We start from the raw sequence: 121,896 nt of genomic DNA on the forward strand, positions 1-121,896 counted from the left end.
AAAAAAGGATGAGGAGCGTTTCTGAATTGATATGGAACAATTTGTATATCCTAAAGTCAGAAGGTCAAAGTGAAAAAGAGTAATATACATGCTATGTTTCATGTAGGAAAGAAAACAGGAAAACAAGCACATATGTGTTTCTCTTTATAGCAACCATAAACCAGAGAACAACGAGGTTCATCGCCTACAAGGGAGGAGTGTGGAGAATGGAGCAGAAGGGATGGGGGAAAGAGAGAGACTCTTGAGTATATAGCCTTTTTAATAGTTTTTACTATGCAAAATACATAATATTCTACGTATTCGAAGAATAAAATTAAACATCAGTGAGGACTGGAAAGGGGAAAAACTGCTTAAACAAAACAAATCAACCTATCTGCATTTCACATGAATACCACAATCGCAGGAAGAAAACAAAAAAGAAACACAGAAGTAATCCAGGCAACTTAGAAACGCATTTGACTACATAAGTACATTCAGTCTGGGGAAAGCTGGAGGCGGGGCAGTGGGAAGAGGTACAAACAATTCAACTGTTAGCAGGTTTTCTGCAGAGGTATGAACAAAGCGATTCTGAAACAACTTAAGATGTATTAAGAACCTGAGTAAATGTGTTGATTTTGTTGGACTCAGGGCTCTCCTAGAGAAAGGGACATAGAAATAAGGAACAGAGGAAGGCAAAAATGAACCTTGGGATGAATTTGAAGTACTGGTGTGAACTTATGATTTCTAAATCACATATATGTGCATGCATGTATATTCAAGTCTGTACGGCTGTATGTATATATTTGCACATATTTCCTAATTTCCTAGTTTTGTTTGCTGAAAGCTCAAAAAATAAAAACACTCCAGTGGTAATGAGCACATCTAGTACCCTCATTCTGGGTCTCTATTACCATTATTTACTAAAGGAACCAGAGCTTCTCAAAGAAATGGCTGATTTCAGGCTGAGAGCAGGAAACATACAAGATGAGCATCATGTTATACCAGCAAGTAAACAGAGGCTCAAAAAAAGGTAGGGACATGCTGCAAGACCCAGCTTGAACATCCAGTGTTCAAGCACCATAATAACTAAGTATAGTGATACATTATAAACCATTGAAGATAGGATTTCATGAGTCTACACAGGTACAAACAGGGGAGAAAGGGAGGCCTCTTGCTTACAGCAGAATGTGAGTGCTGGTTGATAAATGTAGAAGGAATACCAGAATTGGAAAAGTCAGCACTCTGCAACTATCAGAATAAAGACTGGATCAGGAGCGAATCATCAGTGAATTCTACGTCTAGGAGGAAATTCTGACAAGGAGCAGGATATCTGCATGGTCTTAAATATTTATAATGCTTAAATTATTTACAAGGGGGAAAAATTCAAGAGTGGAGAGACAATGCCTTGGCCAGGTGTTCTAATTTAACACCTCCAGAGGGGCAGATGGACATAATACGCTTTTAGTAGGGAGAAGGACACATCACCTATGAGAATGCATTACATGAACTGAATCACCAGGCAAACCCAAAATGAAAAATGTTTTCTACTAAAACAGAGGGTGGAGAGAAGAGGGGGGACTATATTTTTCAAATACATCATTTTCATAAAAGACAAAGAAGAGCTGTAGAAATGTTCCAGATTAAAGAAGGCTAAAGAGACTTGACCACTATATTAAATTCCTGACCTTGACTGGATCTGTAGCGGAGGGGAAAATTGTTATAGAAAACAATTGTATCAGCTGAAAAAGTTGGAATATGGATGGTAGACTAGGTAAAAGCAGTATCAACTTCCAATTTACTCAATTTGAAAACTGTACTGTAGTTATCTATGAGACTATCCCAATCCTTAGGAAATATACGGTGAAGTATTTAGGGATAAAGGGCCATGATGTATATAACTTACCTACAAATGGTTTAGAAAAATACTTGCATGTATGAAAGAGAGAGCAAGAGGACAAAATGAAGTCAAATGTTAACTGCAGGTAAATCTGAGTGATTGGAATCTTTTAACTGTTCATATTCTTGAATTTTTTCTGTGCATTTAAAATTATTACCAAACAAAGTTTTTAAAATATCAGAAAGCAAATTTGTTTCCTCTTCTACACCTTCCCCTCCAGGTACTGCTTTGCCATCCTACTGCCTGTTGTAACTGGAAAAAGTGGTCTTCACATCCCACTCCCCTCATGCCTCATTTCTTCCATGCAGACCACACTGCATTAGCTTCTTCAGGCTGGTGCTTGCCCTCCGGGCTGCTGCCCCTGGATGTTTCTGGTCCCTTCTTCCACCTTGAGCTGTTCCTCTTCTGGCTCCACATATTCCCCTGGGAACCCTCATGGCTCCCAGCACTCCCACACACCGTCTCAGGTCCTCATCTCTGCCCAAGATCCCTCCCAATTACAGACCCTCATATCCACCTTGCCCTCCACCCTTTTGCCTAAAACAGAAACGGGCTATTTCCCTTGGCCACATCCAAAACAGCCCCTAGGACCGCTGATTCTATTGCCTAAGTAGTTCTGAAGCTCCCACCCCATCGCCCACCTCCTTCTTACTGCTAAGGCCTTAGTTTAAGCCTCCTAAATTATCTTCTGCACGACTGCCATCATTTCTAGACCTTCACTCTTATCCCTGCCCAATTCTTTCTCCAACCACTGTCAAGAGTTTTTGTAAAATGCACACCTAGGCACTGGGCAGTGCCAAGTTCTCCCAGGCTACTTACTGTGGCACCTAAAGCCTTCTGCACCAGCTGCCTGTGCAACTGTCAACCCTCACTGCCACTCCACTCACTGATTCTCAGCCTGATCTTTCCTCCTTTGTTTCTTTGACAAGTGGATTATTAGTTTTCTTCCTGTCCTCTGGGATTCCATGTTAGACTGGCTGCTGACTGGCCTGGTCTGCCTAAAATCACACTTTGCCACTTACCTCTCTAACCTAGGTGAAGGCCTGGGGCCTCCCTGAATCACAGACACTTTGCCACTTACCTCTCTAACCTAGGTGAAGGCCTGGGGCCTCCCTGTTCTGGCTCTGCTTAAACCCCTCTGTTTGGGTTGGGGGGCATGATGTCCCATCACGTGATGTAGTTCATCCAATCCTCTTCTTGAGTGAAATCAAAATGGATTAATATAAACATGCATCTTCATTGAAAATAGATGGCTTGAAATGAAATCTATGTTAATCAATACTAAGATCCATCAAAAACACAGGCAGAAAAGCACCAAGACAGCACTAGAGTAAATGCTGCTAAAACATAAAGACAATACAAAGAATGTAACACATAAGGATAATTAAGTTACCCTTATAAACAATACTGGAGATGCATTATAGGGTATCAGTTATTTCTGAGACTAAGTGTTGCCCAAGGAACTTAAGACTATTATCTGTATCCTGTTTGTTTCCCAGGCCCTGGGCTATTCCTATCCAAAGACATGGATATGACAAGGCCCTGCCATCAAGGTGCCTGCAGACTAGTAAGAGAGTCTGGTAGGAAAATAACCATATGATAAAAATGACAGAGGCGGCCGGGCACGGTGGCTCATGCCTGTAATCCCAGCACTTTGGGAGGCCGAGGCGGGCAGATCACGAGGTCAGGAGATCGAGATCATCCTGGCTAACACGGTGAAACCCCATCTCTACTAAAAACACAAAAAACTGGCCGGGCATGGTGGTGGGATCCTATAGCTCCAGCTACTAGGAAGGCTGAGGCAGGAGAATGGCCTGAACCTGGGAGGTGGAGCCTGCAGTGAGCCGAGATTGTGCCACTGCACTCCAGCCTGGGCGACAGAGCAAGACTATGTCTCAAAAAAAAAAAAAAAAAAAAAAAAAGAGAGACAAATACAGGGCATGGAGGGTGGGAAAGGGGAGATGGACTACAGGAATAGCTTCAGGAAGAGAAGAGTGCCAAGGGAAGAGCAGGTACAGAGGAACTGGTGTTCACCCCGCTGAAGACATCTGGGGCAGGCAAAGGGAAAATCAGACAGGTAGGCAAAGACAAGGGCTGCACCATAAGGAGTCCACAGACTTGATCCTCAGGAGCTTCGGGCAAAGGAGTAGCAAACTTAGATATGTGTTTTGGAAAAATTACTTATTTTATTAAACTGGAGTTGGCAAACATTTTCTGTAAAGAACCAGGTAGCATATATTTTAGGCTTTGTGGGCCACATAGAACTGCTGAGTACTGTTTTTTTTTAAGCATTCCTTTAAAAGTGTAAAAATCATTCTTAGTTTGCAGGCCATACAAAAACAGTCCACAAGCCCAGCAGTGTGCCCACCTCTGTTAGATAATATCAAGGAATCAGAGTTAATTTAGGCTGGTATGATAACGGCATTGTGGCTATTAGAACTTTTGTTTTTTTGTTGTTGTTTTTCTGAGACGGAGTCTTGCTCTGTTGCCCAGGCTGGAGTGCAACGGCACATCTCGGCTGACTGCAACCTCCACCTCCCAGGTTCAAGTGATTCTCCTGCCTCAGCCTCCCGAGTAGCTGGGATTACAGGTGCCTGCCACCACACTCAGCTAATTTTTATATTTTTAGTAGAGACGGGGTTTTGCCATGTTGGCAGGTCTGTCTCCAACTCCTGACCTCAGGGGATCCACACGTCTTGGCCTCCCAAAGTGCTGGGATTACAGGCGTGAACCACCGCACCCAGACCTTTTTTTTTTTTTTTTAATCCAGACTGAAGTCTGCAGTGAAATGGCATGGAATCTGGAATTTGCTTTAAAATATTTCAATCAAGAAAAACTAAAAAGGGAAAAGTTAAACAGCAGAATCCTGATAATTGCTGAATCCAAGTGATGGGTATATGGAAGTTCATAAGAAAAAAACTTTAGGCCGGGCACAGTGGCTCATGCCTACAATCCCAGCTCTTTCGGAGGCTGAGGCAGGTGGGTCACCTGAGGTCAGGAGTTTGAGATCAGCCTGGCCAACATGGTGAAACCCCGTCTCTACTAAAAAAAAAAAAAAAATTAGCTGGTCATGGTGGTGGGCACCTGTAATCCCAGCTACTTGGGAGGCTGAGGCAGGAGAATTGCCTGACTCCAGAAGGTGGAGGTTGCAGTGAGCTGAGATTGCACCATTGCACTTCAGCCTGGGCAAGAAGAGCGAAACTGTCTCAAAAAAAAAAAAAGAAAAGAAAAGAAAAAAAATTTTAAAAAGATCAGGCAAGGTGCAGTGGTTCACGCCTGTAATCTCAGCACTTTGGGAGGCTGAGGCAGACAGATCACTTGAGGCTAGGAGTTCAAAACCAGCCTGGCCAATGAGGTGAATCCGTCTCTACTAAAAATACAAAAATTAGCCAGATGTGGTGGTGCGCACCTGTAGTTCCAGCTACTCGACTTGGGAGGCTGAGGCACAAGAATCGCTTGAACCTGGGAGGCAGAGGTTGCAGTGAGCCAAGATAGCACCATTGCATTCCAGCCTCAGTGACAGAGCGAGACTCTGTCTCAAAAAAAAAAAAAAAAAAAAGAAAGATCACTCACACTAGTTGCAGTGGGAGAATGGATTGAGGCAAGACAGGCCTGAGTCCTGGAGTTCCAGGAGTAAGTCACTATAATCCAACTAAGACCGATGTGGTGGCTAAGTCATGTGTCCCTGATGACACAAGTAAGGAATTACCCCCAAAACACAACTCTTCCATATAAAGACCCAGAAACTTCTGAATTTCTCAAAAGTTCTAAAGGCTGAATGGACAAGCCCTTTCTAACCAGTTTTCAACATGCAGCATGAGTCTAATAGCCTGGTTACATCAGTCAAAAGCGTCAGACATAGAACGCCACCCACTCCTTCCAAACTACATATGACCAACAACCTCTGGGCACTCTTCTGTGCTTCTTGTTCATGCTTTATCGCCAAGGCCTAGAAATGTGAATGCAAATAGTTAAGAACCTGCCCTAAATTCTTGCTGTCTCTGCCTCCAAGACTCAGGAGCCACTTTTCAAGAGCCTAGACAACTCGTAAGAGAGGAACTGTGGCCTGCTCTGGCTGAAAATCCCTTCTTATTAACAGACTGCAATTAGCCTGGAACTACTTTGAATTTGCAGAGTCCAACCATATTCTGCAAGACGATCTACCACCTCAAGGTTCACGTGTGGATTCTATACCTTAGATTCTTGGATACTGTATTTGATTTGGAGATGACCAAAGAAAGGAAACAAGACAAGAGAATGTGACCACAAAATGCTTACCAACCCAGAAGGAAGAGTACCTAGGAGGGGCACAATGTGCAAAGGAAAGATGGGACTAAGGAACAGAGAAGTAATATGCAGATGAGAAGAGAATATGGTTTGTGTTCTAGCTACTGTTGCATTTGTCTTACGAATATTAGGAACGTATATGATTAACATGAGTTGGTTCTATTGCTTAAATATAGAAATAAGAATGAAAGGTGATTTTTCATTAAAGTAAAAAACTGAAATAGAGCATTCTCATACCAAGTAGTGCAGAAGAGATTTCTAGTTATCGTAGGGGAGGAGGTGAGCAAAGGAGATACTAAAAGGGAGGCTGATTTTCTGAATCAAACCCGGCAGGGACTGGCTTGGAGTCATTGACATAATTAGTCTATTAGGCTAGTGTAACACTAAATATAGGGACAAGTCTCAGAAGGGAAGGACTACTTAGTCTTATTTGTTCTTTAAACACTCTACATCAGTGATTTTGATAATGACTTGTCATATGCAACAACCTGCTAATAACTGGTTGAGTTAATGTAAAAAAATAATTTTCTAATGGCTGTTTAGTTTCTTCTGTAAAAATCCTTACCCTAATACATTGTATTGAGTATACCATTGTTTGAAGTAACAACAAATTGGAGACAACCCAAATGCCCCCGAATAGATCTAAAAAAGGACAGAACATCGAAAACATCCAAACAATGGCCCATCCAATACTTACCACAGCTCTGTAAAACAAAACGAAACAAAACACAACTTCTGTGTTCTGACATGTAGAGACCGGTAAGATAAAGTGAAAGAATCAACGAGTTAGAAGGATTTCTATCACCTGTGTGAAAAAAGGGGGAACTAACTAGTTATATTTGCCAGTATTTGCAGAAATTCGCAAAAGATACAAAGGAACAGAAGTGGTTACCTAAGAGGGTATGGCCTAGGAAGATACCTAAGCGGAATGGGAAGAAATCTTTCACTGGTAACTTTTTATATTTGTAATATCCCAGCCATATGAATGTATTACATATTTCATATGTTTTTTTTTTTTTTAAGCCTTGAGCTTTCACGAAGAAATGCTCCTGCTGGCCAACTAATTTAAACGTCTTAGAGCAGCACACCCAGCCCTGGCATTCCCCAGTGATCTTTTCCGTCCCACCCCTGGGTTCCCGCAGGCTATCCCCTGGGTCTAAGAAACTCTTCGACCTTCCCCTCCCTACCTAGTTAACTCCTTTTCTGCTTGCAGGAACACGCGGCAGGTCGCCTCCTCCCGGTGCACCCGTCTGTACGCAGGTGCGCTTCCCCAGGTGAGGGCCAGGACGCGCCTCCGGGGGTCTCTATTCATACCTGCAGCAGGAGCTTATCATGATCACTCACCGACCAAAAAAAAAAAAAAAAAGGTGGGTGGGGGGGGCGGAGGGGAAGAAGGTCGAATCAGATCACCCCTAGAGGTCTCTCTGCCCTCGCAATCACTCTCAAGTCCTAGAGTACCAAACTTAACTGCAGAGGGAGCACGAAATAGTGGGTATTTTCAAGCGCTAATTTTTAGGGATCCTCTCCCATCCAAGACAGGGATGAATAGTTGAGGAACACCGGAGCGGGGCCCTGGCCCTTCTCGGAACACTCAGCAGACCTAACATGACGCTGGTCCGTTCAAACGTCGCAGTTGTGGCCCACATGGAGCCCAGTCTGTTCCAGGGGCGCGCCCGGCACCCCTCTGCCTGCCCGAGGTCTTCCCTCCCCTCCGCTCCCCAGGAACGCGCCTACTGAGATATGTGCAGGGAGGGGGCACGCTTACTCCCACATCCCGCCCGAGACCCACGGGGCAGCCAAGACCCGGCCAAAAAGGGAAGGGCGTGGCAGGCAAGGGCCGGGGGCGGGAGCGCGGGCGGCCGCGGACTCACGTACTGGCTGTGGCGGCGCCGCGGGAACCCGGCCGCCGGCGGGACAAAAGCGCGGACCGCACGGCCGGAAGAACCCGCGCCGGCCCTGGGGCACTTCCGTGCCCTCTCTGGGACGCTGGAGGACTGACTCGATGGTCCGGGCCGACTGCGCCGGCGGGAGGGAGGGGAGCGCCTCCTCGGCTATTTATTGAGGACCAGCTGCAGGGCGCGCGCTCCGGGTGCGGCCTGGAGCCCGTGGGCGGGGCTTCCTGTTTCCGTGCCCATTAGCTTGTGGGGTGGGGTGGGGTGGGGTGGGGTGGGGTGGGGTGGGCTGGGGGCACAGGTAATAAAGTGAATACCTGTCTACCTGGTTCCTGAACACGTGATTAGTTGCCAGGTGTGGGTGCAGGACGTTCCCGGAAGTGGGGGCCTGGCGGGAAATGGAGGAATCCGGGACGGGCGCAGGACAGCGCTGGGCTGGGGACCCATTGCCTTCTCAGCTGGTTGGGGGCTGGCCCGAGAGCACCAGCCCTTCCTGGTCGTCAGCACCAGAAGCGCCCCCGGTTAGGCACTGGGGATGCGGAGAGGGAGCGCGCCCCTGGAGCGGTCCCTGGGACCGGGCCACACTCCCACCCGGGGCGCCAGCTTGGCAGCGACCTTGCCCCCTGCCCACCCCACCGCCGATGTCGGCTTCCAAACCCAGGGCCTAAAATGACTTTGAAGACTTTTTTTTTTTTTTTTAATTAATTTTTGTGGGTACATAGTAGGTGTCCCTATTTGTCGAGTAGGTGAGATATCTTGATACAGACATGGATGCAATGCGTAATAATCATATCAGGGTTAATGGAGTGTCCATCACTTCAAGTAATTATCCTTTGTGTTACAAGCAATCAAATTATATTCTTATTTTTAAGTATACAACTAAGTTATTGGCTATAGTCAGCCTTTTTAAAAAACAGCAACATCTAAATATTTTTCATATTAAGTTTAAATAATTGCAAAGGGTATATTTTTGGCATGCTGTTAATATTAAGAACAAAATTGCTTTATTCTTTCAAGTGTATCCAATGGAATCTAAATCCCTGAAGATTTGGTATTATCCACTTTTAACAGTCATAATTACGTTTTACATCTTTTAGGATTTTTTTCCTTGAACTTTTATGTCCCTCACCAGCTTTTTATTCTGCTGTAAAAATATTTTCATTCTATGTGCCTCATTGAATTTTATCGTAGTGTAAAATAGTTCTATGCATTGTCTTATTGTTTATTGTTTACCCTAGCATATATCTCTGTAACGAAATTAGATTACATTTTTTCCCTCTTAGTGTTATTTTCTGGATTAGCAAAATTATAGAAATATTTCAAAATATTTACTGTTAATTCTTAGACAAATAGTGAAATGCTTTGGGAGCACAACTTGTAATGAGATGGATTTTGTTTTACAGCTCAAATTATTTACATTATTTGAATGAATTTTACATATTGCTGGGGTGAGCCGGTGTTTGGCATCAGCTCGACGCCTATTTTTCATTTTTATACATGTGGGTGCTGAGACACCGTGTTCACTTAGGTAGAGGGAATGGGCATTTCATTGTAGCAGTAAGCTCTTGACCGCATTTGGGCTTCACGCCACAACCCCACCCACCTCGAAGAAAGTGTGGACGAATTAACAGGCAGCAGCCACTCCTAAGGAGGAGCAGAGCCCCCGGCTCAGGTCTGCAGCTTTAGGTGAAAGCCCCAGAGCGAGTAGAGGATTGGGAGTGGATTCCCCTAGAGCTGCCCCCAAAGGATAGCGAGACACATGCAGCTGTTGAGCACTTGAAATGTGGGTAGTGCTGCTGAGGATCTGAATTTTTAATTACATTTAATGTAAATAGCCACATGTGGCTAATGGTCACCTTATTGGATAGCACAGCTCTAGGAGGAGTTTTGGGTGGTCCTCACAGGCCTCCAGAATTAAAGCTGCCCTTAAAGTTTCATCGTAGGCAAAGACTGGGTTTTTACCTCTAGGCAGCAAGATAGAAAAATATTCATGTCCAGGTTGGAACACTTCCCTCAATGAAAGGTGGTGTGTGTGTGGAAGGGATTATGGGAAACCCACGTAAATCATCTTGAGTCAGATGCTTTTTATTTTATCTTATTGTTTATTTGTTTTGAGACAAGCTCTCACTTTGTTGCCCAGGTTGGAGTGGGGTGGCATGATCATGGCTCCCTGCAGCCTCGACCTCCCAGGCTCAAGGGATCCTCCCACCACAGCCTCCCAAGTAGCTGGGACTACAGGTGCATGCCACCACAGCCCCGTTAATTTTTATCTTTTTTGTAGAGATGGGGCCTCACCATGTTGCCCAGGCTGGCCTGGAACTGCTGGGCTCAAGTGATCCATCTGTCTTGGCCTCCAAAAGTGTTAGGATTCAGGTGTGAGCCAATGTGCCTGTCAGATCCTTTTGATTTTAGATGATGGCTTTTCCTTCTTGAGCCTTGTTATATTGCAGGCACCTTTCATTTAGCCTGTGTCTACATAACACACACAGATACACAGACACAGACACACGCTTGCCTTTCTAACACTTGTCTTTTAGAGATATCTACACATCAGAGCTGAGTTCAGTAGGGCAGCCACTATTCACATGTAGCTTATGGTAGTCTGAATTGAGATGTGCTGTAAATGTAAAATCCACACCACATTTCTAAGACTTAGGAAAAGAGAATGTAAACTATCTTATTAATAATTTTTAATGTTGATTACATGCTGAAATAGTATTTTGACTATATTGGGGTAGATCAAATACATGGTTACAATGAATTTTACCTGTTTCTTTTTACTTCAAATGCATCTACTGGAAGATCAGAAGTCACATACATGGCTCACAGTACATTTCCATTGAACAGCACTGCTCTAGGAGGCCAATAGGTGCAGCAATGAGGTTGTCTGGGTTTGCTCTTGCTTTGCGGGCTCATCTACCTCCCTTTGGAGTGGTTTAAGTACAAATTAATGTTGAGCTATGCCCATAGGGCTTAATTCCACCTCTGTGTTTAGCCATTGAATTTGGTCACAAATTTGTGTTTTTGTTTTTTTTAGAGACAGCGTCTTGCTCTGTCACCCAGGATGGAGTGCAGTGGTGTGATCACATAGCTCACTGCAACCTCAGTCTCCTGGGCTCAAGCAATCCTCCTGCTTCAGCCTCTTGAGTAGCTAGGACTATAGGTGTGAACCACCAGATCCAGATTAAATTTTTTTTTTTTTTTTTTTTTGTAGATGGAGTCTCACTCTGTTGTCCAGGCTGGAGTGCAGTGGCATGACCTCGACTCACTGCAATCTCTGCTTCCCAGGTTCAAGCGATTCTCCTGCCTCAGCCTCCCGAATAGCTGGGATTACAGGCACGCACCACCACACCGGGCTAATTTTTGTATTTTGGTGGAGACGAGATTTCACCATGTTGGCCAGGCTGGTCTCAAACTCCTGACCTCAGGTGATCCGCCCACCTCGGCCTCCCAAAGTGCTGGGATTACAGGCGTGAGCCACTGCTCCCGGCCTCAGATTAATTTTTTAATTTTTTTGGAGCAGTAGGGTCTTGCTGTGTTGACCAGGCTGGTCTCAAAGTCCTAGGCCTCAAGTGATCCTCCCACCTTGGCCTCCAAAAGTGCTGAGATTACAGGTGTGAACCACCTGCCCAACAGCAAATTTATTTTAAAATAAAATCCCTCCTCCCACTGTACCATAATATCACTTCATTATGTTAAATCTGGAAAACAGAAACATTATTCTTAATTTAGTAAACTAGTTTTTGCTCTTGTTGCCCAGACTGGAGTGCAGTGGCACGATCTCAGCTCACTGCAACCTCCCCCTCCCAGGTTCAAGGGATTCTCCTGCCTCAGCCTCCTGAGTAGCTGGGATTACAGGCGCAGACTACCACGCCCAGCTAAGTTTTTGTATTTTTAGTAGAGACAGGGTTTCATCTTGTTGGCCAGCTGGTCTCAAACTCCTGACCTCAGGTGATTCACCCACCTCGGCCTCCCAAAGTGCTGGGATTACAGGCGTGAGCCACCACGCCCGGCCTAAACTTTCCTTTTTTTAAAAAAAAATAGAGACAAGGTCTTACTATGTTGCCCAGGCTGGTCTTGAACTCCTGAGCTCAAATGATCCCCGTGCCTCAGCCTCCCAAAGTGCTGGGATTACAAGCATGTGCCACCACACCCAGCCCATAATTTAGTAAATTTTCTTACTTAGTAAACTTTAGTAAACTTACTTAGTAAACTTAGTAAGCTTTTTTCTGCCACCAATTTGTGAGTGTTTTTCAGATAGTGTCATAATCATACTATATCTGTATTTTTATATAGCATTTTTACAAATAATATTATACATTAGCATTTTTCATGTTTTTACTCTTTGTGATATTCCATTAAACTACAGTCTCCTTAACTATTCTGTGTAACTCACAGAGGTTTTTTCTAAGTATGTCTTTTTTAAAAAATAAATTAGTGCTGTTTTAGATAGTAGCGTGCATAACGCTTTCGTCGTATTTTCCTTGGAATAATTGACAAGAAGAGGAATCACTGGTTCAATAGACAGAACATTTTTAAGAGTCTTAAAATAAGAATAGGGAATTAGAAACACTAATAAGCTTAATAGGTAAACACTGGAAGCAATCAGAGTAAAGCACTAGACAAGGTTGTTACCCATCACTACTATTATTTCCCATTGCAGCTGGATTAAACAAAGAAAAAAGAAATCAGAATATAAACATTGGAAAGCAGAGGTGTAATTGTCTTATTTGCAGATAAGATTTCATTTTTGGAAAACTCACGAGAATTAACTTAAAAAAACTAGAATAAACGAGAATGCTGTAAGGTGTGTGGTTTCAAAATTAACATATAGAAATCAAGTTTCCTTATATAGAAATTACAGTTGGAATAATGGAAGGAAAGACTACATTTACAATAGAAACAAACAAAAGACCAAATGCCCAGGAATTCACAACTCACGTGCAAGACCCATATGAAGAAAATTTACAGTGCTCCTGGGGACATAGAGGATGAACTAAACTTATGGAAAGGTTCTTGGATATTCCATTCACATGAATGGAAACACTTGACATCAGAATAGTCATTTCTTGTAAAGTATGATTGTGATGATCCTGATAAAAGCTAGCAATAGAATCTTCTTTGGCAACCCACAATTGATTCTAAAGTTCACCTGGACAAATTAACAGACTCTTGCTTGTTTCTAGCTAGAAAATGCCTATAAAAATAGGAATGACGCAAGGTACTATAAAGGCACATTAATAATTAAGCTGGTATAATTCTGAGACATACATATAAAGTCCAGAAATAGACCTAAACAGTCATGGGTATTGGGCATCTGGTAAAGCTAGCATTTCAAACTAGTGGCAAAGACAGAACAGGGACAGCTGGGAAGCATTGGGGAAAAAATGAAGTTGGATTCAAACCACAGCCCTTAACACCAGGATCAATGCCAGGTGTATCTAAGACTTAAATGTGAAATGCACACACACCAACCATCATGGCAGCTGCTCCCACTTCCGTAAAATTTTACAAAGAAAAAAAAAAACTGCAGGAGATTTCTTTGCTCATATTGGACTGAGGGAGGGTTTTTGTTTTCTTTCTTTCCTTTTTACTGTAACGCAAAATCCAAAAACTGTGAAAGTAAAGCTAGATCAATTCAAATATATAGAAATAAAATACTTCCATGTGGCAAAACCACTACAAGAAAAGTAAAAAAATCAAATGACTAACTGGGAAAAAATATTTGCATGTTATATCATAAAGGGCAAATTTCCCTGATACACAGAGCTTCTCCAAAATTGAAAAGATGAACAACCCAGTGGAAAAATGGGCTCACAGAAAAGCTTATACAAATGATTCAAAAAAAAAAAAAAAAATGCAAGCCCAAACTACATGGAAACACAATTTTTCTCTTATTAGAATGGCAAAGATCCTAAGTTTGATCCACGCTGTGGTGGTGACAGCATGGCGGGGAAAGCACTCTTCCCCACTGGTGGAGTGCTGACGGACCCCACCTCCAGGGAAGGCACCATGAGGTGTGGATGGACGTGCACGTACTCTTTGCCGCAGGAATTCTCCTCTACAAGTCTACCCTGCTGGTATAGTCACCCACTCATGAAATGGTGTGTGAAAAGCTTATTCACAATAGCGTGTCTAAAGTAAAAGATGGAGAAAACCTAAAGGTCCAAACTAAAGACATGATTACATAAATTATTGTATATTCACATGTATTAGTTTGCCAGGGCTGCTGTAACAAAGTACCCCACACAATGTGGCTTAAATAGGAAAAAGTTATTGTCTCACAGTTGTGGAGGCTAGATGTCTGAGATCAAGGTGTCAGCAAGTTTGGATCCTTCTGAGGCTGTGAGGGAGAATCTCTTCCACGCTTTGTACCTAGCTGCTGGTGGTTTGATGGAAATCCTTGGTGTTCCTTTGGAATGAGACCACCACTTCTCCTGTTGTCCTTCCCAGCTTCTCCCCAACCTCCCCTTTTCCCTAGTTTATAAGACAGGAGAAAAGGGAGAAAGCAAAAAGTTGGAAAGAAATAGAAGTAAGATAAATAGCTAGACGACCTTGGCGCCACCACCTGGCCCTGGTGGTTAAAATAATAATAATATTAACCCCTGACCAAAACTACTGGTGTTATCTGTAAATTCCAGACATTGTATGAGAAAGCACTGTAAAACTTTTTGTTCTGTTAGCTGATGTATGTAGCCCCCAGTCAAGTTCCTCACGCTTACTTGATCTATTATGACCCTTTCATGTGGACCCCTTAGAGTTGTAAGCCCTTAAAAGGGCTAGGAATTTCTTGCTCGGGGAGCTCGGCTCTTAAGACGTGAGTCTGCCGATGCTCCTGGCTGAATAAAAACCTCTTCCTTCTTTAATCCGGTGTCTGAGGAGTTTTGTCTGCGACTTGTCCTGCTACACTTGGCTTGTGGGCGCATCACCCAATCTCTGCCTTTATCTTCACACAGTGTTCTCACTGCATGTATGCCTACGTGCAAATTTCCCCCTTTTTTAAGGAGACCAGTTATATTGGATTAGGGCCCTAACCTACTCACTCCAGCATGACTAAGTACGTCTGCAGTGACTCTGTTTCCAAATAAGGTCACATTAGGAAGAATCTGAGGTTAGGACTTCAACATATGAATTTTGGGGGAACACAGTTCAACCCATAACAGCATGCAATGTACTACTTTCAGCCATAAAAAAGGAAGAGGGGCCTCTTTATAAAATGGTATGAGAAAATCTCCAAGATGTATGTTAAATAAAGAAATCAATGTGCCAAGCTATGTTATAATTTGCATAAGAAAGGGTGAAATGAATGTGTACATATTTGTGTATGTTCATAAAAATGTTCCTGAAAGTTCACACCAGAAACCACTAACCGGGGCTGTCGGTGAGGAGGCACCTGGGTGGCTGGAAGAGAAGGGTGGGAAGGAGAATTTTCAGTGCATATTGTCTTTATACTCCTTGTATTTTGAACCACGAGAATATAGTATTTATTCAAAAATTATATGTAAACATAAACAATCCTAAATTGCATCAGATTGCTAAACTACTTCAAGAAGGAGTATTTCAATTTATAAAGCTTCCAACTATAAGTAAAAGCTCTTTACTCACTCACCTCCCCAGGATTGGGTTTTGGCAGATTTGTTTTTTCTCTAAATTTGTAGGCAGCAAATAGTGTCTGGTTGTTTAATTTTCTTTACCCTTCTATTATGTGTGTTACCCAATTGAGCCATCTCTCCCAGGGACTGCCTGTCCTGTCCTTAGATCAAGTCTTTCGGTACCTTTTGTAGAGTTTGTGTCCATTGTGGGAACACATTCTTTATTAAAGAAATTCACCTTTTGAATTGGCCATCAATTGCTGTTCTCTTTCCTGCTTGCCCTTTAACACCAACAATTTCCTTTCATCCCTCAAGCTTTACATGGATGTGTAAAATCTGTGTGGCAGGTGGCGCTGTTGAGCTGGAAGGGACCGTGGGATGAATCTGGAGAAACCTGTCACCAGAGGCTCTTAAGGGATAACCCACAGTCCCTGGGAAAAGGTCTAGAAGGAACAAGCAGCCTCCTACTGTTCTCATTTCTGGGTCCTGTGGAATGAGAGATGTCTGTGTCAGAAGTTCTGACTGACACTTACATCTAAAATGATAATCAACAACAGCGAGAAATTTTATGGGGCTTATTTTGTGCCAAGCACTCTTCTAAATGCTCTCTCTATATAGATACATTGAATCTTCTCAACAGCCCTTTGATGAAGGCACTGTGTGTGTGTATATATATATATATATGCACATACATATACCTGTTCTACAGAAGGGGAAACAGAGAGGGAAAGCAAATTGTCCCAGGACACACAGCTGGTAGTTTTGAGGCTGCGATCTTTGACATCTTTGAAATGCTCTGGCCTGGGCACCTGCTGGTTCAAGCCCAGCTGCTTGTTCTCCTCGTGTAGATATATTCATCTCTGGTTGTTGTTCACAAGCCACAGAGTGCCAAGACCAAGCAGGAGGCTGTTAGGACACCACCCATGGAGGCCTCTGCCAACTTGGCAGGAGGAGGAAATTTTTGTTTTAAAAGATAGAAAACTGGATGTCTTCTTGTACACATGGATTAACTCACAGTTTCATAAGACTTTGGGAAAGGAGAAAATCAAAGGAGCTGTCTTTCCCTAATTTGGATGGAGAGTTCTTGAAAAATGGCACCTGCTCCAAGGTATTTTCTTGAATCTGTGTTGGGCTCTGGGTTTCTTATGGGACTGGGCAGTTGTGTAACCTTTGGTCTCTGCTCCCTCACCTGGAATATAGGTAATAATAATACCTACTTCACAGAGTTGTTGTGAAAATTAAATTAGCATATGTAAGGCACTTAGAACTTATATATATTGATATATTGAATCTTGTCAATAACCCATTGATGACAGCACTGCATACATCCCCATTTTACAGATGGGGGAACAGAGAGGGTAAGAAAACTGTCCCAGGACACACAGCTGGGCAGTCTTGAGGCTCACATCTCATGGTGCCATACAGTATGCACTATCTGAGTATTCATGATTGGTGTTGCTGTGGTCACACTCCTGTAGGTATCGTGTCTTCCTGAGGGGAGTGGATCACATTTCTCTATCTCCCTGGAAAGTGGAAGATCTTGGGGCGGGATCTGAGGACTTGAAAAGTGCAGCCTTAGCTGGGTCAGTGGTTGACCCCTCCCTCTCTCTGGGTCTGGCTCTCTTGGAGTCCAGAGAAACACTCAGGGAGCAGGTGAGGAGCTGGCAGGGAGTGCCCTGTAGGGGCCCCACGTGACTGCCCAGGGTCTGTGGGTGTGGAAGGTAGCCTGTGGCAGGTTATTCTCCGAACAGTAGCTCTTCTGAAGCATGATGGTCTGGTTGTGACTGGACTAAGGAAAAATTACAAGAAAGGCTTACGTTCATATCAGCCTGTGTGGCGGGCACCAGGGTCCCGAGAACTTTGGCAATAATCTTTCTGTACAAAGCACTGTTACTAAACTGGAGGTGACAGCAGTATAGACACACACAATCTGGACTGGCCCTGGAGAACACATGGAATACCTCAAAGACCCAGCGATGCTAGAAAAGGGCAATGGTGTAGTCAGGATAGGCAGACAAGGTTGCAGTAACAAATACACCCTCCCTCCCAGTGGCCTAAGACAAGAAGGTTTATTTGTTCTTCACGTAAACTTCATTGTAAGTCAGTTTGCTCTCTTCCATCTTGCAGCCATAATATCTGGAATGTGTGGCCTTCAGAATTGCCACTATAGAGAAGAGAAGGCTGGAAGACCCCATGGGATGCTTTAAGGGCTGGGCCCAGATGTTCAATTACGTCATTTACAACCACCTCTCTTTGGCCAGAACCAGGTCACACAGCTCCGTTCTAACTGCAAAGGAGGCCAGGGCTTAGAGGATCTCGTGGACATTTGGTGAATACTGGCAGGAAACTTCAAAAAGGGGAAAAGATGCCCTATGGCCACACTCCACTCTGGCCCACAAGCTGGCATCATCCAACGACGTGGCTGATGTGGCCTCATTTGTTGCATGGGCTGGCAAAACCCATATTCAGGTTATACAGGAATCCTTCATTAAAGTTTAGAGGTCCTTTCTCCTCCAAGGCCCAGTTCTGTTTTTTTTTTAAATTAATTTAAAAATATTTTTCCCTTTGGTCTTTTAATTAATGAACTATTACCATATAACAAATTGCCCCCAAAACTCGGTGGCTTAAAACAACAAACATTTATTATCTCACAGTTTCTGTGGGCTAGGAATTTGAAAGCATATTAACTGAGTGGCTCTGACTCAAGGTCTTTTATGAGGCTGTAGTGAAGATGTGGACTGGGGTTGCAGTCATTTGGAGAAATACCCCAGTTGAAGTTGGAGGATTCGCTTCCAAATTGGCTCGTTCCCGTGGCTGCTGGTGGGAGGCCTCAGTTTCTCATTGTACAGGCCCCTCCACAGGCCTGCTTGAGTGTCCTCATGGCATGACAAGTGATCCAAGAGAGGGTGACACAGGACCATGGCGCTGTTTATGGCCTAGTCTCTCAAGTTGCACACCATCGCTTTTGCCGTATGTTACTCTAGTAGAAGCAAATCACTAAGTCCAGCCCACACTCAAGGAAAGGACCTAAACTCCAACTCTTCAAAGCAGGAACATAAAAGAATTTGTGGAAATATTTTCAAACTACAACAATCTCCCTTGAATTTATTTTAGAACATGAGTTTCCGTCCCCTACAAAGAACTGATCACCCCATTACCATTTACTCATTTAACTTCCCCATTGAACTACTTTATTGTATTAAATCATTATCTAGAAAAGAGCTTGTCATGGGCCACCTATTTAGTTACATTGACCTGTCTGGCTATTGACATGTCCAAGTACTATTAATTTTTTCAGAGGTCATAAAACTTTAAGCCAGACCACAAGTTCCCTAGTAGCACAGCCTCTAGACATATAAGGGATTATACTATGTTGTATTAAGTGCAGGGTCTTAGCCCACTATGAAGTGTACATATGAAGTTGTACTGCCCTTGAGGGCAGTAGCAACTCGACTGACAGAGGCTCTGCCCGAAGCCAGGCAGTGATCATGCTGAAGGTCAGGCCAACCACGGTGTGTGTGCGTGTGCGTGTGTGTGTGTGTGTGTGTGTGTGTGGTGGGGGGGTGGGTGCTGGGGTACCAAGAATGGCAGCTGAACTGCATCTTTTGTTAGAGATCCAAAACTCTCAGCTTGCGGGACTTTACTTCACAGGTGTAGGCACAATCTGATGGAAAATTTGAATCCTGAAAACGTGATATTTCATCTGTATCTCATAGAGATAGCCCCTGGCACCGTCCCAGACAGGGCACATCATGGAGCACTTGGTTAGTGGTTGGGTTGTTGGGTCAGGGAGGTGGCACAGGATCACCTGAGCACATCCAGGACACCTGCCAGGACCAGCCGTGTGAGGCTTTCGACTGTGGCGGGGGGACCTGCTGTGCTGAATGGCTGGTTTGTCTCTGGGATTTGGGTAGAAAACAGAGTCACCAAGGTGGATGCTCAGTTTCAAGACCTCCACCCTCCACTGGGGGAAGTTTCAATTCAGCTGTGGCCATGGGGTCCACAGCAAGACACCCTCCCACCCCATGAGACATAGAAAGAGGAAGAAGGCTGCCATATGGGAACTAAAATATAAAGCTCCAGGCAAAATACAGAGAATCAGCTCCTGACAAAGTAAGCCAAGAGACTGTCTCTACACATGTGACTGTGTTATGCTCATCCTTGACCCAAAGCCGAAAGAGCAGGACTGGTTCGGGATTTCCGTTTGTCACCTGTGGCTGATGCTGTTGTCTGGCTGTCAGGTAGCCATCCCCACTTCTCTTCTATTTGACTAACAGAGCCCCAGAATTTTTCCGAGCAGCAACACGCCCAGACCAATCAGAACTGATGTAAGATGAACAAGCACAATGACTCCCATTCTCCTTTCCCAGATACTGTTTCCCCACTTGCAGCTGAAGGATGCCAGGTAACCTGTGTGGCCACTGAGATGTGTGGGGAACTCTGATATGAGCTTTGGGAAAGATTTTAAGATTTTAAGATTAAAAAAGAAAACCAGGCCTGGCATGGTGGCTTACTTTGGGAGGCCGAGGCAGGAGGATCTCTTCAGCTCAGGAATTCAAGACCAGCCTAGGCAACATGGTGAAACCCCTTCTCTACCAAAAATACCAAAAATAAATAAATAAATAAATAAAAATAGCCAAGCATGGTGGCGAGTGCCCGTGGTCCCAAATACTTGGGAAGTTGAGGTGGAAGGATCACTTGAGCCTGGGAGGTGGAGGTTGCAGTGAGCCGAGACTGCACCACTGCACTCCAGCCTGGGTGACAGAATCAGACCCTGTCTCTCAAAACAAAAGCAAAAACAAACAAAACAGCACAGAGAAGAGCTGGCTGGTACTGCCTCTTCCTGCGTCCTCCTATGTGATGCCTGGGCCTCCTCCAGTCTTGTAACCATGAAGCAACACCCCGGAGGCCCTAAAGGTGGCTGGCTGATGAGGGCTGGCTGATGAGGAGATTGGTGTGATGGTTAATTTGGTGTCAACCTGATGGGCCAGATCTTTGCGCAACATTCTTCTGGTGTTTCTGTGGGGTGATTTGTATGAGACTGGGGGGACTGAGGAAATCAGATTGTTGCTCCTAACGTGGGTGGGCCTCATCCATTCAGACGAAGGTCTGAAAAGAACGCAAAGGTTGATCTGCCAAGTAAGAGGGAACTCCCCCTGCCTAGCAGCCTTCAAACTAGGGCATTGGCTATTTCACTGAGCCTGCAGACAGGAACTAAACCATCTGCTCTCCTGGATCTCCAGCCTGCTGACTCACCCTGTAGATTTGAGGCTTGCTGCTTTTATAATTGCGTGAGCCAATTCCTTAAATAAATCAGTCTCTATCTCTGTATCTACTTGGTTCTCTTTCACCAGAGAATCCTGACTGATACATGGTGTCAGCCTAGGTCTTCACTGACCCCACTGGTCTGGCTCACCAGCCCTGACCTGCCTGAACTCCTGGCCTCAAGTGATCCTCCAGCTTCAGCCTCCCGAGTAGCTGGGACTACAGACTGAAATTCTAAGGAAGCAGGTAGATCCCCAAACAAACTGTTTTTTCCTGAAAACAGGAAAGTCACACCAACCAGTTGGAAAGACCTCAGTTTACCTGAGTCAGCATAATGAAGAAGTCCCCTCTGCTTTAACTTAGAAGAAAATAACCTGAAGTAACCTGATATTAACCAATCTGATTTTTTTCTATTGTTCTGTTTCCTCTTTCCCACCTTAAAAAGCCCACAGTTCTGCTATTGCCCAGTGGGAGCTCTCCTTCTATTTTGAAGAATAGAGGCTTCCCTCATTCATAAAAGCCAATTAGATCTTAAAAACAAATTTGTGTAATTTTGTCTTTTGACAGTACCTAGGAGTGTATCTGCCGTAAACTTCTCAAGGAATTACGTTAGCTTCTGAGAAACAATGGCTTGCTGAAAATAGGGAGGCAGCGAGCATGACAGTAATGTGGAAAAATCTCACATGGAAAGAAAGAACAGGATAAAAAGCTGAATATGCTGTAAACAAGGTACCTATTTAAAAAGACACACAGAAACTTCTGAACCTTTGGACAAAAAAGCAACAAAGAAATTTATCAAAGTGTTGAGCAATTGCTTCTAGTTGGTAGGATTTAAATATTTTAGTCTGTTTGCTTTTTATATCTTTTGTAAACAAAGCCCTCTTCACTTCTGTGTGGCTGGCACAGGAGACCCTATGTGGGCTTAACACCCTCTTCGTATGCCTCCTTTCCCATCCTACATTTCGTCTGACTATGAATTCAGCTTCCCAGGAACCAAGGAAAGCAGAAGGGAGATGCCTGTCTACGTGGAGAGTTCAGTCGTGATACACAGGATTACCGGCTGTGACTGACTGAGCCAGCATATGTGTTGAGCAGTCAGCTGTGAGTCTGGGTAGCGTGAGTCTGGTAAGGCAGACAGACGGAATTTCTGCCTTCTTGTGGCAGAGTCCCTTGGCAGGGCTGGCAGGACTCAGAAACAGGGGAAGGCACATACCAACATCCCCACTAACTAGCTGAGCCCAGCCTCTGCTAGGAGACTCCTGTGTCAAGTGTGGGGCTTAGCACATTATAGCTATCTCACTCAATCCCCAGGACAACACTGTGAGGCCAATGCTGTTGGCAGAAAGGCTGGTCTCACTCAATCCCCAGGACAACACTGTGAGGCCAATGCTGTTGGCAGAAAGGCTGGTCTCACTCCATCCCCAGGACAACACTGTGAGGCCAATGCTGTTGGCAGAAAGGCTGGTCTCACTCAATCCCCAGGACAACACTGTGAGGCCAATGCTGTTGGCAGAAAGGCTGGTCTCACTCCATCCCCAGGACAACACTGTGAGGCCAATGCTGTTGGCAGAAAAGCTGGGAGGTACAGAGCAGGGGAGTCCACATGTGACTGTGATGACCAGGAGCCCCTCACCAACAGCAGAGGTGTGTGGACTGGGGTGAAAAACAAAGACAAAACATTCACAGGAGTGTTAACACTACAGAAATAAAAAGTGTTAGAAGAGGCCGGGTACAGTGGCTCACACCTTTAATCCCAGCACTTTGGGAGGCCGAGGCGGGCAGATCACCTGAGGGCGGGAGTTTGAGACCAGCTTGACCAACATGGAGAAACCCAGTCTCTACTAAAAAAAATACAAAAATTAGCCAGGCATGGTGGCACATGCCTGTAATCCCAGCTACTTGGGAGGCTGAAGCAGGAGAATTGCTTGAACCCAGGAGGTGGAGGTTGTAGTGAGCTGAGATTGTGCCACTGCACTCCAGCCTGGGCAACAAGAGCAAAACTCTGTCCAAAAAAAAAAGGAAAAGAAGAAAAAAGTGTTGGGAGGATGGACAGAAACATCTGGGGAAGACTTTGCCGGTGAAAACAGCAGAACTCTCGCTACATGACAACTTTGGTCAAGCTCTGAGAGACTTTACCAAACTCTAGCATGGCTTCTAACAGCATAAGGCCATGTCCCTCAGATAAAACCAGCGCTCCTTCAAGTGCCTGCCTGAGAAAGTTCAATGTGCCAGGGAATGACTATTTGTCTTAGCTAACATACATCTGGTGATAGGCCCTTGGACTCCCTTTCTTAGAGAGTTTACTATAAAAGGCTTACAATTTTAAATACAGTCGTGCATCATGTAATGACAGGAATACATTCTGAGAAATGTGTTGTTAGATGATTTCATCATTGTGTGAACATCATAGAGCGCACTTACACAAACCGAGATGGCACAGCCGGCTGCACACCCAGGCTGTATGACACAGCCTATTGGTCCCGGGCGGCAAACCTGTACTGGGGCCACAAACCTGTACAGCATGTGACTGCACTGAATACTATAGGCAATTGTGATATGATGGTGAGTATTTGTGTATCTAAACATATCCAAACATAGAAAAGATACAGTAAAAATATGATATAAAAGATTAAAAAATGGTACACCAATATAGGGCATTTACCATAAATGGAGCTGTGGCTACTGGCTGGTACAGTATTAGGTGTACCTAAAGTATTTGCTGATGCCTGCCTCTCTGCCTCTGAGGTTTTTCTGGAACAAACGCCACTGCAGTCAGCTGGCAGTGATGAAGGCCAGACATTCAGTAAATTTTAAAGGGGCTATGGGATCTTGCCTGCCACTGGAGCAGGTCAGAAGGCTCAAACTATGGGTACTGACCTGGATTAAGAGGCTTTGGGGGTAAGCCTCATGCTTGGTTTTATTGCTGGGGGCCAAATGTTACGGAACAAGGCAGAATCCTATGTTCACTTCCATCTCTCCCCCAAGTGGATGGTCTCTCTCTCTGTGCTGTGATACCTGGCGTTGGGGGAGAAGTGATTCAGTTAATTAAAACTGTCCTTTCTACCCTCTCCAATGCATCTTTTCTTATTATGTTACAACCATATACTCTGATGTCTCACCTGGTCTCCTTAGCTCTCATGAAGGTATTTATGTATGTTGCTAGTCATTCTAAGTGATGTTTCTGCAGTGAGACAACAGCTAAAGAGTTCTCTTCTGCCATCTTGCTCTGTCCTTCATCCTACTCTATGTTTCTTCAAAGATAAATTATGTGTATTTGAGGTTTACAACATGGCATTATGGGATGCATATAGATAGTAAAGTGGTACTCCAGTGAAGCAGATTAACCTATTTATCATTTCAGATAGTTACTTTGTATTTTTGTAATAAGAGGAGCTAAAATATGCTTATTTAACAAGAATTCCTAATACAATACAATTTTACTACTTGACTTCTTATATTGTACATTAGACCTCTAGACATTCATTCTACATATCGCCTACTTTTTATCCTTTGATCTACATCTCCACATTTCCTCCGCCTCCCTCAGCCATGATAACCAGTTGGTTCTCTTTTTCTGCGTTTTTGAGATTAAATGAGATCATGTAATGTCTTTCTTTTTTTAATTTTTAATGGATTTTATTGGTGACACTAGTGACTTGTTAATTAGCATGACGAATACTGGAAATTGGCTCTTTTTTTGAATAGAGTCACACTCTGTTGCTCAGGCTGGAGTGTGGTGGCATGATCAGAGCTCATTGTAACAAACTGGGTTTAAACAATCCTCCTGCCTCCTCTTCCTGAGTAGCTATGACTACGTGGTGTTATGGGACTACAGGCATGTGCCACTACACCTGGCTAATTAAAAAAAATTTTTTTTTCTAGAGACAGGGTCTTGCTATATTGCCCAGGCTGGTCTTGAACTCCTGGCCTCAAGCAATTCTCTTGCATCAGACTACCAAAGTCCTGGGACTATAGGCCTGAGCCCCTGCACCCAGTCACATTTTCCTTTCTGGGTCTGGATTATTCAGTTAGCATAACGTCCTCCAGGTCCATACATGTTGTAGCAAGTGGCAGGATCTTCTTTTCTAAGGCAGAAAAATATTCCATTATGTACATGTATCATATTTATGTACTTGTCTTTCTATGGCATTTACATTGTTTCTATATTTTGACTATTGTGAATAATGCTGCAATAAACATGAGTGCAAATATCTTTACAAGGTGGTAAAGAAGAGGGACTGCTGGGTAATATGGTGTATTAATCCATTCTCACACTGCTAATAAAGACATAACTGAGACTGGGTAATTTATAAAGGAAAGAGGTTTAATTGACTCATAGTTCCACAGGGCTGGGGAGGCCTCAGGAAACTTACAATCATGGCAGAAGGGGGAGCCTTCTTTACATGGCAGCAGCAAGGAGAAGTGCCAAGCAAAAGGCGGAAAAGCCCCTTTATAAAACCATCAGATCTTGTGAAAATTTACTATCAGGAAAACAGCAGCATGGGGGTAACCACCCCCATGATTCAATTACCTCCCACTGGATCCCTACCACAACATGTGGGGATTACAGGAACTACAATTCAAGATGAGATTTGGGTGGGGACATAGCCAAACCATATCATATGGCATTTCCATTTTTAATTTTTTAGGAAGCTTTATTTATTTATTTATTTAGATAAGATCTCACTCTGTCATCCAGGCTGGAGTGCAGTGGCATGATTTCAGCTCACTGCAACCTCTGCCTCCCAGGCTCAAACGATCCTCCCACCTCAGCCTCCCAAGTAGCTGGGACCACAGGCATGCACCACCACACCCAGTTAATTTTCTGTATTTTCGGTAGAGATGGGGTTTTGCCATGTTGCCCAGGCTGGTCTCTAATTCCTGAGCTTAAGTGATCCACCTGCCTCAGCTTCCCAACATGCCAGGATTACAGGTGTGAGCCACTGTGCCTAGCCAGGAACCTGTATAATGTTTTCCATAATGGTTGTATCAACCTACACTCCCAGCAAATATTGTGCAGGGGTTCCCTGTCCTCCATACCCTTGCCAACATTTGTTATCTTTTGTCCTTTAGGTCCTAGCTATTCTAATATGGGTGAGGTGATATCTCATAGTGGTTTTGATTTGCATTTGCCTTATGATTAGTGATGTTGATCACATTTTTATATACCTGTTGGCCATTTTTGTGTGGCTTCTTTGGTGAAATGTCTATTCCAGTCCTTTGCCCATTTTTAATTGGGTTATTTTTCTGCTATTGAGTTTTAATTGTTCTTTATAAATTTTACCCTTTATCAGATATGTGGTTGCAATTGTTTTCTCAAAGTTTGTAGGTTGTCTTTTCTCTTTGTTGAATGTTTCCTTCAGTGTGCAGAAGCATTTTAGTTTGAAGTGGTACCATTTATATATTTTTATTATTGTGCTTGAGTTTTTGAGGTGATACCCAAATTATTGTCAAGGACAATGTTGAGGAGCTTTCCCTCTGTGTTCTCTTCTAGGAGTTGTATGGTGTCAGGTTTTATACTTATGTCTTTTATCCATTTTGGGTTGATTTTTGAGCATAGCATAAGATAAGAATCTAATTGTATTCCTTTGCATGTGTAAATCCAGGTTTCCCAGCACCATTTATTGGAGAGGCTATCTGTTTCTCATTGTGTCCTCTTGTGCCATTGTCAAAAATTAGTTGACTATAGATGTTTGGATTTATTTGTGGGCTCTCTTCTCTGTTCCACTGGTCTGCATGTCTTTTTTTATACCAGCACAATACTGTTTTTATTACTGTAGCTTTATAATACAATTTTAAATTAGGAAGTGTAAAGCCATCAGCTTTGTTTGTCTTTCTCAGTATTGCTTTTGCTATTTGGGTTATTTTGGCTCCATATAGATTTTAGAATTGTTTTTTCTATTTCCATAAACAATGCCATTGGAATTTTGATAGAGATTGCATTAAATCTGTATATTGCTTTGAATAGTGTGGCTATTTTAACAATACTAATTCTTCCCATTCATCAACACAGAATATCTTTCAATTCATTTTTGTCTTCTTCAATTTCCTTCATCAATGTTTTAAAATTTTCTGAAGACTAATCTTTCATCGCCTTGTTAAATTTATCCGCTTGTTAAATTTATTCCTAGGTATTTTTCGATGCTATTGTAATAGGATTTTTTCTTAATTTCTTTTTCAAATACTTTTTTGTTAGTCTATATAATGGCTACAGATTTTTATATGTTAATTGTGTATCGTAAAACTACTGAATTCATTTATTAGCTCTACTTTTTTTGTGTGTATAATCTGCAATTTTCTACACATAGGATCATGCTATCTGCAAATGGAGATAGTTTCACATCTTTTTTTTTTGGATGCCTTTTATTTCTTTTTCTTGTTTGATTGGTCTTGCTAATATTTCTAGTGCTATTCTGAATAAAAGTGGTGAGAGTGGACATTTATGTCTTGTCCTGGATCATAGAGGAAAAGCTTTTAGTTTTACCCCATTGATTACAGTGTTAGCTGTGGGCTTTTTTATAAATGACATTTATTATGTAGAGGAGTTTTAGTTTTTTTTATTATTATACTTTAAGTTCTAGGGTACATGTGTACAACGTGCAGGTTTGTTACACAGGTATACATGTGCCATGTTGGTTTGCTGCACCCATCAACTCGTCATTTACATTAGGTATTTCTCCTAATGCTATCCCTCCCCCAGTGCCCCCACCAACAGGCCCTGTTGTGTGATGTTCCCCTCCCCGTGTCCATGTGTTCTCATTGTTCAACTCCCACCTATGAGGGACAACATGCAGTGTTTGGTTTTCTGTCCTTGTAATAGTTGGAATGATGGTTTCCAGCTTCATCCATGTCTTTGCAAAGGACATGAACTCATCCTTTTTTATGGCTGCATAGTATTCCATGGTGTATATGTGCCACATTTTCTTAATCCAGTCTATCATTGATGGACATTTGGGTGTGTTCCAAGTCTTTGCTACTGTGAATAGTGCCACAGTAAACATACGTGTGCATGTGTCTTTATAGTAGAATGATTTATAATCCTTTGAGTATATATCCAGTAATGGGATCACTGGGTCAAATGGTATTTCTAGTTCTAGATCCTTGAGGAATCACCACACTGTCTTCTACAATGGTTGAACTAATTTACACTCCCACCAACAGTGTAAAAGCGTTCCTATTTCTCCACATCCTCTCCAGCATCTGTTGTTTCCTGACTTTTTAATGATCGCCATCCTAACTGGCATGAGATGATATCTCATTGTAGTTTTGATTTGCATTTCTCTGATGACCAGTGATGATGAGCATTTTTTCTTATGTCTGTTGGCTGCATAAATGTCATCTTTTGAGAAGCGTCTGTTCATATCCTTTGCCCACGTTTTGATGGGGTTGTTTGTTTTTTTTCTTGTAAATTTGTTTAAGTTCTTTGTAGATTCTGGATATTATCCCTTTGTTGGATGGCTAGATTGCAAAAAAATTTTCTCCCATTCTCTAGGTTGCCTGTTCACTCTGATGATAGTTTCTTTTGCTATGCAGAAGCTCTTTAGTTTAATTAGATCCCATTTGTCAATTTTGGCTTTTGTCGCCATTGCTTTTGGTGTTTTAGTCATGAAGTCTTTGCCTATGCTTATGTCCTGAATGGCATTGCCTAGGTTTTCTTCTAGGGTTTTTATGGTGTTAGGTCTTACATTTAAGACTTTACTCCATCTTGAGTTAATTTTTGTATACAGTGTAAGGAAGGGATACAGTTTCAGCTTTCTACATATGACTAGCCAGTTTTCCCAGCACCATTTATTAAATAGGGAATCCTTTACGCATTGCTTGTTTTTGTCAGGTTTGTCAAAGATCAGATGGTTGTAAATGTGTGGTGTTATTTCTGAGGCCTCTGTTCTGTTCCATTGGTCTATATATCTGTTTTGGAACCAGTATCATGCTGTTTTGGTTACTGTAGCCTTGTAGTATAGTTTGAAGTCAGGTAGCGTGATACCTCCAGCTTTGTTCTTTTTGCTTAGGATTGTCTTGGCTATGCGGGCTCTTTTTTGCTTCCATATGAACTTCAAAGAAGTTTTTTCCAATTCCGTGAAGAAAGTCAGTGGTAGCTTGATGGGGATAGCATTGAATCTATAAATTACCTTGGGCAGTATGGCCATTTTCACGATATTGATTCTTCCTATCCATGAGCATGGAATGTTCTTCCATTTGTTTGTGTCCTCTTTATTTCATTGAGCAGCGGCTTGTAGTTCTGCTTGAAGAGGTCCTTCACATCCCTTGTAAGTTGGATTCTTAGGTATTTTATTCTCTTTGTAGTAATTGTGAATGTGAGGTCACTCATGATTTGGCTCTCTGTTTGTCTATTATTGGTGTATAGGGATGCTTGTGATTTTTGCACATTGATTTTGTATCCTGAGACTTTGCTGAACTTGCTTATCAGCTTAAGGAGATTTGGGGCTGAGATGATGGGGTTTTCTAAATATACAAACATGTCATCTGCAAACAGGGACAATTTGACTTTCTCTTTTCCTAATTGTATACCCTTTCTTTCTTTCTCTTGGCTGATTGCCCTAGCCAGAACTTCCAACACTATGTTGAATAGGAGTGGTGAGAGAGGACATCCTTGCTTGTGCCGGTTTTCAAAGGGAATGCTTCCAGTTTTTGCCCATTCAGTATGGTATTGGCTGTGGGTTTGTTATAAATACCTCTTATTATTTTGAGATACATTCCATCAATACCTAGTTGATTGAGAGTATTTAGCATGAAGGGCTGTTGAATTTTGTTGAAGGCCTTTTCTGCATCTATTGAGATACTCATGTGGTTTTTGTGTTTGGTTCTGTTTATGTGATGGATTACGTTTATTGATTTGCATATGTTGAACCAGCCTTGTATCCCAGGGATGAAGCTGACATGACTGTGGTGGATAAGGTTTTTGATGTGCTGCTGGATTCGGTTTGCCAGTGTTTTCTTGAGGATTTTCACATCGATGTTCATCAGGGATATTGGTCTAAAATTCTCTTTTTTGTTGTTTCTCTGCCAGGCTTTGGTATCAGGATGATACTGGCCTCATAAAATGAGTTAGGGAGGATTCCCTCTTTTTCTGTTATTTGGAATAGTTTCAGAAGGAATGGTATCAGCTCGTCTTTTTACCTCTGGTAGAATTTGGCTGTGAATTCATCTGGTCCTGGGCTTTTTTTGGTTGGTAGGCTATTAATTACTGCCTGAATTTCAGAACCTGTTATTGGTCTATTCAGAGATTCAACTTCTTTCTGGTTTCGTCTTGGGAGGGTGTATGTGGAATTTATCCATTTCTTCTAGATTTTCTAGTTTATTCGTGTAGAGGTGTTTCTAGTATTCTCTGATCATAATTTGTATTTCTGTGGGATCGGGGGTGATATCCCCTTTATCATTTTTTATTGCATCTATTTGATTCTTCTCTCTTTTCTCCTTTATTAGTCTTGCTAGTGGTCTATGTATTTTGCTTATCTTTTCAAAAAACCAGCTCCTGGATTTATTGATTTTTTGAAGGGTTTTTTGTGTCTCTGTCTCCTTCAGTTCTGCTCTGATCTTAGTTATTTCTTGTCTTCTGCTAGCTTTTGAATGTGTTTGCTCTTGCTTCTCTAGTTCTTTTAACTGTGATGTTAGGTTGTTGATTTTAGGTCTTTCCTGCTTTCTCTTGTGGGCATTTAGTGCTATAAATTTCCCTCTACACAGTGCTTTAAATGTGTCCCAGAGATTCTGGTACGTTGTGTCTTTGTTCTCATTGGTTTCAAAGAAAATCTTTATTTCTGCCTTCATTTCACACCCGGCAGCCATTCAGGAGCAGGTTGTTCAGTTTCCATGTATTTGTGTGGTTTTGAGTGAGTTTCTTAATCCTGAGTTCTAGTTTGATTGCACTGTGGTCTGAGAGACTGTTTGTTATGATTTCTGTTCTTTTACATTTGCTGAGGAGTGCTCTACTTCCAATTATGTGGTCAATTTTGGAATAAGTGAGATGTGGTGCTGGGAAGAATGTACATTCTGTTGACTTGGGGTGAAGAGTTCTGTAGATGTCTATTAGGGACACTCGGTGCAGAGCTGAGCTCAGTTCCTGGATATTCTTGTTAACTTTCTGTCTCATTGATCTGTCTAATGTTGACAGTGGGGTGTTAAAGTCTCTCATTATTATTGTGTTGGAGTCTAAGTCTCTTTGTAGGTCTCTAAGAACTTGCTTTAAGAATCTGGGTGCTTCTGTATTGGGTGCATATATATTTAGGATAGTTAGCTCTTGTTGAATTGATCCCTTTACCATTATGTAGTGGCCTTCTTTGTCTCTTTTGATCTTTGTTGGTTTAAAGTCTGTTTTATCAGAGACTAGGATTGCAACACCTGCTTTTCTTTTTGTTTTCCATTTGCTGGGTAAATATTCCTCCATCCCTTTATTTTGAGCCTATGTGTCTTTGCATGTGAGATGGGTCTCCTGAATACAGCACACAGATGGGTCTTGACTCTTTATCCAATTTGCCAGTCTGTGTCTTTTAATTGGGGCATTTAGCCCATTTACATTTAAGGTCAATATTGTTATGTTTGAATTTGAGCCTGTCATTATGATGTTAGCTAGTTATTTTGCCTGTTAATTGATGCAGTTTCTTCATAGTGTTGATGGTCTTTACAATTTGGTATGTTTTTGCAGTGGCTGGTACCAGTTGTTCCTTTCCATTTCCATGTTTAGTGCTTCCTTCAGGAGCTCTTGTAAGGCAGGCCTGGTGGTGACAAAATCTCTCAGCATTTGCTTGTCTGTAAAGGATTTTATTTCTCCTTCACTAAGAAGCTTAGTTTGGCTGGATATGAAATTCTGAGTTGAAAATTCTTTTCTTTCAGAATGTTGAATATTGACCCCCACTCTCTTCTGGCTTGTAGAGTTTCTGCCGAGTGATCCACTGTTAGTCTGATGGGCTTCCCTTTGTGGGTAACTCGACCTTTCTCTCTGGCTGCCCTTAACATTTTTTCCTACATTTCAACCTCGGTGAATCTGACAATTATGTGTCTTGAGATTGCTCTTCTCGAGGATTATCTTTGTGGTGTTCTCTGTATTTCCTGAATTTGAATGCTGGCCTGTCTGGCTAGGTTGGGGAAGTTCTCCTGCATAATATCCTGAAGAGTGTTTTCCAAGTTGGTTCCATTCCTGTCACTTTCAGGTACACCAATCAAATGTATATTTGGTTTTTTCACATAGTCCCATATTTCTTGGAGGCTTTGTTTTGTTTCTTTTCATTGTTTTTTCTCTGATCTTGTCTTCTTGCTTTATTTCATTAATTTGATTTTCAATCACTGATATGCTTTCTTCCACTTGATCAAATCGGCTACTGAAGCTTGTGTGTGCATCACAAAGTTCTCATGCTGTGTATTTTAGCTCCATCAGGTCATTTAAGGTCTTCTCTACACTGGTTATTCTAGTTAGCTATTCATCTAACCTTTTTTCAAGGTTTTTAGCTTCCTTGTGATGGGTTAGAACATGCTCCTTTAGCTCGGAGAAGTTTATTATTACCCACCTTCTGAAGCCTACTTCTGTCAATTCATCAAACTCATTCTCCATCCAGTTTTGTTCCCTTGCTGGTGAGGAGCTGTGATCCTTTGGAGGAGAAGAGACGTTCTGGTTTTTTGAATTTTCCACTTTTCTGCTCTGGTTTCTCTCCATCTTTGTGGTTTTATCTACCTTTGGTCTTTGACGTTGGTGACCTACAGATGGGGTTTTGGTGTGGATGTCCTTTTTGTTGATGTTGATGCTATTCCTTTCTGTTTGTTAATTTTCCTTCTAACAGTCAGGCCCCTCAGCTGCAGGTCTGTTTGGAGTTTGCTGGAGGTCCACTCCACACCCTGTTTTCCTGGGTATCACCAGTGGAGGCTGCAGAACAGCAAATATTGCTGCCTGATCCTTCCTCTGGAAGCTTCATCCCAGAGGGGCACCTACCTGTTTGAGGTGTCTGTTGGCCTCTACTGGGAGGTGTCTCCCAGTCAGGCTACACAGGGGTCAGGGACCTGCTTGAGGAGGCAGTCTGTCCATTCCTGGAGCTCAAATGCCATGCTGAGAGAACCACTGCTGTCTTCAGAGCTGTCAGGCAGGGACATTTAAGTCTGTAGAAGCTGCCTACTGACTTTTGTTCTACTATGCCCTGCCCTCAGAGGTGGAATCTAAGAGAGGCAGTAGGCCTTGCTGAGCTGCAGTGGGCTCCGCCTAGTTCAAGCTTCCCAGCTGCTTTGTTTACACAGTGAGCCACTCAAGCCTCAGCAATGGTGGACACCCCTTTCCCCGTCAAACTGCAGCATCACAGTTTGATCTCAGACTGCTGTGCTGGCAGTGAGCAAGGCTCTGTCAGTGTGGGACCCACCAAGCCAGGCACGGGAGGGTATCTCCTGGTTTGCCAGTTGCTAAGACCATGGGAAAAGTGCAGTATTTGGCTAGGAGTGTACCATTTCTCCAGGTACAGTCTGTCATGGCTTCCCTTGGCTAGGAAAGGGAAATCCCCTGCCCCTTGTGCTTCCCAGGCGAGGCGATGCCCTGCCCTACTTCAGCTCACCCTCCGTGGGCTGTACCCACTGTCCAACCAGTCCCAGTGAGATGAGCCAGGTACCTCAGTTGGAAATGCAGAAATCACCTGTCTTCTGTGTTGATCTCGCTAGGAGCTGCAGACCGGAGTTGTTCCTATTTGACCATCTTAGAAGCGACCCACAATATCTAGTGTTTTTTTTTTGAGATAGAGTCTCACTCTGTCGCCCAGGCTAGAGTGCAGTGGCGCGATCTTGGCTCACAGCAACCTCTGCCTCCCAGGTTCAAGTGATTCTCCTGCCTCAGCCTCCTGAGTACCTGAGATTACAGGCGTGTGCCACCACGCCCAGCTAATTTTTGTATGTTTACTAGAGATGGGGTTTCACCATGCTGGTCAGGCTCATCTCGAATTCCTGACCTCATGATCTGCCCGCTTCGGCCTTGCAAAGTGCTGGGATTACAGGCGTGAGCCACTGCTCCCGGCCAGAATTTTACTTTTATACATGAATTGTTAAGAGTTTTTTGTTTGTTTGTTTTGAGAAGGAATCTCACTCTGTCACCCAGCCTGCAATGCAGTGGTGCAATCTTGGCTCACTACAGCCTCTGCCTCCTGGGTTCAAGTGACTCTCCTGTCTCAGCCTCCTGAGTAGCTGGGACTACGGGCATACACCATTACCTCTGGCTAATTTTTGTATTTTTAGTAGAGATGGGATTTCACCTTGTTGGCCAGGCTGGTCTCGAACTCCTGATCTCAAGTGATCTGCCCACTTCGGCCTCTCAAAGTGCTGGGTTTACAGGTGTGAGCCACTGCACCTGGCCATTAAGAGTTTTTTAAATCAAGAATGGACATGGAATTTTGTCAAATACTTTTCTGTGTCAATTGAGATAATCATGTGGTTTTCTGTTTTTCATGCTGTTAATGTGATGTATTACATTGATTATGTTAACCAGCCTTTCATGCCAGGGATAAATCCCACTTGGTCATGACGTATACTCTTTTTGATGTTTGGTTTGATGAATTTGGTTTGCTAATATTTGACTGAAGAGTTTTGCATTATATGAGTTATTGGCCTATAGTTTTTTTTTTTTTTTCGTGGCCTAAAGACACCTGTTGTGGTGTCTTTTTCTTGCTTAGTTATGAAAGTGATGCTGGCCTTGTAAAGTATGTTTGTAAGTATTTGCCCAGCTCTATTTTCTGGGAGAGTTAAGTGGTAATAATTCTTCTTTGAATGTTTGGTAAAATTCAGCCATAAAGCCATCTGGTCCCAAGCTTTATTTTTGTTGGAAGGTTTCTAATTACTTCTTCAGTGTCTTTATTTATTATTATAATAGTTTGTTCAAGCTTTCTATTTATTCCTAATTTATTCTTAAAAGTTACTGTTTTATAGTAGTTTATTAACTTTTATAAGTTGTGCCATTTGTTGGCAGATGCTTTTTCATAATTGTTTATTATGATGCTTTTTATTTTTGAGGCATGTATTGTATGGTCTCCATTTATATTTCTGATTTTATTTATTCCAGTCTTTTTTTTTTTTTCTTAGTCTATCTTGGAATTTGATATTACTTATTTTTCAAGGCTGGGCACAGTGGCTTATGCATGTAATCCCAACACTTTGGGAGGCCGAGGCCAGCGGATCACCTGAGAGGTCAGGAGTTCGAGATTGGCTTGGCCAATTTGTGAAACCCCGTCTCCACTAAAAATACAAAAAATTTTCTAGGCATGTTGGTGTACGCCTATAGTCCCAGCTACTTGGGAAGTGGAGGCAGGAGAATTGCTTGAACCCAGGAGGCGGAGGTTGCAGTGAGCTGAGATCTCACCACTGCACTCCAGCCTGGGCAACACAGCAAGACTCTGTCTCAAAAAAAATTATTTTTCAAAGAATCAAGTCTTGGTTTTATTAGTTTTTTTCACATGGTTTTTCTGTCCTCTATTTGATTTATTTCTGCTCTGATATTATTGTTCCCTTCCTTCGGTTAACTTTGGGTTTAGGTTGCTCTTTTTCTAGCTCCTTAGGGCATAACATTAAATTTTTTGTTTAAGATATTTCTTCTTTTTTAATGTAGGCATTTATAACTATAAAGTTCCCCTTTAGAACTACTTTGCTACACCCCATGGGTTTTGATATATTGTGTTTTTATTGTCATTCATATCAAAATTTAAAAAATTCCTTCTTTATATGTGCTACTGAAGTGAGCACTTTTAATTTACCTTTGATTCTTATTTGATCCATTGATTTTTCAGAAACATGCTGTTTAATTTCCACATATTTGTGACTTTTCCAAAATTTCTCCTGTTACTGATTTCTAATTTTATACTGTCATGGCTGAAAACAATACTATTATGATTTTAATGTTCTTGAGTTTGCTAAGACTTGTTTTATGGCTTCATATTTGGTTTATCCTGGATAATGTTCCATGTACACTAGGAAAAATACACATTCTGCTGTCTGCACATATCTGTTTAAGTCCATTTGCTCTAATGTGCAGTTCAAATCCAGTATTTTCTTGTTAATTTTCTGTCTGGTTCATGTATCTATTTTTAAAAAGGGGTATTGAATCAGAGAACACCACAAAGATACTCCTTGAGAAGAGCAACCCCAAGATACATAATCATCAGATTCACCAAGGTTGAAATGAAGGAAAAAATGTTAAGGGCAGCTAGAGAGAAAGATCAGGTTACCCACAAAGGGAAGCCCATCAGACTAACAGCAGATCTGTCTGCAGAAATCCTACAAGCCAGAAGAGAGTGAGGGCCAATATTCAACATTCTTAAAGAAAACAATTTTCAACCCAGAATTTCATATCCAGCCAAACTAAGCTTCATAAGCAAAGGAGAAATAAAATCCTTTACAGACAAGCAAATTCTGAGAGATTTTGTCACTACCAGGCCTCCCTCACAAGAGATCCTGAAGGAAGCACTAAATAGGTAAAGAAAAAACCAGTATCAGCCACTACAAAAACATACCAAATTGTAAAGACCATCAACACTATGAAGACACTGCCTCAACTAATGGGCAAAATAACCAGCTAGCCCCAGTCAGTGACTGGCAAGATGGCCAAGTAGGAACAGCTCCATTCTGCAGCTCCTAGTGAGATCAATGCAGAAGGCAGGTGATTTCTGCATTTCCAACTGAGGTACCCGGCTCATCTCAATGGGACAAGTTAGACAGTGGGTGCAGCTGGTGGAGGGTGAGTGGAAGCAGGGTGGGGCATTGCCTCACCGAGGAAGTGCAAGAAGTTGGGGAAGTTCCTCCCTTACTCAAGGGAAACCGTGAGGGACTGTGCTGTGAGGAATGGTGCACTCTGGCCCAGGTACTATGCTTTTCCCAAGGTCTTCACAACCCACAAACCAGGAGATTCCCTTGGGTGCCTATGCCACCAGGGCCCTGGGTTTCAAGCACAAAATTTGGCAGGTGTTTGAGCAAACACTGAGATAGCTGTAAGAGTTTTTTTTTTCATACCGCAGTGGTCCCTGGAATGCCAGTGAGACAGAACCATTTACTCTCCTGGAAAGGGGGCTGAAGCCAGGGAGCCAAGTGGTCTATCTCAGTGGATCCCACGCTCATGGAGCCCAGCAAGCTAAGACCCACTGGCTTGAAATTCTCGCTGCCAGCACAGCAGTCTGAAGTTGACCTGGGATGATAGAGCTTGGTTGGGGGATAGGTGTCTGCCATTACTGAGGCTTCAGTAGGCGGTTTTCCCTTCAGTGTAAACAAAGCCACTGGGAAGTTCAAACTGGGCAAAGCCCACTGCAGCTCAGCAAAGCGGCTGTGGCCAGACTCCCTCTCTAGAGTCCTCATCTCTGGGAAGGGGATCTCTGAAAGAAAGGCAGCAGTATCAGTCAGGGACTTATAGATAAAACTCCCATCTCACTGGGACCAGAGCACCTGGGGGAAGGGGAGGCTGTGGGCACAGCTTCAACAGATTTAAACAACTCTGTATGCCAGCTCTGAAGAGAGCAGTGGTTCTCCCAGCACAGTGTTCAAGTTCTGCTAAGGGTCAGACTGCCCTTCAACTTGGTCCCTGACCCCTGGGCCTTCTGATTGGGAGACACCTCCCAGCAGGGGTCAACAGACACCTCATACAGGAGAGCTCCCACTGGCATATGGTGGGTGCCCCTCTGGGACGAACCTTACAGAGGAAGGAGCAGGCAGCAATCTTTGCTGTTCTGCAGCCTCCGCTTGTGATCCCCAGGCAAACAGGGCCTAGAGTGGACCTCCAGCAAATTTCAGCAGACCTGTAGCAGAGGAGCCTGACTGTCAGAAGGAAAACTAACAAACAGAAAGGAATAGCATCAACATCAACAAAAAGGACATCCACACAGAACCCCATCTGAAGGTCACCAACATCAAAGACTAAAGGTAGATAAATCCACGAAGATGAGGAAAAACCAGTGCAAAAAGGCTAAAAATTCCAAAACCCAGATTGCCTCTTCTCCTCCAAAGGATCACAACTCCTCGCCAGCAAGGGAACAAAACTGGATGGAGAATGAGTTTGATGAATTGACAGAAGTAGGCTTCAGAAGGTGGGTAATAACAAACTCTTCCAAGCTAAGGGATCATGTTCTAACCCAATGTAAGGAAGCTAAAAACCTTGAAAAAAGGTTAGACGATGGCTAACTAGAACAACCAGTTTAGAGAGGAACATAAAGGACCCAACGGAGCTGAAAAACACAGCACGAGAACTTCGTGAAGCATATACAAGTATCAATAGCCAAATCACTCAAGTGGAAGAAAGGATATCAGAGATTGAAGATCAAGTTAGTGAAATAAAGCATGAAGACCAGATTAGAGAAAAAAGAATGAAAAGGAATGAACAAAGTCTCCAAGAAATATGGGACTATGCAAAAAAACCAAACCTACGTTTGATTGGTGTACCTGAAAGTGACGGGGGAATGGAACCAAGTTGGAAAACACTCTTCAGGATATTATCCAGGAGAACTTCCCCAACCTAGCCAGACAGGCCAACATTCAAATTCAGGAAATACAGAGAACACCACAAAGATAATCCTCGAGAAGAGCAATCCCAAACACATAATCGTCAGATTCACCGAGGTTGAAATGTAGGAAAAAATGTTAAGGGCAGCCAGAGAGAAAGGTCGAGTTACCCACGAAGGGAAGCCCATCAGACTAACAGTGGATCACTCGGCAGAAACTCTACAAGCCAGAAGAGAGTGGGGGTCAATATTCAACATTCTGAAAGAAAAGAATTTTCAACCCAGAATTTCATATCCAGCCAAACTAAGCTTCTTAAGTGAAGGAGAAATAAAATCCTTTACAGACAAGCAAATGCTGAGAGATTTTGTCACCACCAGGCCTGCCTTACAAGAGCTCCTGAAGGAAGCACTAAATATGTAAAGGAAAAACCAGTACCAGCCACTGCAAAAACATACCAAATTGTAAAGACCATCAACACTATGAAGAAACTGCATCAACTAATGGGCAAAATAACCAGCTAACATCATAATGACAGGCTCAAATTCAAACATAACAATATTGACCTTAAATGTAAATGGGCTAAATGCCCCAATTAAAAGACACAGACCGGCAAATAGGATAAAGGGCCAAGACCTATCTGTGTGCTGTATTCAGGAGACCCATCTCACATGCAAAGATGCACATAGGCTCAAAATAAAGGGATGGAGGAATATTTACCAAGCAAATGGAAAGCAAAAAGAAAAGCAGGTGTTGCAATCCTAGTTACCGAAAAATAGATTTTCAGCCAACAAAAATCAAAAGAGACAAAGAAGGGCATTACCTAATGGCAAAGGGATCAATGCAACAAGGAAAGCTAACTATCCTAAACATATATGCACCCAATACAGGAGCACCTAGATTCATAAAGCAAGTTCTTAGAGACCTACAAAGAGACTTAGACTCCCACACAATAATAGTGGGAGGTGTTAACACCCCACTGTCAATATTAGGCAGATCAATGAGACAGAAAATTAACAAGGATATTCAGGAATTGAACTCAGCTCTGGACCACGGAGACCTAACAGACATCTACAGAACTCTCCACCCCAAATCAACAGAATATACATTCTTCTCAGCACCACATTGTACTCATTCTAAAATTGATCACATAATTGGAAGTAAAACACTCCTCAGCAAATGTGAAAGAATGGAAATCATAACAAACAGTCTCTCAGACCACAGTGCAATCAAATTAGAACTCAGGATTAAGAAATTCACTCAAAACCACACAAATACATGGAAACTGAACAAGCTGCTCCTGAATGACTACTGGATAAATAACAAAATTAAGGCAGAAATAAATAAGTTCTTTGAAACCAATAAAAAAGGCATAACATACCAGAATCTCTGGGACACAGCTAAAGCAGTGTTTAGAGGGAAATTTACAGCACTAAATGCCCATAGGAGAAAGCAGGAAAGAGCTGAAACCGACACTTAACATCGCAATTAAAAGAACTAGAGAAGCAAGAGCAAACAAATTCAAAAGCTAGCAGAAGAGAAGAATTAACTAAGATCAGAGCAGAACTCAAGGAGCTAGAGACACAAAAACCCTTCAACAAATTAATGAATCCAGGAGTTGGTTTTTGAAAAGATTATCAAAATAGATAGACTGCTAGCCAGACTAATAAAGAAGAAAAGAGAGAAGAATCAGATAGACATAGTAACAAATAATAAAGGGGATGTCACCACTGATCCCACAGAAATACAAACTACCATCAGAGAATACTATAAACACCTCTATGCAAATAAACTAGAAAATCTAGAAGAAATGGATAAATTCCTGGACACATACACCCTCCCAAGACTAAACCAGGAAGAAGTTGAATCCCTAAATAGACCAATAACAGGTTCTGAAATTGAGGCAGTAGTTAATAGCCAACCAACCAAAAAAAGCCCAAGACCAGAGGGATTCACAGCTGAATTCTACCACAGGTACAAAGAGGAGCTGGTATCATTCTTTCTGAAACTATTCCAAACAACGGAAAAAGAGAGACTTCTCTCTAACTCATTTCATGAGGCCAGCATCATCCTGATACCAAAACCTGGCAGAGACACAACAAAAAAGGAAAATTTCTGGCCAATATCCCTGATGAACATTGATGAGAAAATCCTCAATAAAATACTGGCAAACCAAATCCATCAGCACATCAAAAAGCTAATCCACCACGATCAAGTCTGCTTCATTCCTGGGATGCAAGGCTGGTTCAACACATACAAATCAATAAATGTAATCCATCACATAAACAGAACCAACAACAAAAACCACGTGATTATCTCAACAGATGCACAAAAGGCCTTCGACAAAATTCAACAGCCCTTCGTGCTAACAACTCCCAATAAACTAGGTATTGATGGAACGTATCTCAAAATAATAAGAGGTATTTATAACAACCCACAGCCAATATCATACTGAATCAGCAAAAGCTGGAAACATTCCCTTTGAAAACCAGCACAAGGCAAGGATGCCCTCTCTCACCACTCCTATTCAACATAGTATTGGAAGTTATGGCCACAGCAATCAGGCAAGCGGAAGAAATAAAGGGTATTCAAACAGGAAGAGAGGAAGTCAAATTGTCTCTGTTTGCAGATGAGAGGATTGCATGTTTAGAAAACCCCATCATCTCAGCCCCAAATCTCCTTCAGCTGATAAGCAACATCAGCAAAGTCTCAGGATACAAAATCAATGTGCAAAAATCACAAGCATTCCTATACACTAATAATAGACAAACAGAGAGCCAAATCATAAGTGAACTCCCATTCAAAATTGCTACAGAGAGAATAAAATACCTAGGAATACAACTTACAAGAAATGTGAAGGACCTCTTCAACGAGAACTACAAACCACTGCTCATGGAAATAAGAGAGGACACAAACAAATGGAAACAACATTCCATGCTCATGGATAGGAAGAATCAATATCATGAAAATGGCCATACTCCCCAAAGTGATTTATAGATTCAGTGCTATTCCCATCAAGCTACCACTGACTTTCTTCACAGAATCAGAAAAAACTACTTTAAATTTCATATGGAACTAAAAAAGAGCCCGCATAGCCAAGACAATCCTCAGCAAAAAGAACAAAGCTGAAGGCATCATGCTACGTGACTTCAAACTATACTACAAGGCTACAGTAACCAAAACAGCATGGTACTGGTACAAAAACAGATATATAGACCAACGGAACAGAACAGAGTCCTCAAAAATAACATCACACATCTACAATCATCTGATCTTTGACAAACCTGTTGAAAAACAAGCAGTGGGGAAAGGATTCCCTATTTAATAAATGGTGTTGGAAAATTGGCTAGCCATATGCGGAAAACTGAAACTGGATTCCTTCCTTATACCTTATTACAAAAATTAACTCAAGATGGATTAAAGACTTAAAAATAAAACCTAAAACCATAAAAACCCTAGAAGAAAACCTTGGCAATACTATTCAGGACATAGGCATGGGCAAAGACTTCATGACTGAAACACCAAAAGCAATGGCAACAAAAGCCAAAATTGACAAATGGTATCTAGTTAAACTAAAGAGCTTCTGCACAGCAAAAGAAACAATCATCAGAGTGAACAGGTAACCTACAGAATGGGAGAAAATTTTTGCAATCTATCCATCTGACAAAGGGCTAACATCCAGAATCTACAAATAAGTTAAACAAATTTACAAGAAAAAAACAAACAATCTGATCAAAAAGTGGGTGAAGGATATGAACAGACACTTCTGAAATGAAGACATTTATGTGGCCAACAAACATGAAAAAAAGCTCATCATCACTGGTCATTAGAGAAATGCAAATCAAAAGCACAATGAGATACCATCTTGCGCCAGTTAGAATGGTGATCATTAAAAAGTCAGGGAAACAACCCATGCTGGAGAGAATGTGGAGAACTAGGAATGCTTTTACACTGTTGGTGGGAGTGTAAATTAGTTCAACCATTGTGGAAGACAGTGTGGCGATTCCTCAAGGATCTAGAACCAGAAATACCATTTGACCCAGCAATCCCATTACTAAGTATATACTCAAAGGATTATAAATCATTCTACTATAAAGACACATGCACACGTATGTTTATTGCAGCACTGTTCACAATAGCAAAGACTTGGAACCAACCCAAATGCCCATTAATGATAGACTGAATAAAGAAAATGTGGCACATATATACTATGGAATACTATGCAGCCATAAAAAAGGATGAGTTCACGTCCTTTGCAGAGACATGGGTGAAGCTGGACACCCTCATTCTCAGCAAACTAACACAGGAACAGAAAACCAAACACTGCATGTTCTCACTCATAAGTAGGAGTTGAACAATGAGAACACATGAATACAGGGAGGGGAACATCACACACCGGTGCCTGTCGGAGGGTAGGGAGCTAGGGGAGGGAGGGGTAGCATTAGGAGAATTACGTAATGTTGATGACGGTTTGATGGGTGCAGCAATACCATGGCACGTGTATACCTAAACCTGCACATCCTGCACATGTATCCCAGAACTTAAAATATAATAATAATAATAAAGGGGTATTGAAATTCCCCAGTATTTTTGTATTGCTATGTTTTTTTAATGTCCACTAATATTTGCTTTATATGTTTACGCACCTTGATGTTGGTTGCATATTTATAATTGTTACAGTCTGATTAACTTATTTGCTTATCATTACTTAAAGACAATCTTAGTCTCTTGTAACAGTTTTTGACTTCTGGCCTACTTTATCTGACATAAATATAGTCACCCCTGCTTTCTTTTTGTTACTGTTTGCATGAAAAAATTCTTTCTTTTCACTTTATTTGTGTCCTTAAGCTTGATCTAGTCTGCCATTGAAGCTCTCTATTGTATTTTTTCATTTCCTTCATTGAATAATCTAGTGGCAAGACATCTGTTTAATTTTTCTTGATGTCTGTTTCTTTGCTGAATTTCTAATTTACACCATGATTTTTTTTTCCTGATTTCTTTCAATTGTCTATCTATATTATCTTGAAACTTGCTGACTTTTTATTTTTTATTTTATTTTATTTTTAAATTATACTTTAAGTTTTAGGGTACATGTGCACAACGTGCAGGTTTGTTACATGTATACATGTGCCATGTTGGTGTGCTGCACCCAGTAACTCATCATTTAACATTAGGTATATCTCCTAATGCTATCCCTCCCCGCTTCCCCCACCCCACAACAGGCCCCGGTGTGTGATGTTCCCCTTCCTGTGTCCATATGTTCTCATTGTTCAATTCCCACCTATGAGTGAGAACATGCGGTGTTTGGTTTTTTTTCCTTGTGATAGTTTGCTGAGAATGATGGTTTCCAGCTTCATCCATGTCCCTACAAAGGACATGAACTCATCATTTTTTATGGCTGCATAGTATTCCATGGTGTATATGTGCCACATTTTCTTAATCCAGTCTATCATTGTTGGACATTTGGGTTGGTTCCAAGTCTTTGCTATTGTGAATAGTGTCGCAATAAACATACGTGTGCATGTGTCTTTGTAGCAGCATGTTTTATAATCCTTTGGGTATATACCCAGTAATGGGATGGCTGGGTCAAATGGTATTTCTAGTTCAAATCTTGCTGACTTTTTAAAATGTTGTTATTATTATTATTATTATTATTTTGAGATGAAGTTTCACTCTGTCAACCAGGCCGGAGTGCAGTGGCACGATCTCGGCTCACTGCAACCTCCACCTCTCAGATTCAAGCGATTTTCCTGCCTCAGCCTTTTTGGGGAGAGTCATGTTTCTTTGCTTTTTCATGTTTCTTGTGTCCCTGTGTTGATATATGTGCATCTGGTAGAACATTTGCCTCTCCTAACTTATAAAGTAGCTTTTCTAAGAAAAAACTTTCACTTGTTGATAGGTCCTAGGGTACTGAGTAGGGTGTATTGGCTCTGCTTCTGGCTGGCACAGTAGTGTAGTCTCTGTGAAGCTTTTCAGCTATAATCAATGTCAGTGACAAGTGGATGCCTCAGTGGCCTGTACTGCAGTAATCTGTGGCAGTGGTGGTAGCAAAGTAGATTACACTGAGCTCAGGCACCAAGAGAGCACAACTACTCCACCAACTCAGGTATAGCTTCCTTCGGGCAGGATGCAGGGCTTGTTTATGTGCTGAGGGAATAAGACCAGTGTTCTGGCTTGGGCATAGCTTTTCTGGAGGTGGGGCACCAGGCTGCTTTATGTGCCAAGGGAGCACAGCTGCTCCACCATCTCAGACATGGCTTTCCTGGGGCTGAGGCTGGGGCCCCCAGTTAGTGTGCACGCAAGGGGATATTGTTGCCATTCTGTTGCGCATGGCTTCTCTAGGGGAAAGGTGCTTGGCTCATGCTTGAGAGGGTACAACTGCTTCACCAGGCCAGGCTTGGCTTCCTTGCTGGGTTGGACTGTTTTGTCCTTGGGGGCCAGAGCACCCTGTAGGTTCAGAAGCCTGGGTCATGACTGTTCCACTGGGCCTAGGCCTAGGCTTCGAATGGCCATGGGTGGGGCATAGCTGCCACTGGAATGGAGAGGATAGAGTGCCTTCTCGGCAGCTTCGTATAAAGGTATTTTGGTCTATATATCCTTGGTAAATCTGTATTTTTGAGACAGCATGAGATCAACAATTTTCTATTCTACTATCTTGCTTACAACATTCAACAACTCATTTCCTTCTTTTTTATCACAGAGTAATATTCCATTGTATAGATGTACCACAGTTTGTGTATACATTCTATGTATCATCATTGAATGACATCTGGTTGCATACATTTTTGGTAATTATGAATAAAGCTGCTATAAACATTCATGTGCAATTTTTCATGTAGACTTATGTTTTCAAGTCATTTAGGTAAACAACAAGCAGTGCAGTTGCTGGATTATGTGATAAGAGTATGTTTAATTTTGCAGGAAATTGCTGAACTGTCTTCTAGAATGACCGTACCATTTTGCATTCCTGTCAGCAATCAGTGAGAATTCCTGTTGCTCCACATCCTCACCAGCATTTGGTGTTGTCAGTGTTCTAGATTTTAGACTAAATGCAGTGTTTTCATTTTGTCCTAATCTAGATGCTAACTTTTATTGTGATTTGGTCTCGTGAGTTGTTTTAAATTGTGTTATATAAGAATTTCTTAGTGTATAGAGTTTCCTATGTTTTTGAATTACTTTTTAATTTTAATTGCATTATGATTAGAATGTGTTTATTTTGGTGGTTATCTGTGGAAATTTTCATTCTGATCTAGTTAAGTGGTGACTTTGTGAGTTTCTGTGTGCTTAAAAAGACTGCAAATCTCTCATTGTGGCTGCCCTGGAACTTAGTTTATATAATAAATAAGTTTCCTCATGCCTGAACCTGCCCAGGTACCTTTCCCAATATATCAGAGGTTTAACACTAAGGATCTGTTTTGTTCTAGAAAGTTATTTTTATCTGGCCGCATGATTACAGTCCTGGCCCTGAACTTCAGACAATGGAGGGGTAAGCAAAATGACCTCAGACTGTACCAGGAAATGTCAAGTCACCTGCTGTAGGCTACTACTAATGGAGCATGGCCTATTTACTTGGACACCAAACTATCCAGTGCTAACATGAGGTTCTTTCAGGACTAGATCCCATGGCCATACAGCCCCGCCTGCCAGATTGGATGTGAAAAGTATTTCCGCATCTGACATTCCTGTTTCACCCACACAGGGCATCGTTTTGCCCAGGACAAAGTTCACCTCCAATCTTATCCACGCTATTTCTATCTTTGCTTTCTTGATAAGAGATAGACATTTATGTCCCGTCTATAAATGCAGTGGTTCAAAGTCTAGAGTCCCTATATTTCTGGCACATGACAGCCGTGTCTCGATGGAGTAGACTCTCAGAACAGTGCAGTTTGCCCTCTGCTCACGCAGAGCCTCTCCGTGGCTTCTGTACCTTGAGCATTAGGCCAGTTCTCCTCTTTTCTCCAATTCATCCGTCAACTCTCCTGTCATCTGCTTCCATGCTGTGAGGTCCATTCACAGAACACATCCATGGTTCTCATGCTCAGTTTGGTTCTGAGTCTCCTCAAGCTGGGATCAGGTAAGACTCATCTTTGTTTCCTCCTTACTAATAGTTTGAGTTCTTTAGCTACAATGGTTGCAGCATAATGGAATGCAGGCATCTTTGTTGTTTCCATTCCTTTGGCTTCTCCTAGCCTCAGCCTGGGGAAGGATCAAGCACTGTGGAAACAATTATAGTAGCCCCCAAATAATGGAAACATGGGTGTTGAAGAGGCACCATGATCGTAGATGGGGACACACCTAACGTGTTAAGGTGAATAAATTCAGTGTTTGTCCCAGATGGTCTGAGTGGTGTAGGCAGAGTTATTAGAGCACCAAGGTTGCTGACATGGATGTCCAGCTGGGAAGAGACACAGTTAGGATTTTTGGGGAAAAGACAATGTATCCAGCTAAAGACATGCTGAGTTAGAAATGTCTGTGGTATGAGACATGAGGGTGGAGAAAGGTGTACAGGTCTTGAGGTGAGAAATTAGCTGAAACCTGGCATATTCTGGGAAGAAATCCACTCTTCTTTCTCCTTCCAGTTACTGTTAACACAGAACCTAGTATATAGGATGTTGAGTGATTGAATACAATTCACAGAGGAAACTTGAGGTTGGAGAATGCTGGTGGCTAGATGGTCAGTACCCAGCCACAGAAGATTCGATTGACTGTGTTCACTTTCTGTCTGTGAAGGTTCATCCTGCCACCTGTCCACCTATATCTTTTTTGCTAAATGAAGCTAAGAAAACAGAAATAAGGGCAATCAAAACATAGAGCATGTTTCCTTAAAACAAAAACCCATATGTGTTACTAACAGGAGACGCTCTCATTTCAGTTTGTTTTCATTTATTTTCTGATGAGCTTCTTTGTCTCTCTTCTGTTTCCGGGTGAGGCAGCAGGACATCCTGGAAATGATCTCGGAGACAGAAACATTTTATTTTTTAAAACTCTTATTTCATTTTCTTGTGAGCTTTATTGTTCACAGCTTCCTTAGCTGTTGGTTTGCTTGTGATGACATGAAGATACGATCACATTCCTGATGGGGCTGTGGTGAGGACTGCATGAGCTTGTGCATGTAGAGTGCACACAGCTGCACTGGTGCACGGCATGTTGCAGCAACAGTCTTGTTCCTTTCTTATTTTCAAGGGAAGGAAGTGGAAGGAGTGAAAGGAGATGTTATAGGCAAGAGAGATGACAGCAGCAAGGGCTGGCCGGAGAAACAGAGGTACCCTGGAAAATGTTTCCTTGCCTCGAGAGCCCCACACAGCCCTGAAGGCAGCATCCATAGCAGCCCAGCTGGCATACGCTGGGTCCCCAAACCTGACCTAAGGGCCTTCCTGCCAGTGATTGGTTGAGCAGGTGATTCTGGAAAACAAAGTGAGGGAGTGCAGAGAGTGAAGCCAGTGGGGGAAAAGCCATAGACGGTGCACTAATGAGCAGGTTGCTGCGGTGGCAACTGGGACCCAGTCCCACTGGGACCTTTGGAGGAACCTTATAGATGGTGGCTTAGAGTCATTCCAACATCTACTGTCTCCTTTCCCCACTGGGTGAGATATGCCCCCCAGGACTATTAAAATCTCAAACCTTCTGAGCTTCCTTGTGCCAGGGCTAAGTAGGTTCCAAAGGTTGCAGGAAGCCCTCAGCAGAGAGGCAGAGGCCAGGCTCCAGGGGCCGAGCTGTCAGCAGGCAGGCAAGTGCCCATCCCATTCCAGGGGGACTCAGGGTTGGGTGGTGAGGAGCAGGGCCTCAACATCTGCTACACCAGGTCAGCAGCTGATCAGACATCAGGCTGCAAAGCCACGCCTCACTTAATAATACTCTTAAAGATGCATGAGTGAAATACATTTCAGCAAGATTTATAAAATGTAATTAAACTAAAAAAAATTAGTTCTAAAATGAAAAAATATCCACTTATCTAGAAATTCACACATGTAATTCACCTTCCCTCTGATGCACATACACACACCACACACAGGTATATCCATATACCATAAATGGATACATGTGAATGAATCAAGAGACACTGCCAATCAAAGAGAGTGGGTACTTAGAAGGTGAAGGGAGTGGGCCTCCATAGTCTGTGGTCTCTAAGAAGCAATGTAATCCTTACAGAGTAATAAGAGTGATTTACACCAGGAAAATTACTCCAATGATTGTTAAACAGATGAGCAAGTAAGAAAGGAAATGGGGCTCACCGTTCACATGAGTAATTTGTTTGTGGAGCCTGTTCTGTGTGACTGGCTCTGTGCTGATCAAGTGGGTACTATGCTGAGCAAGAAAATCAGGCCCTGTCCCCACACAGCCAAGAGCTGTGCAGGGGAGGCTCACAGAAAACATGTAATTGTCACACTTGAAGCAAGACAATGAGGAAAGTTTCAAAAGCAAGGTGAGGACATACATGTACCAAGAATTTTTTTTAAAAAAATGAAGGCAAGACATGTTGACAAAGCACTAGATGAAGCACCTTTCAGTGCTAAAATAAAGTGGAAAATACTACATAAGTGTAAAAGGTACATGCTGTGGAAAATATAGTCACACATGAATGTGCTAAAGAACAAATTTACAGAAAATAAACTGCAAAATCTTGTTTCAGTGTCATAGCATGTCTTTCAGAACTTGGCAGAACAAGTAGATTTTCAGAAAAACTAAGGAAGTACAAATAATTGTGTGCGTGGGCAGAAATGAAACATTCCTCTATAGTAGCCATAAAACATTGATATAATATTGTGCTTGAAGGAAACCTTAACGAATTGCCCCAAACTGGAGACGTTATGGCCCATACTCTTCTCTGGGTCATTAGAAAGACGTCAACTTTGGTTTTTAGCAAGGAAGATGGAAAGGGGGATGTTTGGGGTTTTTTTTAATTGAAGCAAATGGGCAGATGGGAGAGAATGTGGCAATAGAATCTCCTGGAATCAAAGGGTCTACATTCAGAAAGAGACTTTTTCCTCTGGATAACATGGTTTTCTCATCTTGAAAATAAAAACATTAATAATACACATTTCTGCAGGTGCTCCTGAAGACCGAGTGAAGTAACTGATGTGGACTTGGTTTGTCAAACGTAAGGAGATACACAAATGCAAGTCACTGGCTTTAGAAATAGGATTGTGATTAATGTTTCTCCCTGACGCACATCTCCAGCCCAGCCCAGTGGAGCCCTGAGTAGGTCACACTCTAAAGGGTTTTGATGATTTATCTTTTGTATTTCTTCCCACAGGGCAGTGGCAGGTGTTTGGGCCAGACAAGCCTGTCCAGGCCTTGGTGGGGGAGGACGCAGCATTCTCTTGTTTCCTGTCTCCTAAGACCAATGCAGAGGCCATGGAAGTGCGGTTCTTCAGGGGCCAGTTCTCTAGCGTGGTCCACCTCTACAGGGACGGGAAGGACCAGCCATTTATGCAGATGCCACAGTATCAAGGCAGGACAAAATTGGTGAAGGATTCTATTGTGGAGGGGCGCATCTCTCTGAGGCTGGAAAACATTACTGTGTTGGATGCTGGCCTCTATGGGTGCTGGATTAGTTCCCAGTCTTACTACCAGGAGGCCATCTGGGAGCTACAGGTGTCAGGTCAGTTTCATATTTCATAACTTAGTTGTCCCAAAGAACCATCCTTGACTTTATAAGTGTTTTTTTCAATAAGGAAATTTTAAAATTTTAGGTCATTTAGTTAGAAGGCAGCATTCTATACTCTGTTCCTTCTGTCTTATGTGTATAGTTCTCTGTATTTTGTCACATGTTTAAATTCATGTAACCACCATCATATCAAGGTATAGAACTACCCCATCATCACAAAGATCTCCCTCTGTCACCCCTTTATGGTCACACCCACCCCTTCTCAGCCCCTGCCTGGGGTTTTCCATCTCCCTGATGTTGTAATTTCAAGAATGTTACATACACAGCTTCACACCGCAGGTGACCTTTTGAGATTGACTTTTTAAATTCAGCATAATGCTCTTGCGATCAATCCAAATTGTTGCTTGTATCAATACTTTATTTCTTTTTTTCCCCACTGTCAAAATAGTTTTCCTTATGAAAATTTATTTTTAAATTAACAAATAAAAATTCCTGCTCACTTGTCCTACAAAGTTTTTATCTGATACAGCAGGGAGCAAACGTCAGCTCCAGGAACCTGTGACTTCCCATGACAATCAATTGCTCAATGCTCTGTGTTAACTTGACCATACTTCCATAGTCATACCCTTCACAATGAAATGTATTTGATGGGGCTGGCTGGGTGCAGTGGCTCAAGCCTGTAATCCCAACACCTTGAGAGGCTGAGACAGGAGGATTGCTTGAGTCCAGGAGCTCGAGACCAGCCTGGGCATATGGTAAGACCTCATCTCTATTAAAAAAAAAAAAAAAAAGAAGAAAGAAGGAAAAAACAGAAATTTATTGTTTACAGTTGTTGCCGTGTGCAGTCAGTGAGTTGTGAAGAATCTGTCTCCTGATTAAAAACCTAAAAAATGATGAGTTCATGTCCTTTGTAGGGACATGGATGAAATTGGAAATCATGATTCTCAGTAAACTATCACAAGGACAAAAAACCAAACACCGCGTGTTCTCACTCATAGATGGGAATTGAACAATGAGAACACATGGACACAGGAAGGGGAACATCACACTCTGGGGACTGTTGTGGGGTGGGGGGAGGGGGGAGGGATAGCTTTAGGAGATATACCTAATGCTAAATGGCAAGTTAATGGGTGCAGCACACCAGCATGGCACATGTATACATATGTAACTAACCTGCACATTGTGCACATGTACCCTAAAACTTAAAGTATAATAATAATAAAAAAAAGAAAGAAAACAAAAACAAAAACAAAACCTGTGAGTGGGGCTGCTCTGACAGTAGTGGATTACCCAAACTTATTAACAGTAGTGTCACTAAAGTTGGTATACGACTCCTCACTGCTAAATTTGACTAACTTAAAATTTTTTTAAAACCACTATGAGTGATATTTCAGGCCTGATTATAGGCAATTTTCAAAAGTGTTTCCTGGAAGGCCTCCTCCTTATAGCAGACTTGGAGTACAACCAATGCTTTGCAGTCTCTGAGGAGAGTTTCAGGTGAGCCCTCAGGCCCCGCTAAGCTGTCCTGGTCTTTACATATTTGCATTGCTAGCCCAGGCATTTTAATTCTCAGGATCTCAGGCCTTGGGCAGGACTTTCAAGTGCCTTACATCAAGGAGGAGTATGTGGAGTCCTAATTAGGGAAAAGGAGTCAGGCTGGCAGGACCAGGTGAAAACAAAAAGAAAAAAAAGGAAATAAACTATAAACATGCCTTTCTTCATGTCTAGAAAATTTAAACAAGAGACAGCAGATAAGCTACAGGTCTGCCTTTCTTCGTCATCCTGGACATACAGTCCAGGATATATGGCCCAGAACATTTGGCCTTCCTGCCCAGATAACATACATAACTCACAGACTTCCTGCTTCTCATCAAACACCTCAATTTATCAAACATCCCAGCTGACAAAAGAATATAAGTTAGGCTCCCTGCTACCTTGGCGTTATCAATCAGCCCAAGTTCCATTCTATAAAATCCCCAAGCCTTTTCTTTGTTTCAGTTAGCTTCCCTCATGCTAACTTGCCTATTGCCTTCCTTGCAAAGTACTTTCCTACTTTCTCTAATAAATCTGCTTTTCTCTACCTACAACCATCTTGGTAAATTCTTTTATCCCCACACCACTGGCTGCCATTCCCCCATGACAGAAAAGGCAAACTCCAAGACACTTTTCTCTACTCTGTCTTAGTATACAGTATCTTACACTCTAATTCCTCCTCCCTACACCTCCTCCTGAGCTCAGGATTCATAAAGCTGTGAAGCCTGTTGTTCAGCACTCCATCAATAGTGAGTCAGCCCCACACATGCGATGATCCATCTGCCCCTCAACTGGAATTCCATTTCATGGGGGAGGATGAGACAGGGAGGAGTTGGCGTCTTCCTTGGTTTAGCTCTTACTTTTGTAGCAACTGATTAGAGGCTTCACTATTACTTTAATTTGGATCATCGTTCCTTTGGTCTGTTACTCCTACACCTGGTGGCTCAGCGCTCTCTCTACTTTAGCTGAGCTCCTGATAAGTTTCTCATCAGAAGCAGTTCTGTCTTACTTCATCATGATTGGTGCTTAGGAATAGCCATGCATACATAGTAATTGTTAAAAAATGGCAACGAACAAAGGCCATGGGAAGGCTTTTGCCAAAGGTCGTGGTTTTAGTGTTTGTGTGTGTAAGAGAGAGAATGTGTGGGGGGTGGACTGAATGCACCTGACTCAGAATTGCTGTGGCTTTGGGATATGATCTTTGCTTTCAACTCTTCCCTGTTTTCTCCCTAGCACTGGGCTCAGTTCCTCTCATTTCCATCATGGGATATGTTGACAGAGACATCCAGCTACTCTGTCAGTCCTCGGGCTGGTTCCCCCGGCCCACAGCGAAGTGGAAAGGTCCACAAGGACAGGATTTGTCCACCGACTCCAGGACAAACACAGACATGCATGGCCTGTTTGATGTGGAGATCTCCCTAACCGTCCAAGAGAACGCTGGGAGCATATCCTGTTTCATGCAGCATGCTCATCTGAGCCGAGAGGTGGAATCCAGGGTACAGATAGGAGGTAAGTAGGGAGGGGAGGAGAAGAGAAGGAGGGGTGGATGCTTCAGTAACTCAGAGCAAGGACAGGAGCCTCCATCTTGGCATTGTTGTTTTATCTTTCTCAGTTTTAATGATTTATTTTAAACGTTTAAAATCAATGAGATGTAAAAGTAAAGTTATAAACATTTGGTTAGGTGGAAATAGAATTGTTTACAATTCCAGGAGAGTAGAATTAAGTATTTCCGTCACCTATGACGTAACCCTGTGATGGTTAATTTTTTGTGTCCACTTGACTGGTTCATGATTTGCTCAGATTTGGTTAAGTATTATTCAGGATGCTTCTGTGAGGGTGTTTACACATAAGATTCACATTTAAATTGGTAAACTGAGTAAAGAAGATTGCCCTCCATAATGCCGGTGGGCTTATCCAATCAGTTGAAGACCTGAATAGAACAAAAGGTTGACCCTCCCCTGAGTGAGAGAATGATCTTGCATGATAGCCTTGAAACTGGGACACTGGCTCTTCCTGGCCTCAGAGCAGGCTGCTGGCCTTCAGACTCAAACTGAACCACTGGCTCTTTCTACGTCTTAAGCCTGTGGACTTTTGGACAGGAGTGACACCATTGGCTCTTCTGGTTCTCAGGTCTTCTGGTTTCAACGTAAATGAACCATTGGCTCTCCTGGGGCTCCAGATTGCTGACTCAACCATGAGTTGGGACCTAAAAGAGTCTTTATACTAAATCTCTCTGTCTCTCCTCTTCCTTTCTCTCTTTATCTCCATCTTTCTCTCTCAAATATATAGAAACAACAGGATGTATATATATATGTATGTGTGTATACATCCTAGTGGTTCTGTTACTCTGGAGAACTCTCACTAACACAGATTTGGTAAGAGTATTTCTAGAGAAAAAGAATTTTAGGGATAACTTTTCAGTCATCCCTAAAATTCTAAAATTCTCTGAGCTGGGATTACTGTGTACACCTGTAGTCCCAGCTACTCAGGAGGCTGAGGTGGGAGGATCACTTGAGCCTAGGAGTTTGAGGCGAGCCTACGCAACATAGCAACACCTCGTTTTCAAACAAACAAAACAAAAAGCACTGAAAGTTCATGTTGTGATCTAGCAATACAGATATGCAAAATTTCACCATTTGCGACCCATAATTAACCATGGGTTGACTGGTATATGATATTTTCAAACATGTTTGTCGACCTAGTGAATAAGATGAGATTGGCTGGTTGCTCCTATTCTTGCTAGAAAAAGTGAGGAAAGTGACGAAAGGAAATATGAGCAGAGGAATTTGAATTCTGAGTTTCTTGGTGTTGCATAAATAACCTGAAAGCTTCCATGAGTGCCCTGAAAGAGACCCTTATTTTCTGTAGCCACAGGGCTAAGATTGCTGAAAACCAAATTCAGAACTCATTCTGTGACTGGCTGAATGACAATGGAAATCCAAACCTGTTCCTCAGGATATCTATCAATGTGAGGGGGCACTGACTGGGAAGAAATGAGATTCAGAAAGTTGAAATAGGGATGTATGGGAAGACTGATGAAGCTGGGTACATTGAGCCTCAAATGCTGATGAGTCTTTGCCAGTGAAAGCAGTCTCAGTCTCTCTATGTCAATTAGAAATAGCCTCTCCACCTTCATCTCAGGGGATTAACCCTGCATTGCTCAAAGAAACTGTAATGGCCTCTCTCCTGAGGCAGTCGCCATGCAAGACAATGCTGATTCTACACAGGACCCACTCCTACCATCCCTCTTTGCTTCTAGATCTGTACCTAGGCACAAGTTTCAGCAGGACCCTAAAGTTGGAAACAATGCATGACTCATTAGAAAGTGTACTACACTCCAAAAGAGCTAGTTGGTTTTTCTAATCTATACAGACCAGAAATCCAGAGAATCCATGTCAAATGGTATTTAGGGTGTAAGGTTGTGGTACAAGGACATAAAGTTGGCTCAAACCACATGTAATGGCCTCACTAATCAGAGATCCTGCATTTAATGTTGCAGCTCAGAATGTTGGAAAGGCCTCTATAGTTTGGTTGGCTGAAGCATGGATTAAAATGTGGTCCACAGAGAGTAACAGATAGGTGTGCTATTAGGAGCCTTTGCCAGGCCCCTGTAAGTGAATCATGGCACTGGCCCTCAGGATTTAGAAGCAGAGCCCTGCCATTCTCTATGAATAACTACTATTCTTTTGAAAAACACATCTTGGGCTAGACCTTAGGAAAGACTGAACACTTAATCATGGGCCACCATGTTGCAATGTGACTTGAATCAGTAAGAATATAGACTATTTGAACCACAAATTAACAAACCCGGTTTAATAGATATTCTTAGAAGGCTGCACCCACAACAAAGCATTGGAAGCACACACAGACCATAAATTAACTCTCATTAGGCTCAAGCACATAAAATGGTTTACAAAAACTTTGAAGAAAATGGTATTGCGATATGGTTTTAGTGTTGTGTCTTCTCCAAAATTCATGTTGAAACGAAATCCCCAATGCAGCACTATTAAGAGGCGGGCATTTTAGGAGGTGATTAAGTCCTGAGGACTATGCCCATATGAATGGGTTAGCGCCTTATAAAAGGGTTTAAGGGGCTGAACTTTACTCTTTCCACCCCTTCTGCCATGTGAGGACACAGCGTTCATCGCCTTCAGAGGACACAGCAACAAGGTGCCATCTTGAAACAGAGGGCAGTCCTCATCAGATGCCAAATCTATTGATACTTGACCTCAGCCTTCCCAGCCTCCAGAACTATGAGAAATGCATTTCTATTGTTTATAAATGAGCCAGTCTGTAGTATTTTGTTATAGCAGCACAAATGGACAAAGACTGGTATGATTCAAACGATGATTTCTAATCACAATATAATTAAATTCAATGAGAAAAAGAAAAACAATTTAATATTCATATATGTTTGAAACTTTAAAAACATACTTCAAAAATAACTAAGTGGTCATTGAAAAAGTCATAATGATAATTAAAAGTGTCTTAGGACTGAATGATAATGAAACTATACATACAAACTGTCACACAACTATACCTTTTAAGAAGTGACATGATTAGGATGGTGAAATGGAGTTTTCAGTTCTCAAACTCCCACAGAAACACTAATTTTAACAACTACCATGAACAAAAGTATTTTTATAGGAGTCTAGGAAGCCACTTGAGAGGTTCCAACTGGTTGGTCAGGCAAAAAAGCCAAGAACAGATGCATGGAGGTGGGTAAGAACTGTTTCCTTCTACCCGCCTCACTGCTCTTCCAAGGTAACTCAGTGCCAAGAGAGACTCCCTCAGCCCACAATTTTTGCCATGGGGAAAGTGAGAGCAAAGTGAATGTCCAGATTCCCCAGGCTTGTGGGATGCTGCCCAGGAAACCCATTTCTGTCTCACTTAATGCAGAACACTGAGGGGACCATGTGGCTGAATCATCTGGGGGCAGCTAGGGGCAGGGAAAGAGGAGGGGGCTTATGGCAGCCAGTGCATGGACCTGAACAACAAGCAGCAGAACCTACTGGCCAGCTCCTGCACTCTACTAGGGGCTCACCTCATAACCTGCTGACTATCCAACCAGCTGATATGTTCCCCCAGCCCTCCACACACCACCCCTGTGGCTAGAACCTCTTGGTCCATCACAATCGGGCACGTGCTTCCCTGCAGACAGGGTGCCTGAGCCTCAGCAGATGTGCATACAAACTTTTGCAGTCAGAACACAGATAGCAATCAGCTTGACTCTGCTGGATTGAGAGAAGGTGCATAATCTTGAGTATTTTAGGGAATTGCCCTAGGGATAAATAAATGCAAGGCTCTCAGCAGCTAGCCTGCTTTGCAGGACTGAGAAAAGAAAATCCCAAGACTTCCTCTCACCAAGAAGGAACAAGAGGAGTAAAGCAGGTACATCCATAAAAAAGATCTGAGAGACTTCCAGAGTATCTAGCCAGGCTGACTGGTCAAGGTCTTTGTCTACCAAAGTCTGCCAGTACAGACTGGAGGAGGAGGAGTGACAGAAAGACAAAATATACTGTCAAACAGATTCACAGTACATTAAAAGATTCATTTACCATGATTAAGCATGCTTTATCCTTGGAACATAAGGATGGTTCAACATATGCAAATCAATGAATATTACACTAACAGAATGAAAGACAAAAACCATATGATCATCCCAATAGATGCAGAAAAAGCATTTGACAACATTCAACACCCCTTCATGACAAAAACAATTTTCAATAAATTAAGTATAGAAGCAATGTAGCTCAACACAATAAAGGCCATATGTAACATGCCCACACAGCATATACCCAGTGGTTGTCTTAGTCCGCTTTATGCTGCTGTACCAGAATATCTGAGATTGGGTAATTGATAATGAACAGAGGTTTATTTGGCTCATGGTCCTGGAGGCTGGAAAGTCTAAGATCAAGGGGTCACATCCTGTGAGGGCCTTCTAGTTGTGTAATTCCATGGAGGAAGGTAGAAAGGCAAGAGAGTAAGAAAGAGGAAGGAAGCTGCTTCTGCAAAAATGGCATTAATCCACTCATGAGGGCAGGATCCTCATGGCCTTGTCACCTCTTAAGGGTCCCACCTGTCAACATTATGCATTGGGGATTAAGTTTTCAACACATAAACTCTGGAAATAAATTGAAACCACAGTGATGATGAAAAATTTTTAAATAATAGTGAAATCTATGGAATGTAGCAAAAGCAGTTCTAAAAGTTTGTAGCTATAAATATCTACATTAAGAAAAAAGAAAGATCTCAAATGAACAACCTAAGTTTATACCCCAAGAAATTAGAAAAAGAAAAAACTAAGCCAAAATTTAGCAGAAGGAAGGAAAAAATAATAATTAGAGCAGAAATAAATGAAATAGAAAAACAACAAAAAGATCAATAAAACTAAATGTTGTTTATTTGAAAAGATAAATAAAATTGACAAGCCTTTATCTAGATTAAACAAGAAAAAAAGAGCTGACTCAAATAAATAGAATTATAAATAAAAAATGATACATTACAACTGGTACCACAGAAATAAATATAAAATGTCATGAGACTATCGTAGTTCTCCCTTATCCACAGGGGTTACATTCCAAGATCTCCAGTGAATGCCACAAACCACGTATAGTATAAAACCCTATATATGCTATTTTTCATGTCTCAAATGGAATAGAGCAGGATGATAGAGATTTCATCATGCTACTCAGAATGGTGTGCAATTTATAACTTACAAATTGTTTATTTACGGAATTTTTTGTTCAATATTTTTGGGCCACAATTGATCACGAGTAACTGAAATCATGAAAAGTGAAACCAAAGACAAGGTTAGACTATGGCACTATGAAAAATCATAGGCCAACAAACTGGATAACCTAGCAGAAACCAAAGACAAGGTTAGACTACGGCACTATGAAAAATCATAGGCCAACAAACTGGATAACCTAGCAGAAACCAAAGACAAGGTTAGACTACGGCACTGTGAAAAATCATAGGCCAACAAACTGGATAACCTAGCAGAAACCAAAGACAAGGTTAGACTACGGCACTGTGAAAAATCATAGGCCAACAAACTGGATAACCTAGCAGAAACCAAAGACAAGGTTAGACTACGGCACTGTGAAAAATCATAGGCCAACAAACTGGATAACCTAGCAGAAACCAAAGACAAGGTTAGACTACGGCACTGTGAAAAATCATAGGCCAACAAACTGGATAACCTAGCAGAAACCAAAGACAAGGTTAGACTACGGCACTGTGAAAAATCATAGACCAACAAACTGGATAACCTAGCAGAAACCAAAGACAAGTTTAGACTACGGCACTATGAAAAATTACAGGCCAACAAATTGGATAACCTAGCAGAAATGGATACATTCCTAGAAACATACAACCTATAAAAACTGAATCAGAATAATTTTTTAAAAAATACCAGACCAGTAATTAGTTAGAAATACAATTGATAATCAAAATCTTCCCAACAAAGAAAATTCCATGATCAGATGGCTCTGCTGGTGAATTCTGCAAAATATTTAAAGAAAAATTAATACAAAAAATTAGCCGGGCGTGGTGGCGGATGCCTGTAATCCCAGCACTTTGGGAGGCTGAAGTGGACGGATCACGAGGTCAGGAGATCGAGAACATCCTGGCTAACACAGTGAAACCCTGTCTCTACTAAAAATACAAAAAAATTAGCCGGGCATGGTGGCGGGTGTGTGTAGTCCCAGCTACTCGGGAGGCTGAGGAAGGAGAATGGCGTGAACCCGGGAGGCGGAGCTTGCAGTGAGCTGAGATGGTGCCACTGCACTCCAGCCTGGGTGACAGAGTGAGACTCTGTCTCAAAAAAAAAAAAAAAAAAAAAGAAATAAAGAAAGAAAAATTAATGCCAATACTTTTCAAACTCTTGCAAAAAATTAAAGATAGGGAATAATTCCAAACTCATTTTATGAGGCCACAATTACCCTGATACAAAAACCATATAAGAACACCACAAAAAAGAAGAAAATTACAAGCCAATATCCCTGATAAACATAGATGCAAACATTTCCAACAAATATTAGCCAACCAAATTCATGATAAAAAGAATAATTACAAAGTACATTAAAAGAAACATTAAACATATCCCCATGATCAAGTGGGATTTATCTTTGGGATGCAAGAATGTTTCAACACATGCAAATAAATAAATATAATATATGACATTAACAGAATGAAGAGCAAATAATGTATAATTATGTTAACAAATGCAGAGAAAGCATTTGACAATTTTCAGCATCTTTTCATAATAAAAGTCAATAGATTAGGTAACAAAAGAATGTAACTCAACATAATAAAGATCACATATGTGTTGACAAAAAGAGTCAAACTCTATAAAACATTTAAAGAGGTTTATTCTGGGCCAAATGTGAGTGACCAAAGCCCAAGGCATAGTCTCAACAGGTCCTGAGAACATGTGCCCAAGGTGGTTGAGTTACAGCTTGATTTTATGTTTTAAGGGGACAGAAATTACAGACAGACATCAGTCAATATATGTAAGGTGTACACTGGTTTGGTCTAGAAAGGCAGGACAACTTGAAGTGGGGGCTTCCAAGTAATAGGTAGATTAGAAGATTTTCTGGTTGGCAAATGGTTGTGAGTTATCTAAAAGACCTGGAATCCATAGAAAAGAGTGTCTGGATTAGGATAGGGGGTTGTGGAGACCAAGGTTCTTACATGTAGATGAAGTCTCATAGGTGGCGACCCTTAGAGGCAATAGGTGGCAAGTGTTTCATATTCAGATCTTTAAAAATTGCTAGACTCTCAGCTAATCAATCTCTTCAGGATCAGACAAAGACCTGGAAAGGGAAATTTACATTCTGTAGAGAATTTACATTTCCCCCACCAGAGGCAGCTTTGCCAGGCTATTTCAAAATATGTCAAAGAAATATGCTTTGGGGGAAAATATTTTTAATTCCTTCAGGGCCTGCTATCTGTCATGTGATGCTATATGATAGTCCAGTTGGGATTTGGTATCTTATTGCTACAAAGAGTCTGTTTTGTCAGGCTTAAGACCTCTGTTGTAATATTAATGCTGCTCAGTTGTGCCTGAACTCCAAAGGGAAGAGGACATAATGAGGCATGTCCAACCTCACCTTCCCATCATGGCCTGGACTAGTCCTTCAGGTTTACTTGGGAATCCCCTTTCTTGAGAAGGGGGGTCCATTCAGTTGACTGGGAAGCTTAGAATTTTATTTTTGGTTTACATATGATAAGCTCATAGCTAACATTATACTCAACAGTGAAATAGTGAAAGCTTTCCTTTAAGATTAGGAACAAGATAAAGGTGTCCACTCTTGCCACATAGTATTGGATGTTGTAGCCAGAGCAATTGGGCAAAAAAGAAAATTAATAAAAAGCAACCAAATCAAAAAGGAAGAAACACAAATGTCTCTGTTTGGAGACGACATGACATGTAGTGAGCCCTAGAGAATCCGCAAAAACCTGTTAGAACTTAATAAATGAATTTAGCAAAGTTGTAGGATACAAAATCAACATATAAAATTAGTAGTGTTTCTATACAAAACAATAAATTGTCTGAAAAGAAATCAAGGAAACAACTTCATTTACAATAGCATCAAAAAATTAGAAGTAAATTTAGCCAATGAGGTCAAAGATCTGTACACTGAAAACTATAAGACACTGGTGAAAGAAATGGAATATAATACAAATAAATAGAAATCTATCATGTGTTCATAGAATTAATATTGCTTAAATGTTCATACTACCCAAATCAGTTTATAGATTTAATGCAATCACTATTAAAATTCAAAGGCATTTTTCACAGAATTAGAAAAAAATCTAAATTCACATGGAACCACAAAAGACCCTGAATAGCCAAATAACTCTTGAGCAAAAAGAACAAAGTACAAGCATCATACTATCTGATTTCAAATTACGTTATATTAGTTTGGTGCAAAAGTAATTGTGGTTTTTGCCACTGAACGTAAGAGCAAAGACTGCAAAGACTTTTGCACCAACCTAATAGTAATTAAAACCATATGGTACCGGCATAAAAACAGACATATAGATCAATGGAACAGAATTAAGAGCCAAGAAATAAACCCATGCTATATGGTCAACTAATCTTCAGTAAGATTACCAAGAATACAAAATGGATAAATGATAGTTTCTTTAATAAATGGTGTTTGGAAAACGATATTTACATGCAACAGAGTGATACTGGACTCATATTTTCCATCACACACAAAAATCAATTCAAAATGAATTAAAGGCATAAACAAAAGGCCTTAAACTATAAACTCTTAGAAGAAAGCATACAGAAAAATCTCCTTGACATTGATCTTGGCAGTGATTTTTCACCCTGACACCAAAAGCACAGGCAATGAAAGCAAAAATGAACAAGTAGGATTACATCAAACTAAAAAGCTTTTGCACAGCAAAGGAAATAATCAACAAAATAAAAAGCAACATGTGGAATGGGAGAATATTTTCAAAGTATATACCTGATAAAGAGTTAATGTCCAAAATATGTAAGACACTCACACAACTCAATAACCAAAAATACTCCAATTTTTACAATGGGCAGAGTACATGAATAAACATTTTCCCCAAAAGACATATAAATATTAATAGCCAAGAGGTTTATGAAAAGTGACTCACTATCACTAACCATCAGGGAAATTCAATGAAAAGTATAAGGAGAGATCACCTCATACTTGTTAGACTGGTTATTACTAAATTAAGAAATATTACCGGTGTTGCTACACTGTTGCTGGGAATATAAATTGATATAGCCACTACGGAAAACAGTATGCAGATTCCTTAAAAAAATACAAATAGAACTATACTACATGGTCTTATATGTACATAAATCCTAAAGATTCCACAAAAAACTGTTAGAGCTAATACATTTAGTAAAGTTGCAGTGTACAAAATTATATAAAATAAGTAACCTCATTGATAATTTATAATCCAGCAATCCTACTTCTGTGCATTTATCCCAAAGAATTGAAGTCAGGATTTCAAAAAGATACTTGCACTTCCATGTTTATTGTGGCATAGTTCACAATAGCCAAGATATGAAAACAATCTATTTGCTGACAGATGAATGGATTTAAAAAGTGACATATATAATGAAATATTATTCAACAATAAAAAAGAGGTAATCCCGACACACGGATGAACATGGAGGACATTATGTTAAGTAAAATAAGCCAGACATAAAAATGATCTCACTTATATGTGTAATCTGAAATCAACAGTCGTAGAAGCATAGAGCATAACTGTGATTGCCAGGGAATGAGGGAAGGGAAAAATGGGAAGGTGATATTCAAAAGGTATAAAAAAGTTTCATTTGTGCAAGATGAAGAAGTTCTGGAGATCTACTATACAGCACAGTGCCTGTAGCTAACAATAAACTATTGTATTCTTAAATTCTGTGAAGAGGGTAGATCTTATATTCTGTTCATACTACACACACACACACACACAATAATTGTAATAATTATAATAAAAGGGGTAGGAGGAAACTATGGGAGATGATGGATATGTCTATAGTCTTGATGGTGGTGATGATTTGAATGGGTATATACTTATCACCAAACTCTCTGAGTTGTATAAATTAAATATGTACAGCTTTTTACATGTGAATCATACCTATCATACTTGATAAAGGGTTTTATGAAACAAAAAACAAAACAAAAATAAATTAACACCTTTAAATAAATGTATCCATTTCTTCTAGAATTTCTAGTTTGTGTGTATAGAGGTGTTCATAATAGCCTCTGATAGTTATTTGTATTTTTTTGGCTCAGTGTAATATCCCCTTTGTCATTTCTGATTGTGTTTATTTGGATTTTTTTCTCTTTTCTTCTTTATTAGCCTAGCTAGTGGTCTATATATTTTATTAATTTTTTTCTAAATCCAACTCTGGATTCATTGATCTTTTGAATGGTATTTCATATCTCAATCTCCTTCAGTTCAGCTCTGATTTTGTTATGTCTTATCTTCTGCTAACTTTGGGATTGATTTTCTCTTGGCTCTCTAGTTCTTTTAGTTGTGATAATAGGTTCTTAAATTGAGAGCTTTCTAACTTTTTGATGTGGTTGTTTAGTGCTATAAAGTTCCCTCTTAACACTGCCTTGGTTGTGTCCCAGAGATGCTGGTATGTTGTGTCTTGTTTCTCATTAGTTTCAAAGAAATTCTTGATTTCTGCCTCAATTTCATTATTTACCCAAAAGTCATTCAGGAGTAGGTTATTCAATTTCCATGTAATTGTATTGTTTTGAGTGATTTTGTTAGCTTGATCTGTAATCATATTGAGCTGTGGTCTGAGAGAGCGGTTGTTATGATTTCAGTTCTTTTGTATTTGCTAAGAAGTGTTTTGTGTCTGATTATGTGGTCAGTTTTAAAGTATGTGCTATGTAGTGATAAGAAGAATGTATCTTCTGTTATTTTTGGGTGGAGAATTATGTAGATGTCTATCAGATCCATTTGATCCAGTGTGAGTTCAGGTCCTGAATATCTTGTTAATTTTCTGCCTCAATAATCTATCTAATACAGTCAGTGGGGTGTTGAAGTCTCCCACTATTATTGTGTGGAAGTCTAAATCTCTTTGAAGGTCTCCAAGAACTTGCTTTATGAATCTGGGTGCTTTTGTGTTGGGTGCATATATATTCAGGATAGTTATGTTTGTTGAACTGAACCCTTTACCACCATATATTGCCTTTCTTTCTCTTTTTTGATTATTGTTGGTTTAAAGTCTGTTTTGTCTCAAATTATAATTGCAACTCCTGCTTTTTCCTGCTTTCCATTTGCTTGGTAGATTTTCCTACATCCCTTTATTTTGAGCCTATGGATGTTGTTGCGTGTGAGATGAGTCTCTTGAAGACAGCATACCCTTTGGTCTTGTTTCTTCATCCAGCTTGCCACTCTGTGCCTTTTAATTGGGGGATTTAGCCAATAAGGCAGTTTAAAAAATATTAATAAGAAATTTTCAGAAACATAAATGTAAAATTCCAACTAGAAATTTTATAAACTCCAATCAAATGTTCTTTAAAAAACCTAATATATTATGACTGAATTGAGCTCACCCAGGAATAAAAGGTTAGGTCAACATTGTGATATGTATATTTATGTAAGTATTACCTTAATAAGTTAAAGGAGAAAATCTATAAGATTCTCTATAGATGTTAATAAAACATATATAAGTTTCAACATCTAATTATGATTTAAAACACTTGTGAATCCAGAAATAAAAGAAAACCTTTTATGAATTAGCAACAGAAGAGCACTTCTTTCATCTGATAGAAAGCTATTTAAAAATACCCATAGCTAACATGATACATCATGGTAGGAGGTTTAAATTCAGGAACTTAATGAAGATAACTGCATTAAACATTGCTGTTCAACAATATGCTGGAATACTAATCATTGCAAAAAAGGAAAGAAAGTGAAAAAAGAATTATAATTTCCAGGAAGGAAAAAATAGAATGCCTATTTCCAACAGGTTATATGATAATACATATTGGAAATCTGGATTAATCTACAGACAAATTCTTTCAATTTATACTTCATTATGTTCGTAAAAATAAGATCAATAAACAAAATACATTGCATTTTATACACCAGCAAAGACAGAAAAACAAACAAATATGCCATGTATAATAACACAAAATGTTACATAGAAATATATTTAATAAAATATTTTTATGCTCTTATTAAGGATTAGATAAGTTTACTAAAATAACTAAAATAAGAGGAGAGACACATCTGGCCCTACTGAGCCCCACTGGTCAAGTGGCAACACAATTCCTGATGCTGTCTTTAAGCCCTACTCAGCTTGGGAGGCAAGTGCACACTGACAGTTGCCCATACAGGGAGCATCTGGCCCTGGCCAACCTCAGCAGCCGAGCAGCGACTCAGCCAGCCTTGGGTTCTCTTTGCATATTCCCTAGATGGGAAGACAATAGCAGCTCTGTGATTATCCACAGAGAGCATCTGATCTTGTCCAGCCCCAGTAGCTATGCAGCAACTCAACCCACCATTGGTGTTCTGCTTATGGCTACTCTAGACTAGGAGGCAAGCCCAAGTCCACACACATCTGTGGAGCATAGCCTCTGGCCCTGCCCACCCTGAGTGATCAAGCAGCAACCCCAGAAATCTCACCCAGCCTCAGAGCTCAGCACATGTCCCTGACCAACTACAGATTCCAAACAACAGTACCATCTAGCAAGAAAGGCAACCTCTAACCCTGGACAATCAGAGGCAATTGCAGAGCCCAACCAGCAGCACCACCTGTCACAGGAGCACAGCCAGCAGTTCCATTTAATGTCAGAGCACAGGTAGTGGCCCAGCCCAACTAGAGAACCCAACACCCACATCTGCCTGTCTGAGGTTGCTACCAGTTGGCCTATTCAGAATCCTGGGCTATATTAAACAGTGAAGGCCTCTTACTGAGAAAGAACACTTGCAAAGGCCAGAAAAGGTGGCCATTTCTTCAAATGTGCAGGCACCAACACAAAGACACAAGGATTATTTTAAAAATCAAGAAAATATGACACCAAAAGAAACTAATAATGCTCTGGTAATAGACCCTGAAATATGCAAGTCTATGAGACCACTAAGAATTTAAGATAATCCCCTTAAAGAAGCTCAGGAAACAATAAGAAAATGCAGATAGAAAACAAATAACATCTGAAAAATGGTTAATGAACAAAAAGAAAAGCTTGACAAAGGAATAAAATCAATAAAATAGTTAAAATCCTAGAAATGATTAATACAATAACAACCAAAATATTAACTAGAAAGCATCAACAGCAGACTTGATCAAGGCAAAGAATCACTGGGCTTGAAGACTGGATATTTTAAATTATCCAGTCAGAGAATAAAAAAGAAAAAAGAATAAAAAATGAAAAAGACCTATAGGAATTATTGGACACCATTAAGTGTACTGACTTTTGCATAATAGGAGTTTCAGAAGGAGATGAGAGAGAACAAGATCCAGAAAGCATATTTAAGAAAATAATGGCTGAAAATTTCCCAAATGTGGTGAAACACAAAAATATCCAGGTTCAGGAAGCTTGGATGTCATCAATCAAATTCAACCCAAAGAGGATTTTACCAAGATATATCATATTCCAATTATCAAAAAATCAGAGACAAAGAAAGAATACTGAAAGCAGCAAGAGAATGAACCATATCACATTCAAGAGAGCCCCAATATGGTTTTCAGCCTTTCTGTTAGCAGCAATCCTGCATGCCAGGAAAGAATGGCATTATGTATTCAAAGCGTTGAAGGAAAAGATTGCCAATCAAGATTACATTACTAGCAAATCTGTCCTTCAGAAATGAGGGAGAAATAAAATCTTTCCCAGACAAACAAAAGCTATGGTAATTAATCATTATTAGATCTATTTTATAAATATTACTAAAGGGAGCCCTTTAACTAAAACAAAAGGATAATAATAACAAAAACATATGGAAGTAAAAAACTTACTGGTAAAAATAATATATAGTCATATTCAGAATTCTCTAATACAGTAAGGGTGGTATTTAAAGCTAATTTATCCCTACTGTCACAGTTAAAAGACAAAATTATTAAAAGCAACTATAGCTAAAATAAATTGTAAAGAAATACAAATTACAAAACATGTAAATTGTGACATCAAAATCATAAAAAGTGGAAAGGAGTGAAAGTGTAGAGTTTTTGTATGTGATTAAAATTATCAGAATAAAATAGCCTATTAAAAGGATAAGATATTTTGTGTATGCCTCATGGTAACCACAACACAAAAAAACCACAGCAGGCGGTGGCTGGCAAGATGGCCAAATAGGAACAGCTGCAGTCTGCAGCCCCCAGCAAGATCAATGCAGAAGGTGGGTGATTTCTGCATTTCCAACTGAGGTACCTGGCTCATCTCATTGGGACTGGTTAGACAGTGGGTGCAGTGCACAGAAAGCGAGCTGAAGTAGGGTGGGGCATCACCTCACCTGGGAAGCGCAAGGGGTTGGGGAACTCCCTCTCATAGCCAAGGGAAGCTGTGAGGGACAGTGCCATGAGGAACGGTGCACTCCAACCCAAATATTATGCTTTTTCCATGGTCTTTGCAACTCATAGACCAGAAGATTCCCTTGGGTGCCTACACCACCCGGGCCCTGGGTTTTAAGCACAAAACTGGGTGGCCGTTTGGGCAGACACCAAGCTAGCTGCAGGAGATTATCATACCCCGCTGGCACCTGGAATGGCAGCAAGACAGAACCACTCACTCCCCTGGAAAGGGGGCTGAAGCCAGAAAGCCAAGTGGTCTAGCTCAGTGGATCCCACCCCCACGGAGCCCAGCAAGCTAAGATCCAAGGGCTTGAAATTCTCACTGGCAGCAGAGCAGTCTGGCGTCGACCCAGGACACTCGAGCTTGGTGGGCAGAGGGACATCGCCATCTGAGGCTTGAGTAGGCAGTTTTTCCCTCACAGTGTAAACAAAGCCACCAGGAAGTTCAAACTATGTAGCCTACTGCAGCTTGGCAAAGCCTCTATAGCCAGACTGCCTCTCTAGATTCCTCCTCTCTGGGCGGGGCATCTCTGAAAGAAAGGCAGCAGCCCCAGTCAGGGGCTTAGAGATAAAACTCCCATCTCCCTGGGACAGGGCACCTGGGGGAAGGAGAAGCTGTAGGCACAACTTCAGCAGACTTAAATGTTTCTGCCTGCCTGCCCTGAAGAGAACAGCAGATCTCCCAGCACAGTGCCTGAGCTCCGCTAAGGGACAGACTGCCTCTTCAAGTGGGTCCCTGACCCCTGTGCCTCTTGACTGAAAGACACCTCCCAGTAGGGGTCGACAGACACCTCATACAGGAGAGCTCCGGCTGGCATATGGCAGATGCCCCCCTGGGACGAAACTTACAGAGGAAGGAGCAGGCAGCAATCTCTGCTGTTCTGCACCCTCTGCTGATGATACCCAAGCAAACGGGGCCTGGAGTGGACCTCCAGTAAATTCCAGCAGACCTGCAGCAGAGGGTCCTGACTGGTAGAAGGCAAACTAACAAACAGAAATGAATAGCATCAACATCAACAAAAAGGATGTCCACACAGAAACCCCATTCCAAGGTCACCAACATCAAAAACCAAAGGTAGATAAATCCATGAAGATAAGGAAAAACCAGAGCAAAAAGGCTGAAAATTCCTAAAACCAGAATGCCTCTTCTGCTCCAAAGGATTACAACTCCTCACCAGCAAGGGAACAAAACCGGATGGAGAATGAGTTTATGAATTGACAGAAGTAGGCTTCAGAAGGTGGGTAATAACAAACTCCTTTGAGCTAAAGGAGCACGTTCTAACCCAATGCAAGGAAGCTAAGAACCTTGAAAAAAGGTTAGAGGAATTGCTAACTAGAATAACCCGTTTCGAGAAGAAGATAAATGACCCGATGGAGCTGAAAAATACAGCATGAGAACTTCGTGAAGCATACGCAAGTATCAACAGCCAAATCAATCAAGTGGAAGAAAAGGATATCAGAGACTGAAGATCAACTTAATGAAATTAAACATGAAGACAAGATTAGAGAAAAAAAGAATGAAAAGGAACAAACAATGCCTCCAAGAAATAAAGGACTATGTGAAAAGACCAAACCTACGTTTGATTGCTGTACCTGAAAGTGACAGGGAGAATGGAACCAAGTTGGAAAACACTCTCCAGGATACTACCCAGGAGAACTTCCCCAACCTAGTAAGACAGGCCAACATTCAAATTCAGGAAATACAGAGAACACCACAAAGATACTCCTTGAGAAGAGCAACCCCAAGACACATAATTGTCAGATTCACCAAGGTTGAAATGAAAGAAAAAATTTTAAGGGCAGCCAGAGAGAAAGGTTGGGTTACCCACAAAGGGAAGCTCATCAGACTAACAGTGGATCTCTCTGCTGAAACCCTACAAGCCAGAAGAGAGTGAGGGCTAATAGTCAACATCCTTAAAGAAATGGATTTTCAACCCAGAATTTCATATCCAGCCAAACTAAGCTTCATAAGTGAAGGAGAAATAAAATCCTTTACAGAAAAGCAAATGCTGAGGGATTTTGTCACCACCAGGCCTGCCTTACAAGAGTTCCTGGAGAAAGCACTAAATATGGAAAGGAAAAACCAGTACCAGCCATTGCAAAAACACACCAAGTTGTAGAAACTGCATCAACTAATGGGCAAAATAACCAGCTAGCACAATAATGACAGGATCGAATTCACACATAACAATATTAACCTTAAATGTAAATAGGCTAAATGCCCCAGTTAAAAGACACAGACTGGCAAATTTGATAACGGATCATGACCCATCAATGTGCTATATTCAGGAGACCCATCTCACGTGCAAAGACACGCATAGGCTCAAAATAAAGAGATGGAGGAAATTTACCAACCAAATGGAAAGCAGAAAAAAGCAGGGGTTGCAATTCCAGTCTTTGATAAAACAGACTTTAAACAAACAAAGATCAAAAGAGACAAAGAAGGGCATTACATAATGATAAAGTGATCAATGCAACAAGAAGAGCTAACTATCCTAAATATATATGCACCCAATATAGGAGCACCCAGATTCGTAAAGCAAGTTCTTAGAGACTTACAAAGAGACTTAGACTCCCACACAATAATAGTGGAAGATTTTAACACCCAACTGTCTGTATTAGACAGATCAACGAGACAGAAAATTAACAAGGATATTCAGGACTTGAACTTAGCTCTGGAACAAGTGGACCCAATAGGCAGCTACAGAACTCTCCACCCCAAATCAACATAATATATATTCTTCTCAGGACCACATCGCACTTATTCTACAGTTGATCACAATTCGAAACAGAACACTCCTCAGCAAATGCAGAGGAATGTAAATCATAACAAACAGCCTCTCAGACCACAGTGCAATCAAATTAGAACTCAGGATTAAAAAACTCACTCAAACCACAAAACTACATGGAAACTGAACAACCTATTCCTGAATGACTACTGGGTAAACAATGAAATTAAAGTAGAAATAAATAAGTTCTTTTAAACCAATGAGAACAAAGACACAACGTACCAGAACCTCTGGGACACAGTTAAAGCAGTGTTTAGAGAGAAATTTATAGCACTAAATGCCCACAGGAGAAAGCAGGAAAGATCTGAAATTGACACCCTAACATCACAAAAAGAACTACAGAAGCAAGAGCAAACACATTCAAAAGCTATCAGAAGACAAGAAATAACTAAGATAAGAGCAGAACTGAAGGAAATAGAGACACAAAAAAGCCTTCAAAACATCAATGAATCCAGGAGGTGATTTTTTGAAAAGATTAACAAAATAGATAGACCATTAGTGAGACTAATAAAGAAGAAAAGGAGAGGAATCAAATAGACACAATAAAAAATGATAAAGGGGATATCACCACTGATCCCACAGAAATACAAAGTACAATCAGAGAATACTATAAATGCCTCCACACAAATAAACTAGAAAATCTAGAAGAAATGGATAAATTCCTGGACACATACACCCTCCCAACACTAAACCAGGAAGAAGTCAAATCCCCGAACAGACCAATAACAAGTTCTGAAATTCAGGCAGTAACTAACAGCCTACCAATCAAAAAAGGCCCAGGACAAGATGGATTCACAACTGAATTCTACCAGAGGTACAAAGAGGAGCTGGTACTATTCCTTCAGAAACTATTCCAAACAATAGAAAAAGAGAAACTCCTCCCTAACTCATTTTATGAGGCCAGCATCATCCTGATAGCAAAACCTGGCAGAGACACAACAAAAAAGGAAAATTTCAGGCCAATATTCCTGATAAACATCAATGTGAAAATCCTCAATAAAATACTGGCAAAGCAAATCCAGCAGCACATCAAAAACCGTATCCACCACGATCAAGTTGGCTTCATCCTTGGGATGCAAGGCTGGTTCAACATACACAAATTAATAAATGTAATCCATCACATAAACAGAACCAATGACAAAAACATTATCTCAATAGATGTAGAAAAGGCCTTCAATAAAATTAAACACCCCTTCATGCTAAAAACTCTGAATAAATTAGATGTCAATGGAATGTATCTCAAAATAATAAGAGCTACTTACAACAAACCCACAGCCAATATCATACTGAATGGGCAAAAACTGGAAGCATTCTCTTTGAAAACCGGCACAAGACAAGGATGTCCTCTTTCACCACTCCTATTCAACATAGTATTGGAAGTTCTGGCCTGGGCAATCAGGCAAGAGAAAGAAATAAAGGGTATTCAAATAGGAAGAGAGGAAGTCAAATTTTCTCTATTTGCAGATGATAGGATTGCCTATTTAGAAAACCCCAGCATCTCAGCCCCAAATCTCCTTAAGCTGATAAGCAACTTCAGCAAAGTCTCGGGATACAAAATCAATGTGCAAAAATCACAAGCATTTCTATACACTAATAATAGACAAACAGAGAGCCAAATCATGAATGGACTCCCATTCACAATTGCCACAAAGAGAATAAAATACCTAGGAATCTAACTTACAAAGGAAGTGAAGGACTTCTTCAAGGAGAACTACAAACCACTGCTCAAGGAAATAAGAGACGACACAAACAAATGGAAGAATATTCCATGCTCATCGATAGGAAGAATCAATATCATGAAAATGGCCATACTGCCCAAGGTAATTTATAGATTCAATGCTATCCCCATCAAGCTACCACTGACTTTCTTCACAGAATTAGAAAAAACTACTTTAAAGTTCATATGGAACTAAAAAACAGCCCGTATAGCCAAGACAATCCTAAGCAAAAAGAACAAAGCTGGAGGCATCATGCTACCTGACTTCAAACTATACTAGAAGGCTACAGTAACCAAAACAGCATGGTACTGGTACAAAAACAGATATATAGACCAATGGAACAGAACAGAGGCCTTAAATAATGCCACACATCTACAACCATCTGATCTTTGACAAACTTGACAAAAATAAGCAATGGGGGAAGGATTGCCTATTTAATAAATGGTGTTGGGAAAACTGGCTAGCCATATGCAGAAAACTGAAACTGGACTCCTTCCTTACACCTTATACAAAAATTAACTCAAGATGGATTATAGACTTAAACATAAAACCTAAAACTGTAAAAACCCTAGAAGAAAACCTAGGGAATAACATTCAGGATATAGGCATCGGAAAAGACTTCATGACTAAAACGCTAAAAGCAATGGCAACAAAAGCCAAAATTGACAAGTGGGATCTAATTAAACTAAAGAGCTTCTGCACAGCAAAAGAAACTATCATCAGAGTGAACAGGCAACCTAGAGAATGGGAGAAAATTTTTGCAATCTATCCATCTGACAAAGGGCTAATATCCAGAATCTACAAGAACTTAAACAAATTTCCAAGAAAAAAAACAAACAATGCCATCGAAAAGTAGGGGAAGGATATGAACAGACACTTCTCAAATGAAGACATTTATGTGGCCAACAAATATGAAAAAAAGCTCATCATCACTGGTCATTAGAGAAATGCAAATCAAAAGCACAATGAGATACCATCTTGCACCAGTTAGAATGGTGATCATTAAAAAGTCAGGGAAACAACCCATGCTGGAGAGAATGTGGATAAATAGGAATGCTTTTACACTGTTGGTGGGAGTGTAAATTAGTTCAACCATTGTGGAAGACAGTGTGGCGATTCCTCAAGGATCTAGAACCAGAAATACCATTTGACCCAGCAATCCCATTACTAAGTATATACTCAAAGGATTATAAATCATTCTACTATAAAGACACATGCACACGTATGTTTATTGCAGCACTGTTCACAATAGCAAAGACTTGGAACCAACCCAAATGCCCATCAATGATAGGCTGGATAAATAAAATGTGACACATATACACCATTGAATACTATGCAGCCATAAACAAGCATAAGTGGAAGTTGAACAATGAAAACACATGGACACAGGGAGGGGAATGTCACACACTGGGGCATGTCAGGGTGTGGGGGGCTAAGGAGGGATAGCATTAGGAGAAATACGTAATGTAGATGATGAGTTGATGGGTGCGGCAAATCAGCATGGCACATGTATACCTATGTAACAAACCTGCACATTCTGCAAATGTATCCCATAACTTTAAGTATAATTTTTTTTTCAGATGGAGTCTTGCTCTGTCGCCCAGGCTGGAGTGCAGTGGCACAATCTTGGCTCACTGCAAACTCCCCCTCCCGGGTTGATGCCATTCTCCTGCCTCAGTCTCCCAAGTAGCTGGGACTACAGGTGCCCGCCACCATGCCTGGCTAATTTTTTTTTGTATTTTTAGTAGAGACGGGGTTTCACCATGTTAGCTAGGATGGTCTCGATCTCCTGACCTCGTGATCCGCCTGCCTCGGCCTCCCAAAATGCTGGGATTACAGGCGTGAGCCACTGTGCCTGGCCAATTTTAAGTATAATTTTTAAAAAGCCACAGAAATTGCACAAACAATAAAAAACAAAGGATTCAAAGCATACAACTGTGAGAAATCATCAAACTTCAAAGGAAGATAGCCAGAGAAGAATTAAAAATAAGAGATCTATAAAACAAACATAAAACAAATTACAAAATGGAAGTCTGTACCTATAAATAACCTTGAATGTAAATGGGTTAAATTCTCCAATTAAAATACATAGACTGGCTGAATGTATTTTTAATATCAACCATATACTACTGTCTATAAGCGACTCACATTACTAGTAAAGACACACAAAGTCTGAAAGTGAGAGGATGAAAAAGGATATTTCATGCAAAGAAAAACCAAAAAAAAAAAAGCAATGGTAGCTATACTTACATGAGACAAAATAGACTTTAAGTATGTAACTATAAAAAGAGAAAAAGGTCACTATGTAATAATAAAAGGATCAATTTACCAAGAACATATAACAATGTAAATATATATGCACAAAACATCAAAGCAGTTAGTAAATATTTTAAGGAGAGATAAACTGCAACACAATAGAAGTAGGGAACCTCAAATCCCACTTTCAGCAATGAACAGATAATCTAGACACACAATCAATAAGAAAACTTTGGACTTAAACTACATGTTAGAGCAAATGGACTTAATAGCCATATACAGAATATTCCATCCAACACCAGTAGAGCACACATTCTTCTCAAGTGCACATTCTCCAGAATAAATCATATCTTAGGCCACATAAAAAGTTTTAAATTTAAGAGGATTAAAATCATAATAAGTATCTTTTCAGACCACAATGGTACAAACTAGAAATCAATAGAAATCTTGGAAAATAGGCAAATATGTGGAAATTAAACAACATACTTTCAAACAACCAATGGGACACAGAAAAAAACAAGAATGAAATAAAAAATATTTTGAGACAAGCAAGAATGGAAACACAACACACAAAACTTATGGGGTGCATTAAAGGCAGAAATGAGAGGGAAATTTATAGCAATAGACATCTGTATCAAAGAAGAAGGATCTCTAATAAACAGCTTAATGTTACACATCAAGGAACTAGAAAAAGAAAAAAGAATTACGTCCAAAGAACAGATCAATAATAAGTAAGGAGACTGAATTAGTAATAAAAATTCTCCCATCAAAGAAAAGCCCAGGACCCAGTGGCATCACTGATGAATTCTACCAAACATTTAAAGAAAAACTGCCAACATTTCTCAAACTCTTCCAAAAAATGACAGAGAACATACTTCCAAACTTATTTTACAAGGTCAACATTACCCTGATACCAATATCAGACAAGGACACTGAAAAAAAAAGGAAAACTACAGGCCAATATTCCTGATGAAAATAGATGCAAAAATTCCACCCCCCACCAAATACTAGTAAACCAAATAAAATAGCACATTAAAAGAATTGCCCACTGTGACCAAGTATGATTTAACCCTAGGATGCAAGGATGGTTCAATATATACAAATATAAATGTCATATAACATATAAGCAAAGGGAAGGATAAAATCGTATGATAATCTCAATTGATACAGAGAAAATATTTGACAAATTCAGCACCCTCTTTCATGATTAAAAACTCTGAACATATTAGGTATACAGGGAATGTACTTCAATACAATAAAAGCCATATATGACAACCCATAGCTAACATTGCCATGGCATCCTTTGGGTGTTGCTTTTCCTCTGGAAACCTTTGCCCAAGTTTTTCTCAGGCCCATTGGGCTTGTTCTGCCTCCTTGGACCTGCAGGCTGTGCTTGGCTTGTGATACCAGTCCAGATCCCACACCTGCCAAGGGCAAGCCAGGCACAGAGCAGTGAGGAGTGCATGAGTGAGCGAGCACAAAATCTGGCCACTGTGCACAGCCAGGCATGCTGGCTGCTGTGGTGGTGCAGGCAGCTCTAGGCACCAGCACAGGTGCCAGCTCCATGTAAACCTCTGTGTGGCTAGATCAGATGCACTGCAAGTGGCTTCCACTGTAGGCACCTGCGTCTGGACGAGGGGAATGTGGTGGTGCCTGGAAGCTTGGAAATGCCAGAAACCATACAGGCCCAAAGAGGGTGTCACAGTCCTGGCTTGGGAAGCCCCTAGGTCTGGGCTCCTGGAAGGGCTGCAGCTCTTCTCTACTTCTCATTGTCTGCAACATTGCAAACAGGGCGGTGTGTATCAGCCCTGTTTGTGTTACAGCTTTTTCAGTCCCACCTTTCAGTGGTTCCCAAGTTCTTGTCCCATATCCAGGAAGAATGAGGTACACAGACAACTGGAGGGTGAGTAAGGCAGTGAGGAGCTTTATTGAGCAACAGAACAATTCTCAGGAGACGTGAAGTGGGTAGCTCCTTTCTGCAGTCAGGTCATCCCAACAAGTGGGTAGCTCCTTCCTGCTTCTCACTTCATAGTCCTAATGTCTGTCTGAGTCCAGGGGTTTTTATGGGCCCAGAAGGAAGGGAGCGCATGCTGATTGGTTCATGGATGGCCATGGGTGGCTGGGAAAAAGCACCATAAATTCTGACTCCAGGCAGTGGACTCCACCCAGAACTGGCAGCCCAGCCCCCAGGCTTCAGGTCATCCCTGGCTTGAAGGTAGTCAGGGACTGCCCCTTTCCACCCAGGAACCTGTTTCCCTTCCACCATCAACATGCCATCTATGACACCTGGGCTGTTCATGCTGAGTTGCACCTGCAGACCTGTGCAGAGCAGACCTCAGCCATCGTCCTCCCTCCTGTGCTCACTGGTGCTCAAAGTCCAGAAGGAGCTGAGGAGGCAGAAGCTGGGATGTCAGCACTGCCTCCAGCACATGCATACCTGGCTGGGCACAACAGTGCCTGGACTCGGCTACAACTTTGCTTTGCACTGGAGTGGACACCAGGAGCAGGGAGAGGGTAGGAAGCAGGAGCAGGCACTTCTGAGCCTGCAGGGGCAGAGAGGGTTTCCAGGGCCCCGAGAGCACAGTGATGCCTGGGTCTGGAGCTGCGGCCGGGTGACTGCAGTTGTGCCCCAGAGCACAGGACTCCTGCCCCGTGGACTCGGCAGAGTGGGGTTCCCTCCATTCCCAGCCCCCTCCCAGCCCCAGCTGGCTCCATGGAGCACATGGCCCCAGCCACACCTCCCCTGTGCAGCCAGCATCTTCACAGCAACTGCTCCAGACAGGCTGCCACTGTTATCAACATCACACTTAAACATGAAAAGTGGAACACTTTTCCTGCTAGATCAGGGACAATACAAGAATGCCCATTCTTACAACTTCTTCTTTTTTTTTTTTTTTTTGGTGTCTTGCTCTGTCACCAGGCTGGAGTGCAGTGGCATGATCTCAGCTCACTGCAACCTCCGTCTTCTAGGTTCAAGTGATTCTCCTGCCTCAGCCTCCCGAGTAGCTGGGACTACAGGCACGTGCCACCACACCCAGCTAATTTTGTTGTATTTTTAGTAGATACAGGGTTTCACCATGTTGGCCAGGATGGTCTCGATCTCTTGACCTTGTGATCCGCTTGCCTCGTCCTCCCAAAGTGCTGGGATTACAGGCATGAGCCACCGCCCCGGCACTTCTTTCTAACACAGTACTGGATGTCCTAACCAGCACAATTAGGCAAAAGAAAGAAAGAAAATGTATCCACATTGGAAAGAAAAAAGTAAAATTGTCTCTATTTAGTAATAACATGATCTTACATATAGAAAATCCTAAAGACTTAGCCAAAAAAGTATTGGAACAGGTAAACAAGTCTAGTAATGTTGAAGTATTGGAACAGGTAAACAAGTCTAGTAATGTTGAAGGATACAAAATCAACAAAGATCAGTTTCATTTCTATACACTAATGAAAAACTATCTGAAAAAGATTAAGAAAACAATTCCAACAGCAACAAAAAAGTACTTAGATATAAATTTAACCAGAGATGAAAGACCTGGTTAAAATTATGGAAAATTATAAAACACTGATTAAAGAAATTGAAGAAAACACAAGCAAATGGAAAACTATCCTGTGTTCATAATTAGAAGAATTAATATTGTTTTGATGTCCTTGACCAGCAGAGCTGCCACTTGCCATAGTGTGCTCTGCAGGAATTGTGGATGAACACAGTTGAAGTTTGCCACTGGCCACTCCATCCCATCAACCAGTGACCCTGACCACTTGATTGGTGGAGCTGTTGCCTGCCACATGTGACTCCAGTAATCTAAGGACTTGTGGAGTCACATGTGACCAGACCACCAGTGAGCCGAAACTTTCAACTGTCAGAGGTGCTGTACACCACACATGTTCCCCAGGAATTGGGAATTAGCCTGCCCAGCATCTGCTCCCACCAGAAATACCACCCCCTGGAACAGTGGAGGCACCACACACTGCCTGCATCCCCCAGGGTTCCAAGGACTGGCTCACTCAGCACCTGCTGCCATGACTTCATATCCTTGATTGGCAGAGTGACTACATGCTGCATGCAGCCCCCCAGGAGTCTCAGGAACAGCACATTTGGTGTCCACCACTGATAGTGGCCATATCTCATTTACTTGCAGAGCTGCTGCATGCTATGTGCATCGTCTAGGACTCCAGGTACTGGCCCACTCAGCACCTGGCACCTCTAGTAACCTTGCCTCCTCGACTGGTACACCCCTGGGACCAAGTGACCAGTGGAGCTGTCATGTTTGGTGTGCACCGCCCTTGCCTAAAAACCAGCCTACCTGGTGGCCCCAGCCCCCCGCAAAGCTGTGCCATTGCCTCCAAAACTACACACAGCCTACAATATTGGCACACTTGAAGGTACTTCCAATGTTGATTACAGCTGAAGCAGTTACATGGAAATTATTAATATAATACAGTACCCACGTATCCAACCAACACCATAGGACTCATCTACAGGAAAACATCTTTGCCTATAAAAGTTTCCACCTCAGGGAACTAGAAAAATAAAAAAATGAAGCCCCAAATTGAAAATGTTTGAAATAACAAAAATTAGAGCAGAAATAGAGAGTAGAAAAACAAAAGAAAACGTCAACAAAACTAACAGGTGGTTTATATATAATGTTATTCCATAAAATTGGAAGAGGTTATTGTTCCACCAAATTTGCAGATATCAATGTAGGAACCCAAGAAACATGAAAATCCAAGGAAATATGACACCTCCAAAGGAACACAATAATTCTTCAGCAACAGACTCCAGGGAAAATAAAATCTATGAATGCCTGAAAAGGAGTTCAAAATAATGATCTTAAGAACACTTAGTGAGATACAAGAGACTAGAAATGGAGAATTTAACAAAATCAGGAAAACAATTTTTGATCTAAATGAAATACTTTTTAAAAGCCCCTTTCCCCATTTAAAAAAAAAAAAGACATATTCAACAGAGAGACAGATACTACAAAACAGAGCTAAACAGGAATCTTGGAGCTAAGGAATTCAATGAATGAAATAAAAACATTGCCATTTGATGGATTACTATAGTGATAAAATTTGATTCCTTTCAAATTTATACAGGAGATGAATCAGAAGAAAGAATTTCTGAACTTGAAGACAGGTATTTTGAAATAACCCAGTCAGATGAAAAAAAGAAAGAGAAAAAAGAATGAAGAAAATATACAGGACTTATGAAATACCATTAAGTGAAAAAATTTTCACATTATGTGAGTTTCAGAAGAAGAGATGAGAGATGGTGTAAATAACCTATTTAATAAAATAATAGCTGAAAACTTCGCAAGTCCTGGAAGAGATGTGGATATCCAGTTCCAGGAAGCTTAAAAGTTTCCAAATCTATTCAACACAAAAAGGTCCTCTACATGGCACATTTTAGTCAAATTGTCAAAAGGACAAACAGAGAATTCTAAAATGAGCAAGATAAAAGTGTCATGCTATGTACAAGAGAATTCCCATCAGACTAACAGCAGATTTCTTTCTTTCTTTCTTTCTTTTTTTGATGGAGTCTCGCTCTGTTGCCAGGCTGGAATGCACTGGCACGATTTCGGCTCACTGCAGGCTCTGACTCCCTAGTTTAAGTGATTATCTTGCCTTCGCCTCTCGAGTAGCTGGGATTACAGGCACGCACCACCACACCCAGCTAATTTTTGTATTTTTAGTAGAGACGGGGTTTTGCCATGTTGGTCAGGATGGTAACAGCAGATTTCTTAACAGAAATCTTACAGGCCAAGAGAGAAAGGGATACTGTGTTCAAAGTGCTGGAAGGAAAAAAAAGCCAACTAAGATATGATGTCCAGCAAAGCTATTCTTCAGAAATAAAGAAGAAAAAGATATTTTTTAGATAAGCAAAACTGAGGGAATTTATCACCACTAGATCAGTCTTACAAGACATGCTCAAGGGATACATCTGGAAGGGAAAGGATGATAACTACCATATGAAAACACCTGAAAGTAGAAAACTCACTGGAAGAATAGTTATGAAAATGAGAAAGAGAAAGGAATCAAATTTTATCACTATAGTAATCCATCAAATGGCAAAGGGAAATGATAAGAGAGGAAGAATCAACCTGGGATATACAAAATAAGGAACAAAAAGTTAACAAAATGACAGGAGTAAGTCCTCACTCGTCAACAACACCCTTGAATGTAAATAGTTTAAATTCCCTAATTAAAATATACAGATTGGCTGAATGAATGAATGAATGAAAAAAGATCCCATTATATGCCGCCCAGAAGAAACTCACTTCACTTGTAAAGACACACATAGACTGAAATTGAGGGATGATGAATGGTATTCCACACAAAAGGAAAAAAAAAACAAGCAAGAATAGCTATACTTACATTAGATAAAATAGATTTTAAGTCAAAAACTGTAAAAAGAGACAAAGAAGATTATTATTTAATGATAAAAGGGTCAATTCAACAAGAGGATATAGCAATTGTAAATATATATGAACCCAATACAAGAGCACCAAAATTCATAAAGCAAATATTACTAGATCTAAAGGGAAAGGTAGATCCCAATACATTAATTAATGTAATGTCTAGCTGAACTGTCTAGCTGTTGAAGCTGGGGACTTCAACACCCCACACTCACCATTGGATAGATCATCCAGACAGAAAATCAACAAAGTAACATTGGATTTATTGTACACTATACACCAAATGAACCTAGCAGATATTTACATAACATTTTATCCACAAGCTGCAGAATACACATTCTTCTCATCAGCACATGGAACATTCTCCAGGATACATTTTATGTTAGGCCACAAAACAACCTCAACAATTTTTTTAAAAATAAAAACTATATCAAATACATTTTTGGGCACAATAGAATAAAACAAGAAATCAATAACAAGAACACTGGAAATTGTACAAATACATGGAAATTAAACAACATTCTTCTGAACAACCATTGGCTCAATGCAGACATTAAAAACAAAGTTAAAGAACTCCTTAAAACAAATGAAAATATAAATACAACATACCAGCTGGGCACAGTGGCTCATGCCTATAATCCCAGCACTTTGAGAGGCTGAGGTGGGCAGATCATGAGGTCAAGGCGTCAAGACCAGCCTGGCCAACATGGTGAAGAACCGTCTCTTCTAAAAACACAAAAAATTAGCTGGGCATGGTGGTGCTAATCCCAGCTACTCAGGAAACTGAGGCAGGAGAATCTCTTGAACCAGGGAGGCAGAGGTTGCAGTGAGCTGAGATCATGCTGCTGCACTTCAGCCTGGGTGACAGAGCAAGGCTTCATCTCAGAGAAAAAAAAAAAAAAAGAAACACAACATACCAAAACATATGGGATATAGTAAAAGCAGTACTAGGAGGTAAGTTTATAGCAATAAATGCCTACATCATAAAAAGTATAAATATTTCAAGTAAAAAAACTCCAAACAATTAGCCTCAAGAAACTAGAAGGGCAAGAAGAAACAAAGCCCAAATTTTGTAGAAGGAAATAAATAATAAATATCAGAGGAGAAATAAATGAAATAAAGGCCAAAATTATAATACAAAAGACCTAGAAAATAAGAGTTTGTGTTTTGAAAAGATAAAATTGACAAACCCTTATCTAGACTAACTATGAAAAAAAGAGAGAAGACCCAAATAAAGAAAATCAGAAACCAAAAGGAGGCATTAAAACTGATACTAGAGAAATACAAAGGATCACTGGAGACTATTAAGAACTATATGTCACGGGGCACAGTGGCTCATGCCTGTAATCCCAGCACTTTGGGAGGCCAAGGCAGGCAAATCACTTGAGGTCAGGAGTTTGAGACCAGCCTGGCCAACGTGGTGGTAAAACCCTGTCTCTGCTAAAAAAACAACAACAAAAAAACCCCCACAAAAATTAGCCAGGCTTGGTGGCATGCACCTGTAGCCCCAACTACTCGGGAGGCTGAGGCTGAGAATCATTGAACCTGGGAGGCAGAGGCTGCAGTGAGCTGAGATTCAGATGCAGCCTGGGAGACACAGCAAGAAGAAAGAGATGGAAGGGAGGGAGGGAGGGAGGGAGGGAGGGACGAAGGAAGGAAGGAAGGAGAGAAAGAAAGAGAGAACTAGTATATGCCAACAAATTGGAAAATGTAAAAGAAGTAGATAAACTCATAAACACATGGAACACACCAAAATAGAGTCAGGAAAAACTAGAAAACCTAATCAGACTAATAATGAGTAACAAGAGTGAATCAGCAGTAGGAAGTATCCCAACAAACAAAAGCCCAAAACAAGATGACTTCACTGCTGGATTCTATTAAACTTTTAAAGAACTAACACCTTCTCTTCTTAAAGTATTACAAAAAGTTGAAGGGGTGGGAATTCTTCCAAACTCATTCCATGAGGACAGTATTACCCTGATGCCAAAATCAGAAAAGAATACAACAAAAAGGAGAATGCTACAGGCCAATATTCGTTATGAACATAGATGCAAAAATTCTCAACAAAATACTAGCAATCCAAATCCAATAGCACGTCAAAAAGAATATACACCATGATTAAGTGGGATTGATTCCAGGGATGCAAGGAAGGTTCAACATATGGAAATCAATAAATGTGATATATCACATCAACAGAATGAAAACCAAAAAGCATATAATCATCTCAATAGACATCAAAAATATTTGATGAAATTCAACATCCTGCGTGATATAAACTCTCAACAGGTTAGATGTAGAAGAAATGTACCCCAACACAATCAAGGTCACATATGACAAACTCACAGCTAACATCATACATAATGGGGAAAAGTTGAAAGCTTTTCAATAAGAACTGGAACAAGACAAGGATGCCCACTTTTACCACTCTTATTCAACAAAGTACTGGAAGTCCTAGCCAGAGAAATTAGGCAAGATAAAAAAAGTGGGGGCATCTAAATTGGAAAGGAGAAAGTCTAATTGTCCCTGTTTGCAGACAACATTATCTTTATATAAAAAAAACTAAAGATTCCACAAAAATACCTCTTAGAACTGATAAACAAATTCAGTAATGTTGCAGGATACAAAATCAACATATAAATTCAGTAGTGTTTCTACACACCAATAACAAACTAGTTGAAAAAGAATCAAGAAAGCAGTATCATTTACAATAGCTACAACAAAATAAAATACCAAGGAATAAGTTTAACCAAGGAAGTGAAGATCTATACAATAAAAACTACGAAACATTGATGAAAGGAACTGAAGGGAGCACAAACAAATGAAAAGATACCCCATGTTCCTGATCTAAAAGAATTAAGATTGGTAAAATTACCATACTACCCAAAGTGATCTACAGAGTCAATGCAATCCTTATCAAAATACCAATGACATTCTTTAAAGAAATAAAAACCAAAATCCTAAAATTCATATGGAGCCACAGAAGACTCCAAACAGCCAAAACATTACTGAATAAAAGAACAAAGCTGGAGGTATCACACTATGGAGCTTCAAAATACACTACAAAAGCATGGTAGCCAAGACAGCGTGGTACTAGCATAAAAGCAGACACACAGAAGAATGAGACAGAATACAAAACCCAGATATAAATCCACATATTTATAGTCAGCTCACTTTTGAGAAAGGTGCCAAGAATATATATTAGAGAAAAGACAGTCTCTTCAAAAATTAGTGCTGCATTTGCCAGTATCCATATGCAGAAGAATGAACTAACCCCTATCTCTCACCATATATAAAAATAAACTCTTGATGAATTAAAGGCTAAAATGTAAAACCTGAAACTATAAAGCTACTAGAAGAAAACATAGGAAAAATGCTTCAGGACATTGGACTGGGCAATAATTTTTTTTATATATATGATTTCAAAACCATGGACAACAAAAGCCGAAACAGACAAGTGTGATTATATCAAACTGAAAAGCTTTTGCACAGCAAAGGAAATAATTAAGAGTGAAGAGGTAACTTACAGAATGGGAGAAAATATTTGCAAACTATACACCTGACTAGCTATTCATATCCAGGATATATGGAACTCAAACAATTCAAGAGTGAAAAAACCCAAATAATCCAATCACAAAAGGGAATATAGACTTTTTTTTTTTTTTTTTTTTTTTTTGAGACAGAGTCTCGCTCTGTCACCCAGGCTGGAGTGCAATGGTGCAATCTTGGCTCACTGCAACCTCGGCCTCCTGGGTTCAAGTGATTCTCCTGCCTCAGCCTCCCAAGTAGCTGGGATTACAAGGCACCCTCCACCATGCCCAGCTAATTTTTATATTTTTAGTAGAGACGGGGTTTCACCAGGTTGGCCAGGCTGGTCTCTAACTCCTGACCTCAGGTGATCCATCCAGCCTCCCAAAGTGCTGGGATTACAGGCGTGAACCACCGTGCCTGGCCAGGATGATAGACCTTATACACATTTCTTAAAAGAAAACATACAAATGAACAACAGATATATAAAAAATTGTTCAATATCACTAGTCATCAGGGAAATGCAAATCAAAACTACAATGAGATAAAACATTACTCAAGTTAAAATTGCTATTATCAAAAAGATGAAAGATAACAATTGTTGATGTGGAGAAAATGAACACTTACACACTATTGGTGGGATTTTAAATTAGTATGTTCATTATGGAAAACAGTATGGAGATTTCTCAAAAAATTAAGAACAAAACTACCATAGATCCAGCAATCAAAGTACTGAGTATATCCAAAAGAAAGAAAATCAACATATTGAAGAAATCTGCACTCCTATGTTTATTTTACCACTATTCACAATAGCTAAGATATGGCATCAACCTGTTTATTAACAAATTAATGAAAAGCAAATATGATGTAAATACAAAATAGAATATTATTCAGTAATAAAAAGAGTGAAATCCTATTATTTGCAACAACATGGATGAACTTAGAAGACACTATGTTAAGTACATTAAACCATACATGATCTCACCTGTAAGTGGAATCCAATAAATGTATCTCATAGAGGTAGAGAATCTAGAAGACATTAAGTAAATTAAGCAGACACAGAAATACAAATACCATATGATCTCACCCATATATGGAATCCAAAAAGTTTATCTCATAGAAGTAGAGAAGTAGGGGTTACCAGAGACTGCTGGAGCTGGGGATAGGGTAGAGGGAGGAATGGAGAAAGATTGGCCAATGCATAGAAAGTTACGATTAGATAGGAAGAAAATGTTCTGGTGTCCTGTAGCATAGCAGAGTGACTACGGTTAACAAGAATGTACAGTATATTTGAGAATAGCTAGAAGAGAGGATTTTGAATGTTCTCACCACAAAGACATGACAAGTGTTTGAGGTGATGGAAATGATCATTACACAATGTATACATGTATCACATCACATTGTACCACACAAATATGTACAGTTACTATGAGGCAATTAAAATTCTTTTAAAAAGCTGATCTCATAGAAGTAGAAAGTGGAATAGTGGTTACTAGAGGCTGGTAAGGGTAGAGGGATTGCAGGGGATGAGGAGAGGTTGATCAGGTACAAAATTACATTTAAATAGCAGCAATAAGTTCCAGTCTTCTATTGCACAGTAGGGTAACTATAATTACCAATAACATATTACATATCTCAAAATAGCTAGAAAAGAGGATTTTGAATGTTCTCACCTTAAAGAAATGATTAATGTTTTAGGTGATACCTTAATTTGATCATTACATATTGTACACATATATCAAAACACCATTTTGTACCCTGTAAATATGAACAATTATTACATCAGTACAAAGTAAAATAAAACTGAAAAATTGAACACAAATAAAGGAAATATATTCCATGTTCAGAGACTGGAAGAATTAGCATTGTGAAAATGTTCATACTACCCAAAGCTATCTACAGATTCAATACAATCTCTCTCAAGATTCTAATGTCACTTTTCACAGATAAAGAAAAAAGCAATCCTTAAATTCATATGGAACCACAAAAGATCTCAAATAGCCAAAGCAATCTTGAGCAAAAATAACAAAGTTAGAGTCACTATACTCTGATTTCAAAATATAAAGTGATTATAATTAAAATGTCCTGGGGCTGGCACAAAAGCAGACACATCACTCAATGGAACAGGATGGAAAGTTTAGAAATACACCCACGTGTTCATGAACAATTGATTTTTGAAAAAGGTGCGAAGAACACAGGATGAAGAAAGGACAGTCTCTTCAATAAACGATATTGAAACAAGTGGATATCCACATACACATGTGTGAAATTGAACCCTTATCTCACACCATGTACAAAAACAAACCCAAATTAGATTAAAAAGTTAAATGTAAGACCTGCAACTATAAAACTGCTAGAAGAAAATATATGGGCAAAGCTCCATGACATTGATCTTGGCAATAATTTTTTTGAATATGACATAAAAAGCATAGACAACAGAAGCAAAAATAGACAAATGGGATTACATCAAACTAAAAAGCTTCTGTACAGCAAAGAAAACAGTTAACAAGGTGAAGGACGACCCACAGAGTGAGAGAAAATATTTGCAAACCAAACAGCTGATAGGGGGTTAATATCCAAAATGTATAAGAAATTCAGACAGCTCAATAGCAAGAAAACAAATAACCTGATCTTAAAAAAGGACCTGAACAAACATTTCTCAAAATTACATTTAAGTGGACAACAGGGAGAGTGTAGGCTTGTGCTAACTCTCTTCTTTCACCTAGTTGCACTCCTGAGAGCAAGATGGGTCACCAGCAGCTGTACTGGAGCTACTCATGAAAATTTGGTCAGGGTTCTTGCTCTTGTCGAGTCTGCTCAAACCGGCACGGTCTGATCCGGAAATACGGCCTCAATATGTGCCGGCAGTGTTTCCATCAGTACACAAAGGATATAGGTTTCATTAAGTTGAACTAAGTAATCTTCCTTGAATGGATTATCCAAGGCATCTACGCAATGAAAAACCATGATAGCTCTTTGTACATAAAATAAACATTAATAAATAAATAAATAAATGGACAACAGGTACATGAAGAAATGCTCAGCATCTCTAATCATTGTGGGAACGCAAATTAAACCACAATGAGATATCACCTTACACCTCTTTGAATGGCTATTATCAAAAAGATTAAAGATAAGTGTTGGCAAGGATGCTGAGAAAAGGAACTCTTATACATTATTGGTGGGAATGTAAATTAGTATGGCCATTATGGAAAACAGTATGGAGTTTTCTCAAAAAACTAAAAATAGAACTACTCTGTGATTCAGCAGTCCTACTTGTGGGACTATATGAAAATGGATTGTAATCAATATGTTGATGGAATAGCTGTATTACTCACAATTGCTAAATTCAGTCTAAGTGTCCATCATCAGATGAATGGATAAAGAAAACGTGATCTATAAATACAATGGAATACAATATTTCGCCTTTAAAAAAGGATGGACATTTTGTCGTTTGCAACTCCGAGGATAAACCTGAAGGACATTATGCTAAGTGAAGTAAGCCAAGCACAGAAAGATGAATCTCTCGTGATCTGATATATGTCAAAACTAAAAAAGTTGAACTCATAACAATAGAGAGTAGAATGTTACCAGAGGCTGGGGCAGAGGGCAAGAGAGGATGGGGAGTTGTTGGTCAAAGGGTGCAAAGATTGAGATAGACAAGAGGAATATGTTTTGAAGTCTACTGAAGAACAGGGTGACTGTAGTCAATAATAATATATTGTATATTTCAGAATAACAGAAAGAATAAAATTTAAATGTCTCACCATAAAAACGATAAGTGAGGGAGATGATGGATGTCTTAATTAGCTTGATTTAATCATTCCACATTGTAGGCATGTATCAAAGAGTCACACTGTACCCATTAATATGTATGTGATTTGTCAATTTAAATAATAGTAATAAAAGGAGGGAAGAGATAGTTTTTCAGACAAGATGCAAATATTTTAAGACATCAGTTCTCTCTGAATTGATCTATAGATTCAATACAATTCCATTCAAAATCTCAGCAGAATTTTCTTAGAACTTGACAAGTCAATACAAAAATTTATGTCACAGAGCAAATGGCCATGATTGCCAAGGCACAACTGAGTAAGAAGTGAGGAAACTTAGTCTAGTTTATACCAAGACATATCCCGGAACTGTGGTGATTAAGCCACTCAAAATTATTGGCACAAAAGTGGACAAGTAGACAAACAGCACAGAGCAGAGAGCCCAGAAACAAATCCAAACCTAAACAGACAGCTTATTGAGTCAGAGGTGATGCTGCGTGTATCAGTGTGTAAAGGAAGGTCCATTCAATAAATGTTGGCACAGTCGTTATCTGTTGAGAAGAAAATTAAATAGAACCACTACCTCATTTTATAACAAAAGTACAATCAAAGTTAAGCCTATAGGAGAATTTATAGAAACCTATTTCTTCCATTGTGGGGAACAAAGTGAGTCCTTAAAGAAGAATTGAATTGTGTCCTTTGTTCACCAATAACTAAAATGTCTGTGGGATTGTTTTGCAGATACCTTTTTCAAGCCTATATCATGGCACCTGGCTACCAAAGTACTGGGAATACTCTGCTGTGGCCTATTTTTTGGCATTGTTGGACTGAAGATTTTCTTCTCCAAATTCCAGGGTAAGTGAGAGAGAGAAGCATGGGCCGGTGCCTTATTCATGGTTCCAGCAGGGACAGGATCAGAGATGCTCCCACATCCCAGCTGCTTCTCTTCCTTTAGTCCTAGCCTCCAGGGGCCCAGGCCCAAAAAAGTAAACATCCTTCTTTAGGGTATTCTAACATCTCTTCCTCTGGAAATATCAACTATGACAGGCCCTTGCTACTTCATTTAGGTCAAATAATAAGGGGATGAGTGATTTTCAGTACCTATAGAGAGAGCTTGGATAATTTTCCATGCACACCACCAAGACTCCTATTAAAAAGTTTTAATGTGGTGAACGAATTCATAAAGGAGGAAGCAAAAGTGACTGACAATAAGATAAAATTATATTCAGTCTCAATAAGACTTTTCACCCCCAAAACCAATTTCCTCCTCCTTGGGAGTGACACTTCCCATTGAGGATGAGGCCACCCCCACCTCCCCTCCCAGCCGCCTTCTCCCATCTCCATCCCCACCTCCACAGCATCCCAGCTATTGTCCCTCTCCTTAGCATGCACCTTCCTCCTGATCTCTTGCTCCACCCCAGAGAGCTACACTCTGTGCAGGGGCTGGGGAGCACATATAAGTGTCCTAGGAGAGGCCCTGCCCTTCACACCTGCAGCTCGTCCCACCTGTGCAAGGAGCCAGCGTCATGTTTGTACCTTGCACACTCCTGTGTCCACCACTGAATATACTGTTTCTGTTTCAGGGAAACTCCAGGCGGAATTGGGTAAGTGTGTGTCATGTCCTGAGCCTCCCACACATGGTTCTCCCGAGTCCCTCCCTGATCCACAGTTTGAGCCTCTGGACGACCCTGGCTCCAGGCTGGACAGGAAGCACAGGCAGGTGGAGGAGAGCAGCTGCCTGGCTCTCTCCATCCACTGCTCACGAGCTGCCCCTCGGATATCTGGAGGGCTTAGGATAGGCCCCAGGGCCTGGAAGTCCCCACAAATTGTCTGTGCCTGTTGCCCGTTGGTTTGCTCTGTGTGTGGTGGGGGGAGGTGTTGATCATGAGCTCTGAGGGTGCGTGGGCCACAGTGAGAAACCTGAGAAAAATTTGTGGGTGATCCTCGACCTCCCCTGGCCTGATGCTTTGAGACTTTATCCAGTTCTGTATCAACCACTAAATAGTCTGCTTTTTGTTGCATGGAAACTCCAGGATAAACTGGGTGAGAGTGTTATCACTCGCAGGGATTCCCTCCCACACCCTCCCTGGGCCCCCGCTCTGTGATGTCAGCCTCTTATGTGTTTTTTGTTTTTGTTTTTGTTTTTCAGCCTGGAGAAGAAAGCACGGCCAGGCAGGTAAAAGAAAATATTCCTCTTCACACATTTATGACTCCTTTCCAAGTCTCTCGTTTATGGATTTTTATATCCTGAGGCCCATGGGTCCCTGCAGAGCCAAGCTTGTGATGGGAACTCTGAAACTGCAGATTCTGGGGGAGGTGCATTTTGTAGAGAAGCCCCATAGCCTTCTTCAGATCTCTGGAGAGCCCACAACACTCAAAAAGTGTCCTAATCCTTGGTTTCTCCCTTCTCCCTGCGCCTTGTTTCCTACGCGAGCACTGAACTGCCTGCTCTGTCTGCTTGCTTTCAGAATTGAGAGACGCCCGGAAACACGCAGGTACCAACACCTGAGCAGGTGACGGTGGGACAGAATCTCAGGTGGACATGAGAGGGGGAACTGAACAGGGACAGATACGGGAACACAGAGTGATGCTGAGATCCATCCTGCCTGCAGATGGAGAAACTGGATGCTTGATCGCCCCCAAGGGTGCAGTGCCCCCAGACACACTTCTTCCCCTTGGTCTAGAAGGGGAGAAGACAGGGGTTGGGTAAACGGGAGACAGGGGGGGTCTTTGGCACAGTTTCAGGGGATTGAGGGCACTAGTGACTGGTCAGGGGTCTGAGCTGAGGGGAAGGAAGTAAAGTCAGGCAGAAAATTCTGAGTGGGAGGAAGTTAGATAGTGGGGTCCCTCCAGCTCTTATGAATCAAATAGTTTCATGTATGAAGGGACAGTGGCAGGGTTGGGTGATATGCCGAGATTGGGACGTCATATTGAGACATATCTAGACATTGATGAGTCCTCCAGGCTGCACTGGTGATGAGAGGACCTGAAAGGCAGTGTCTGAGGGAGGCTCAGTTCTGGGGCCTCACCTACGCCACCCAGAGCCAGTCTGCAGTGGGAGGGTCGACCTCTTGTTCCAGCCCAGATTTCCTCTTCAGTAACTCATGCTTCCTCTCTCCCCCACCACACCCCAGTGGAGGTGACTCTGGATCCAGAGACGGCTCACCCGCAGCTCTGCGTTTCTAATCTGAAAACTGTAACCCATAGAAAAGCTCCCCAGGATGTGCCTCAATCTGAGAAGAGATTTACAAGGAAGAGTGTGGTGGCTTCTCAGAGTTTCCAAGCAGGGAAACATTACTGGGAGGTGGACGGGGGACACAATAAAAGGTGGCGCGTGGGAGTGTGCCGGGATGATGTGGACAGGAGGAAGAAGTACGTGACTTTGTCTCCCGATCATGGGTACTGGGTCCTCAGACTGAATGAAGAACATTTGTATTTCACATTAAATCCCCGTTTTATCAGCCTCTTCCCCAGGACCCCACCTACACAAATAGGGGTCTTCCTGGACTACGAGTGTGGGACCATCTCCTTCTTCAACATAAATGACCAGTCCCTTATTTATACCCTGACAGGTCGGTTTGAAGGCTTATTGAGGCCCTACATTGAGTATCCGGCCCATAATGAGCAAAATGGAACTCCCATAGTCATCTGCCCAGTCACGCAGGAATCAGAGAGAGAGGCCTCTTGGCAAAGGGCCTCTACAATCCCAGAGACAAGCAACAGTGAGTCCTCCTCACAGGCAACCACACCCTTCCTCCCCAGGGGTGATGTGTAGGATGAATCACACCCCACATTCTTCTTTAGGGATACTAAGATTTCTCTCCCAGATCCAAAGTCCCGCAGCGGCCGGCCAAGGTGGCTTCCAGATGAAGGGGGATTGGCCTGTCCACATGGGAGTCAGGGGTCATGGCTGCCCTGAGTTGGGAGGGAAGAAGGCTGACATTACATTTAATTTGCTCTCACTCCATCTGGCTAAGTGATCTTGAAATACTCACCACCTCTCAGGTGAGTAACTGTCAGGAATTCCCATCTCACAGGCTGTGGTGTAGATTAAGTAGACAAGGAATGTGAATAATGCTTAGATCTTATTGATGACAGAGTGTATCCTAATGGTTTGTTCATTATATTACACTTTCAATAAGGTCTTTGCTTGTTTATTTCACATGAATTTATTGTTCCCTACTTCAGATCACCCACGAAACAGGCATCTGCTCTGTGCCAGAGCCAAGAAATCACAGGGAAGGCGGCATTTCCATTGCATTCTATAGAGCCCGCATTACTTTCATACCAAAACCAGACAAGGACATTACAAGAAAAGAAAGGAAAACTACACGTCCATATCCCCCATGAACTTAGACACAAATATTCTAATTAAAATTTTAGCAAACTGAATCCAGCAATACACTCAAAGAATAATACATCACTACTAAATGTGGTTTTTCTCGTATGTGGCTTAATATTCAAATATCAACCAGTTTAATCAACCACATTAACAAACTGAAAAAGAAAACTATACAATCATTTCAATAGATGCAGGAAAAAATTACACCTGTGAGCTTCTTTGCTCATGACAAGCACATGAAAAGATACTCAACATCATAGTAATTGAGAAAATTCAAATTAAAACAATGAGATACCATTCCTACCTACTGGAGTGGTAATAAAATTACACGGAATGATCATACCCAGTGTTGGCCAGAATGTGCAGAAACTGAAACTCACACCTTGCTGATAGGAATGTAAAAGAGCGTAAAAATGTAAAAACTATTTTGGAAAACTGTTTGGCAGTTTCTTTAAAAGTAAACAGTCACCTAATGTATGGTCCAACCATCCCACTCTTAAGAATTCACCAAGAGAAAAGGAACTGCATGTCTTGACAAAGCCTTGTACCTCAATATTCATAGAAGCCTCATTCAGAATAGTTGAAAGGTGGAGACAGCCCAGATACTCACAACAGATGAGCAGATAAACAAACCGTGGTGCATCCACGCATCAGGCGCTCCGTGACAGTCAAAAATCAACTCTTTGGGCAGGCAGTGAAGGGTTGTCACACAGCAGCTGTGGGTGCAGGAGGTGGTGGACTCCTTGGTGAAGAGTCTGGACAGAGAGAATATCCAGAAGATCCAGGTGAGCAGCCTAAGGCTCAGCCAAGGTGTGGCCAAGGTGAAAGACCAGAAAGGCGAAGGCTCCCGGCCTCCCAGGTGGCCTCATGTTCCGGTGCAGTGCCAGCTGTTGTGAGGACAGCCAGGCATCCACGCAGCAGGTGCAGCAGTGCACTGAGCACTGCCATGTGCTTCTGGCTCAAGCCTAGGCCTTGGTGACCAGCGAGCTGGAGAAGTTCCATGACCGCCTGGCCTGGTGCATCACGCATTGCTACGACAAAGCTGAAGATTCAAGCAGGGAGTAAGGAGCTTCAGGTGAAGCAACCACTGGATGGCTGAGTGACCAAGGGTGTGGATGACCACTTACACCTCATCCCGACTATGAACAAGGAGATGAAGGAGTCTCTCTTATCCTCTGGGAAATAAAAGTCTTTGCTGGTGGCCATCAGAGCTGAGGGCAAGAATATATAAATTTTTTAAAGGAATGGGAATTTTAGTCTTTTAAGCAAAGTTTATGAAGGAAGAAATTAAGAATGGCAACAAGTGAAAGGCATATGTCACTTGCCTCTGCACACCGGGTCTTTTATGTTTCTGTCCTAAAAAGTGAAATGAAAAAAACTAGTGCTAAATGGGGTCAGGGATATTCCAGGAGAGGGTTTTAGACCTCATGTTTCATGTGGCAGCAGGGATCTCTCTTGTAACAAGCCAGAGCCCTCCACGGTACCAAATTCTTCTTGCTCCACAGGGACCACCAGGCTGGCAGGTTAGATCTGATGGCGTTTGTGGAGAGGTGTTTCTGTTTGTTGCCACATCCTGTTTCCCAAAGAGTCACCACACCATTTCCCATAAGCTGTCAAACAAAATCCATGAGGTCACTAACTTGAGAAAAAAAGTTTTCTGGGTCTTTGTTTTCTTGATTTTGTGTAATGTATACATGGAATAAAAGTTGATTTTAAGATGTGGAATTGGGAGGGAGAGTAGTTGGGATAAGAACTTTGAAAGTTTCCTTGTGGATACCCTTTCTGCCCATCAAGATGTGGATGTGCAGTTCTTCTGCAAATTATGACACACTGCAAATTATTACACACTGCATCTTTCAGCCTGGAGACCATGCAAAAAACACAAAAGTCAACACAAGAGGCAAACACAAGAGGTTACACTAATTGTGGGAAGCAGAGCTTCCCTCTTACTGGCTAGTAGGCCTTGAGGCTGCCTGGAGCAAAATGACAAGACAATCTTACAGCAGCACTTTCCCCCTCAAAAAGAAGGGGGTTTTGACTGTGATATATATTGGTATCCTGGAATGAATAGTAAAAGAGTAGCTGTTGGCTACTTGCTTATAAGAGAGTTATGATGCACTGAAGTTGGAAAAACCTGGTTCTCATAGAACAGAATACAATGAAAGCCTAAACCCAGCGTTTCTTACTTAGCCCCCTGAATTAACAATTGAGACAAACCCATGGAAACAGGAAGAAAGGGAGGGAGAAAAATAAGCAACTTGGGCTGGGATGAGCTGTGACTCCTTTAGAGCAAACTAGGGCAGCCTCCTATTACCAAATACTGTATTCGCCTGGGGCCTTTGCAGCATGCAGTTTTCCTGCCCCAGCATGGCATCTTACTGTTTTAATAGCAAACTCATTGTATTTTCACCAACTTATTACTTGAAATGATAATATATCCTGTCCATTTGCTGTTTTCAGGCTGTGATATATTTCAGGCTGTGATATATTTAAAACCAAAACCTAGTGGTTTGGTTTTAAAACTAAATGAAGTTTAATTTCCTTCACCCCCCAAAAATGAACTATTCATGCACACAACATTGATGGAGCTCAAAAATAATTACTCCCAGTGAAACAAGGTAGACAAAAAAAGAATACAGTCTATGTGATTCCATGTATATGAAACTCTAGAGAATGCAAACTAATCTACAGTGAGAAAGCACATCAGTGGTTGCTTGGAGGGGAGGGAGGGGTGGAAGGAAGGCACGAGGATGCTTTTGGAAGTGAAAGTATATTCACTATCTCGATTGTCACTTTGGTGGTGATGGATTATGGACATATTAATAAATCAAATATAATCAAATTAAACACTTTAAATGTGTACAGTTTATTTTATGTCAACTATCCCTTAATACAGCTGCTTTAAAAATATTAAACACCACCACCACCAATAGCCAACAGCTATTGGGTCAGAGATATTGCAGGAGAGTGTTTTAGACCTTATGTTTCATGTGGCCAGTGCTTGTCCTGGCAGCAGGGATCTGCCTTGTAACAAACCAGAGCCCTCCACGGTACCAAATTCTTCTTACTACACAGGGACCACCAGGCTGGACAGAGAGAACATCCAGAAGATCCAGGTGAGCAGCCCGAGGCCCAGCCAAGGTGTGGCCAAGGTGAAAGACCAGAAAGGCAAAGCCTCCTGGCCTTCGAACCTCATCCTTTGAGTGCTATGCCCACATTTAAATATACATGCTTTATTTTAAAGAGCAGTTCTAGGTCCATAGAAAAGTCACATGGAAAGTACAAAGAGTTCCCACATACCCTCTGCCCACACCGGTGCATAGCTCTCCCTACTGTCCACATCCCACCAAGACGGAACATTGTAACTATCAGTAAACCTATGTTAACACCTCATTATCACCCAAAGTCTGCAGCTGACATTTGTGTTCACTCTTGGTGTCGTACATTCCATGGGTTTTGGCAAATGGATAACGACATGGATCTATCATCACTGCATCACATAGATGCTTTCTTTGCCCTAAAAATCCTCTGTGCTCTGCTATTATTCATGCTTCCCTCACCACTAACCTCTGGCAACCACTTGTCTTTTTACTGTTTCCAGAGTTTTGCCTTTTCTGGAATGTCATATAGTTGGAATCATACAATACGTGGTCTTTTTAGATTGTTTTCTTTCACTTTATAATATAAACACTCACATTTTTAAAATCACAGTGATATGCCTGATACACTACTATTGGTTTATTGATTTTATGTAATGTCCAAGTCTGTAGGTACTCAGGTACCTGAGTATAGACAGTGTCAAGAGGAGGAGAGGGATGTGCTTCTTAATGCAGCATTTGCTGAGTGAGAAGAGGTGACCACTCCAGGAGCTGCCAATGTTCAATCCCTTCTGGCCTTAGCCCAGGGAGCTTGAGGGTGATTGAAGTGGAAATCCACAGGGTCTTCCACAGTCCCTTCTCCCCAGAGCTGGTAGAGTGTGTCTTAAAGCAGCTGTAGATGGAATACTACTTGGTTAAAAAGAAGGAACAAACTATTGATACATGCAACATTTTGGATGTATCTTGAAGGCAGTATATTCAGTGAAAAAAGTCCATCTCACCAAGTTACATAGTATATGACTCCATTTATATAACATTCTCAAAAATCACAAAATTATAGAGAGGAAGAAAAATAAGTGGTTTCCAGGAATTAGGAAAGGGGGAAAGGGTGTGTGTTTTAGTCTGTTTTCACACTGCTATAAAGAACTACCTGAGACTGGGTAACTTATAAAGAAAAGAGGTTTAATTGACTCAGTTCTGCATGGCTGGGGAAGCCCAGGAAACTTACAATCATGGCAAAAGGCAAAAGGGAAGCAAAGCACGTCCTACATGGTGGCAGGAAAGAAAGAGAACAACGCGGGACCTGCCGCACGCTTTTAAACCATCAGATGTTGTGGAACTCACTCACTATCATGAGAACAGCATGGCGGAACTACACCCATGACCCAATCACCTTACACCAGGTCCCTCTTTTAACACATGGGGATTATAATTTGACATGAGATTTGGGTGGGGACACAGAGCCACACCATATCAGAGTGATTTATAGATGCACATTGAGGGAGGTCTTCAATAGTGATGGAATAGTATGTTTTTTCCTTGAGACAGAGTCTCGCTTTATCTCCCAGGCTGGAGTGCAGTGGTTTAAGCATAGCTCACTGCAGCCTCGAATTCCCAGGCTTGAATGATCTTCTCACCTCATCCTCCTGAGTAGCTGGGACCACAGGCATGTGCCACCATGCCCTGCTACTTTTTTGACTTTTATTTTTAGTAGAGATGAGGTTTCCCTGTGTTGCCCAGGCTGGTCTCAAACTCTTGGGCTCAAGGGATCCTCCTGCCTCAGCCTCCCAAAGTGCTGGGATTACAGGTTTGAGCCACTGTGCTTGTTCTGGAACAGTATCTTCTTTATGATGGTGGTTACTTGAATTTATATATCTAATAAAATTGCACAGAACTACATGAATGTGTGTACACACACACACACACACAAATGAATGCATGTAAAAACTGGTAACATGTGAATTAGGCCTGGAGTCTAGTTAACATATTTATATCAATATCAATCTCCTGGTTTTGATATTGTGCCATAGCAAAGCTACATAAGATGTTGCCATTGCCTTAATTTTAAAAAATTGTTACCACTGGAGAAAGCTTGGTGAAGGGTACTCAAGACTCAACAATTTTTGCAATTTCCTGGAAGTTTATATGACTGTTTCAAAATAAAACAAAAATTTGTAAAGCAGCTTTAAAAAAACAACATTTATTTCAAAATGAAGTTGGGTTGTCGAAATAAATAAATGTGTGTGAAACAGAGTTTCAGAGATTCAACTGGTATCAGCCCACATCAAATGACAATGAAACAGAAGACTTAAAAAAATTTTTGTAGCTTCGAGTATCAGAACAACTATCTTTAACAAATCAAAATTGAATGATGCCATTAGCTGTGCCATCCAAAGTAAATAAGGACTAAAATCATGAATAAGAAAACCTGGAATAATAGGTGATAAAGCTAACATTAATGTAACATGGTAGTCAGACTAGAAACAATAAGTGCCAATATAACGAATTCCCCCGCAAAACATCCCCACCACCAAGTTAGTTTTCATTATAAAGATGATTAAAACAAACTAAAGCAGCCACGGACAGGAACACCAGGCCCAGTGGCTGCTGCTCAGGCTCAGGCCCAAGCTGATGTGTCAGAGGTCAAATCTTTGCAACATGGGCTTTTAGAAGCTCTGGAGAGCCTGCCTCCTGGTGCAGCCGTCTGAGCTTCCCACCTTAGGACAGCAGTGGGAAGCAGGATGGTGGGGCCCAAATCAGGAGCTAAGTCCCCCTACTGTGCCTGGGGAAGGATGCAAGCCTCCTGAGGCACCTCAGGGAGAGGAGGCAGAGTGGGTTGTAGTCGATGAGCTGAGTCTGGGGGCCAGAGGGACAGAGGGAGCTGAGGGTCTAGGAGCACGTCGTGAGTGGCAGAGATGCTGGCAGGTTCCCTGTGTGTTTTTCAGGGAGTAATAAATACAAGCCCAGAAACTACCAGAAGACAGGCATTAGAGATATGAGGATGGACTGCTGTGAACTGTCTAGGAACAAAATAGCTGAGAGGGCACTGTGAAAGGAGGTGTCAGAAAATTAACTTCTGAAAGGAAAGGAGAGAGGGCTAGGAAGGCCTTGGGCAGCCAAGTTCACACAGAGACTTGTGTGTGTGTGTGTGTGTGTGTGTGTGTGTGTGTGTGATGTAAGGAGAAAGGAGGAAAGAAGTGGGGGTAAAAGTAAAATTTTCTGAGCTATTCTGCGGTCTTTTTCTCTTACATGACCAAAATAGGAAGAAAAAGAAAATAAAATGAAAGAAAAAACAAAAAAAAATCACACACAAATAAGGAGCAGCAATGTCACTCCCACGTGAAACCTGACTTCACATCCCAGATCTGCTTGGGATGTAGAAGTCCATTTGACTGTTAAAAATGTATTTTTATCAAAGTGATGCAAACTAATATTTAAAGGAGTTTTTAGGTCCGGTGCGGTGGCTCACGTCTATAATCCTAGAACTTTGGGAGGCCAGGTGGGTGGACGGCTTGAGCCCAGGGGTTCAAGACCAGCCTGGGCAACATGGCAAAACCCTGTCTCTACAAAAAATACAAAAGATTAGCAAGGTGGGTGGTGCATGCCTGTGCACCCAGCTACTCGTGAGGCTGACCAGGAGGATTGTTTGAGCCTGGGAGGTTGAGGCTGCAGTGAGCTGAGATCACACCACTGCACTCCAGCCTGGGTGACAAAGAGAGACCCTGTCTCAAAACAAACAAACAAACAAACAGAATCCGCCCCCTGCCACAAAAAATCAAAACCATGATTTTTAAAAGGCATTGTAATAAAAAGCAATAGTACCCCAATGCCCTACTACTGTGTCCCTTTCCAACCCACCCCAGTGTTGTCCCCACAGGGAAAACTTTATGGCTTCTCTTTTTGGTTGTTTTTCCTTATGGCTAAGTTACTTGTTTCTTCTTCTGGCATTTTATTTTATTTATTTATTTATATATTTAATTTTTTTTTTTTTGAGACAGAGTCTCGCTCTGTCCCGCAAGCTGGAGTGCAGTGGTGCAATCTCGACTCACTGCAACCTCCACCTCCCAGGTTCAAGTTATTCTCCTGTCTCAGCCTCCTGAGGAGCTGGGACTGCAGGCACCGCCACCACACCCAGCTAGGCTAATTTTTGTATTTTTAGTAGAGACAGATTTTCACCATGTTGGCCAGGCTGGTCTCAAACTCCTGACCTCAGGTGATCTACCCGCCTCAGCCTCCCCAAAAGTGCTGGGATTACAGGCACAAGCCACTGCACTCAGCTATTTTGTTTTATTTTTAATTGACAAAAATTGTATATATCTGTTGTGTATAAGATGTTGTATTGAAATATGTATGCAGTGTGGAATGGCTATAAACAGCTAATCAACATATGCATTACATCACATACTTATCTTTTTTTGTGATGAGAACACATGAAATCTATTGTTTCAGTAATTTTCAAGAATACAATACATTGTTATTAACTATAGTCACCAGGTTGTACAATAGATCTCTTAAACGAATTCCTCCTAACTCAAACTTTTTACCTTTTGACCAACATTTCCCCAAACTTCCCACATACTCAGCCCCTGGTGACCACCATGCTATTTTTTACTTCTGTTAGTTCAACTTGTCTAGACTCTACATATACATAAGTCATGCAGTATTTCTTTTTCTGGGCCTGGCTTATTTATCTTAATATAATGTCCTCCAGGTTTATCTATGTTGTCACAAATAACAGGATTTTCTTCTTTTTTAAAGGTTCATACTACTTCATTGTGTATCTATATATATACATAGTGTCTACCCACACATACATACACAAACACAATGTTGAATATTTTCTTTAGAGAAATGTTTATGTATATATACAATATTTTCTTTTTCTTTCCTTTTTTTTTTTTTGAGACAGATTTTCACTCTTGTTGGCCAGGCTGGAGTACAATGGCACAATCTCGGCTCACCGCAACCTCCGCCTCCTGGGTTCAAGCGATTCTCCTGCCTCAGCCTCCCAAGTAGCTGGGATAACAGGCATGGGCCACCACGCCCGGCTAACGCCTGTAATCCCAGCACTTTTGGAGGCTGAGGCAGGTAGATCATCTGAGGTCAGGAGTTCGAGACCAGCCTGGCCAACATGGTGAAACCCCATCTCTACTAAAAATACAACATTTTCTTTATCCCTTTATCTGTTTACGGACGCCTGGGTTGATTCCATTTCTTGGCTGTTGTGGATAATGCTGCAATGTACATGGCAGTGCAGATATCTCCTCAGTGTACCAATTTAAATTCCTTTGCATATACACCCAGGAGTAGGATTACTGAATCATAAGGTGGTCATATTTTTAATTTTGGGGAGAATCTCCGTGCTGTTTTCGATAATGACTGTACTAATTTACATTCCCACCAACAGGGTCCAAGAACTCTCTTTCTTCACATCCTTCACACCTATCTTTCATCATTTTGATAATCGCTATTCAAACAGGTGTGAGTTGACATCCCACTGTGATTTTAGTTTGCATTTCTCCCGTGACTGGTGATGCTGAGCATTTTTTCATATATGTTTCAAACATTTAAATGTTTTCTTTAGAGAAATGTCTATTCCAGTTCTTTGCCCATTTTTTAATCAAGTTGTTTTTTTTTTTGCTGTTTAGTCGAATTCTTATATATTCTGGTTAGAAATTCCCTATTGGATGTCTAGTTTGTGAATATTTTCTCCCATTGTGTGGGCTGTCTCTTCACTCTGTTGTTTCCTTTGTTATGCAGAAACTTTTCGAATTGATATAATCTCATTTATCTATTTTTGCTTTTGTTGCCTGTGCTTTTGAGGTTTTACACAAACAAACCATTGCCCAGATCAATGTCCTGAAGCATTTCCCCAGTGTTTTCTTCTAGTAATTTTATAGTTCCAGGTCTTATATTTAAGTTTTTGATCCATTTTAATTTGATTTTTTTTTAGATAGATAGATACTTATGGGTATTTATTGGCCAGTTTCCCTAATAAATGACAGGGGATTTATTAAGGGAATTAGCTCATGTGATCATGGCATAGGCTGTCTGCAAACTGGAGAACGAAGGAAGCTGGTAGAGTGGCTCAGTCTAAATCTGAAAGCCGGAGAATCTGAGACTGTTGGTGCAGGTCCTGGGGCCTGAGAACCTGGAGCTCTGACATCCAAGGACAGAAGCCGGGTGTCCCGACTCCAGAGAGAAAGCCTTTCTATCTAGGCTGGCAGCCCCGGGGGATGGTGCCCCCCACAATGGGTGAGGGCAGATTTTCCTCACTCAGTTTACTGATTCAAATGCTAATCTCTTCTGGAAACACCTTCTCAGACCTACTCAGAAGTAATGCTTTACAGCTGTCCAGGCATCTCTTGATCTCATCAAATTGAACCTAAAATTAACCAGCACAAGATTTGCCAGAACTATGGAACATATGTATCAGATCATTTAAAAACTATACAAATGATAAGGTTGATACAGAAAAATTAGAAAATACAGAAAATCAAAAAGAATATGCCATACCACCCTGAATGTGCCCGATCTTGTCTGATCATAATTTGATTTTTTATATGGTGAGAGATGGGGCATCCAGTTCATTCTTCTGCATATGGATATCTATTTTTCCCAGCACTATTTATTGAAGAGACTGTCCTTTCCCCAATGTGTGTTCTTGCTGCCTTTGTTGAAAGTGAGTTGACTGTAAATGTATGGATTTGTTTTGGGATTCTCTATTTTGTTCTGTTGGCCTATATGCCTGTTTTTATGTCACTACCACACTGTTTGGTTACCAAAGCTTTGCAGTAAATTTGGAAGTCAGGTAGTGTGATATCTCCAGCTTTGTTCTTTTTGCTTAGGATTGCTTTGGCTATGTGAGGTCTTTTGTAGTTCCATACAAATTTTAGGACTCTTTTTCTATTTCTGTGAAGAATGTCACCGGCATTTTGATATGGATTATATTGAGTCTATAGATTATTTTTGGTAGTATGAATATTTTAACAATAATAATTCTTCCAATCCATAAACATTAGAAATCTTTCCATTTGTTTGTGTCCTCAAACTTCTTTTATCAGTTTTTTATAGTTTTCATTTTAGAACTTCTTCACTTCTTTGGCTAAATTTATTCCTTGCTATTTAAATTTTTGGTAGCTATTGCAAATGAGATTGCTTTCTTGATTTCTCTTCCAGATTGTTCACTATTGGCATCTATAAATGCTACTGATGTTTTTATGTTGATTTTGTATCTTAAAACTTTACTCAATTCATTTATCAGTGCCAAGAGTTTTTTTGCTGGAGTGTTTCAGTTTTTCTAATTATAAGATTATGTTATTTGCAAACAAGAATGATTTAACTTCTTCCTTTCCAATTTGAATGAACTTTATTTCTTTCCCTTGCCTAATTGCTCTTGCTAGGGCTTCCAGTTCTATGCTGAATAAACATATTGAAAGTGGACACCTCTGTCTTCTTCCAGATCTTAGAAGAAAGGCTTTCAGGTTTTTCTCCTAATAAGTATGATGTTAGCTGTGGATTTGTCATACATGGTCTTTATTGTGTTGAGGTATTTTCTTTGTATATCCAGTTTCATCATGAAGGCATGTTGAATTACATAAAATGCTACTTCTGAGTCTACTGAGATGATCATATGGTTTTTGTCCTTCATTCTGTTCATGTGGTGTATCCCATTTATTGATTTGTGTGTATTAATCCATCCTTGTATCCCTGGGATAAATTCCACTTGATCATGGTGTGTTACCTTTTTGATGTGTTGTTGGAGTTGGTTTGCTAGTATTTTTGCATCTGTGTTCATTCAAGATATTGGCTTGTAGTTTTCTTTTTTTGTTGTGTCTTTGTCTAGCTTTGGTATGAGGGCAATGCTGGCCACATAGAATGACTTAGGGAGAGATCCTGCCTCTACAACTTTTGCAAATAGTTTGAGTAGAAATGGTATTAATTCTTCTTTTAAAGTTTGGTAGAATTTGTCAGTAAAGCCATCAGTGATGTAACCTGTCCCCAAGTCTCCCAGCAATGGGTACCAGCACCAGCTCTGATGAGGGTGGCAGGGGAATAACGTAGACTCTGAGATTCCTTTGTTATAAATAGGCTTAGTATATTGGCTTTCTCAAATGATGGTTACAGTAGTAATAAACTGGTCACCTGGACAGACTAGGACCCACTGGTTAGTCAGGACACTGCGGGAAATGGTGATAGCTGAGGTCACACACAAGTTTTCTTCCTGGGTGCTCTGTTACTCTACCTGGAGCTGCTGTAATGGACTGACTGTGTCAGTTGGCCTCTAGCTTGGAGGTGTTGCTTGGAAAAGAGCACCAGCTGCGGTAGTAGCAGTGGGATTTATACTTGCCTTATGTTACCCAGGCGTGTACTGTGGTGTCTCAGGCAATGGGAGGGGCCATAAAATTCCCAAAAGTTTCCATCCTTTGTGTTAAGCTACCAGGGTAGGTGGAGGGGCAAAACCAGGTGGAGGCTGGGTCACACGGGTCCATGTGCTGGCTCTCCACATGCAAGGCAAACAGTGGCTCTTGTGGGGGTTGAGGGTGGTTCTCTTGCCACTAGGGCAATGCTCCAGGGAGGGGTGCAGCTGCCTGTATTGCACAGAAGAGTTTACACAGGGAGTGGGAAGTAGCAGGTGGCAGTAAGCCCCACACAGTCCCATGTACTTGGCAAGGCAGACCTCACGCCCACAGTGTTCCACTAGCAGCGGCTAGCTAAGTTCCAGGCAGTTTGCGCTCAGAACTCAAAACTGCTCCAGGCCATAAGCCTTTCTGGCAGAGACAGCAACTGTGGCACTTAGGCCATGCCCTTCCCAGTCTGCCAGCAAAGCCAGGGTGCCCAGCTTCTGCACTCATGGATGCAGCACGCTTTTCACTCACCTCCCACTTCTGGCAAAGAAAGTTCATCCCCACTCGAGAGAATATCATGAATTTTAGTTAGAAGCTTTTCTTAACCTGTGACTGCTGCCTGAGTAAGCTGGCCGACTTCTGTGAGGTCCCCTGGGAGGTAGGATCAGGAATGGCTTCCTTGGTCCACACTGGAGGCTGGGAATGCATGCAAGGCTCTTGTGCTGGTGCTCCCAATTTTTTGTTCCCCACTACTCCCTAAACCAGTTTCAGGGCTGGATAGAATTAAGGCCTTCCCCCATGGCCTGTATTGTCAGGTTCCCCAGTAGTAGTGTATATCTTGGGGGCAGTTTATCCCCCCTCACACTTTGAGGACTTACAGTTTTCTGCCTGACTCATTGTGTAGGCTGCAGCCTGCCACTTCTTTCAAAGAGTTTGCGGTTTCTTTCAGTTTTCCTGTGAAGTTCTTGCCTGCTTATTAGAAAAAAATTCACATTGTGTATGTCTAGACACTATCTTGTCTTTCCAAGTAGGAGAGGCATGCTAACAATGCCTCTAATCCACCATCTTGGAAAAAAAACTTTTAATTTTAATTGTGGGATTTAATATGTTTATTTTAAAGGCTGTTATTGATAACTACTTCTTATTATTTTGTTAACTGCCTTTTAATTGTTTTGTATATCCTTGTTCTTTTCTTATTTTCTTATTACTTATCTTTGCAATTTGATGGCTTTCTATAGTGATGACATTTGGTTCCTTTCTTTTTCTCATTTGTGTATCTGCTTCTTCCAGTGAGTTTCATACTTTTGTGTGTTTTCATGATGGGAGATATCATCCTTTCACTTCTAGATGCAGGAAGTGCATTTAAGCATTTCTCAAAGGCCGGTCTAGTGATAATGAATTCGCTCAGATTTTGTTTTTCTGGGAAAGACTTTATTCCTCTTTCATTTCTGAAGGATAACTTTGCTAGATATTGTATTCTTGCCTGACAATTTTTTCTTTTTCTTTCAGGGCTTTGAATATATTATCCCATTCTGTCTTGGCCTAGAGGTTTTTGCTGAGAAATATGCTGTTAATCTGATGGAGATTCATGTGACTTGATGCTTTCCTCTTGATATTTTTACAATTCTTTGTTTGTCTTTGACTTTTGACAATTTGAGTATAATGTGCCTCAGAGAAGACATTTTGGATGGGGTCTATTTGGGATTCTTTGATCTTCCCGCATATAAATGTCTTCATCTCTTCGAAGACATGAGAACTTTTCAGCTATTATCTTTAAATCAGTTTTCTATGCCTTTTGCCATGTTTGTACCTTCTGGAACTCCCAACATTTGAGTTTTTGTTCACTTGATTGTGTCCCATATGTCATATAGGATTTCTTCACTCTTTGATTTTTTTCTGAGTTATTTCATTTTTTTCTTGAAAGATTAACTGTTTAACTATAAAGAAATAACTAAAAATTAAAAATAGCTTATAAACTTTATTTATATAATTACTGAAGGGAACAGAGTAACTGTTTGTGGTGGTGGACCCAGGAAGGCAGCCTCAAGTTCTGGGAAGTGCGTATTTCCATTCTGTATGTTCTCAGCACAGACTCTCTGATGTGCAGGAATGCCTGCTTCCAGGTTTAGAGTGCTCCATGGGCTCAGATTTACTGCACAACTCGGTCCAGCTAATGCTCTGATGCTACAGACTTCTGGATGGATATGAGAGGATGCTAGTGGGACCCCAGGGATGTGGAGATGCAGGGGCTATTAAGCCATAGTGCAAAATGTTGTCTTGTATTGGGTCTGTTCTCAAAATGATGTCGTGCTGCAGTTGATTGGGTCCTGGGGATGTAATATTGCATGAACTCCTTCCGTGGAACAGTGCAGTCACATGGACCCCAGGCAAATCCCTATACTACTCAGGGCCTTTGAGGGCTGAGGGGCTTTCCTGTAGCATGTACTACAGGACTCTGGCATGTGGACTGCTGAGGATCTCTTACTTGCCTTTTCCTCTGATGGGAGTCCCTCCTGGCTCTGAGCTAATCTGACTGGATGCCTCACTTCCCTCTCTGTGCTGCCACCTCAAGCTTTCATGCCTCAGAGTGTTTCAGTTGCTTCCCTTCTGGATTCCAGCATTTTTTCTCTACATACTATATTCAATGTGTGATTACCTACTTGCTGTTTTGGTTCTTCCTTGTGGAGGAGGTGAGTGCTGGGTGCCTGTAGTCAGCCATTTTGGTCTTCTTCAGCTTTTACTTGTTTCAATTTCTCCTTCATTTCCAAAAGACAATTTTCCTTGTACATTATTCTTGATAGGTAGTTTTTGTTGTTGTTTGCTTGCTTCAGCGCTTTGACTGTATCATCCCACATTCTCTGTTGAGAAATCTGCTAATGGATCCAAGCCTCATTCAAACTACCATATATGTTATTTAGTTATTTTATCTTAGTTTCAGGATTCTCTCTTTGTTCTTCACTTATTACAGTTGGGTTATAATAAGTCTTGCTATATTTCTGGTCTGGATTGAAACTTATTGAAGACCTTTGATATTCTTGTATCTGGGTATCTATAGCTTTTATCATATTTGGAAAGTTTTCTGCTGTTATTTCTTTACTCCTTCTATCCGTTTATCTTTCTCTGCTCCTCACAAACTCCTATAATTCAAACATTTGCTCTTTTGATACCATTCCATAGGTCTTATAAACTTTCTCCATTCCTTTTGTACTATTTTCCTCCTTTGATTGTATATTTTCAAATAACCTGTCTTAGAGTTCACATATTCTTTCTTCTGTTTGATCAATTCTGCTATTGATACTCTTTAAATTTCATTAATTGTATTTTTCAACTCCAGAATATCTGTTTTTTAAAATAATTTAAATATCTGTTAAATTTCTTATTTTGGTCATTTATTATTTTTATGATTTCATTGAATTGTTTCTACTTTCTTGAAGTTCACTGAGCTTCCTTAAAACGATTACTTTAAATATTTTGTCAGGCAGTTTGTATATCCTCATTTTTTTGGAATTTGGCACTGGGAGTTTATTGTGTTCCTTTAGTGGTATTATATCTCTTTAGTTTTCCCTGTTTCTTTTAGCTTTATGTTGATGTCTGCACATTTGACAAAGTAAAGATTATTCCAGTCTTTGCAGACTGGATTTGTCTGGGAAACATTTTCACCAGTCATCTCATCTAGAGATTTTAGCAAGGCTCTCCGTGATGGTCTGAGGTCAGCGTTGCTGCAAGAGTCCTTTGGCAGGCCAGCCTGGTGCCTGAGTCAGCAGGTGGGAAGAACTGATTCTAGGTCTGTGGGTTTGGCCTGAAGCCTGGATCCCCTTAGGTAGACCTATTGATTGAGTCTGTGGGGATGGTCCTAGAGGCTGTGTCTATGAGGGTGAGCCTGTATCTGCCGGGGCTGCCTAAAGTCTAGATCCACAGGGATGACCTGGTGCTGGTGTGGGCCTTGAGCCTGAGTCTGCAGGGGCTGGATAGGCACAAGGATGGCTCTGGCACCTGGATCCACTGGAATGGGCCTGGAACCTGAGCCCAAAAGGACTGGCCTTGTTCTGAGGCTGACCTGGCAACAGAGACCAGTAAAATGTCCTTGGAGTTGGAATCCATGGTGGCTGGCCCAAAGCCTTTGTCTTCAGGAGTGGACTTAGAACTTCAATTCATAGAATCCTTCCTGGCACTGGAGTCTAATGTCCCTGCACCTTGAGTCTGCTGGAGCAGACTCTGGGTCATGGAGCAGCTGAGACTGGTCTAGAGCCTGAGAACATCCTAGTACTGAGGATGGCATGGAGCCTGAATCTGCAGGAACTGGCCTGGGGCCTAGGATTGTCAGTGCTGGCCTTGTCACTGAAGCCACAGTAGCTGTCCTGGAGCCTGTGTCCACTGGTGTTGGTCTTCAGGCTAAATGTATCCGTGCTAAGCTAGTGGCTAGGTTTGAGATGGCTGGCTTGGGTCCTGGGGCTTCAGGGGCTAACCTGGGACTGGATACACAGGGTCAGGCCACTATTCCTGAAGAACAAGTATGCAAAACTCCTCAACAAAATATTATCAACCTGAATTTAACAAAACTAAAAAGATCGTTCACTATAATCAAGTGAGATTTATCCTAGGCATGCAAGAATGGTTCAACATATGTAAATCAATAAATGTGACACATCACATTAACAAAACAAAGGACAAACACCATACAATCATCTCAATGGATGCAGGAAATGCACTTTACAAAATTCAACACTTTTTTCCACCATAAAAACTTTCAACAAATTAGGTATGGAAGAAACGTACCTCAACACAATAAAGGCCGTATATAACAAGCCCACATCTAACAACATACACAATGGTGAAAAGTTGAAAGCTTTTCCTCAATAATCAAGGACAAGACAAGAATACCCACTCTTTCTAATTTTTTTCGACATAGTACTAGATGTTCTAGCCAGAGGAATTAGGCAAGAATAAGAAATAAAGGGCATCTTAATTGGAAAGGAAGGAATGCAATTATCTGTTTGCTAACAACATGATATTGTATACAGAAATACCTAAACACTCCACCAAAACCTGTTATAACTGATTAACTAATTCAGCAAAGTTGTAGGAAAAAAATCACATTGTAAAAATCAGTAGCGTTCCTGTACACTAACAAACTATCCAAAAATGAAATTAATAAATAATCCCATTTACAATAGCTACAAAAAATAATACTTAGGAGTGAATTTATTTAAGAAGATGAAAGATCTATATGCAGAAAACTACAAAACATTGATAAAGAAATTGGTAAAAACACAAACAGAAAGTTATTCCATGTTCATGAATCAGATGATGTAATATTAAAATGTCCATACTATCCTTAAACAATCTATAGATTCAATAGAATCCCTGTCAAAATTTTAATAATACTTTTCACATAATTAGAAAAAAATCTTAAAATTTACATGGAACCACAAGACACCCCAAATAGCCAAAGCAATCTTGACCAAAACCAACAAAGCTAGAGACATCACATTACCTGACTTAAATATACACTACAAAGCTATAGTAATCAAAACATCATGTTTCTGGCATACAAACAGACATGTCAACCAAAGAAGCAGGATATAGAGTCCAGTGAACATCCATGAATTTATAAACAATTGATGATTAATCAAGATGTATAGAACACACAATGGGGAAAGAACAGTCTCCTCAATGAATGGTCTTGGAAAACCTGGATACCCACATGCAGAAGAAAGAATTTAAAAACTTACCTCACACCATGTATAAAAATAAACTCAAAATAGACTAAAGACTTAAATATAAGACCTGAAACTGTAAAAGTACTAGAAAAAAAGAAGGTAAAAGCTCCGTGACATAGACCTGAGTAATTATTTTTTGAGTATCACCCCCAAGGCACAGGCAATGAAAGCAAAAATACAGATGGAATAACATTAAACTAAAATGCTTCTCACAGTGAAGTAAACAGTTAACAAAGTGAAGAGACAACCTGTAGAGTAAGAGTAATATTTGCAAAGCATATATCTGATGAGGATAATATCCAAAATTTATAAGGAAGTTAAAAACTCAATAGTTAGAAAAATAACACAGTTGTAAAATTGGCAAAGAACCTGAGGAGACATTTCTCAAAAAACATATAAATGACCAATAGTTTCATTTAAAAATATTCAACATCACTAATCATCAGGGAAGCAAAAATTAAAACCACAAGAAGATATTACCTCATAGCTAATAGAATGGCTATCATCAAAAAGACAAAAACTAACAAGTGCTGACAAAACTATGAATCCTGTACACTAATGGTGGGAATGTAAATTAGTATAGCCATTATCTAAACCCATAAGGAAGTTCCTCAAAGACTAAAAATAGAAATACCGTATTATCTAGCAATCTCCCTATTGGGTAAATATCAAAAGATTGAAATCAATGTGCTAAAGAGGTATGTGCTGTCCCATGTTCACTGCAGAATTATTAACAAGAACTAAGATATGGAGTCAACCTATGCATCCATCAGTGGATGAATGAAGGAAGAAAATGTGGTATATATACACAATGGAATACTGTTCAATTTTTTTCAAATACAAAGTTATATTCATTTTCAGTAAATAGCAAAACAAAGTAGAGTCAGGCTGGGCATGGTGGCTCACGCCTGTAATCCCAGCACTTTGGGAGGCCGAGGGGGGTGGATTACCTGAGGTCAGGAGGTCAAGACCAGCCTGGCCAACACAGTGAAACCCTGTCTGTACTAAAAAGACAAAAATTACCTGGGCATGGTGGTGTGCACCTGTAATCCCAGGTACTTGGGAAGCCGAAGCAAGAGGATCACTTGAAACTGGGAGGTGGAGGTTGCAGTGAGCCGAGATCGTGTCACTGCACTCCAGCCTGGGCGACAAGAGCAAAACTCCATCTCAAAACCAAAAAAAAAAAAAAAAAAAAAAACCAAAAACCAAAAAAACGAAGTGGAGTCAATGCACTAATTTTTAAATCTAACACAATGCTTAGAACAAACTATGCTCAATAAATAAAAACATTATTATTAATGGAGTAAGATTATTCTTGAGATTCTCTAGGGTTGTGTGTGTGTTTTAAACAAAACTGAGTCGTAGGTAAAGAAAGACATCCTACAGACATGACTGAGAAGGGCTCAAAGAAAAGAACAGCCAAGGAGGAGTGTCCCCAAATACTAAGCAAAATGAATATGGGATTTTTCAAAGCAGTCTAGAAATCAGAGCTCACTGGGTTTGGAGATAATCCATGCTCAAGGCCTCATAATGAAATCTTCCCATATTTCCAGATTCTTGATATGCAATCTGTCACAATTTTAGGGAGCTTCTGCCAAAGGAAAGGAGATCACTTATGATGCCTGAAATGGCCTATGCCTCCTAAATTTCCGTTGACTCTGTCACTAATATAGCAAGGGTTCATTCCAGCAAAGGATTACTACTGAGGACCACCTCCTCTCTGGTTTAGATTTTCCTTTCATAAACACATTGACTCTTGCCAAGGAGAGCTCCAAGTATATCCAGTTTCTTTTCTTTTCATCCCTGCTATACAACTCGCTTGGCTACAAAATCTAGGACTCTCACAGCAATGGCAGCATTGGTCAGAGGGTAAGTGCCAGTTCTAACGCAAGAACTCTCTAATGTTCAATGGTCACAATTTTTTTTTAACCACTTCATCTGCCACGACTTTTTTTTCTCTTTATTTTGCCAATTATTTCTTTTAAAACTCAATCCTCCAAGCTACATTCTGAGCACTAAGTTTTTTGACCAATGCATCTCTGGTATCCTCATCATCTTTTTGCAGATCTATGTCATCTTGTTGGGACCAAATGGGGTATCTATCAGCTCTCTGACCAGATGCTAAGAAGGAGGAAGTAGTCTCCAACTCACTATTATTTTTTAAGAAGGCCTGCGTAACTGTTGGTAGATCCAAGTTAAATTTTTCCATTAACTGCCGAATGATCTTAATGGCAAGCTCCCACCTCTGCTGGAGAAAGTCCCCCTCCTCCTCTGTCTCTCCCCCATTCTCACCCTCCTGCTCCTGCTGTGCTTCTGTCTTCCTCAGGCATGGGCGGATAATCATCACACATTATTATATGTATTTCAAAATCAGGGCTCTTGATCCACTTGTAGGAAGTGCCTTTCCAGGAGTCCTGGACGGTTCTTGCAGCTCAGTTTTCCATCTCTCTGTGAGATGCTAACAAAACCATGCCTCTGACTCAATGCCTCCATTTAGCTGTAACAATACATTAATCAGAACTGCCTGCCATCCTCCTGAACAAGACTTTCAATAGGGCCCAGTATGTTTCACTTCATCCCGAACTTTTCTCAAGCATCTTCTAAGATGCTTAAGTACTCTTTCTCAGTGGGACTAGGAGCCAGCAAAGGAACAGATATACGTTCTCTCAAGATGTCTCTCCAGCAGAACTTTTCCCCTTTGTTTCCAAGGCCTTGGCTTTTCTCATCATTTCCAGTGTATATGAGCAAGACACAATGCTATCGTACATCCTCCTGCAGCTTTAAAAAGAAGCAGGAGTAAGCAGTACTTCCAGCCAGGCCAAGAAGCACCATCATGTACCTGCCTGACAGCCCAAAGCCAGCATTATAGGTAACTCTGGCAGGACTAATCCCCTTCATTGCTCCACCACTGGTCCTGCTAATGACAACGACTTATATTCCCATATTAGCTTTTACTCAGATGGAGCCAGTTTCCTATCCTTGTGGTCAGATGGGGTTTTGCTGTATCAGAAGGCAGTCCAACCGAACCCGACTTCCTTAATTTAGCTAATAGTGCGGTTCCTGTTGTGTTTTCACGGTTTGCCTTATTTCTGAAAGACTCAGCGAAGCCATAGCCACACTAACAATAGGTAATGGGGATAGCATTACACATTGAAGTTTTTCTCTTGCCACCTTATCCCAACCGGTTCAAAGCCCTGAGGAGAGTAGTCACTCTATTGGCCACTTTTTCATTTATAATCGCTTTAGTGTTAAAAATACTTACCCAGAGAAAGGACCTAAGAGACCTGGTCAAGTAGAAAAGGTATAAAACTACACTGTAGCTAACACTGGTATGCTGGCTACACTTTTTTCTACTTCTCCTGTTTGGCTCTCCCCTCCCCCATACCAATGGTAATTTATTCTTCACACACTATTCCTCATTTCCAGAAGTTGTTATTTCATAGTAATTACTTAAGCAGGAGCTCGAAAATCCCTGATAAGACATTTTCATTTTGTGTCCAGAATTGGTGGGTTCTTGGTCTCACTGACTTCAAGAATGAAGCCACACACCCTTGCAGTGAGTGTTACAGTTCTTAAAGGTGGTCTGTCTGGAGTTTGTTCCTTCTGATGTTCACACGTGTTTGGAGTTTCTTCCTTCTGGTGGGTTCATGGTCCCTCTGGCTTCATGAGTGAAGCTGCAGACCTTAGAGGTGAGTGTTACAGCTCACAAAAGCGGTGTGGACCCTAAGAGTGCACAGCAGCATAATTTATTGCAAAGAGTGAAAGAACAAGGCTTCCACAGCCTGGAAAGTGACCAGAACTGGTTGCGGCTGCTGGCTCTGGCAGCCTGCTTTTATTCCCTTATCTGACCCCACCCACATCCTGCTGATTGGTCCATTTTACAGAGAGCTGACTGGTCCATTTTGACAGGGTGCTGACTGGTGCATTTACAATCCCTGAGCTAGACACAGAGTGCTGATTGGTGCATTTACAATCCTCCAGCTAGACATAAAAGTTCTCCAAGTCTCCACCAGATTAGCTAGATAGAATGCTGATTGGTGCATCCACAAAACCACAGCTAGACAGAGAGTGCTGACTGGTGCATATACACTCCTCCCTCTAGACATAAAAGTTCTCCAAGTCCCCACCTGACTCAGGAGCCCAGCTGGCTTGCCCAGTGGATCCCCTGCTGGGGCCACAGGTGGAGCTGCCCGTCAGTTCTGCGCAGCACGCCTGCACTCCTCAGCCCTTGGGCAGTTGATGGGACCCGGCGCCACGGTAGGGGAGGGTCAGGCCCACGGGAGCTCACCGTGCAGGTGGAGGGGGCAGGACTCGGGCATGGCAGGCTGCAGGTCCCCAGCCCTGCCCCGCCAGAGGTGGCTGAGGCTTGGCAAGAATTCAAGCATGGCACGGGTGGGCTGGCAGTGCTGGGGGACCCCATGCACCCTCCACAGCTGCTGGCTCGAGTCCCACGAGCGCCACCACAGCCCCGGTTCCCGCCGGCGCTTCTCCCTCCCCACCTCCCTGCAAGCAGAGCCATCCGGCTCCAGCCTCGGCCAGCCCAGAGAGGGGCTCCCACAGTGCAGCCACGGGCTGAAGGGCTCCTCAAGGTGGCCAGAATGGAAGCCGAGGAGGCGCTGAGAGCGAGCAAGGGTCGCCAGCACGTTGCCACCTCTCAGTCTCATACTACATTTGTTTTCACTGAGTCATGTTATGAATTATATAGTCACCCGCTTAAACATTTCAATGCTTTAACTGTCTTGAAAAATATAAAATAAAAAAAGATTAAAAAAAAAACACGGCTCTCATCTACCTCAGCCGCCTCAAACTCCCTGGTGGCTTCCGCAGGCATGTTTTTGACGGCTGCTTCATGCTCCTGGGTTTCCTCCTTCACGTGTTCTTCAGGCAAAGCTGGAATTCTCTTATTCCGCGGTTCCCGGCAATCCTCAGGCTCCGGGTCCTGCTCCGCCTTCTGCTTGAGCGTCTGGGGGCGCAGTGGGGGCTCCTGGGGTGTCCCCTGCTCCTGGCCCCATAGGTTCTGAGGAGCCTTTCTTCCGCCAGCCGGCTTTCCTCCATCACTTCCCACAGGCTTTGCCTGCGACCGAAGGGGGCGAGCGGGCATTTTCCTTCACGTAGGCCCGAAAAGCCACGTCACCCGCATCCCTGAAGGCGGCCCCACCAGCGGCTACGGCTTGGGCTCCTTGGCGCGCTCTGCCAGGGCCACCCCCACGCCCTGCCTGAGTGGGCCGCGTAGGCGGGGCCCAGCCCATAGGCTGCCAGCTCCAGCCGCTGCGGCGTTCCAGGTGGTCCAGGATGCACTGCGCAGACAACAAAGCCGCCAGAGGCATCCCCGGGCTGGGTCAGCGGTGTGGCCTGGGCTCCCGCACCCGGGGGTGCAGCAGCTGCTTGGCTGGGCTGGGCAGCACGTATAAGGACTTAGAGTTGCCTTCTCCCTCGCAAACAGAGTCCAGGAATGGTTGGGCCTGTTGGAGTCTTTGCCCAGATCCATCGCCTCTACCATGTCTGACGCTGGGCACCAGAGAAGCCGCCCCCTTCCGAGCACCTGGCACGCAGAGAGCGACTGACTGAGCCACTACTAATTTTTAAAAAGAAAATATTCCTTTTATTTATGACAACATGGATGAATCTGGAGAACATCATGCTAAAAGAGTAAGCCAGGCACAGAAAGACAAATACTGCATGCTCTTAATTATATGTGGAATGCAAAAAAGCTTAACTGAGAAGCAGAGTAGAATGGTGATTACCAGAGGCTGGGGGCAGGGGAGGCAATAGGGAGATGTTTGCCAAGGAGTACAAAACTTTTGTTAGATAAGAGAGATATGTTACCGTGCAAACGGTAATCAAAAGAAAATAGGAGTGGCTACACATATATCAGACAAAGTAAACTTTAAGTCAAAAGTTGTCCCTAGAGACAAAGAAGGTTATTACGTAATGATAAAAGGGGGAATTAAACAGGAAGATAGAATAATTGTAAACGTATATGCATCCAACTTTTCAGCACCTAAAGTTAATATTGAGAGAGAAGAAAGGAGAAATTGACAGCAGTAGAACAATAATAGGAAACTTTAACACTCCACTTTCAATATTAAATTGAATATCCAGGCAGAAAATCAAGAAATAGTGAACTTGAACAACACCGTTAGCCAAATGGACTTAACAGACATGTACAGAACTTTTCACCCAACAGCAGAAGAATACACATTCTTTTTAAGCTTACAAGGAACATTCTCCAAAATACATCACATGTTAAGCCACAAAACAAGTTTTAACAAATTTAAGGAGATCAAAATTATATGAAGTATCTTTTCTGACCACAATGAAGTGGAACTCGAAATCAATAACAACAAGAAAGGGGGACAATTCATAAATACAAGGAAACTAACATAATCTTAAAAACTACTGGATCAAAAAGAGAATTTTAAATACATCTTGAACTGAATAAAACTGAAAAAACACACTAAAAGTTATGGGATGCAATAAAAGCAGTAATACGAAGAAAGTTTGTAGTGATAAATGCCTAAATTTAAGAAGTGGAAAGATATCAAATAAACAACCTAACTGTACACATCAAGGAACTAGAAAAAGAAGCAGCTAAGCCAAAGCTGGCAAAAGGAAGAAAATAATAGGGATTAGAATAGAAACAAGTCAAACAGAAAGTAGAAAAACTATAGAAAAATACTAAAAATAAAAATTGTCTTTTAGAAAAGAATAAAATTGGCAAACTCTTAGCTATACTAAGAAAAAAAGTAAAGAAACAAAACCAGAATTAAAGAGGAGACATTACAACAGATCCCTCAGAAATAAAAAGGATCATAAGAGACTATTATGAACAATTATATGCCAACAAATTGGATAACATAGAGGAAAAGGGTAAATTCCTAGAAACATACAACCTACTAAGGCTGAACCAAGAAGAAATGGAAAGCTGGAACATACCAATTACAAAGAGATTAAAGTAGTAATAAAATGCCTCCCAGCAAAGAAAAATCCAGGACCAATTGGCTTCACAACTGAATTCTACCAAACATTCAAAGTAGAAATAACACCAATCCTTCTTAAACTTTTCCAAAAAATAAAAATAGAGGAAACACTTCTAACCTCTTTATGAGTCCAGCAGCACTCTAATACAAAACCAAAGACACCACAAGTAAAGAAAACTACAGACCAATATCTCTCATTAACATACATGTAAAACATCTTTGATAAATTGCTAGCAAACCAAATTCAACAACACATCAAAAGGTTTATACACCATGACCAAGTGAGATTTATCATTGGGATACAGGGTTGGTTTAATACATGCAAAACAATCAATATGATAAACCACATTAAGAGAATGAAAGATTAAAACCACACAATCATCTCTATAGATGCAATAAGCATATTTGATGAAGTTTAATATCCTTTCATGGTTAAAAAAATCCAAGGAAAATAGATATAGAAGATGCTGTGGTAAGAATGTTTGTGTCTCTAAAGTTTATATGTTGAAACCTAAACCCCAAAGCAATAGTATTAAGAGATGTGGGCTTTAGGAGATGATTAAGTCAGGAGGGTTTCTCCCTCAAAAATGGGATTAGTGCCTTTATAAAAGAGGCCTAAAAGAGTTGTTCATCCTTCTACCATGTAAAAATAAGAAGATGCCATCTTGAAACAGAGAACAAGCTCTCACCAGACACTGAATCAGCTAGTGCCTTGATCTTGGACTTGTCACCCTCCAGAACTGTGAGCACTAAATTTTTCGTGATTATAATTTCTTATTTTAAGAGATTTTGCTATTGCGGCCCAAACAAAGATGGCAGGAAATTTCCTCAACATAATAAAGGCCATTTATGACAAATCCACAGTGAATATCATTATCAATGAGGGAAACTGAAGCTTCTGCTAAGGTCTGGTAAAAGAAAGGATGTTCCCTCTTGCCACTTCTATTTAACACAGTACTGAAAGTACTAGCAAGAGTAATCAGACAAGAAAAAGAAAGAAAAGCCATACAAATCAGAAAGGAAGAAGTAAAAGTGTCTCTGTTTGCATATAATATGATCCTTTACTTAGAAAACTGTAAATATTCCACCAAAAAAACTTATTAGCAATAATAAATAAATTCAGTAAAGTTACAAGACATGAAATCAACATAAAAATCAGCTGGTTCTATACACTAACAAAGAAATATCTAAAAAGGAAGTCAAGAAAACAATACCATTTACAAAAGCTACAAAACAGAACATACTTAGGAATAAATCTAACAAGGGAAACAAAAGATCTGTGCCACTTTTTCAAAGAAAATTTTTTTTTTTAGAGATGGGGTCTTGCTATATTGCCCAGACTGGTCTCAAACTCCTGGCCTCTAGTGGCCTCCCAAATTGTTGGGATTACAGGTGTGAATCACCATGCCTGGTTCAGGTAAAAGATCTGTATACTGAAAACTATAAAATATTGATGAAAGAAATTAAAGAGAACATTAATAAACAGAAAGAAGGCCCCATCTCTACAAAAACAAAAAAAATCCTAAAATATTAGTCAGGCATTGTGGCACATGCCTATAGTTCCAGCTACTGGGGAGGCTGAGGAGGTAGGATCACTTGAGCCCAGGAATTTGAGGGTTCTGTGAGCTATGATCACACCACTGCACTCCAGCATGGGTGACAGAGTGAGACCTTCTGTCAATAAATAAGTAAATAAATAAATAGAAAGATATCCTGTGTTTTGGTTTGGAAGAATTAATACTGTTAAAATTCTATATATCCTAAATGATCGATAGATTTAACACTATATAGAAATTTTAATGGCATTTTCCACAGAAACAAAAAATACTAAAATTTGTATAAACCCACAAAAAGTTTTAAATATCAAAATAATATTGAGACAGAAAAATAAAGTTGGAGCATCATACTTCCTGACTTCAAAATTTATTGCAAGCTATAGAAATCAAACAGAGTGCTCCTGGCATAAAAGCCAACACATAGACCAATGGAAAAAAATAAGGAACTCATAAATAAACCCAAGCACATATGGCCAATTAATTGTCAACAAGTTCACCAGGAAGACAAATTGGGAAACTGATAGTCTCTTCAATAACTGATGTGGGTAAAACTGGATATCCACCCGTAAAAGAAATTTGACCCCTATCTCACACCATACACAAAAATAAACTCAAAATGGACTAAAAGCTTAAAAAATAATACCTCAAAACATTTAAATTCTAAAAAAAAACAGGAAAACTTCTTGACATTAGTCTGAAAAGGATTTTTTAAAAAATAATTCACCAAAAGCACAAGCAATAAAAGCCAAAATAAATAAGGGGCATTATATCAAACTAAAAAGCTTCTGCATGCCAAAGGAAACAATCAACAAAATGAATAGGCAGCCAATCAATTGGGAGAAAATATTTGCAAGCCATATATCTTATAAGACTTTAGTACTCAAGATACAGAAGGAACTAACACTCAACTCAATAGCAATGAAACAAATAATCCAGTTTTTAAAATGGGCAAAGGTCCTGAATAGACACATCTAAAAAGAAGACATACAAATGGCCAACAGGAATATAAAAATGTCCAACATCATTAATCATCAGGGAAATGACAATTGAAACCACTAGATACCATCTCACAGCTGTTAGGGTAGCCATTATCAAAGAGACAAGATATAACAGGTGTTGGTGAGGGTGTATAGTAAAGAAAACCCATTGACACTGTTGGAAATGTAGATTAGTGCAGTCATATTGGAAAACAGTGTGGAGTTTCCTCTAGAAATTTTAAAAAATAGAACTAATTATGACCCAGCAATCCCTCTTCTGGGTATATACTCAAAGGAAGTGAAATCACCACCTTGTAAACATATATGTGTTTCTATGTTCATTGAAGCATGGTTTACAATAGCCAAGATATGGAAACAAACAAATTGTGATGGGGAGTGTCATCAAGATGGCAAAACTGGAGATACTAGCCTTTATCCCCCCCAAAGAAAATAAATGGCCATCCACAAATGAAAATATCTCTAAGAGGGCTCAAAGGCACATTAAAGAATGTGAGGCCACACAGTGGAGCAAAAACAATAACAACAACAAAACACAATAAAAAAGGGGACTACCCACAGAAAGGAACACTGGTGAGACTGGCATATCTGAGACTCCGGGAGATGGCTAGGGTGAAAGAAGAAAGGTGAAAGCTATTGATATCAGCCACATGGCAGGAACCACCATGGTCCCCAGGGGCCTTCTTCAAACAAGACACTGGCATGTTTTGTCACTGAGTTAAGAAACAGACATTTCTGTTGGGGAAACCCCATAGAGGAAGGCACAGCTTCACAACCCTCCCTCACCCAAGAAGCAGCTGCTGTTGAGCCACTTTGGGAAATCACCTGCCTCCTCTCTCAACCTCATGCATGCCATAACCCCCAAGCCTCAGCTGCTCCATGGATGCCCACCCTTCAGAGACTGGAGCTACCACCATACCAAGCTGGTGTACACTCCAGGCCCTGGATCCAAGGTCTCTCTAAGTGTTCCCTGAATCCAGGCACAAGCTGAGCCATCATAGGAAGGCAGGCACTGACCTGATTCTGAAACACTGTAACTCTGAACACACCTGTGGCAGGAATTGGGGAGATGTATATTAAAGGATACAAAGTCTCAGTGATACAGATGCATACATCCAGAGATCTGAAGTACAACATGAGGGCTATAGTCAATGATATTGTAGTGTATACTGCAAATTTTCTAAGAGGATAGATTTTAGGGGCTCTTAACCACATGCACACAAAATGATAGATGTTAATTTGCTTGACTGTAGTAATCATTTCTCTATGAACATGTATCAAAACATTGTCTTGTGCACCTTAAATACACATAATAAAAAAGATAAGGCTGAATGTGAAAACTCAGCAGAGACCTTCTATGAGTGCCCCTCCACCTTCCTTGTGTTTCCTCCTGACTCTCTTGCATGGAACTTCTATTGTATGCTGAGAATTCATTTTGCTGTTTTCAAATATATGCTATTGCTCTATTCTTTAAGACTACTACCCATAATAACACTGAGCTTTAAAAATCATTCCCTACTTATAGCTTTTTAGCCTATAAGCTCAGCTTACTAGTGTAAGAAAGAAAGAGAAACACCAAAAGCTGCTTAACAATTAAAGACAGGTTTATTTTGGAGAATAAACTTGAGAGGGGCTTCTGGCCAAGTTAGGTTAGAGGCATTTTTTCTTACAGACTGAGTTTTTAAGGGTTTGATGTGGGATAGCTTATTATAGGCTTGGAATGTTTCTTGTGTTTCTTTGTCTCACTTATCTGGGAGGGAGAGTTTGTGTGCATTTCCATCCATTTTCCTGAAGCTGCAGGTATACCCCAAGTCTACCTTTAGCTTCCCTATATTAGTGCATGTAAAGGGAAAGGAATGTGCTTACTAGGGCCCACTGTTTCACTGGGGCCCATTGTATGAGGGTGAAGTTTGGCTGTTACCCAAGAGACTTTCCCCCCTCCCTGTGTGCCCGAGGTGTCTTATCTGTGTTTTACTGTCTACTCCTTCCGGCTGCTTGTAGTTAGAAGAGAAGTGATTTCTTTGAAATGCAGGAGGCTAGAAAAGGGGCTGGAACTTAAAGTGGCGATGTTTGACTGAGATGACAGTGCTCCTGCTCTGTCATTCCAGACCCTATAGTTATAAAAGGATGAGGGGCAATGTGGTTTTGTTTGTTTGTTTGTTTTGCTACTTCCTGTTGGGGGGTGGCAGACAGATTTCTGGTTTTGGATTGGTTGAAGGAGCAATGCCATTTGTAGATGTTTTGGGTAGTTGTTTGTGAAATAGCCATGATTCTATTGGTTAAGAATTTTTGAAAAAGCTGAATTAGGAAGGGTAAAAACATTAGTCCTGGGCTTTTTAGCAGCATTTTTTATTAGGCCCGATTGGTTGAGATAGAAGCAACTTTTTTTTTTTCCAATGAGAGGCAGAGGCACATGTTTGGAAAGGCCTATGTGTTACTTTTTGTTAGTAACTGTTATTCCTACTATGAGGATAATAATTAAGCAAAATGCTACAGTAATTGAGATTCTCTGTCTGATATTTTACCCTGAGGGTGCTACCGTATATAGTTTTACTGCAAATAGTAAAGTGAGTAAAGCAATTCCTGCAAGGGTGGCATAGTAAATAATTTCCATTAAAAACGTTTTAATATTTGGCTTAAAACGAGAAGTAGAAATGACAGAAAGTATTTGGTGAGATAGAGGTGAGACTGAGTAAGATGAGTAATTTTTACTTAGCAACTTATTTTTTGTGCTTTTAGCTTAAGATTATTTATGTTTTGTACATTGATATTTGGGACATTTATCTGGGCTGTTAGGAGTTGCTTCCTCAGATTTTTAAGCTTTGACTTGAGTGTGATGTATTTAG

General features: G+C 41.0%; 2 protein-coding genes and 4 pseudogenes across 11 annotated transcripts in view; 4 read left to right on the top strand and 2 right to left on the bottom strand.

The window, feature by feature from the left end:
• ZFP62 (ZFP62 zinc finger protein) overlaps positions 1-8,226 on the bottom strand; it is an 18,927-nt gene extending 10,701 nt beyond the window's left edge. Inside the window, exons 1-3 of one of the 8 annotated variants that reach the window (XM_054556679.2) lie at positions 8,039-8,130; positions 7,351-7,477; positions 6,861-6,968 (exon numbers count right to left, since the gene is read on the bottom strand). In XM_054556679.2, coding sequence (XP_054412654.1) covers positions 6,861-6,912 — 52 coding nt within the window. In that variant the 5' untranslated portion in view covers positions 6,913-6,968; positions 7,351-7,477; positions 8,039-8,130. The other 7 variants (XM_054556683.2, XM_054556681.2, XM_063724438.1 and 4 more) reach the window with 7 other exon arrangements.
• A 38,007-nt stretch (positions 8,227-46,233) lies between these two features.
• BTNL8 (butyrophilin like 8) lies at positions 46,234-92,152 on the top strand. Of its 3 annotated transcripts, XM_024247272.2 has the most exons (8): positions 46,234-46,434; positions 49,615-49,962; positions 52,735-53,010; positions 88,753-88,866; positions 89,595-89,615; positions 90,161-90,187; positions 90,480-90,506; positions 91,146-92,152. In XM_024247272.2, the coding sequence occupies exons 1-8, from the start codon at positions 46,386-46,388 to the stop codon at positions 91,784-91,786; spliced, it is 1,503 nt and encodes a 500-aa protein (XP_024103040.1). In that variant the 5' UTR covers positions 46,234-46,385; the 3' UTR covers positions 91,787-92,152. The 3 variants fall into 3 exon arrangements, with proteins under 3 accessions (XP_024103040.1, XP_024103041.1, XP_054412659.1); XM_024247273.2 differs by lacking the exon at positions 49,615-49,962; XM_054556684.1 differs by lacking the exons at positions 46,234-46,434; positions 49,615-49,962 and adding an exon at positions 49,437-49,458 and having other exon boundaries at positions 91,146-91,786.
• LOC112133421 (small ribosomal subunit protein uS14-like) lies at positions 86,984-87,154 on the top strand (annotated as a pseudogene).
• On the top strand, positions 91,918-93,539 carry LOC100435131 (protein FAM136A-like; annotated as a pseudogene).
• Positions 93,540-111,491: 17,952 nt separating this feature from the next.
• Positions 111,492-114,620, bottom strand: LOC100435501 (telomeric repeat-binding factor 2-interacting protein 1-like; annotated as a pseudogene).
• Positions 112,083-112,826, top strand: LOC103890795 (transmembrane protein 69-like; annotated as a pseudogene).
• Positions 114,621-121,896: the final 7,276 nt, after the last annotated feature.

Source organism: Pongo abelii, chromosome 4 (assembly GCF_028885655.2).
Source record: "Pongo abelii isolate AG06213 chromosome 4, NHGRI_mPonAbe1-v2.0_pri, whole genome shotgun sequence".
Taxonomy (NCBI): Eukaryota; Metazoa; Chordata; class Mammalia; order Primates; family Hominidae; genus Pongo; species Pongo abelii.

Bases quoted from the DNA above. Each gene is read 5' to 3' on its own strand.
- BTNL8 (XM_024247272.2), top strand. From the start codon at position 46,386: ATGGTTCTCATGCTCAGTTTGGTTCTGAGTCTCCTCAAGCTGGGATCA. The intron at 53,011-88,752 runs GTAAGTAGGGAG...ATTGTTTTGCAG, and splicing joins ATCCAGGGTACAGATAGGAG to ATACCTTTTTCAAGCCTATA. The intron at 90,188-90,479 runs GTAAAAGAAAAT...GCTTGCTTTCAG, and splicing joins AAGAAAGCACGGCCAGGCAG to AATTGAGAGACGCCCGGAAA.